At 39.0% G+C, this 144,179-nt stretch overlaps 1 protein-coding gene across 1 annotated transcript; it reads right to left on the bottom strand.

Annotated features, from left to right (window-relative positions):
* Nucleotides 1-40,716: 40,716 nt before the first annotated feature.
* On the bottom strand, nt 40,717-114,674 carry LOC135713199 (uncharacterized). Its single transcript, XM_065236310.1, has 3 exons — nt 114,133-114,674; nt 46,206-46,601; nt 40,717-40,961 (listed from the first exon to the last, which is right to left on the bottom strand). The coding sequence occupies exons 1-3, from the start codon at nt 114,153-114,155 to the stop codon at nt 40,733-40,735; spliced, it is 648 nt and encodes a 215-aa protein (XP_065092382.1). The 5' UTR covers nt 114,156-114,674; the 3' UTR covers nt 40,717-40,732.
* Nucleotides 114,675-144,179: the final 29,505 nt, after the last annotated feature.

The following is a 144,179-nucleotide window of genomic DNA, read 5'->3' as shown; positions in this document are numbered from 1 at the left end:
TTTGACGTAGGACTACGTCTTTAATTTCTTTACCTGGGGGTCACATTAAAAAAAAAATCAAAATTCAGACATGTAACGAAAAATCCCAAACACGGACGCAACAATATAGCGCAAATTGTACAAACGACACATGGCGCATGCTCACATGAGCGAGCTCGAGCTCAATGCTGGGTTGTTCTCACTATTTCACCAATGAAAGGAAGGGAGGAAGCAGCGATAATAAAAACGCTTGTCAAATCGGTTTTCCGTCATCGTCATCGTTGCTAGACCGTCTAGCAGTATAGTTCGTTCGTTCGTTCGCTTCGCTATCGAGTTTTTTCTAGTTCGTTTTATTGCTACGTTCGCGTCGTGGAAGTGCCGTCATCGACAGGCGCATTGGCAAGTCTAATTGCACTTGCCAATAAACAAAGCATGGTACGCAAGCGTACTACTGCTCCTGCATCGGAGGGCCCTAGCAAGGAGGCCCAAACGGATCCCAGCGCTGCTTCGGATGACGCAGCAAATCGGCTACTACAGAGCAATTAATTCTCGGTGCTCGGAGTAGAAAATGGCGGTGGTGACGCCGCTGAAATTGCGAAAAAGGAGCGGATTCCCCCGCTGTTTACCCCGATGAAGTACGTCACCTACATAGCTTAGGGATGAGCTGGCGAAACGAAAATTGTTCCCGCGATTCAAAATCTGTAGCGTTGGAACAAAGATCATGTGCTCCAGCCTACAGCAGTACAAGTCGGTGACCTTCTGAAGAACAGCAAAGTGGAGTTTTACACTCACGATTTGCCTTCGATGAAACCATTGAAGGTTGTTTGTCGAGGTCTGCCGTCGTACGAAGCGGCTACCGTAAAAGATGAACTGGTGAGGCTCGGATTGAAACCAGAGGCAGTCCACCCAATGAATCGACGGCATATGCCCAGTACCAACTATCGTGACCAACTGTTTCTGGTCCACCTCACGAAGGGCTCCACCACCCTTGCTGCGCTCAAGAGCAACATACGTGACCTGTTTCAGGTCATTATCAACTGGGAATACTACAAGCCGCAACACCGTGATGTGACCCAATGCACAAGTTGCCTCTCCTTCGGCCATGGCACGAAGAACTGTCATATGAAACCACGCTGTGACAAGTGTGCTATGGCCCACTCGATGGCGACCTGTGCTCAAGCTGATGACACCGACCCGAAGTGCGTGAATTGCGGCGGAACTCACCGTGCCACTACTCGAACGGAATTCATCACCATGAGGAAGAAGGTGGCTGCTAGCAACCAGCCAGGCCGGCATCGAAATAAACGTGCACCACCAGCCATCACGGATGAACAATACCCGGCAATCCATCCTCGTGGTCTGGTCCCAAATCTTCCACCGCTACCTCTCAAAAACAGTCAACGAGCCGCCCCTCAGCTCAGCATCGCCTCACTACAGCTGCAGCTCTGCCAAATCAAGCTTCTGCCTCGGCGCCCGGACTATCGTATGCCCGTGTTGCCTCAGGTGACTCAGTTGACGAATCTCCGTTAACATCAGAGGAACTAGTAACGCTGGTGCAGCATAGCATAGAGAGCTACTCGATTTCCTCAACACCAAGGAGGTTGACACCGAGACGCATTTGAAGCCCGAACTGAACGTATTCTTTTCCGACTTCCGGCTCGTCAGACTTGATCGCACCTGCTCTGAAGGCGGAGGAATGGCCATCGCTGCAAGACGAAACATCAGTTGCCGGCTGCTACCAAACTTCCAGCTGAAAACAATTGAAGCCATCGGAGTGGAGGTGAGCACATCACTTGGCCCAATCACCGTCATCGCGGCCTACTGCCCCAAGCAAACCAACATCAGGGACGGGTCGTCAGTGACCCTCCGGAAAGACATGATCAAACTCACCCGGAGGAGCGGGAACTTTATCATCGCTGGCGATCTAAACGCAAAACACCAAGCTTGGGGCAACGGTCGGAGCAATCGAAACGGCACCATCCTAAATGAAGACCTGCAAGAGGGCCGCTATAACATCTTGGCCCCGGACTCTCCCACCCGGTTGAGTCGGTCTGGGGTCCATGCGGTCGGTCTGGGGTCGAAGCTTCCCGGCTTAACTACCATCGAGTCAACTGGGCGCAATATCAACACTACGTCGACACAACCATCGACTACGATGTCCAACCGGGGACGTCCGAAGATGTTGACCGGTGTCTACAAACCATCGAGGAGGCGATTTCCCGGGCCAGGGAACAACACTCTGAACCTTGACAGCCCTACCAAAGATCTCATTAGACTCCGTAACACCATTCGTAGGCAGTACCAGCGTACTGACCTGCCTAACTTGAGACCAATTGCAATTGATTAACAAAGATCATTCAGGCCAGGATGGTGGATCTCAGAAATCAAGATTTTGCTAGTAAGATCCGCTCTCTCCCAGATTGTGCTAAGCCACTCTGGAAACTTACAAAAATTCTTAAAAACAAGCCTAGGCCCATTCCACCACTGACCCCACTGGATCGTCCCGGCGACCCAGTGGTTCATCTAATAACTCCTGAAGAGAAGGCTGCCGCGATAGGTCAACATTTCGTCAGCTCCCATAATCTCGGACAAAACATCGTCAGTCCTCATGAATCTGAGGTTGCTGAAAATACAACCAATGATTTTTAATCAGTGCCTCAGACTTGGCTACTTCCTCTCGTGCTAGAAGTCAGCTAAAGTCATACCCATCCGGAAACCTGTGAAGGATCCGTCCTCTCCTTCAAGTTATCGACCAATCAGCCTTCTCTCAGGGTTATCAAAACTGTTCGAAAGAGCAGTATACCACCGGCTTCTAACATCTGCCGATGAAAACAACTTGTTACTCGAGGAACAGTTTGGTTTTCGGAAAGGTCCTTCGACCGTCCACCAGCTGACTCGAGTAACAAACATTCTCAGACCCCCGGGGTAAGACGCACTTTTTCATTTTATTTTGAGTTTTGCTTGGAATTTTTAATCCAATTCTAGGATTTATCATGCAGGATTTTGAGTTCAGATGCTATGCTACAACCTACAAGTGCTGCTTGATAAGACAACAAAAAAGTTACGTAAAAGCCATGAAAAACACAAACGAAAGTCAGCTGGTGCGTTCTGCCCAGGGGGTGCGTTGTATACCATTTTCCCCTAGTAGGTTTTTCTTCATTTGCTTTCGAGCAACGGACGGATAAGCGTCGGACACGACGTATGAGTGGAACAGCACGCATCGCACCAACACAAAGACGACGCAGTGTTGTTACATTATTTCTATTTTCAATCTGTATTTTCACCGTTATTTTTTTTTAATCTGTTTCTGGCTGACAAAAATCTGTAAAATAATTTGTATAAATTTTTTAGTAGGATCTTATTGCGGATCGTCGTAAATATTCTTTCATTTCATTTGAAGTTCAGATATAGTTTGTTCATAGCTCAGAATCTTGAAGAATGACTTAAGTTTGCTTTCTATAGAATTAATCCATTCAAAAGACCTTAAATCCTGAATCAAGATTTTTATCTTTTCTAAAAGTACAAAAATTCAAAAATCAAGTTCTAGTAATGAGAGACAAAGCGAAAAAAAAAATTGAATTGTTAATGCCCGAGATTACGAAAATCTTTGTCAGGTCATTTGTTTTATTTTTATTCTAGAATTATTTTTTATGAAGTATTCATTGTAAAATGTTATGTTCGATGTTTCATTTTCTCAAATTCATCTAATCAAACCAAATTTCAACTTTATATGGCAAATTAAAAGGAAATTGAATTTGCTAGCTGTTGTTCGAACCTATATATTTAAGTGTAATCAGTATTTTTTTGTAAAAAACTTTGGGATGGTTTCATGTGTATTTCATATGTTTTATCAACTTTATTTTATTTTGTCACAACACATAACTTTTATTTGGATGTTTGGTAGAATTGCATAGAATATTCTTTATCTCTGATATTACGCTAGACAAATGTCAAAATATCCAGTTGACTCTTCGACTCACAAACTGTAACCGATTCGACAAATTAAAAAACAAATAGTACCTGTCACCATGTCATATGGTTGATTAAAAAATAAGAATGAAAAACTAATGTCCATTATAACCAATCTAAGTCCCTTCTAAGCAATCAGAAATCAGAACATATAAGCATCTGAAGTCCGTTAAAAATTAACGAAGATAATAAAATAAAAAGTGAAAAACTGGTATTTGGTTAGTTGCTTGTACCTACTCAAAAGGAAGAGAGGGTTTTTTATGGATAGTAAATAATACACCAGAGTTAAACAAGTTTTCCACTAATTTGAAAAATCTGTAATCTGTAAACACAGATACCTGTATAATTTTTTTTAGAAAAATCTGTATCATTACAGATATATCGGTATATGTGTCAAGGCTTCCCGTGGATTCCTAGTTGAGCATTCAGTCGGTTAACAACGTCCCGGTTTCAGTTTCCCTTTTCTCCCATCCCACGCAAATATTTTATTCTTCTTCTTCTTTTTCTCTTGTCCCTGTGTGTTCCCTGTGTGTAGTTGTTTTGTATCTATTGCGGTGGCAGTTGCCCCGCAATGGATAGTAATAGTGATGGCGGGGGGAATACCCTTCCTGCCCGTCCCACTGAAGATGAACTGTCCGACGTGGAAACGACAGCCACGGTGAAGAAGTACACCGGAACCATCCCGAAGCGGCCCAGGCGAAAACGAGCACCGGAGCCCGTACCGCCTACCCCATCTCCTCCTACCCCGCCTAATCCATCGCCACCAACACCACCAGCACCGTCACCCCCCGCACCACCAAACCCGTTTCCCCCTACCCCACCTAATCCCTCTCCCCCCACACCGCCAAAACCGTCTCCCCCTACTCCGCCTAACCCCGCCAAGAAAACAAAAACTGCCCCCCGCCATAAGTCATACCCAGACGCCTCGACAGGCCCATGGGTTGTTTTTTTTCCGACCCAAACAAAAACCGCTTAACGTTAACCAGATCGAAAAAGATCTATTCAAACGTTTCTCGTCAGTGACCGACATTTTGAAGGTGAGGCCAGACAAACTGCGCGTCACTGTTGGTAACCGCAAGCAGGCGAATGAGATTGTTGCCTGCGAGCTTTTTACGTTAGAGTACCGCGTTTACATTCCCAGTCGTGACGTGGAAATCGAAGGAGTGGTCACCGAAGCGAGTTTGACCTGTGATGACTTCTTGAAGAGGGGGGTTGGTGTCTTCAAGAACCCCGTTCTTCCAGAAGTCAAGATTCTTGACTGCACCCAAATGCAGTCAGCATCCCTCGACGGGACAAAAAAAATCTATTCGCTGACTGACTCGTTTCGAGTGACTTTCTCCGGATCGACTCTGCCAGATTACGTCCGAATTGGGAGGGTTCGACTTCCTGTGCGGTTGTTTATACCAAGGGTGATGAACTGCACCAAGTGCAAACAATTAGGCCACACCGCCGCCTTCTGCGGCAACAAGCCACGATGCGATCAGTGCGGCGAGAAGCATGCGGAGGGTGCTTGTGGTGCTCCTCCTAAATGTGTTTATTGTTTGGCACCTCCGCATCCTCTCGCAGATTGCCCGAAGTATAAACAGCAAGGAAAAAAACTTGAACGGTCTCTGAAGGCGCGCTCTCAGCGTTCCTTTGCGGAGATCTTGAAGACTTTCAATCCTCCTCCCAAAATCACTCCGGAAAAAGAAAACAATAATCCGTTCAATCTTCTCCCAGTTGACGAGGACGACACTGACTCAGAGGGCAATGACGGAAGTCCTTTTGTTTTCAAAGGTCCTTCAAGGAAGCGATCCAAGAATGACTCGCAGAAAACTAAAAAAACTGACTCCCAAGCCCCCTTGGATAAATCAAGAGGTCACGGAAATAAACCGAAACCCAATCCACCGGGTTTTAAGCCTGTCGATTATGACAAAGAATTTCCGGGGCTTCCGGGAACATCTAAAAACCCCAGATGTCCCAGTTTTGCAACCAGAACAGCAGAACGCCATGTTCACGCTTTCTGGAATTGTGGACAGCATTCTCGATCTGTTCAACATCACTGACCCTCTTCGGAGCATCATTAACATGATGCTTCCAATCGTGAAACCTTTTCTGAAGCAATTTGCTTCCAAGTGGCCCCTTCTTGCTTCATTCGTATCCTTCGATGGATAATTTTCCAAAAAATGATACGGTATCTCTCCTTCAATGGAATTGTAGAAGCATTTTACCAAAACTAGACATATTCAAATTTTTACTGCATAACATACACTGTGATGCGTTTGCTCTCTGCGAAACATGGCTCTCTCCAGATGTTAACCTTTCTCTTCACGACTACAACATTATCCGTCTCCATCGTGCAGATTCGTACGGTGGGGTGCTCCTAGGGGTCAACAAACAACACTCATTCTACAGAATCGACCTTCCTCCAGTGTCAGGTATTGAAATTGTCGCATGTCAGGTGAATATTAGAGGTAAAACCTTCAGTATTACCTCGTTATACATCCCTCCGAGAACGGCTGTTTCTCGGCGAGCGCTATCTGACATCTGCTCAGTGCTACCTGAGCCGCGGTTGATCTTAGGGGCTTTTAATTCCCACGGTACAGGCTGGGGAGAGCTGTACGATGACAATCGCTCAACCATCATCTATAACCTATGCGACGATTTCAATATGACCATTCTAAACACCGGTGAAGTAACTCGAATAGCCAAACCTCCAGCAAGAGAGAGCAGACTAGACTTGTCACTCTGTTCGAACTCACTATCATTGGATTGCATGTGGGAGGTAATCCAAGACCCCTATGGTAGTGATCATTTGCCCATCAAAATTTCGATTTCCAACGGTTCATCTTCACAGTGTCCAATCAACATCGCCTACGATCTCACGAGAAACATCAATTGGGAAGAATACGCGAACGCGGTCCGTGACGGTTCAGAATCGGTCGACGTTCTCTCTCCATTGGATGAGTACTCCTTCCTATCGCGGCTCATAGTGGATTGCGCGCTTCAAGCACAAACGAAGCCTGTTCCTGGCACTACCATTCGCAAACGTCCTCCCACTGTGTGGTGGGACCAGGAATGCACCGACGTGAATAAAGAGAAGTCTACCGCGTTTAAACAGTTTCGTAAACACGGTTCCCGCGAATACTTTGAGCGGTATACGGAGCTAGAGGAAAAGTTTAAGAGCTTGGTCAGGGCCAAAAAACGCGGTTACTGGCGTCGGTTCGTCGAAGGGCTATCGCGAGAGACTTCCATGCAAACGCTCTGGAATGTCGGCAGGAGAATGCGTAACGCGGCATCGTCGGTCAACGAGGACAAGGAGTACTCTAACGAGTGGATTTTCGACTTCACGCGTAAGGTTTGTCCCGATTCGGTTCCGGTTCGATGCAACACTCGTGATCCGCCGCTGGAAAACGATGACATGGACTCCCCGTTTTCGATGGTAGAATTCTCAATTGCTCTTCTTTCATGCAATAACTCGGCTCCGGGAATTGATCGAATCAAGTTCAACCTGCTCAAGAACCTCCCAGAAGTCACAAAGAGGCGATTGTTGAACTTGTTCAATCGATTCCTTGAGCTCAACGTTGTTCCGGATGATTGGAGACAAGTGAGAGTTATCGCCATCCAGAAACCCGGTAAACCCGCGTCGGATCATAATTCGTACCGTCCCATCGCGATGCTGTCGTGTATTCGGAAGCTGTTAGAAAAAATAATTCTTCTTCGTCTGGACAAGTGGGTCGAGGCGAATGGCTTACTCTCAGATACGCAATTTGGATTCCGTAGGGGCAAAGGGACGAACGACTGCCTTGCGTTGCTTTCAACTGAAATCCAATTAGCCTATGCTGAAAAACAGCAGATGGGTTCAGTTTTCTTGGACATTAAAGGAGCGTTTGATTCTGTTTGCATCGACATCCTTTCGGAAAAACTCCATGCGAGTGGGCTTTCTCCGATTATCAACAATTTCCTGTTTAATTTGTTGTCCGAGAAACGAATGAGCTTCTCTCATGGCAACACGAAAATTGCACGACTCAGCTACATGGGTCTTCCACAAGGCTCATTTTTAAGTCCCCTCCTGTACAACTTCTATGTCAAAGACATTGATGAATGTCTGGCCGAAAATTGCACGCTAAGGCAGCTTGCAGATGACGGCGTGGTTTCCATGGTTGGACCAACAGCACCGGACCTGCAAGGACCATTACCTTGGATAATTTGTCTACTTGGGCAATGAATCTGGGTATCGAATTCTCTCCGGAGAAAACAGAGATGCTTGTTTTTCCTAGGAAGCTTTATCTAGCACAGTTTCAGCTTCAACTTATGGGTAGAACAATCACTCACAGCATGTCGTTTAAGTATTTAGGTGTCTGGTTCGATTCCAAGTGCACTTGGGGAAAACACATAGCGTATCTGAGGCAGAGATGCCAACAGCGAATCAATTTCCTTCGTTCCATTACCGGCACTTCATCGGGAGCCCATCCGGAAGATCTGATAAGACTCTACAAGACCACCATTCTCTCGATTTTGGAGTACGGTAGCTTTTGCTTTCAATCGGCGGCGGGGACGCACATATTGAAGCTCCAAAGGATTCAATATCGTTGCATTCGAATCGCGCTAGGTTGTATGCAATCGACGCATACCATGAGTCTTGAAGTTCTTGCGGGCGTCCTCCCCTTAACAAAAAGTTTTGCGGATTTATCGTTCCGGTTCCTCATCCGCTGTGAAGTCATGAACCCACTGGTGATCGAAAACTTTGAGAAGCTGCTAGAGCGGAATCCTCAAACACGATTCATGAGCTTGTACTACGAGTACATGACTCTGGACATCGGCCCCTCCTCGTTCAACCCCAATCGCGCTGTCTCCCATCATTTCAGTGGTTCTTCCGTGAGATTCGATCTCACAATGAGGCAGGAGATTCAAGGAATTCCAGAGTCTCACCGTGCCCTGATTGTCCCAACTATTTTTGCGAACAAATACCGCCACGTCCCCACCGAGAAGAGATTTTTCACAGATGGGTCGGTGATAAATGCGTCCACTGGTTTTGGAGTATTCCACGATCTTCATAGCGCCTCATACAAGCTTCAAAAGCCGTGTTCGGTATACGTTGCTGAACTAGCAGCTGTATCGTACACGTTAGAGCGTATTGCCTCACTTCCACCTGACCATTATTTCATTTTTACGGATAGCCTAAGCTCCCTGGAGGCTATGCGTTCAATGAGGCCGATGAAGCACTCGGCGTATTTCCTCCAGGAAATACGATCGTCATTGAGTGCTTTATCAAACAGCTCACATGTCATCACCTTGGTATGGGTCCCTTCTCATTGCTCTATCCCGGGCAATGAGAAAGCGGACTCGCTGGCCAAGGTGGGCGCTATGGAAGGCGATATTTACGAGCGACAAATCGCCTACCACGAATTTTTCACGATTTCTCGTCAGCAAGTCCTCGCCAACTGGCAACAAAAGTGGAATGATGGTGATCTGGGAAGATGGCTACATTCTATTGTCCCACAGGTGTCGATCAAACCCTGGTTCAAAGGGTTGGATATGAGTCGTGATTTTATTCGTGTAATGTCCAGGCTCATGTCCAATCACTGTTCGTTAAACGCCCACCTCTTCCGTATTACGCTCGCCGACAGCGACTTATGTACCTGTGGAAACGGTTATCACGACATCGAGCATGTTGTTTGGTCCTCCTCCTTGCATTATGAGGCGAGATCCGTTCTGTGTGATTCCCTTAGGGTCCGAGGAAAACAACCCTTTAAGCCAATTAGAGACGTGTTGGCTTGCCGTGATATCGACATTATGAAGCTTACACAGCAAAAAAATAATTTTGATATCACATCAAAGTGGATGCACTACAATCATGTCGAAAATTTCATGTAATTTTTATGACCACATAAATAAACAAATGTAGTAAAAGCAGCGTAATGTCAGTTCATGCATTGTATTAATGATAATTTTGTCCTTTTTAGCAAGTAATATTACACCATATTTTCGACATGATTGTAGTGCATCCACTTTGACGTGATATCAAAATTATTTTTTTGCTGTGTATTTACGACTTTCTTAAAGCTGTTGATGTATGTGTTTAGTGTTTTGTGTTTTAGTCATCCTTTACGTTTAAGTTTTAAATTAGTTCAAAATGCTTTCCCTTGTCCTCCCTCCAAATGATCAATAAATGTAATCCCTAATCTCGAGTAAACCGCGAGTAATCGGCCCCCGTTCTACTAACATTAGTTGTAAGAAAATGATATTCACACACAATAATGTAAAAAATATTCGGCTCCGGAAAGCTAACGCATTTGAGCCTTGACAAATAAATGGATTATTAAAAAAAAAAGGCTTCCCGCAATAGGCACCATGACTAGACCACCTACATCCGGTCGGCATTGACTTGCCCTGGTGTGGCCACCATTTGAAAAACAACCGGCCCTTTTCAGGACCACCAATTCAAAAACGGAAGTGTTAAGAACTAAATGATCAACATATTTGTTCCGTGCACTAGCGATCCTACGTCAAGCCTCCGTTCGTGCCCCTAGGCACAGACTCTTCTACTTTTTTTGTTTATTAATTTATTTGATAAGGCTCAACCAAATTAACTTTACAGAGCCGAGGATTCTTGTTCACTATACAATGCATCTTAAAACTATAGTCAAAAGGTGCACCATAATAAACATTTTATCTTCCGCTATCCAATAAGCCTCCTCCATCCGAACGGAAGCCGCTTCCAGTGATTTCATTGTATAGCTGATTCACCAACGGGGGTCAGAGCGTTTCCATTGCAGCAATGGACGCAAAACGTGGTCAGCACTCACACATTCATCACGAAACGGTTGCTTTCCTAAGTCGACGACGCATCGAGTGAAAGAACTGCTGCACGGCGAATGAGAACGACCCAAATTTGAGTTTAGTTCACTCATAATCGCCAAAAGTGCAGGAACTCAGCGATGAGTAAATTTGCCTCATGTTTTCCCAGGTTTTTCCAGGATTTTCGAGGGAAAAATTCCCGAATTTGAGAAAAGTAAAGATTGGATTCACTCAGTCTATTGGTACTACTCCGAGACTGAATAAAATTTTCGTCAATTTCCTCATTTTCCGGCAGATTTTTTAGGTTTTCCACAGGAAACCATGAGACAAATTTTACTCATCGCTGAGTTCTTGCACTTTTGGCGATTAAATATGAGTGAACTAAACTCAAATTTGGGTCGTTCACATTCGCCGTGTGATGAAGAACAATGACGTGGACCACACAATGGTTGCTGCCGAGTAAACAGACGATCGCGTGACACACATTGAGTGTGGTCTGTTTCAGTCGACAGCCGAGTGAACACTGTGTCAAGTTAGTGTCAAACGTCATTTCGATTAGAAGTGTCGTTATTTTGCTGCGGCTTATTAAAAAAAATGACGAGTTCTACATTTTGTGAAAAAAATGCAAGGTTCTAAAAGGCCGAATTTAGGCACAAATGTGAATGATTTCACATTACAAATAATGCAATTATGCAAAGTTTCTTGTAGATCTCAGAAGATTGAGTCAAAATTTAATTTTATTGTATTTATTGCTATTTGCCATGGAAATTTAATTTTAAGGTGGAATATCCAAATAATATTTTCAATGATCAATCGCATTAAATATTTGAATTAAATTCAAACCACCTAATAAATAAACCTATATCGTCTGCCGCAGACTGGCTGGTTTTTAATTATGACGAATAACTCTAACAACCACCGCCGTTAAATTCATAAAAAAAAACTACCACACTACCGAGCGCCACCAGGTTGACAAGCCATCAAACGATCCAACGAAGAGGAATTTCGCATTTGCAAGCAAACAAAAAAAAAGGAACTATGTTCAACAATAAATTTCAACTTCCCCGGAACCTCCGAAACAAATTCGGTTTGACCAGTCAAAGATAATTGCCTACGTGTGTCCATTCAGTTCGGAGTTATGTACCACCGGTTGACAGAGTGCGTTCCGAGCAGCAGTGGCAGTTTATTTCGCCTTTCGGTCTTTTGTCATACCACCACTACTACTGACTGCTGACTGTATGTTTGCCGGGCGAATTTAATTCGAGAACATACTGAAAATAAAAATATAAACAAAATCGAAATCCGGAATTTAATTTAATCTCAGTTTCAAATATTTTTTGTTGGCTTTGCATCAACACCCACAGAAGGAGAAAAAAAATGCTACAGCGGGCGGGGGGTTGTAAATTGGATCATGATTTATTGCGTTTTTTGGTTTCGTTCGGCTTTCTGTCCGCTTTTATTTAATAAAACTGTTCACGATTAACGCCAATCAGTGCGTAAATCGGAAAAATGGTCGAAAATCCAAACATAGGCAAAACGGGATAGTAGAGTGGGGACGGGGGGACTTCATTTTTGGTCCCCTGGATTCTTTCGGGTGGGGAAAATCAATCTGGTCGAGAGCGGTGTTAATTTAATGGTAGAATTGTTATTTGTTACCAAAAGAAAGAGTGGCAGTAATTAAATTTACAGCGACGTGCGTGCGACCAACATTATTTTTTCCTGTCATGATGAAAGCAAATAAAAAATATTGAAGTTCATTGAGGAGCTGAATTTTGTTCAAGCTTGGAATTCCAAAATGAATAAAAAGTTCATCTCGAACACAACATGCCAGTGCAAAATCTTTTCCATTATCTAACGACATAACCTATAAAGTGAATAAATCGAGAGAAAGAGGGCACTGCATCGTGAAGAATGCCACTCCGCGATGTTCGTAGAAGAAGGGGCTGAGCTAAGACAATGAAATCGAAAGTTTATCCGCTGCTGCAAGCCTCCACATATGTAAAGACTCTCATTCCACTTTGCTGCCGAGAGCATATGTAAGTACGGCGATGCTAATTTTTCTCACACATGTCTTCGGAATTAGTGCGGTGGGCGCGCGCGGGCGAGGGTGTGTGAACAAACAAGCACAAAAACAACTCCCGGCTGATTGAGTGCTGCGGCGCACGGGGAGGAAGTGAATATGAAGTGTTTTATGTTTCTGGCTGCAAGCTCGGTCTCCGAAAGGGCCGTGCAACGATGGCGGGAGTGGAGATTGGAAGATTGAAGGCGCTGCTGCAGTGCGGTGTGGAGTAAAGTGCTGAGTTGAGATGTTCCGCATCTTTCGTTTGTCACACGAACGAGCCCCGTGTGGGAGAGGTGAAGGTGAAAATATGTGCGCATGAATTGCGGTGCTGTGGAAGGAAAGTGTTGTAATAATGGCTATCATTACGTTTGGGAGCAGTAACATAAAAAAGCAACTGGAGCAGAGGCACATGGACGGAGCAGAAGTGTAATGAAAACAACACTCTTATTAAGTTTATTGTGCATAGTTTTGTTAGGTCGTCCCTTCGAGCCGCCACAAAACGTGACTTTTGGGTTGGCGTTGATGAGGTGGTTTTAGGGTTTTTGTTTTTTTTTAGTCCGGGATGGTCTGCAGGAAATTAAAGTTAGTTTCTCGCGGGAGGAAAGTTTATTACTGGCGAAAGGTGAATTCAGACGAGCAGAGGATAATAATTGCAAAATGGTGAGTTGACAACCTGGACGGAGCGGAATACCTAGCTCTGGTCCTCACTAGTTCCTACCTCACGCCTCCCCGAGTCATATGATAACAAAAGACTACCAGCTGAAAGATGGACACTGCTGGGTGGAGTATTGTAAAATTTACGTTTTTTGTACTATTTTCCATACTTACGAGAAATCCTTCATTTTTAACACCGTGTATCTTTTAAGTCAAATAATTTGCAAGTTTTGAGGAAGAGTTCCTAATATGTTGGGTCGATACAAGCGAAATATTAGCCAAAATATTTCTCGAAAAGTTGCAAGTATTAGCAAAAAGTCGTTTACTTTCTGAAATGTACAATTTATCATCAATCAAAGGTGAAAGTTTGCCGGACATATAATTTTATATATTTGAGATATCTGAATTCATAGACTACAATGTTTATTCCATTAGCGTTCGCCAATGCACGGCTTGCTAGCTGCGTGCGATGGAAACGATGGAATATGTCTCTTATGCTTCGCTAGCTGCATGTTGCCGAACGCTGTACTAATGTATGCACAAAGCTTCTTCATGTATATTCTCGTACATGTGTGCGTGTGACAAATGTTGATGGGATATCTAGATTCATAATATTTTTTTTTAAATCTTACAACTACCTGTTATCTTGCAATGTCGATTATTGCAACAGCATTTGCACGGGTCCTGGCAATTGCTCTTTATCGGTTTGAGGAAACTGTTTCTGCATTGTCATCACTGGGTCAGAGGTCAGCAAAAGTCGATGGAATACGTCCTCGATGTTTGCAAGACGACTGATTATAATTTTATCGTCTTGTTAGGATACCCATTCGAATATATTTTCATCTCGTCAGGTAATAGTAATGATGGCAACACCGCTAGAAGATGGAGCAGGTGTACGACGGCTGTTCGCAACGGGACATCAAAATCGTCATCGGTGACATGAACGCTCAGGTAGGACGGGAGGCAATGTATTGACCGGCAATCGGGCCTAACAGCCTGCATGCCATATCGAACGACATCGGTCAACGATGCGTGAACTTTGCAGCCTCTCGGGGTATGGTAGTCCGAAGTACCTTTTTCTCCCGCAAGGATATCCACAAAGCCACCTAGAGATCACCTGACCAACACACAGAAAACCTAATCGATCACGTTCTAATCGACGGGAAATTCTTCTCCGACATTATCAACGTCCGCACGTATAGCAGTGCGAACATAGATGCGGACCACTAACTAGTTGCAGTATGCATGCGCTCGAAACTCTCGACGGTGCATAACACCCGTCGAAGTCGAACACCACGACCCAACATTGAGCAACTACGGGACGCTGGAGTTGCACAGGACTACGCGCAGCAGCTGGAAGTTGCACAACCCACGGAAGAGCAGCTTGGCGCAGTTACTCTTGAAGATGGCTGGAGGGAAATCCGTTCCGCTGCAGCGGCACTAGGTACTGCGATCCCGGACCGAAGAAATGACTGGTTTGACGGCGAATGCAAACTGCTAGTAGACGAGAAGAATGCAGCACGGGCGAGAATGCTGCAACACCGCACGAGATTGAATGTGGAGCTATACAGACAAGCGCGGAACAGACAAAACTCGGTTTTCCGAAGGAAGAAGCGTCAGCAGGAAGACTGAGATCGCAAGGCGATGGAAAATCTGTACCGCGCAAACGGCACACGGAAGTTCTACGAGAAGCTAAATAGTTCGCGCACAGGCTACGTGCCGCAAGCCGATATGTACAAGGACTTGAACGGTAACCTTCTCACGAACGAGTGTGAGGTGATTGAGAGGTGGAAGCAATACTATGACGAGCACCTCAACAGTGATGCAGCAGAAAACGAAGGTAGCACGGCAGCAGACCTTGGAGAACGCGCAGAAGACGACAGGCTATTGGCCGCTGATCCTCAAGAAGTTAAGGAGGATATCGGTCGGTTGAAGAACAACAAAGCAACTGGTGTAGATCAACTACCAAGTGAGCTATTAAAATACGGTGGTGTAGCACTGGCTAGAGCGCTGCACTGGAGAATTGCCAAGATTTGGGAGACGGAGATATTACCGGAGGAGTGGATGGAAGGTGTCGTATGCCCAATCTACAAAAAGGGCGACAAGTTGGATTGCTGCAACTACCACGCGATCACACTGCTGAGCGCCGCCTACAAGGTACTCTCCCAAATTCTATGCCGCCGTTTGTCACCATATGCAAGAGAGTTCGTGGGGCAATACCAGGCGGGATTCATGGGTGCCCGCGCTACCACGGACCAAATTTTCGCGATTCGGCAGGTTCTGCAGAAATGCCGCGAATACAACGTGCCCCACACATCATTTGTTCATCGATTTCAAATCCGCATACGACACAATCAATCGAGATCAGCTATGACAGATTATGCACGAGTACGGATTTCCGGAAAACTGACGCGATTGGTCAAGACGACGATGGATCGAGTGAGGTGCGTTGTTCGAGTATCGGGGACACTCTCGAGTCCCTTTGAACCTCGAAGGGGGCTATGGTAAGGTGATGGACTTTCGTGTCTGCTATTCAACATCGCGTTAGAAGGTGTGATCAGAAGAGCTGGGATAGACACGAGTGGCACGAGTGGCACGATCTTCAGGAAGTCCATCCAGCTTCTTGGCTTTGCCGATAACATTGACATCATGGCACGGAATTTTGAGACGATGGCGGAAACGTACATCAGACTGAAGGCTGAAGCTAGGCGGATTGGACTTGCCATCAACGCATCAAAGACAAAATACATGAAAGGAGGAGGTTCTAGGGAAGACAATGTTAGCCTCCCACCCCGAGTTCAGATTGACGGTGACGAAATCGAGGTGGTGACTGCCGAAAATGATACCAGCAGAGAAATTCGAAGACGCATTATGGCAGGGAACCGTACTTTGGACTCCGGAGGACGCTTCGGTCGAATAAAATTCGTCGCGGCACTAAGTTGACTGTCTACAAGACGCTGATTAGACCGGTGGTCCTATACGGCCACGAGACCTGGACTATGCTTGCGGATGACCAACGTGCCCTTGGTGTTTTCGAACGGAAGGTATTGCGTACCATCTACGGTGGAGTGCAGATGGATGACGGAACGTGGAGGAGGCGAATGAACCACGAATTGCACCAGCTGCTGGGCGAACCATACATCATCCACATTGCAAAAATTGGGCGACTACGGTGGGCTGGGCACGTCGTAAGAATGCCACACGACCACCCAGTGAAAATGGTTCTCAAAAGCGACCCATCAGGAACAGGAAAAAGAGGAGCGCAGTGGGCAAGGTGGTTCGATCAAGTAGAAGGCGACCTGCGGACAGGGTTCTGCATTTTCGAAACAATAGGGATGGCATCCGGATTATATGTAGTAAAAATATATTATTTTATATTAAACGAAAATTAAATTAACGAGGCCATTCTGGAGTCCAAGATGGCAGCCATCGGGGTCGGGGAAAGTCTCAAATACCCTACAATACGGGTATTTTCGGAACGGGTAAAGGTACCGAAAATCGATATGCGACGTTATTTTGGAATCCAAAATGGCGGCCATCGGGTTTCAGAAAAAGTGTCATTTTCGGAACGGGGATGCCGCGTAGATGCTGAAAATCGATATCCGACGCTATCAGAGAGTGTCAACTATCTTGCAATATGGGTATTTTCGGAACGGGGATGCCGACAATCGATATTCGATGCCATTTTGGAATCCAAGATGGTGGTCATCAAGTTTCATAAAACGTGTCAAATACACTAAGATATGGGTATTTTCGGAAAAGAAAAAAACGTGTGACTGCCGAAAAAGGATATCCGATGCTATGTTGGACTCCAATATGGCGGCCATAGGGTTTCCGAAAAAGTGTCAAATACCCTACAATATGGTTATTTTCGGGACAGGGACAACGCGTAGATGCCAAAAATCGATATCAGATACCACTTTGGAATCCAATATGGCGGCCATCAGAGTTCAGAAAGTGTAAAATACCCTACAATATGGGTATTTTCGGAATTGAGGCAACGTGTGAATACCGAAAATCTATATCCGATGCCATTTTGGAATCCAATATGGCGGCCATCAGGTTTCAAAAAAAGTGTCAAATACCCTAAGATCTGGGTATTTCTGAACGAGGACGACGCGTCGAGGGGCGCGCACTACCAGGTATGAGTGTGTGATATTTAAAATACATCGTAGTAATTTAAATACTTTGGGGACAGTAATCATTTAACTTTAAATACTTTTAGCGGTATTCAAAGTAATCAATATGTATTTAACAATAATTAATGTAATGGCAAATAATTAAATATTTTGAAAATAATTTAAGTATCACATATTGTCAGTATTTAAAGTATTTATTAAAATTTAGAGTGTATTTAAAGTAATGAAAGCAGTAATGACAAGATTTTAAATATTTGGTCAGTAGGCTGCGTAGTAAAGGGTGATACGGTCAAAATTTGGTCAATATCAACTTGACGTATTTCTTTCAATTTTGCATTTAAAAAACCTGAACACCCCTCATTTTGAAGGTGTGTGTGTGTAGAATGTTGCTCCTATTTTGATTTTGGAATTCACTCTTCAGTTGTCAAAATGCCGTCCAAGCAAGAAGAGCAGCGTATCAAAATTTTGCTCGCGCATCGCGAAAATCCGAGCTACTCGCACGCAAAGTTGGCAAAATCGCTAAAAGTTGCCAAATCAACCGTTACAAATGTAATTAAAGTATTTGGGGAACGTTTGTCGACAGCCAGGAAGTCTGGATCGAGGGGAAATCGAAAACCGGAAGCCGCTGAGACGACAAAGAGAGTTGCCGGTAGTTTCAAGCGAAACCCTAACCTATCTCTCCGAGATGCCGCAAATAAGCTGGGTGTATCGTCTACAACCGTGCATCGAGCCAAAAAACGAGCCGGACTATCGACTTACAAGAAGGTAGTGACTCCAAATCGCGATGATAAACAAAATACGACGGCCAAAGCGCGATCCCGGAGGCTGTACACGACGATGCTGACGAAGTTTGACTGCTTGATAATGGACGACGAAACCTACGTCAAAGCCGACTACAAGCAGCTTCCGGGACAGGAGTTTTATACGGCAAAAGGAAGGGGAAAGGTAGCAGATGTTTTCAAGCACATGAAACTGTCAAAGTTCGCAAAGAAATATCTGGTTTGGCAAGCCATCTGTACCTGTGGCTTGAAAAGCAGCATTTTCATAGCTTCCGGGACTGTCAACCAAGAAATTTACGTGAAAGAGTGTTTGAATAAACGTCTGCTGCCTTTCCTGAAGAAACACGGTTGTTCCGTACTGTTTTGGCCGGATTTGGCATCTTGCCATTACGGTAAAAAGGCCATGGAGTGGTACGCCGCCAACAACGTGCAGGTGGTTCCCAAGGACAAGAACCCTCCCAACACGCCAGAGCTCCGCCCAATTGAGAAATACTGGGCTATTGTCAAGCGGAACCTAAAGAAGACCAAAAAAACTGCTAAGGGCGAGCAGCAGTTCAAGGCAAACTGGCTTTCTGCGGCGAATAAGGTGGACAAGGTGGCTGTACAAAATCTGATTGCAGGGGTCAAGCGTAAGGCCCGGCAATTCGGATTTGGAAAAGCGGAAGCCTAACTGAATATTTTTCCTGAATTTTATACTAATTGAACTTGAAAAAGAAATTTAATTTGATTTTTTAAATAAACGATTTCACCGATTTACACGCATTTTCCCTTGACCAAATTTTGACCGTATCACCCTTTATTGAAAGACTAGTGCGTGCCCCTCGTGACGCGTAGATGCTGAAAATCGATATTCGGCTATTTGACTATTCTTTTGAAATCGGAAGCCAAGATGGCGTCGGACATCGATTTCTTTCTTCTAGATGTCAACCCGACTCCAAAAAAACCCACATTGATCGGTATTTGACAGTACTTCCGAGTTTTTCTGAACCAATGCCGCCATCTTGGATTTAAAGACGGCGTGGCATCAATTTTTGGCATCTACGTCTCATTCCCATTCTGAAAATAACCATATTTTAGGATATTTGAAACTTTTCCGCAAATCGGAAGCCGCCTTCTTGGATTACAAAATGGCGTCGGATATCAATTTCTGGCTTCTAGACGTTACCCTGATTCTAAAAAAAAAACCGTTTGTGTGGGTATTTGATAGAATTTAAAACATTTTCTCTAACCGGAAGCCGCCATCATGGATTTCAAAATGGCGTCGGATATTGATTTCCAATCTCCAGACGTCACCCCGATTCCGAAAATATCCATATTGATGGGACGGCATTAGCAGTTCCCATTTTTCTGAAATATTTTTTTTCCTTGATTTGTTCTTCGTCGATCTTGTTTTCTGTGCTGAGCACCAATGCTACCGACGCCAGGAAGGCAACTCCCACACCCTACCTATCGACCCATTAACTCATGAACCAACGGCTTTACTTCCCTTGCTAAGGAAGGCGTGATCAGAGATGTTATGCCGCAGAACATCCCGACGGCACCGACTGGGATTGAACCCAGGCCTGCTGGGGTGAGAGGCAATCACGCTTACCACTTCACCCCCGGTGCCCTGTTTTTATTTTTTTATTTTTTTCTGATATAGGAAGCCGCCATATTGGATTTAAAAATGGCGTCGGCTATCGATTTCCGGCATCTAGGCGCCATCCCGATTCCAAAAATAGCTATATTGATGGGTATTTGACAGTATTTCCCACTTAATCTGAAATCGGAAGCCGCCATCATGGATTTCGAAATGGCGTCGCTTATCAATTTTTGATCTGTATACTTCATACCGATTACAAAATTACCAATATTGATGTGTATTTGACTGTATTTCCACTTTTTCGTAGATCAGAAGCCGCCATCTTCGATTTCAAAATGGCGTCGGATATCGATTTTCATCCTCTAGATATTATCCCGTTTCCCAAAATACCTTTATTGATAAGTATTTGACATTATTTCCCACTTTTTCTTAAACTGGAAGCTGCCATCATGGATTTCAAAATGGCGATGCATATAAATTTTCGATCTCTAGACGTCATCCGATTCAAAAAGTACCCATATTGATGGGTAAACAAACCATCCGACAATGATAAATTTGGCATCCACGTGCACAGATCTATGCTCATACGCTTAATGAACAGAGTGAACAAACAACAAGTCATTAAACTGCACGAATTTGGATGGAACAGCTTCGCTTCAATGCAAAAGTAAATTCATTGAAAGAAGAAATGAAGACTAGTCAACCCAAAACAAACAGCATGAAAACTGATCGAAAATGGTTCGGTTGATGTTGACGGGGATCTGCTCGAAGAGAAGACAGAATTACTTTCAATTGAAAGTGATGGTCGACAGCTTCATCGTCGCTTGACCGAGGATTCGAATTGTCGTCTACTACCAAAACGAAGTCGCCGACCGATGATCGTTGCCACTTCGTCATCCGCTACAGAGATCGTACATATTCTGTTTGCCATCTAATGCGAAATTCTTGCGAGAGGCGCTGAACAACCTCCAGCGTGACATCGAGGAAATTTGCTGTTCTAGCAAGTTGACTTCGAGAACGGTGGTGAGTGTCCGACCGATGAGAAGATGAGCAGTAGTGAGAGCTTGAGCATCCATTGGACTATTAGAGCTCGGCTTGAGTGGCCTCGAGTTCATGGTGGCAGGGCAAGGTGGATCGACCAAGTAGAAGGCGACCTGCGGTGTGGCCATGGATCGAGTAGAGTGGAGACAACTTCGTCGGACAAGAGTGGACATCGAGGCCTTAGCCTGATTGGTAAGGTAAGTAGGACAATTACATGAGCATAAGGAATATGTGAGTACATTTTAAGGGCAGCTGTTCAGAAACTAAAAAAAAATGCGGGTACTTCAGAAAAGCACGAAAATTTCAAGAAAGTTCCATTAATTTCAAGAATATTGCAAGAGTTTTTAAGAATTTCTGAAATCTTCACAAGACAGTATAGAGTATTTCAAAGTACGTCATAGATTTCCCAAATAACATTGCAGGTTTTATCGCGGTTTTATAGCATTCTACAAGTCATGGGTTACATGGGCTACAGAACCCTCATAAAACCAAAATTGTTACTTGGGTTGTATGATATTTCATTATATTCAGGGAAGTGCCGAGTACTTGAAGGATGATCATAGGACTTCAGCGCAGTGAGTTCCGAGAAATTATGGAATATTCCGAGAATTTCAGGAAGGCTCCGAAAACCGCAAGGTCTTTGTGGGATCGTCGGGAAAGTTATACGAATATCACGATAATTTTCAGATCATTAGAAATTGAAGAAACTTCAAGGGAGCACCGAAATCTTCAGGGATGTCGATAGAAGTTCAGGGAAAATTAGGGGAAAGACTTCGCGAGCTTCAACAAAATTTTCAAAATTTCAGGGAAATTAAGGTACTTTTGAAGAAGATCTGGAAACATCATGACAATTCAGTTAACTTCAGCAGAATTGTGGGAACTTCCATAAAATAATTAAACGTTTATAGGAAGTCTAGAGCACAAAAGTGAAGATCAAAGATATTTCGGGCAGTTTGAATAACATCAGGAAAACCCGGAAAACATCAGAAAAGTCCAGAGTTTTTGGGGATGTTCTAAGATGTTGAAGAATTAGATCCGATAATGTATGGCAAATTTCACGATTTTCAGGAATATTTAGAGAACCTAAACGTTGTCAATCTAAGAACTTCATAAAATATGTTTCTTGAATTTCAGGAAAATTACGACAACATTGGGAACTTCCAAGTCCAAACATTGCGGGGAAACTCTGAGAATTTCATGAATGTTTTATGAATATCAGGAAAATGCGGGAACATTTTAAAAGAAGATGCGTAAGCTTCAGGGAAGTATTTAGAGTTGGGGATTGGCACAATTTTAGCACAAATGTGGGTTTTTGCCCATAACAAACTATTATGCAAATTGGAGAAATTCGAGTCATAAAAATATTATTTATGCTATTTGGCCTGGAACTGCTCTTATGCAACTTGGAAAAACTCGAAGATCAAAAAAAAAAATATATATATACCGTGCCGATTCAAATTTCGGACACTTAAACTCGAATTTCGGACACTTTTAAAAGTTGATTATCTCGGTCGAATATGATCCACATGTCTTGTAAATTTTAAATTTTTTTGACTAGTGCCCTCCACGATCATCTAACATTATTACTTTGTTTCTAACTGGATGTAATATTTAATTAAAAATGAAAGTGTCCGAAATTTGAATCGTCCGAAATTTGAATCGGAACGGTATATATATATATATATATATATTTTGGATCTTCAATGAAAAAAAAAGTATTTTCATCCCAGGTATCGAAAAATTTGCAAGAGCAATTTTCGAAATCCCGGACTTCCCGGAAAAAAATTTGTGAGGAAAATATTTTCAACCTTCCCAGACCGTGGTGTGCCAACAGCAGGAGTTGCTTACTAAGTATTTTGTAGTTTTCACCGAAAGCACTCCATAACGACGCCCGTCCGTCCAACCACCCGGACTGGATGAGCAAATCACGATGAGATGAAACGACGCTGATTGGATTCCGTCGTTCACTCGTTATGCCTCTAATTAGCATCAACGAGCTTTGCTCCTTCTGGCGCGGGTTGACGATTGTGGGTGGTGTTGGTGAATGCTCTTCTCTTCATTAGGACCATCGACCGCGAAACGGGGGAAAGCCCAGGTTAGAACGACAATCCGTTTCGGCCGAAATTAATTACGCTTGATTTGACAATGGGGGAGGGCCGTTTGGTTTCTTGTGGCTTCAAGTTGTAACCTCAAATTTTAATAGGTTTACATAATTCACAAACTTCAACGATCCGGTTTTTGCTTTGGTTCGGAAATAAGTTTGCTCGTTTCATCGACAAAGCATCCGTTTATGTTATCCACGGCCCGAAGCGCTGCACTGGCTTTAGAGTTTCCCGGGGCTCCCGAAATTTTCGAGGTGTGTTCATCACGGAAAGTGTGGGAAAACCGGGAAAACTTTTCCCACGTGTGCCAAACTAAATTGAGGGATTAAATGCTTTCTCGCCTGCTTAGCGAAGCAGTGGTGAGGAGCAGAGGTTGATATGTGAGGATTCTGAAATGGAACTTTAGCTCGTTATGTGGGCGGTATAAAGTTCGGCAAAATTAGCGTACGGGTAATTATGCAAAGTCAAATTGAAGGATTAGAAGTTGGCTTCGCCCGTATAGATCACGCTTGATGGCGGTAATGAAGTTTGCCTTCTAGTTTGCTACAAATTCGACCCAGTTTTCCGGGGTGTAATTAATTGTTGTTTAGTTTTCAAATGGAATTTTGCATTCGAAGGAGCCTTTCAAGTCTGAACCGAAAACCAATTAGGATATCGCTCGTGAATCCCACCCAATTTATTCATCGTCCAACGATTCGTAACAAACATTCGATAACCGCCCACTTCGCTCCACTACAGGAAGTTAGCTCTAATCGAACAGGCTGAGCCTTCCAGTTGCAAAGCTAGCCGCCCGCCTCCCATAAATAACCTCAATTTTCCAATGGTTTAATTTCCCTGGTGCGAAAAACAGCCCCTCCCCAGTCTTGGGTCTTACTGATGCCTCTTCCTGGCCCAAGTTCATATCTATTCATATTATGCAAGCCCAAGTGTGGCAGCTTCGGTGGTGGTGATGGTGAATGTCGGTGGCGTGTGATAGAAAGGAAGCGATTTTCCATCAGCATAAATAAATCGTAAATTCTAGCACATGCACAGACCGAGGCGAGCTGAAGATATTTTCCGGACCGGTTGCGGTTGTGTGCTTCAATGTGTGCGACGGAGTGTTCATACGTAGGTGGGTATTGAGGGCTAGGGAAGTGCTCCGGAAGGTCCAGATCCCGACGAGGCAAAGCTGTGTGTGATGTACGTTGTGTGAATATTGTATTACCAGTGGAAATCGAAACCATAAATCAAGAATCGCTCACAAGAAGCTGTTGGGCGGTGGAAGCTGCTGAATCAGAACAAAATGTTATGGGACGCTGAATTAGGTGTAATCGATGGAAGAGATTGTTGAAGAAGATAATGCTTCCGTTGCAGAATGGGCTGAGTAATCAGGGAAAATGTTGCACACTATAGCACATGCAAAACGGCCCGGTAGCAATTCTTGCCGGAATAAACTCAATAGCTCAATTGTGGTTGAATAACGGCTGAATGTAGCCTTAGACCTAACACATCGATTGACTCTAAGAAACGGATTTATTTCCTGTTGCCTCTCTAAAGAGATCTTAATCTCAATCTTAAGTTTCAAATAGTTACTGTTAGTGAGCACCTACCTTATGTTAACAAATTTAATTGGTACGTAGTTCTTTTCGATTTCTTCGTAGGAATTCTTAGACATTTTCTCGATACTTTCTTATGAATCATCTTAATTATTTTTTTCTGAATTCCATTTTCTTATAGTTTACTACATCACACTTTGATGCCATGGACTTCTGACCAGAACATTTTTTTTTAGTTTGAAATTTCTCTAAGAATTCTCTTATAATTTTCTCTCAAATAACTCTTCAAAATACTGATCCTAGAACTGCCTTGAAATTCTTCTCAGAATTATTTTAGAGTCGGAATTTCATTCTTGAAACTGTCTCCTTAATTTGTGGAGTAGCCAGAGCCCGAAAAAAACACGCAAAACCCGGGAAAATTACGTTAAAAATACCTGTGTGAATCAGTTCACCGATACAATTTAATACAATTTATTGATTCAATGCATTTTCATTTTGTGTTGAGAGCTGTGTTGGTAAAATCATCAATCAAATGATATTTTTCTGCTCTCATACGCTCTCAATATCACGCGTGATATTGGAACAAAACGACATGTTTGATGTTGATTTTACAAGCTCCTTTGATATTGCGAGACTATTCACAACTTGCAAAAATCAAGCTGAGTGTTGACTCGACACAAAAATGATTCCATTGCACATCGTTTTCTTAGAAAGAGAAAGTATAGTTTTCTATCTCTTTTAACTCTTCACCGATGGCAGACACAAAGTGATTGCTGCCAGCCGTTATGGAAGTTTCGGTTGCATTCGGGTGTAAAGCAAAAATCATGAAACTCAATCTCACCACAGTTTGTTGAGATTTGCAGCTGGTGAGTTTTGTTAGCTTGATATTCCGAGCTGCGATATCACAGCTGGAAAAATCAATCGCAGTTGTTTGCTTGTTGATTTTTGTCTACGAAAATCAAGCGGAATCTTGGGGATTGGTGAGATATGATTTTTAATGCAGGATTACGTCTTTCGGCAACATATTGGGGGTGCAATTTCAAAAAGCCAAAATTGATCGCATTACGAAAAGTGGTCAGGTTTTGACTTTGGTTAACTCTGTCAAAAGTGGGTGGATTTTAATTCTAAACAAGCCAATCGATTTTAAATTTTGCTACGAATCTGCTTATTATTAATTGAACACTTTGTTAATTTTCAATAGGTCACCACTGAAAATTACACATATGTTCAACTGTTGCAATCAGCGTTGCCAGGTCATTTTCAGAAAATTTTGGACCAGGTAAAATATAAAATCTGGAAAAATCTGGAATGCTCCAAAAAATCTTCTTTTTTACATAACACCCAGCAGACCAGTAGGCAATTTTATTCTGAAGCAAAATTCACCGGGCTGAAGTGGGAATCAATGCCTAAAATCGTGCAACTCACACACAGTTTACCTAAACTACGGGTAACTCCACTAATCGCATGAACATTACGAATAATTTTATGCCAAAGAATAATTTTATTATATTACTAAAAAGAAAGTCTGCTAGATTCATTTTTCAAATCCTGGAATTTATATTTTTCCTGCGTCCCAGGTCATGATTTTTTTGTTAGTCTGAATTTACTTGGAACTCTTCACAGGATATCTTCCCTGTTTTTTTAGTTCAATTCGAATCATCCTAGAATTCATATCAGAATCATTTTTTTTCTTTATTCCCCTAAAATAATCTAGAAAATATCTTAACTTTTCCAGTTACATTCTAAGAGTTCTTAACATTACCTCTTATAATCTTTTATAAATCACTCACCAATTCCACAACTCCCTCAAATTGGTAATAATTCCCAATAATTGACTCAATTTTATGTCAATTTTTCTCTATTGAACTCTTAAAATATTCTTAACAATTTCCTTGGTACACTCTTCATAATGACTCTTCTCAGACTTATCTGATAATTCCCTTTGAACTGCTTTGTAGGTAAGGTCAGAATTGTTTTGAAATCCTTTTAAGCATTACCTTAGTACAAAAGTACTTTGCCAAAATGGGTTTGAAAGTCTCCCAAAAATTGCGCTTACAATTTTACAATAATTAATCTCCATAGAAACATTGGACAGAATTCCATTGAAATTATTCTAATGATTCGTATCAGCATACTCCTTAAGTTTCATCATAAGAATTTTCTATGATTTCTCTTCCGGATTGTATTTCCTTTATTGATAAAATCTCCATGCAATGGTCATCAGAGTTGACAAGACAATTGACAACATCTTCAACCAGAGGTTGCACAGATTGAATATTTAACACTAGACAACGGACAACACACCACACCCATTGTACCAGTAGGGAAATTTACAGGTTGCCAAAATTTGCACCGGCTGGAGCGGGAATCGAACCCTCACTTCGTGGCACTCACAATACGCCTAAATGATGGGTGATGCCGCACGACCCCGTAGCTTGAAATTCACCTTTGATTTCACAAAGAATTCGCCTCACACTTAACTGTGAACTATTTTCAGAATTACCTTAAAATTCCATAATGGCCAACGTTGATGGCCATTAATAATTAAAGTAGCAAGTTTGGCTATTTTATTTTTTTATTAGAGGGTAAATCAATTGTAGAGATATTTTTAAAGCAACATGTTTAAAAAACCTGGGAAAATCTGGAACATATTGAAAAAATATGGAAATATATGTGGTCTGTCTGTGTATCTGGCAAGACGACTAAAATTCTGGACAATCAAGTTAAATCTGGAATACTGGCAACGCTGGTTGCAATAGTGATCAAAATTATCACCGATAGCCTGCAAACAGCACATTCCCTAACACAGATTTCAAAATCGAGTTCGATCCTGTCTCACTGAACGGTACTTATTCAATAACCGTGTGTGGTCGTGTCCTGTTAGCAGCTTTGCCAGATATACCGATTTGTCGGTGTTTATACCGATTTCCGAACTAGATACCGATATACAGATAAGGTTCCTCAGAATACCGATTTTTAAGGTTTTTTACCGATTTATACCGATTTTTTTATTGCCTGCCCGCGCTCACAATTTTTGAGAAAATTATTGTTAGAGACTTGTATCTTTTTGAATAACTAAAAATTTGTGAACCTCTAAAATTCTAAAAAAAAAATCATCTTCAAAAATGTCTTACGGATACTCTGTCGATTAATGCTTTAATTTCCTCACTTTTTTGGCTACCTATGAATCGATAAACAGCCGATGCCTCTTTCTGGTAATTCCGGGGGAATCGGGAAATACTTTTTAAACATTATTTTAGTTCCTGGATTTTCTTTCACCTTACATCGTTAATTATTTTACGATTCCTCTCGAAAACTTATTTCGACTTTCCTTGGAAGCTTCTTCAGCCTCGAATGGTTCTTCCAACTTCTCTAGCCAGTTTTTTCAACTTTCCCGGAACTTCAAGGATGCTTCCAAATTTTGATTGCGGATCCACACTAGCTGCAGGAACTTTTAAGAAGTTCTGAAACTTCAGAAAAGTCCAGACTTTTGAGTCGATAAATTAAAGAATGTTTCAATAACTTGTGTTAAAATTCAAAACCCGGAAATTTTAGGAAAGTCCAGCGAACTCCAGTGAACTTAAGGAAACATCATACATATTTTGGATACTTCACAAGTCCAAAGAACTTCTGGAAAAATTAAAGATTTTCAGGACATTTTAGTTTCAGGAGAATTGAGAGAACTTTAGTAAGCTCCGAGAACATCAGGACAGATTATTAAATTTAAAGGAAATCGTTGAAATTTTAAAGGAGTTCCGAGAAACTCAGGCAATTTCCGAAAACTTCAGCAGGGGTTCCGGGGGGCTCATGCAAATTTAAGAAACGTAAGGGAAGTTACATGAACATTAGCACATTGTGAGAACATTTTATGGGAAGTTCCGTGCTTATTAATGGCAGTGTCGATAACTTATAAAAATTAGAAAAAATCGGGAAAATCAGAGAACTTCAATGCTGATGCTAAAATAAATTCAAGAAAATTGCGAGAGCTCTTAAGAAATTTCTTAATTTTCAAGAAAGTCTAGAGACCTTCAAAGTTGATTAAAGATATTCTGGTAGTCTAATTATAATACTAAAAAAAAGAGCCTTATTAACTTAAGGAAAATTACAAGAACTTTTAAGGAATTCCGAGGAAATATGGAATATTCCTAACTACATTTCAGAAATGTTCCAAAAACTTCAGGGGCATTGCGAGGTGCTCAGGGATATTTTATGACCATTTGGAAGATTTTCTGGATCATTAGAACATCCCCCAAGAGCTCTTTCGTCCGGAATTATGTCCTTGTTTCTTTCGACTTCCTCCAGAATTTTTTTTTTCTAATCTACCTTAGGAAGTTTCTGCCAGTGTCTCGAAGAAGTTTCTTCCGTAGAGATGAACCAGCCTAAGGCTGAAAGTCTCGTTAATAAAGGAAAAAAAAAAGTTTCTTCCGTCTTCTCCAGGAAGTTCAATTAAACTTCTCGCAGAAAATTCTTTCGTCTAGTTCTGGAATTTTGTCCAGTTGTTTTTTTTATGACTTCTATTGGAAGGTTTTTCCGAGCTTCTTCTGGCTTCCCATGGAAATGGCTACTGCTGGAATTTATTTCAGATTTCCGAAACTCCTCTGCCTTCCTTTGAATATGAAATCCGATTTTAATCTGAAAGTTTCTTTAAATTTTCGCCAGAAGTTTCTCAATTGGAAGTTCCGCGGATGTTTTTCCCACTTCTCTCAGAACTTTCCTCAAATTTCCTCCAGGAGAGCTTCTTTCTTCTTTCTCTGGATGTTGATTTCAGCTTCCTCCAGAAGCTTACTCAAACATTCCCCGGAGTTTTCTTCCAGAATTTTCCAATCATAGTCCAAAAGTTAAAATTTTCGCAAACGGCAAAAATATAAAATTACTAAAAATTGTAAATACCGATAAATACCGATTTTTTTAAACCTTTGATACCGATAAGTTTAAAAACATTCTGGCAACGCTGCCTGCCAGTCGTCAGTCGCAGCAGCAGCAGCAGTAGTGCTTTCGGCGCGTGGCGTTGAACATTATTCTCCAGTACACAACGAACGGCTGCCCGCAAGCAGCAAGCTGCAGCCCACATGAGCGTCCATTCACCGAAGAAGGAGGAAGAAGCCACACCGCTACTGATCGGATTCAGTAGCTCTTCATGAGCCGCTCACACTGGGGACAAAATCGAAACAATGTGTTAAAATTCAATAACTTCGGTGCTCGCTGGAACAAGAGACTAAAAAATAGTCATTCTTATAAAAAAAAGTCTCAGAAATCGATTGGAGTGGGTTTTATCTTGGGCACGATAGGGTAAGTTGGGGTTTTTCACAGTTTTGCCCTAAAATCTCCTATTTTGCATGATTTGAATGCTGTATCTCAAGATACCGATGATATAGACGGATGATTTCTTCGGCAATGTTGATCAAGGGGTCAAGGATTGTTGTATGATGGACAGAACAATTTGGAATTCTTCCGCTAGGCGGCGCTAGTGAGCATTCGAAGTGAATTTGTTTGCGCTGCTGTATCTCAAGATCCTGACTATTTAGACGGACGATTTTTTCGGCAATGTTGATCAGGGGATCAAGGACTGTTGTATGACGGACAGAACAATTTGGAATTCTTCCGCTAGGCGGCGCTAGTGAGCATTCGAAGTGAATTTGTTTGCGCTGCTGTATCTCAAGATCCTGACTATTTAGACGGATGATTTCTTGGGCAAAGTTGATCAGGAGGTCAAGGACTGTTGGTTGATGGACAGAACAATTCAGAATTCTTCCGCTAGCCGGTGCTAGTGAGCATTCGAAGTGAATTTGTTTGCGCTGCTGTATCTCAAGATCCTGACTATTTAGACGGATGATTTCTTCGGCAAAGTTGATCAGGAGGTCAAGGACTGTTGGATGATGGACATAACAATTCGGAATTCCTCCGCTAGTTAGTGCTATCTATGATCTTCTCTGGCTATTACGTCCCAACTGTAACTTAACGCCTGCTCTCAACTTGTGCTCTAGATGCACTTCCACAGTTGTTAATTGAAAGCTTTCCAAGCCTGTTCGATTTTTACATGTGTATATTGTGTGGCATGTACAATAATGTACTATGCCCAGGGAAGTCGAGAAATTTTCCAATCTGAAATCCTAGACCAACCGGGATTCGAACCCAGCCACCTCCAGCATGATTTGCTTTATAGTCGCAGGCTCTACCGACCGAGCTTATGGAGGCCCCCTGATCTAGCAGCGAGCTGCATCCCACATGGGCATCCATAGAAGGAGGAAGAAGCCGCACCACTATTGATCGGAATTAGTAGCTCTTCGAGAGTCGCTGTGGGCCATCTATGCCAAACGCGTCACCCTCGTTCCAAACAGCATACAGCTCTCCAACCTCATCCGTGTTGAACACCATTATAGCTCAGCATTACTCAACCATCACGACAAAACGGTCCCTTTCAGGACCACCATAAATTTGATAAAGAGTTTTGGACATTTGTCAAGGTCGGATGTCAGTTCCCATTTGTTTAGATCTCACATAATATATATTTTTAAGGCAACATTAGCAGCGTAATTTCAGAATCCAAAGTGCGGCATTAAAGTGGTCCAATTTTGTTCCAGAGATGATGGATTTTAATTCTGAATACGCAAATCGACAGGAAATTTTTCTACGAGTCTTTAAAAATTAAGGATTAATCATTTTTCAAAATATCACTATTGAAAATTGCATGAATGTGCAACTGTTGCTATGATAGATAAAATAGTCACCGATTACCTGCGAAAAGAGCTTTCCCTAACACAGATTTCAAAATTGAATTCCATTCGGTCTCGAGGAACACTGTTCATTCAATCACCGCATGTGGTGAGTGGTGATGTTCTCCAGTACACAACGAAAGGCTTCCCACAAGCAGTTAGATAACAAGGCTGCCCTCAACCCTGATCGGATTCAGTTGCCTGTGAACCATTGTGGGCCATCTATGCCGAGCGCGTCACCCTCGTTTCAAACAACATACAGCTCGCCAGCCTGATTCGTGTTGAACACCCTAATAGCTCAGTATTATTCAACCATCACGACAAAACGTTTTTTTTTTTCAGGACCACCATAAATGATTGTTGTTTAAGAGTTGATTTTTATTGAACGTTCGCTCGCCTTGCTGCTAGCCACATTACCCTCAAAGCTCTTTGATAGTGTACCCAGCAACCAAACGTTTGTGGTCAAATGCGTAGCAGTATTGAAGTGGTACATAACAATTATCGCAATGCCAAATAACCAGAAACGCTTCGTAAGGTTTTCTCCAGGACGCTAGAAAAAGCAAAACAAATCACGAATGTATATGATTGATCGCGAATATCTTGCGATTAGAAAAAAAATTAGCAGGAAATACCTTCGTTTTTTAAATATCTATTGAATACACCAAAAGTTCTGTGCGTTTTGTGCACGAAAATGCGTAATTTTGACATCAGAAAACGAACGCTTCATAAAATATCGCAAAATTGTCCGTGAAAAGTACACACAAAGAAAAATTAATGTAAATTTAGGTGCCCTTAGACTGACGTATACGAGCGTTAATTTTGACATGAAATTGAGTCAAAATAGACGCGAAATTCAGCTCAATCAAACGTACTTCCGAACTTTTCAGTTTCGAAGCACTTAATTTAACATGACATGATTGTTTACGTCTTATTCTTTATGTCAAAGATGGATTCCGTCACGTGTAAGATTAGGTATTTCTTAGTGTGTAGATTTCAGTAAAGAGAAAAAGAACGAGAATATATTATAAATTTAAGTACTTACAAATTAAAATAAAGGAAAGATCTCAACCAATTTCATTATTTTGTACTCCTGCTGCCCTGCTGTACTTCTGTTAAAGCAAAAACAAGCTTTTAAATAAACTTCGTTTCTCTTGCTAAAATAAACACATGCAGGGTAACCATACCTGAGTAACCATACGAACTAATATTGAGTTTTTCAAATGAATAGGGATCAATTCAGCAATTCAAAGTTTCAATTGTACAGATACTTAACACATCAATCATTAAGTGATAAGAGAAAAATCGTTTGAGTATCATTTTGGCAGCAATCTCACCATTGCTCAATTCGATAGAGCTCCTTCGGAACCGTACGTTTCCTGTAAATACGAAATCCAATTTACCACCAACGGAATTACGTTTACTCACCCATGGTCCTTTGTTGTTGTTGTTGTTGTCGATTCCGCTATCCCTTCTGGAGACACAATTATTCTCGTCGCTTCGCCTTCAATTCCACCTCAGTTTCGAATCGAATCGAAGCTGAAATGTCACTCCAATTGGCGCCACCACACCCGTGCACCGTGGGCTCTGGGCATTCCACCGAACAAAGTCGATTAATCCTCTTTCGTAGGGTTTCTTCCAACGAACTTACAACACGCCCGCCAACGAAAACCAATCCACTTTCCTTTCTCCAATTTATTTTAATCAATTTCTGCTATTGATTTATTAGCTTTTACAGACACTGAATTGATATATTTCGCACTTGACTTATTTCTCCTGCATTGAGCTGTTTTCCGAAAACACGAACGGTTCGGACGGCCGCAATCGAGTTAAAGCCCTGAAAAACAAAAACACGACACTGAATTGAATTTCCACCGCACCAACACTGCACTGTTTTAGCAAATTCCATTTCAATCGGTCGGTGTGTGTTTGTATTATTTCTATTGATTGAATTTATTTCCGAACTCGCGTGTTCCCCTGATTTCGCTGCCTCCGCGCACGCACCCTGGTTGGTTCGGATGTTCCGAGGTTTGTGTGTGAGTGCGTAGGCTCGTCGGACTCTCTGCTATTGTTTATTTATTTATTTTAAGCTACCGCTGCTGCTTCCTGCTGGGGCCGACGAGTGGACAAACAACCACAACAACGTTGATGATCGATGAACGATTTGTTGCAGTGCAGATAGGAATTTGGGAAATGCCAGTGGCTGTTTGTCTGATCGGATATTCACTTACTGAAGCATTATCCGAATAAAATCGAAAATTTCTCGGTCACATTTGGATTACATTTATTGGCAAATCGGGAGGGATTTATTTGATTTAATTATTGTTAGGATCGGTCATAACTTCGAAAAAAGTGTAATTTTTGCCATTTATTTGAATGCCATTAATACCAGCTTACTAGATGCGTGAATTAAGCTACCTTTTCGAGCTACCCTTCTCAACATACACTCAAAAAATTCCACACGTCATCATCATGTGTCTCACATTTATACATAGCGAATTTGTTGACTATCCAGGTTGGAACCAGTTCCAACCCGTGCGAACCCGAGCTTATTGTCAGTGCGAACCTCAACCCGAGCCAGGTTACAAAAACAAGCGTTAACACTGACGTTTGATAGGCAACAAGCATACCCAATGTTGATACCCGATCCAGGTTGGAACTGAATCAAAAACAAATTCGCTATTAATTGAGCACTTATTGTGAAACACATCCAATTTAATGTGTTAATCTTATGCTGTGAACCATACCTCGGCACTATTGGTTTGAATTTTGATACACTTGGAGTCTATGTGCGTGACATGATTATATCACAGCTTTGCACATCATAGGTCAATGTTGTACAATATTCTACTTTATCGACTTCTACTTTTGCTGACTCCAAAATTGAAGCGACGAATATAATATATTCGTTATTCGAGTTATTAACAAAAGAGAAAATCGACGAAGAGAATCGATCATCGCATTTACGCCCTTATGCATGCTCACTGTCGATATAAACAAAGCTGCTAGAGGGCTTACACATATCTTTTATTAACACTCCGAATACGGTGGGTAAAAAACTTTACGCCGACTACGAAGCCTCCGAAAAACGTGTAACGGCAAGTTTGCAATGACACAACTTAGCCATTTCTTAATGAATTTCAAAAATTATGGTACCTTTAGAATTCCTAGGGTTCCTAGATGATTTTGATTGCAAAAAACTTGAAAATAGAGTCGTCTACTTTTTTAAAAAGCGAAAAGAGCTGTTACACGTTTTTTTGAAAGGTGTGTTTGTAGGGTTTTGCAAGTGGCGCAAGATCTGTAATTTAGATTAATGAGCACAAATGTTCACAATTAGCCAGAATACAGTCATGGTTCCTATATATGGATCCTGGAGACAACGGAACGGTCCTCGAAAAATCCGGAACATCCGTAAAAATGGTCAATCCATGATCCTGATCCTAGAGCTCTGCGGTTTTTTGAAAACATTAGGAACTGTGATATAAACAAATATTTGGGGTCGTGACATAAACATGTAGCTGGATGACCATGGGACCGTCCTCCGGAAGTTCCGGAACATCCGTAAAAGTGGACAATCCATGAATCTGATCCTAGAGCTCCGTGTTTTTTTTTAACATTAGGATCTGTGATATAAGAATGAATTTGGGTCATGGACCCAGATGGCCATGGGACCGTCCTTCGGAAGATCCGGAACATCCGTAAAAGTAGTAAATCCACGATCCTGATCCTAGAGCTCCGCGTTTTTTTTTATAAACATTAGGAACTGTGATGATAGAAATAATTTGGGCTTGTGACATAAACATGAACCTGGATGTCCATAGGACCGTCCTCCGGAAGATCCGGAACATCCGTAAAAGTGATCAACCCATGAAACTGATCCTAGAGCTACGCGTTTTTTTTCAACATTAGGATCTGTGATATAAGAATGAATTTGGGTCATGGACCAAGATGGCCATCGGACCGCCAGCGGAAGATCCGGAACATCCGTGAAAGTGGTAAATCCACGATCCTGATCCTAGAGCTCCGTGTTTTTTTTTTTATAAACATTAGGAACTGTGATGATAGAAAGAATTTGGGCTTGTGACATAAACATGAACCTGGATGTCCATAGTACCGTCCTCCGGAAGATCCGGAACATCCGTAAAAGTGGTAAATCCACGATCCTGATCCTAGAGCTCCGTGGTTTTCTTGAAAACATTAAGAACTGTGATGATAGAAAGAATTTAGGCTTGTGACATAAACATGAACCTGGCTGTCCATGGGATCGTCCTCCGAAAGATCCGGAACATTCGTGAAAGTTGAAAATTCACGAAACTGATCCTAGAGCTCCGTGGTTTTCTTGAAAACGTTAGGAACTGCGATATTAGAATGATTTTGGGATCGTAACATAAACATGGACCCAGATGGCCATCGGAACGTCCTCCGGAAGATCCGAAAAATCCATAAAAGTGGACAATGTATGGAACTGATCCTAGAGCTCCACGGTTTTTTTTTTCGAAAACACTTGGAACTGTCATATATAAATCAATTTGCAGTCGTGACATAAACATGTACCCAGAAGGCCATGGGACCATCCTCCGCAAGATCTAGAACATCTTTGAAAATGGTCAACCCTCGAAACTGATTCTAGAGTTCTACGGTTTTTTCGAAAGCATGTGGAACTGCGATATAAGTAATATTTTGGGGTCATGACATAAACATGGACTCAAATGACCATGGTGCCAACCTCTGGTAAGTCCAGAACATCCGTAAAAGAGGTTAATCAATGAAACTGAACCTAAACATTAGGAACTGTGATATAAGAATGAATTTGTGATCGTGACTTAAACATGTACCCAGATAGCCATGGGACCGTCGTCCGGAAGACCAACAACATCCGTAAAATGAGAGGGTGAAGCATTACTATGACGAGCACCTCAACGGTGATGCAGCAGAAAACGAAGGTGGCACGGCAACAGACCTTGGATGCACGTGCAGGAGACGACAGGCTACTGGCCCCTGATCTTCAAGAAGTTAAGGAGGAGATCGGTCGACTGAAGAACAACAAAGCAACTGGTGTAGATCAACAACCAAGTGAGCTATTAAAATACGGTGGTGAAGCACTGGCTAGAGCGCTGCACTGGGTAATTGTCAAGATTTGGAAGGAGGGGATATTACCGGAGGAGTGAAGTAAGGTGTTGTATGCCCAATCTATAAAAAGGGCGACAAGTTGGATTGCTGCAACTACCGCGTGATCACACTGCTGAGCGCCGCTTACAAGGTACTCTCCCAAATTATACGCCGCCGCCTGTCACCATTTGCAAGAGATTTCTTGGGCAATACCAGCAGGAATTCATGGGTTCATATTCGCGATTCGGCAGGTTCTGCAGAAATGCCACAAATACAACTTGCTTACACATCATTTGTTCATCGATTTCAAATCCGCATACGACACAATCGATCGTGATCAGCTATGGCAGATTATGCACGAGTACGGATTTCCAGATAAACTGACGCGATTGGTCAAGGCAACGATGCATCGAGTGACACTCTCGAGTCCCTTTGAATCTCGAAGGGGGTTACGGCAAGGTGATGGACTTTTGTGTCTGCTATTCAACATCGCGTTAGAAGGTGTGATCAGAAGAGTTGGGATAGACACGAGTATCAAGACAGCTTCTTGGCTTCACCGATGACATCGACATCATGGCACGGAACTTTGAGACGAAGGCGGAAACGTACATCAGACTGAAGGCTGAAGCTAGGTGGATTGGACTTGCCATCAACGCATTAAACACAAAATACATGAAAGGAAGAGGTTCTAGGGAAGACAATGTTAGCCTCCCACCCCGAGTTCAGATTGACGGTGACGAAATCGAGGTGGTCGATGAGTTCGTGTATTTGGGCTCACTGGTGACCGTCGAAAATGATACCAGCAGAGAATTTCAAAGACGCATTATGGCAGGGAATCGTGCCTACTTTGGACTCCGGAGGACGCTCCGGTCGAATAAAATTCGCCACGAAGTTGACTATCTACAAGATAGACTGGTGGTCGTCTACTGCCACGAGACCGTGACTATGCTCGTGGAGGACAAACGCGCCCTTGGATGACGGAACGTGGAGGAAGCGAATGAACCAAGAATTGCACCAGCTGTTGGGAGAACCATCCATCGTTCACATTGCAAAAATTGGGCGACTACGGTAGGCTGGGCATGTCGTAAGAATGCCGCACAACGACCCAGTGAAAATGGTTCTCGAAAGCGCCCCAACAGGAACAAGAAGAAGAGGCGCGCAGCGCGCAAGATGGATCGACCAAGTAGAAGGTGACCTGCGGACCCTTCGCAGACTACGAGGCTGGCAAAGTCTGGCCATGGATCGAGTAGAGTGGAGACGACTTCTTCGGACAGCAGAGGACAACAAGACCTTAGCCCGATTGCAAGCCATAAAATTGATCCAAGAACGAAAAACCGTGGAACTGTGATATTAGAATGAATTTGGAGTCTTAACATAAACATGGAACCGAATGACCATGGGACAGTCCTCCGGAAGATCCGTAAAAATGAACCTGGATGGCCATTGGAACGTCCTCCAGAAGATCCTGATCATCCGTAAAAGTGGATCATCGATGAAACTGTGAAAAAACCGTGGTTTTTTTTCGAAAACTCTTGGAACTGCGATTTAAGATAGAATTTAGGGTCGTGACATAAACATGGATCCGGATGGCCATGAGACTGTCCTTCAAAAGATCTGGAACATCCGTAAATTTATCATACTGTGAAACTGATCCTAGAGCTCTGCAGCTCTTTTTTAAACACTGTGATATAAGAAACCTCTGGATCACTTTTACGGATGTTCCGTATCTTCCGGAGGACGGTCCTATGGCCATCCAGGTCCGTGTATTTTATCTTTATTAAGGAGACTTTCAGCCCTGGGCTGGTTCGTCTCCGGTACGTGTTTATGTCATGACCCCGAATTCTTTCTTATACCACATGCTTTCGAAAAAACCGTAGAACTCTAGAATCAGTTTCGAGGGTTGACCATTTTCAAAGATGTTCTAGATCTTGCGGAGGATGGTCCCATGGCCTTCTGGGTACATGTTTATGTCACGACTGCAAATTGATTTATATATGACAGTTCCAAGTGTTTTCGAAAAAAAAACCGTGGAGCTCTAGGATCAGTTCCATACAATGACCACTTTTACGGAATTTTCGGATCTTCCGGAGGACGGTCCGATGGCCATCTGGGTCCATGTTTATGTCACGATCCAAAATTCATTCTAATATCGCAGTTCCTAACGTTTTCAAGAAAACCACGGAGCTCTCGGATCAGTTTCGTGAATTTTCCACTTTCACGGATGTTCCGGATCTTTCGGAGGCCGGTCCCATACCCATCAAGGTCCATGTTTATGTCACGACCCCAAATTCATTCTATCATCTCAGTTCTTAGTGTTTTTTCAAAAACTGCGGAGCTCTGGGATCATTTTCATTGCTTGACCACTTTCATGGATGTTCCGGATCTTCCGGAGGACGGTACTATGGACATCCAGGTTCATGTTTATGTCACAAGCCCAAATTCTTTCTATCATCACAGTTCCTAATGTTTTCAAGAAAACAACGGAGCTCTAGGATCAGGATCGTGGATTTAATACTTTTACGGATGTTCCGGATCTTCCGCTGGCGGTCCGATGGCCATCTGGGTCCATGACCCAAATTCATTCTTATATCACAGATCCTAATGTTAAAAAAAACGCGTAGCTCTAGGATCAGATTCATGGATTGTCCACTTTTACGGATGTTCCGGATCTTCCGGAGGACGGTCTCATGGCCATCCAGGTTCATGTTTATGTCACGACCCCAAATATTTGTTTATATCACAGTTCCTAATGTTTTCAAAAAAACCGCAGAGCTCTAGGATCAGGATCATGGATTGACCATTTTTACGGATGTTCCGGATTTTTCGAGGACCGTTCCGTTGTCTCCAGGATCCATATATAGGAACCATGACTGTATTCTGGCTAATTGTGAACATTTGTGCCCATTAATCTAAATTACAGATCTTGCGCCACTTGCAAAACCCTACAAACACACCTTTCAAAAAAACGTGTAACAACTCTTTTCGCTTTTTAAAAAAGTAGACGACTCTATTTTCAAGTTTTTTGCAATCAAAATCATCTAGAAACCTAAGAAATTCTAAAGGTACCATAATTTTTGAAATTCATTTAGAAATGGCTAAGTTGTGCCGTTGCAAACTTGCCGTTACACGTTTTTCGGAGGCATCGTGTTCGGAGTGTTAAAGCGACAGTTTTCAAGATGACGCACATTTTTGCCTAGCCCGTAAGTCCCCGCGTACATCGTACGGGCTAGGCAAAAATGTGCGTCATCTTGAAAACTGTCGCTTTAATGGCCCTTCGCTCATTTTCAACTTCTATTCAATTTTCATACTGCCGTACTCTAACGGAACTATCCACCTACATTCTTCTAAAGATCATTCTCTAGCTAATAAATCATCACACTAAAGCTTCATGTTAGCATTTCCAACCAACTCTGAATATAGAACATGTTAATGTTCTATCCTACTTCGTTCGTATATATCAATTCACAAAAATAAATTCCCCTGTTAATTGAGAACAGTAAAATTCGTTCATCAATTAATTTTTTAACAAAAAAGAAAGTATTTGTTGAAAACAGATTAACTTGAAACCTTTAGATGATCGGCTTAAAAAAAGTAAACAAGTCACAAAAAACACACATTTTGCCAGCCTAGACTTCTACTTCAGCTCAATTGATGTATCCAGTTCTTGAAAACGATCATAAAAGAACCGAAACACCGTAACATAATAGATAATTGATCCATTCCAGGACTGAATAACAACTTCAAACTTGAATACAAATTGTTTAATGGTAACGAATACGAAACAAACCAACGACCATAAATATCATCCAGCAATATCATGGGTTATTAAGGTCACCAATCCAACAAAATTTTATCTATCGAAGCTATTAGCTATCAATTGATAATAAAACAGTAAACTATTTCCTGATCCAAGCATCATTTTTATTCTGACGTTAGTTTGAGCAAATATTTGGACTACTTTATCCAACTCGCAAACAAAATTGTATACACCATATCATACTTGTAGATATGGCGAATGAGTGTTCATAGCTAATCGGTCGTTCGGTTGTTGTGGTTTTCTCTAGCTCATTTTGTTTTTTTTTATTGTTATTTCGTCTTCCATGAATCTGAACATCCCATGAGGGATAAAAACACCGATGAATAAGAGGCCTTCGTCACGGCTGAATGGACGCAAATGAGCGTGTGATACCGACCACTAGCGAAGAGTGAGGAGACCTATTGACTGTCCGTAATCTATGGATTAACCTGTGCATCACGACAATCAATGGGAATTTTTCCCTTTATGCTATACCTATGTAGGTGCGCATTCAAGAGGTTCGGATGTACGTACCTTTTTGCCTACATCCTCGATCGCGTTCGGCGCCGGAACCGGTCCATTGTTGGTGTAGTAGTAGGGATTCGGTGGCAGCTTGATCACGAACATATGTGAGTCATCGGGTCGACCGTGGTGGCGGGACTCAACCGCTAATCGCTTCTTGTGGTGGCTAGAGGAGACGTGCAGCTTACCGAGACCCAATTTGCTGTAAAAGGGAGAAGAAAAACATTGCAAATTTAGAGAAAGGGAGAGGCGTTTTTGTGCATCGTGAACACAGATTGGTTTTAAAAGAATGAGCCAGCACGTGAAAATATGGTTAATTCAGTTATACTTTAAGGTCTCAGTGATGCCATTTTGCAGTCATTAACTTATCTTTCCATAGAAGCATAACTGTCCCTTCTCTACTTGAATTCCTATTTATTATCCTTCTTTTATGGGCAATGGGACATGCTTATATTATTCCTTGTATCGTTATTTCAGAGAAAAGTGTAATATCCTGCGTAAGATAATTTATCACTCACAGCTTTCATTGAAAATTGCTACGTTTGTTAGTTACAATGCATATTTTTTATCATAACTGGCAATGTGGCAATCTTATTTTTAGTTAGGCAAACGTTCTTATTGTCTGCCTTTGGTCTGTCGATATGTTTCAGTTATATTACATTATTTATTATGATTAATATTCCAACTCTTTCTACTACACCGTTCATGACGCAAAAGACAAGTAGTTTTATTTTCCAAAGCTCAGTAATGTATGATGAGATTAACTAGAGCTAAGCTTCAGCCTTACTAATTATACTAACATGTGGTTGTTGAGTTTCGGATAATATTTCGCATAATCTCAGCAGGCTGAGATATCAGTTAAATTTGTTACTCGACACTAGGCTAAGGAAATCTCATAAAAAAAATTATGTGACGAGTATTGCAAAACTGTGTGTGTAGGTTTTATTAATTATCCATTTACATTTTTTTTTTATTGGTCAATCAGATTAAGTAAATATTATAACTCCGTGCATATATTGAACCGAATAATCTGGCCTCATGAAACGAACAGCCTCTAGTGATCCGGTTGAAGTGGGGTGATAGTTTCTGGCAAATAATGTACTGCCGCCAACTCAGCAATACATACGAAACAAGGAGCTTGAAGCATTCGAGACGAACTTTAATTTTATTTAAATAGAGGGTGTATTCATGGAAAATGGCACACACATAGCCAGCTGTCTTTTTAACTTAACTTGATATTTTCAAAAATGATTTTTTAAATAGTTCTAAATAAGTAAAACATATTTGTCTTGAAAATGTTGTACAGTGGCAGAAAACTGTATTTTGTTTATGTAAACTTATATTTTCCACACCTTGTTCAATTTATCCACCGATTATGAATCTTTACCGTGTAACAGAAATAATTTCATCTGTAAATTTCAAAGCTATAAGTTTTCAAAACCTTACACCTTTTCGTGACGGTCGCAATTTTAGATTTTAGATCTACCCGCAGTATCTTCCCATAAGACGTCTACGTCAAAAACTGTTTTGTTCGGCGAAAAAGAACTGATTTTTTATTAGTTTTACAGTTACCACAGTTAAACATAAACAAAACTAATCATATTTCTAAAGAAACCTTACACAGTGTTGCAGTTCAACCTCCTTAAATATTCAATGGTAATCAATAGTTTCTTAAAGCGTCCTCTTTTTACTTGAAAAACTATTTAAAAACCAGCAATAGTTTCTATAGACACTTTAAACAAATTTGGGAGAAAATCTGAAATCATCTTCTGCCATAAAAAAATCCATCAAATTTCTGAAGAAAACGCAAATATTCTGTTGTTGCACATTGACCTCCCAAAATTTTGGTCTATGTTTAATAGTCATCCTTAAGGCTCAATTTACTTTGATGAATTTTTGAAAAATTCAAATGCAGCTTTTCGCAATCTGAAATGATGCGTCGAAAAAACTGCATTTAAATTTTTCGAAAATGCATCAAAGTAAATTGAAACTTAACGCCCTTCTACGAAAAACGCCTTTGTGTTCAGTTCAACCTCAAAAAGATTTCCAGGGTTGCCACTAAATTTTCATTTTGAAATTCTCGGATTTGATTGTTGAAATGTTGATTTAACGCGTGAATGTTCTTGCCTTACACATTTCCAAATGCTGGGAAAAATGTAGGAGTTTAGAAAGACAAATTATTTCATAAATTTTAGAATCATTTTGGTTTCCTTTGTTTTGAGAAACACACCACTAGATGTTAATAAGTGAAACTTCTTCAAAATTCATCACTTAATAACTTTGACAAGTTTGCTCAATTGTGTATTAGTGACCTCATTCTTCAAATTCAATATTTAAAATAATTTCTGAGTTTGATATCTAATTTTACACAATTTGGCTAAGTTAGCAATCCGATTAACACAGAACAACAAAATCTCTTAACTTGATGTCCTCTATAGATATTTCTTAAGATAAATTTAATGGTAGTATTCAAAACAGCCTGTAGTGAACATGCATCATTATTAATTGACAGAAATGTATTTTCTTCAAACAGAAATGTAGATTTCATTTTTTTTTATGCAAAGCTGTATAAGAATTCTACTTTACTCGGTTGGGTGTATTTTGATACTAAATAAATTGAAGCTCGATTTCATCACTATTGATGAAGTTTCAATTAAAAGTTCATTTTATGATGATGACAAATCATTTTTGAGAAGATGGGGAATAGGGGAAATGGCTCTAATGTTGGCCTATGGATCTAAGATTGGGCCCATCGCTAAAAATCTGCTATTTATCAATTTCATGATTGCTTGAACGCGTTATTGGGACGGTACTCATGGTTATTTTTGGTCGCTATTGAAAATTTAGTCGCTTGCTGAATTTTTTATGGGCTCAAATTAGAGGAATTTAGGCCGAAATGACACTCATTTCCCCTTCTATTTAACTATCATTTAATTTGCTCTTCAATTAGGGTGTTCCATTATTAAAAAAAGACTACATTCATACAAATAAAAAAAAATCTGATTTCCCGATTGAATAAACGGATTTTCGACTGTTACCCAGATTTTTCTCACTTTTCCTGAACGGGTGGCCACCCTGTAATTCAAAAATATCAATAGTAACAAAGAACGTCTTTCTGCAACATAAAAATTGTTCAAAAAACTCCCATCTACGCCCAAAGATCAAAGTTTCTCGTTAGTTTCATCAAACTTTCCTCTGAAGTATCTTTCAGAAGTCCTACTGCTTACCTTTGGTAGTGGAATGGTATACTTTTCACCTGGAAATTCCTTCTGATTTTTTTATTATTTTAAGTATCCAAAACTTTTGAAAATTCTATTAATTAATTTTGGGATTCTCCCTTTAAGCTTTCTCCAAAACATTCTTGGATTTTTCCGCAGAAAACTCTTTTTCCATGTTAAAAAATATTCACTTCACAATTTTCTACATTCCAGACAGAATTTGCTTAATTTCTTCATGAAAGGTCCTTTGGAATGTTGAAAAGAATTTTCTTTAGAATTTCCTCAGAATTCGCCTCAGAATATGCTCGAAAATATCCTAAAAATGTAGGATTTATAAAAACTTTGGGAGTATTTTGTAAATCTTAGTAATCATAAAGTCTGGAACGCGAAAAAATTGGTCAACTTCATTTAGGTGTATTTCTGTTAAAAATGCATAAAAAACCGGAAATGCTGCATTTGGAAGTTGAGTGTATATACAATGGTTACTATGATGAGTTTTCTTAGTTTGCTATCCAGTTTTCAAAATGACTTCCAAGCAAAAGGAGCAGTGTGTCAAAATTTTGCTCGTGCAGCAAGAGAATCCGACGTTCTCACACGCCAAATTGGCAAAATTGCTGGATGTGGCCAAACTGGGACAGGAGTTTTATACTGCATCAGGAAAAGATAAGATGGCTGAAATTTTCAAAACCATCAAACTATCGAAGTTCCAGAAAACATATCTCGTCTGGCAGGCCATATGCACGTGTGGTCTAAAAAGCGCCATTTTCATTACTACGGGAACCATCAATCAATGGAATGCTACCATTCCTAAAGCAACATAATATACCTGTGCTGTTCTGGCCGGACATGGCAAGCTGCCACTATGGGAAAAAGGCATGTTGGAAATGTTGGGAAAAAAAAATACATTATGCAGTATTTGAACGTTTTATTCGCAAACAGAAAACAGCGCAAACACCACTTTCTGTCTCACTTAAATCAATATGCCCCACAATAGCACCTAAGATATAAGACGCTCCCTATTAATTGGCTGGCCCCCCTAATGAAGAGGTATGCGCACGCCTATAGTCATGAGTGATGTATTGTGATATGACGGACTGGGCCATTTTTGCTTAGATCATAAAATCGTTGGATCAATCCTAGGACCCTTCATATTAGAGAGATTTATAGTCACAATGCTTGCTCATCGTGTATTTTGTGAAACTTGTCGTCGGTGCTGGTTTTTATTAATTACAACAACAAATCAATATGATGTAATATGAGGGGCTCGGAGACCATAGAGCAACCATGTTTGCTGACTGAGCAGAATATCATGAGTTTGATCTCAGGCCCCTTCTCAATCAAAATTTGCTAGTCACTTTCTTTTTTAACATGAAAATGATTTTAAATCAGCGCACCGTTTGTTAAAACGAACCCTGCTGCAAACATAATCCTTTTATCTAACATCCCAGTGATTATCGTAGAAATGCAGTGGATTTCTCAGCATCCAACAATCCGAGTACCATGTCAACACGTTCCTACCCGTTCCTTAATTAACTGGCACTCGGACGCGACCAACGCTGTTATTGTCTATTATAAAGTTTGAGGTCACAAGTTTAGGATATTAGTTAGTCATCTGTTGGTTCTCTGTGTAATTTCAGGTGATATGGCATTCACGGAGTTGCAACCTCAGGAGGTTAATGGTAGCGTTTTGGATGGCAGAAAATTCGTATACAAAAATAGTTTACAAAACAAACTGTTTGGCCTACTGAGGACAACCCACCTCTATTTTTCATGTGGATTTTTTATAAAAAATTGAAGGTTTTCACATTGAAATATGACTCCGCAAAGGTAACGCAATGGAGCCTTAATAAATGAATAGATTTAAAAAAAATTGCCAAATGAATTGAAGAATGCCATTAAAAATTAAATTATGACTATAAAGATGCATAACTTTATGTTTGAAAATAGGGTAGAAGTGTATAAAACGCCCCACCAAGAATAGCACAAATCAATGATATATTAATAGATTATTCTGTTTACAAAGATCTTCATACAAATTTCACTTGCTGTATTTCTTATTCAAGTGACAGGAATGTCAGTCAGTTTTACATGCTCACTTTTGAAATGTTATGGAGCACTGTTTAACAAATTAAATCCAACCTGTATTCAGGTGCCGCAATTTTATCGTGCCCATTTTCGCAACACAAGTTTTATAGCTGTTTTTCCTTACAGCCCTACACCCAACTCACCTGAGCAGTGCTGGATTATTCAAAGATTCCTTTTTCGGCATCACCGCCAGAGACTTTCCGGCGGACTTTTCCGAGTGATGATGCTTGCCTTTGACTTTCTTGTGCTGCTGCAGCTCTTTGTCATCACGAGCTTTCGCCATCGGTTTGTTGTACTTCTTCGGTGCCAGTTTTACGTGGTGCTGATGGGCTGCGTCAGCTAGCGTAGTAATGTAGGTAATTGGTGTCGACTTGAGGTTGGATTTCTTGGTCCTACTGACGGCCGTTAATGATTTAGCCGTTTTGACTGTTTCGTTCTCATTTCCTTTCATCGTCACCAGCTCGGCACTGCTGTCGCTCTGGTGACCATTAGGCGCAGCTTGCAGCGTCGAAAGCACACACATTAGCAGCAAAATTAAGCTAAAAGATCCAAGTAAATCAAAAAGAAATAGATGTTAGCAGGGATAAAAAATACAATAATTAGCCGTCGTGAAATCGAACGGTTCGCGTATGACTGATTAAAATGATTTGTTTCGGGTTCGAGCGTTCTGATTGCACCTCAGGAGGGTAGATGAAGAACAATGATAGAAGTGCCGTTGCAATGAATAGGCATGCAATTACCCACTGTGACCAAGGTAATGACTCATTTAACCGATCGAACCCTGGAGGCATTATCACAGGTAAGCATAACTTTTTTTCGGCTGATTGAGCAGCAACGATGAGAAGCGAAACCTTCCCAATGGACAGACTTAAGAAGAACGTGTGACCCAGTGAAGTGAAAGTAAAAAAATAGCGACACATTCATTAACTCAAACATCCAAGCATGCTGTGCTGTGACCATCTTGAAGGTAGGTCAAATTAGTGGAGTCTAATTTGATGTAATATATAATCCTTAAATGGTTTCAGCAGCAAGCTTTTAGGTACACAACAATGGACTCACTTCAATGATGTCAGATGAAGTTGAATTATTTGGGCTATTTATGTGGGTATGCTGAGTGAAGTAATTTATAATTCTCATTAAGCCATACCTTCAACTCCTAATCACAGCACTATGGGCCCGAGATTAAAATATAGCGACAAAAAAAAAATGTAGCATTCTGCATTTATCTACCTATATTCTTTAGGATACCGAAATCAGTTGTGAGGTCATTTTAAATATAACTGTCCTAATCTTTTTTTTTAAACGTGATGCATGGAAAATGCTTTTTTACTATTTTTGAAGGTAGACTCAAGCTAATGCAATAGCTTTCCAATCAAAAAAATTTGTATTCGAGTTTTGAAAAGCGTAAAACTGGTGCCAATAGTTTCTGCAGATATCTGCAGTTGAAGTAAGCACTTATTTTGAAGTTTTTTCATTATTTTCTCGAGAGTAGGTGATTTTAACCATATTGTTGCTTAGCAAAAGTTCAGATTTTGAAGCAAACATTGAATTTTGCATTGTTGTGGAGCTTTGGTATCTTGAGAAGAGTTGTTCGGTTTTTAAGGTAAGCAATTTTGCTGAAGACATCAAGTTTCTACAATATTAGAGCAAAAAGTTAAATCACTATCTGTGCGATGATAGATAGTTTTAGTTATATTAAGAAACTTTGGGTTATTTAATTACACTTTTGAAATAGGTGCATAGGTTAAAACAGTCATTCTGATTGCAACCTATTATCACAGACAAACAGACATAACACACTGAATATTTCTCATTGTAAAACATCGTCGCTAAAATATTACCGCAATCTGTGAGTACACTGTGGTGGGTAGTACTCTTTTACTTGTTATTCTTCCGACTTATACTGGAAATAAATTCCAGGTTTCTATTGGAGATTGATTTGCACTGGAAGTTTTTTCAGAGCTCCCCCGGAAACTGGTTTGACTTTTTGCGGTAGTATCCTCCAATTTCCCCCCCCTCCAGAAATTTTTATTAGCTTCTCCAGATAGGTTCTTATTTCCATTCGAAAATGAAACCATTACATTTTCCGGGTGCTACTTGGAAACATAGCACATTCCCGTCGCATTAAGTTGCAGTAAGTTTATAATGATTTATATGGTACATATAGGTTTTCACAACCAGTCTATGACAAGTTGGGTAGTCTATTTTCAGTGAAAATGATTGTTGTATGATGTTCAAAAATACCTAAAGAAATGCAACCAGTTTGCCGAGTATAGGGAATTGATAATTTTGTTAAATTTCCCGGGAATTGTTTCCAGGTACATATGTAAACCAATTTAACACTATTACTGTAAATCAAAAATAGTCAATAAATGAACAAACATTTTTATGCTCTGGTGAAACGAACAGGTGCTAGGGGTTGACGGACAGTCTTGAAAGTTTAATGTTTCTACATCATAAAAACAATCGAAATAGCTGTATGATTACCGTAGGTCATTGAGAACTGAAGGCTGCATTTCCCAAGTAGGAACGAATATCTCGATACATTAAATTGGTATAATTTAGAATGACATAATAGGTATAAAATACAAAAAAAAAATGTTCCCACAATTCCATTCCAATATCAAATTATGAAATTTCAATTCCAAAACAATACCACGCAGGTATTCTTTCGGTATCAACATATACATTTTTTTAATATTATCAAAGTATTTTGCATGCAATTTGTTGGTATTATTCTTTGGTATTTTACCTCTTCTGTCAGTACGATCGACACCGAAAGTGTGGTATCAGGGACAGAATTAGGTGTTCTGAAGTTATTTTCTCCTGCTCGGATGGCCATGTTCGGATATGTGAGAAAGTATTGCTACTATATTATTAATTAACTACTACTAGATCTATATATTATCCAAGCGAACGCTAACAAACAAAGTCTTCGATGTGCATGGCTAGGGATGCTCAAGACGCATTCGGAGCATAATGAGGAAGAGAAGTTGAATTATTTAAAGTGAGTTGAACTTTTCGCCCAACTCAGTGGACGTGACAACACCTATAATTGAATAGTTAAACCACAAAACAATCAACTGTCCATTTTATCCCAACTGTCGGTCTTACCTCGAATACCTTTTATATGGCTATTCCATACCTTTAAAGTGTGTATTTTTTTTTAAATAGGTGCAACGGTGACCAAACCGAGGGAATGGAATATGCCGATTGATATTTGTTAAAATATAACATTTTATAAACAGTTATGTTTGTCAATAAAACTCTTTTTTTTTTTTGCTTTTTCGTTAACCATATGATATTTCAATACAATGACATTTTGATTCAATACATCGATGGCGTCAAGATTTATATTTGATAAGAGTATTTGGGGTAAGACGGACAGTGGGGGTAGCACGGACAACTAATTGTTTGAAGGCTTAACTATTGAATAGTCGAATTTTGATAATACCCACTCTCATTTAACGATATTTAATGCATTACACAACATGCTACTTATAACTGGAGCTGACAAATGTAAAATATAATCAAAAACAAAAAGTTATTTCTCAGGCGGAGATGTGATGTAAATTTCGATACACAATTCCTATGGTTGCAAAACACCTAAACAGCAAAATGCTTACAACATAGGCTACTGTCCTGTTCCTGGACCTCTTCTAGATAGCTTGGTGAAACTAGTAGTTTTAATTATGATATTAGGCTTGCAAATAAAAGCATTTTTGTAAATAGTTAATCACCAGGGCAAGACGGACACTGTCAATAATTCGTTGAAAATAAATTTTAATTAGCGAATTTACTTACTGTCATACATTCCTACAATATATATGGGAAATGGCTCTAATATTGGCCTATGGATCTAAGATTGGGCCCATCGCTAAAAATCTGCCATTTATCAATTTTATCTAGATGAACGCGGCATTGGGACGGTACTAATACATGCTTTCTGGATGGCAACCCTTACGGTGTGGGTGCGGAAAATAGGATGTGATCAACTGAGCTAAAAGTGAAATAAATATGACTCTTCGAAAAGTAAACTTTACACTGAGTGCTGACCCACTTTCAACAGGTATTTGTGAAAACATGTAATCATGAAAGCAATAAACGGTGAATAAACAAAAGCACTGTTCGTCAAAACGATTACAGATCGCCAAAAGTTCGCCCACTTATTCCTCACAGCAAGCAGGTAGCAAGAGAAAAATCATTCAAAGTAGAAAAACTGCCACTCCGTAACTACGAAACATGATCGTTTATAGATGGTAATCCACCTTGAGTGGGTGTGAGTGACAACAACGCTAATGACAAGATACACTTGCCAACTATTTTTTCACCGTAAAAGCTGCAAACAATCGTTCAGGCGATCCATCATCAGGTTCAAATATAATGGCGTCGATCATTCTGAGCGGGAGCTGAACATATTTCACTTCAATGAACGGAGAGCTACTGCCCAATCTGAACCCAAACTGTTAATTTTCTTCTCTGTTCAGAGAGGAAAGACGGCTCAGACTGGATTAATGAAAAACAATCCCACAACACTACTATTAACAGATTCCCAAAACAAATAATTTACCGATGATATCTATACATAATCCCAGCCCACGGATTTTTTGAATCTACAATTATTGGCTGGACCGGGAGGCATCCGATCGTCTGGTGATCGTCAATTAAATTCGTTACTCCGTGAAAGATTTATTTTCGCTTTTCTTCTCGAAGTCCGGTCGGTCACTTCCCATAACGAATGCAGGCACACGTATAGAAATCAAAGGTAAATAGTCTTTAAAGTCTCAAATTTGGAGCTCACCAAAGAAATCGACGAAATTATCTGTATTTAAATATCCGTCCAAACGATTTCCGCCACACCAACGAGTCGGTCGCGACGGACGACGGACGCGACGATCAGAGAGATTGCGTTCAAAGTAGCAAACACGGAAAGTTGGGCTGTCAAAAGATCCAATGAATATAAGGCTTTCCAAGAGGGAATTCTCTTATTGTGGTAACTGCCGTTCATGGACCGGTGAAATTGAACGATACGCAACTAGCTAGCGGTGTGACGATTCCGGTGGACGACGATGATGACGACGCGACGCGGAGATCAATGGATCATGAAAAAGCTATAAAGACACATTCGCTCGCACAAGTTGGCGGGCCATATTTTCTTCCAACGGTTCTCCGTTCAGCGGAGAAAATAATGGTACGGTAGACTTAGCAACGAACATAAAATGCATGCATGCGGCATTTCTCCCAAACTGCCACACAATAAGACGCCAACTGTAACGTTCCCGTGCGTTTCCTCTGCTGAACGAGTTAGGATTTAATATCGGTGGAACAAAGCACCTGTGGATGGTAATTATAGTATGTAGAAAATGGATTGATCAGGTCCGCAACTTTGGACAGCGGGATGGGCCGAGTTTACTATGAGAAATAAAATTTCAGCATATCATCTGATTGACGATGATGCCGCTATATCGAGAGAAAGATGGCTAATACTGTAAATGACTATTTTTTAGCAACATGCAAATGTTATCGCTTTTGGACACGTCAAGTCTGATATTTATTTTCGATAGGTGTGGTATATGCTAACATGATCCGCTTAGAAAAGTTGGAGTGATTGATGACGATAAAATTAAAGATATTGGGTAGACTGAAATGGTATATATTTAATATACCAAATATAGACATAGGACTCAAATCCTACTTGTTATGATTCTCTACATGCTTCAGAAAACATATTTTTGTGTATTGAATCAATCGATTCAACATCACGTCCTCCAAAACTTTCAACTCATTTGGTAGCAACTTGTTCCTTTGATGATTATATGGGAATAACTTATGGAAGGTAAGCTTTTTAATGGATAGTAACTTTATGCTCAGAAATCGAATCAATATGCTGTCTTCGACACTGTTAATCTGCACGTTCGGTCCAATCTCACGTGTGAATTATTGGCGAGCAATTGAATATTTTCATTTCGTTTGCTATACATAAAACATTGAACATTAAAATTCTACCGCAAGTCCAAACCTTTTATAATTCGGCACAGCTGTGCTGGCCTTAAAATGCATTGAGTCTGGCGAGTTATGCTTTAACAGATATTTAATTATACGATCCATTATTTAACACACAATGACCAGGAAAAATTGTGTAACCTCAAAGCCATCCGCATTCGCGAAGCAATTGAATAATGTTGATGGAAAACTTGCATCAGATTACCTGTTCACTTTGTTGAATTTATTCCCTTTGAGATAGCAAATTTTGCAATATGCTGGAATGTTCAAACTGCTGCAATGTAAGCATGTATGCATGAGACTGTCAAACATCAATTTCTGCCGGAACAAACTTGTTTGCCGAGTGCTTGAAATTCTCGGAAAGTTAAGATTACATTCCGAAAACAAAGTGACTGTGATGGAATGAAACGGCTGCAGCTATTGCAGCGTAGTACGGAGAGAAAACGTAATATAAAAGTAAAAGGGTCCAAACGAACTGCCTTCCACAAATCAACCCAGTAGATCTGACAAGTGTGAATAGATTTAGGCACCGAGTGGATAAGGTATGCATTGCAAAAAACGATTTTTCTTACTATCTAATAATTGCTTTAGACTTATTTTAACTAATTACCGTTTAGTTAAAACAGTTTCTTAAGCATAATATCTTCAAATGAACATCATAAAATTTTTTTTTTCAGAAATGTAGTCTCAACATTTCAAATTAATCAAAAACTTATATCAGACTTCTTTGTTTGGATAGACGCAATAATACTAATACCCAGGGTAGTCAAAAATAGAGGCTCCACACATAATCTTAAATTACTATCTAAACTTATGATAGCTGGCATTTTTTTAGCATTTTCACGTCCCTACTGGGACTTTGCTCTCAACTTAGTGTTCTTTGAGCATTTCCACAGCTGTTAACTGAGCCAGTACCATTTTTGCTCTAATATGATTGTGTGGCAAGTACAATCATACTATTTGCCCAGGGAAGTCGAAACATTTTTCAACCCGAAAAATTCCTAGACTGGACCGGAAATCGAACTCAGCCGCCTCCAGCATAGTCTTGCTTTATAGCTGCACCTTTTCTGACTGAGCTAAGTGAGATCCCTTCCAGACATAAACTACATATTATACAACTGGAGTCGGGGTATACGTGTTGCAAAAACCCCGCATAAATTAGAATCCCGAAATCCACTTAAAAAAACCTAGCAAAACGATAACAAAAATGTATGTATATAAAATACCAAAAATCACGTAAAACAGACTCCAGTGTATTATTTATTTTGTGATTTACGATTCTGTATCCTGGCTAACCACCATCAGGTGGTTCCTCAAAACGAGCTCTATGGTGTGTTAGTTGATATATAATAATAAAAAAAGTTTGATAGATTTTTTTTATCCAACAATATTATAAAATACTTGAGTATTGCGTTACGTTGCGTTGCGTTTGTAACGGAGTAATTCGTAGGTTGCATACTGGCTACAGTCATGTATCTACTTTAACGTTCTTATTCTGATTGCTCGAGGATAACTATTTGGGAGTGAATAGATCTCCAATCAAAGTTCAGAACAGGAAAAGCATGACAATTACCATTGCCGGCCACGCCCATCTTCTCCGTTACGGGAAAGGAAGGATATTGTTGATGAAAAATCTAATTAACGGAAGGCCAGCGACTCACCGACGCCCCCAAAGATTGTACGGAGTTGGATAGTTGAGTAGGAGATGGGTCAGGATTCGCTTAAGCAGGCGATGCGACCATAGTTACTGTGTTTTTTTTTTTTTGGAAGAGCTTGGGAATAAACCCATGATCTTCTACTCAGTAAGCAAAAGCGGTAGCTGTCAAGCTAGCCGAGCTTATCAATTTTAATTCCAATCCTGTTGAAAATAAAATGTAAGCAAACAATAAGGAAAGGTCTCACCCGAATGATCCTATTTGCTCCAGCCATGCGTGATAGAAACACTTGAAAGGATATGCATTTTGGGGGGCGACTTGCACAGTTTTGAGAAAATATCCAACGACGGTCGACATCCGTGAACATTAATAAGCAAATGGCGACGAAAGAACAGTGCGAGCGCGAAAAAGTTTTGCACGAGTACTTTAAAGAATAAGGATCTGTCGCATTGTGCCATCGGCAAAAAAAAGTTGGGAATCGTGAATTCCACGGTGTCTAGTATCATCAAACGGTTCGAAGAACGTCTGACTGTTGATCGGAAGCGAAGATCCGAAAAAAAAGCCGTCAGGTCAACGAGAACGATCACAAACGTGTGGTTGGGGCCTTTAAACGGAAACCGAACGCCTGAGTTCGAGATGTGGCTAAAACATATGTGAGCAAGACTTTCGTGCAGAATACCAAAACTCAAGCTGGAGTTCGTACATTTAAGGATTAGAAGTCCCCAAACCATAACGAGAAACAGAGTACGGTCGCAAAAAGCCGTGCCCGGAAGTTGTACGACCAGAAGTTAACGAAACCACACTGCTGCATAATGGAAGGCGGACTTCAACCAGATTCCAAGAAACCAGTACAGTACGGGGGTCTGGCGTAAATCGTTAGCATACATGCTTCTCACGCTGAATGACTTGAGATCAAATGTCACCCCGGGCAAGTAAAGAATGATCTAAAATGTGTTAAACAAAACAAATGATCTGTCTGAGTCCTGATGTGTCTTGTACAACAATTTTCACTATGCATATTTTACTAGCCTAAATAATATTTAGTTTTCAATACAAAACAAACAAACTAACATCATGAAACCACGAAAGAAACTAATTAATAGCATCGGCTCAGAGCTCCAATCACGACAAATGCGCAAACACGAGAAAAGCAGCAACATCCGCAGTGGTAAGATGCTGAATGCACTTGACTTTGATTTTTGTTTTTTTTTTTACTTCGTTCGCTTCACCAAACACGAGTCTTGTGGCATTCACTGACAGCTTGCCGGTAGTGGAAACCGGTCTCGACAAATATTTCGTGTCGCAGTTTGTTTCACTGTGACAAATTCGCTAATCGCCCTGCATAAAACGACTTTTTATTTTCGACCATAAAGCCATTTCGATACCAGCGGGAATGCTAATGGTTGTTTGCACTTTGTAACATTTTGGCCCTTATTGTAGCACGTTTTCACGTTCGTAATGGATTGAGGAGAAATTTGATTTTCTCTTGCACGGACAATTCTGTTTTTTTTTCGATTTCTACCGACACAGCACGGAAGGTGGATTGGCCACTGTATTACATGCCAGAAATATCATTTATAACTGTGCTGACTGCTTTCATTGGCAATGATATATTTTCAATGAATGATCTTGGAAAAATACTACCTACAACAAAGTAAAAGTTATTGGCCTATGAAAAAGCTTCAACGCCATAATTACTATCGCCATATAGGCCCATCCTGTGGTTTGCAATAATTTTTCTTCTACAAGCTCTAGAACAGGAACAGTTCTGGCTCGAGATCGGTCGTTCAAAAGGTATAACCAACTATGAGGAATCCAAGTGTTTCTGCTAACTCAAATAGGTCGGTACATCGATCGATGACGGTAGCATCGCAGTCCAATTAACGTATGGTACACGCCCGCTTTCAACTTGTGTTCGCTATTCTGATGTTCAATGAAAAGAGAAATAGAAACAAATCCCAAGAAACAGGGATCATAAATAAAAATCAACGGAAATTAGAACAACGAAGTGGTAGAGGATTTGCTCGAAATTTGCTGATACGTGTGGTGAGCGAATGCGAGCGGCTGATTGTGGTAGTTTTGATTAGAAGATCTTATAACATGTTGTACCTACGATGTTCTATCGATCGAAAACATGATACGCACCAAGTTTAGAGGGGGGTCTTCATGATTCATGGGTTGAATGTTACACGATGTTGTTCGTTGATTATCATTTGAAATTAATTAAGGTTCATACTGACGAATGGCAGGAAATAGTGAAATTGAAGTGAACAGGAAAAGATGGATCGCAAGCTTCTCTGTTAGTACTTAAATTATGAAAAATATTTTTAGGTGGGTACAGGAAGATCCCATACCACTTACGGAATTTGTGCAAGCACCAAACCAAAATTAAATTATTCACTGCTGATGCTATTATTTTTTTTTTCCTTGATTTGTTTTCCGTCGATCTTGTTTTCCGTGCTGAACAATGCTACCGACGCCAGGGAGGCAGCTCCCACACCTGAATCCTACCTATCAACTTATCAACTAATGAACCGAGGACTAACGGCTTTACTTCCCTTGTGAAGGAAGTCGTGATCAGAGATGTTATGCCTCAGAACATCCCGGCGGCGCCAACTGGGATTGAACCCAGACCTGCTGGGATGAGAGGTAATCACCCTTACCACTACACCACCGGCGCCGCTGCTGATGTTATATCTTCGGTAATATTATACGGAATTCTGATGAGTTTATCATGTAAGAAAGGATATTAGCTCCGTCTCCGTTTAATTGGAAATGTCACATGTCGGCGGATTCGATTGATATACATATATATTTTAGCATTGCACAGTGGTCCAGAGCGGAAAAATACATGGAAATTGGGTTTTTCGCAAAATCTTCTGGTTGTAGCGTTTTGATGTCTTCCAAAGAATTGTTGGTAATGAAAAAGCACATCTTTTCATTAGATCCGTCATTAGGATGATTCAGTTTTAGGGTGACTTCAAAAATCTAACCCTTCAGGGAAATTTTTGGGAACTTTTTTCACTTCTTCAAAGTTGTAAATGATGCAAAACCAAGCAACTTTGTCAAAGACTTCAAATTTTTATCTCATCATCTACGTATTCTACGAACTGAAACAACTAGAAGGTTAGGGTGATTCATGAAAAAAAATCAGTTTTTTACCATAACCTTTTTTGCTTTGTATTTAGAGAAAACTATTCATGAGAACACTTTTAGAACTTTAAAAAAACACATATTTTTATCACCTAATTATGACGTTTGGACTACTGAATCAAAAGATATAGTCATTTTAAGGTTTGAAACAAGTATTCTTCAAACTAATATAACTTTAAAACGTGCAAGCTAATTGCAAATCTATTGAAAGCAATGGAAAGACAAATTTGGTTCTATATTTGCTGAAAAATGGTAGAGGTTCTAACTTGAGATAATTCAATTAGAAAATTGTCATTTTTTAAGGAAAAAAAGCCATAGAACTTATGCAGTGGCAATAACCGGTCATTCCTCCTAAAAACTGCTAAAAGCTATTGTAAAATAATAGTGACAACTAATCTAAGCTGTTTGCTCACAAAAAATGTTTTGACAACTCGTTATAATAATTAGACGTCATAAAATAAGGATTTTGGAGTTTCCCAACATTGTTTTCTACAATTCCTGCATCACTAATAATGAAATATTGAAACACCAAAAAGAAAGAATATATAACTATTCCCTATAATTGGCCAAAACTAATTTTCTATAATAATGCTAATAATATTTATGAATAAAATTATATAAAAATGTAAAAGAAATTGCTTCATTGCCCATTTAAGTCTTCGGTAGGCTTGTTTTTACCAAATTTGACAAAACCAGCTACATAAAATATCAACAACAATAGTTTTCATTTGATTTCATTGGTAAACATAGTTCATTTTTTATGCACACTAATCCAGGCCTCTACCGATCGGTAAATTTTGAATTACAGAACTGTTCGATAAAAGTTTGAAAATCTTTTAAAAATCCAATAATTAGTAAATGTTTTCCGAACTTGCATTGGTATGAAAGCCGTAAACTTGTATCTTATCAAACCAGTAACGGAGATCACCTTTTTGTGGTGCGTTACTGGTATAAGGTCTACCACCGAACCCTAGTCGTGACAACTTCACACTAGGGAATCAGGATTTTCCAGTAATCAAAGGATCACATTTTAGTCCTTGTTACTTTTTATGACTTGATAATAGTGACAAGACTCAGGTAGTGTTCACTGTGCCGTTATGCATTTATATATTGTATATTTCAAATCAAAAATGTTGTTTATGTTCATAGATTTCACATTATCCTTTGTCCTTCTCCTTTCCCGTCAGAAGAAAATGGAGCATCACCTAACCTTTCTAGCTTCATGCTTCCAACGACCAACCAATAATATAATTACCCAAATCGGAACGAAAATTACCGAAGATAGTGAAAAAAGCAGCATTTTGGCTTGGTGCTCAAATAGTTGAACACTTGTAGAGATACATGACATATGTACACCAGATGTAATCAATGCAAAGTGCTCAATATCGTGATCATTTTTATGTACGCTAAAATTTAAGCTTTTTCAACATGGTATCACTGGAAGATTTATGCATATAATAAGGCGCAAAGACTAGAGATCAGTATTGGTTCGAAACTCCACCATAGGTGGGATTGTAAAATCAAACTTTTTAGTTGTACTACTAGACACTAGAGTACTAGACACTAGACACTATAGGTTTGGTGTCTTCAGCAAAGTTGACTTAGTTTTTGAGATATAAGGCGTAATTTATGACACGCCCTCCAAATATTTATTTTTTGACGTAGGACTACGTCTTTGATTTCTATACACTTTGTGAAAACCGAAAATGGAGCATGTAACAAATTAAGAAATATTTTGAACGTCAATAACTCAGCTCTGGTCCAATTTCAATAATTTTATCACCAACCGATCAGAAACATGGCTACGCATCGATAACAATGCTTCCGAAACTATTGAAAAACTGGTAAATGTCCAGCATTGTCCAAAAGCGTCGAATTAACTAACAAATCCACCAATTACCTACATGCATATGCTGCTTTCCCAGCACAGTCGTCAGAGAGTAGTAAGTAGACGAAAAAAGTCGAAATGGCATTCGCCTTCGATCCTCGGGCGCGTGCGAATAGGGAGGATGGAATTGCGTAATATTTTGCACACTCATCGCCATATTCAGAACCAAACGCAAATTCTTCGAGAAAACTACCATCCGTCGTCTGGCTCGCCGTGGCGGTGTCTGACGTATTTCCGGTCTGATTTACGAGGTGTGCTGAAGGTGCTCCTGAAAAATGAGATCCGTGATGCTGTCACCTACACTAAACACGCCAAGCTTAAGCGGCCATGGATGTCATCTATGTTTTGAAGTGACAAAGACGCACTCTGTTTGGTTTCGGAGGTTAAATCATCACCAACTTTGGCAACAAAACGGCTCTTTTCAGAACCACCAAGCTTATTACAGTAAAGAGTAGGAATAGAATTCATCTGCCTGTTTGTCCATATTCAGAACCAACGACCACACAAAATGCTCATGTAATCAACCTGGAAGCAGGGGTACAAATTATTTCGATGAACCTTGATCAACTTTGAATCGCCACGGCCGGATATTTTCGATGAAAGAAGCAACAATCTAGCATCTAATTCGACTAAGACGGCAGGAAACATTTGTGAAGCCGAGTTATTTATGAAAGAGATGAAGAGAATCGATCAATGTAGATAGGACCTACTGAAAAGTGACGCGAGATTTGTTTTCCGTACTGAGCTCCAATGCTACCGACGCCAGAGAGGCAGCTCCCACACCTGGACCCTACCTATCGACCCATCAACTCATGAACAGGGGACCAACGGCTTTACTTCCCGAAGGAAGGTGGGATCAGATATGATATGCCTCAGAACATGCCGGTGCGACTGAGATTGAACCCAGGCCTGCTGGGATGAGAGGTAATCACGCTAACCACCGGCGCTGAAATCTTTCAAGGTGATATCACGGTGAATGAGAACGACCCAAATTTGAGTTTAGTTATCTCAGAAATAAGAAATAAAGTGCAGGAACCCAGGAACCCAGGACCGTGGTGGTGTCAAACGTATCTCCGGTCTGATCTACGAGGTGTGCTGAAGGTGTTCCTGGAAAATGAGGTCCGTGATGCTGTCACCTACACTAAACACGCCAAGCGTAAGTGGCCATGGATGTCCTGTTCAATAAAACGGGCCATCAAGCTTACATCAGTAAAGAGTTGGAATAGAATTTATCTGTGCTTGTTTGACCATATTCAGAACCACAAGCCTCCAACGACCACACAAAATGCTCTCCAGAGTATTAATCTTGTAACCAAACTTGGAAGCAGGGGTGCAAGTAATTTTGATTGATTCTCTTAATCAACTTTCTCTATGAAAAAGATTACTACAAATTTGGTACGCCTACAATTCAAAAACGGAAAGAGTTGAGATAATAGATAATTGATCAATGGATCATTGAAGATGCTGAGGTTTTGACAGCACCGTACTGTGGCTACCACAGTATTTTACATTGGTTTGTCCGTATACATTAGCGCCAAATGAAAGCTGTGGTGGGTTTAAAACTCAGCCATCTAAAATGATCCATTAAAAAGAACTAAATGCTCTTCACATTTATTCCGTCCACTAGCGGTCCTACGTCAAGCTTCCGTTCGTGCCCCTTCTACTTTTTAAATATCTTTAAAACTATAGCCAATGATAGCCAGCAATGGCATATTCTACAAATATTTGTATACCTTCAAAATACACCTCCATTTTGAAGACGTCAAAACTATATCGATTTCACAGATGGAGTTATCGGTAATTTAGGTAAAAATAGCCATATTGTGTGTTCTCACATACTGATAACCAGCAAGAACTGGCAGATGAAATATGAATCAAATCAAAGTATGCTCAAAACTACACAAAACCAAATCATTGAATCGTTTGTCCCTTTTGGAATCCTCCATGATTATTTTGCATTTGAAAAATTAACGCTTCGAAGGTTAGTGCGTTGTGTATCATATAATTTACCAAACTTCACATCGCATAAGGCTACTTGCAATTAAAAGTTATGCGAGGGTGTAAAATGCGAGTTGATGTTGCGAGTAAGCTCACTTCTCAGTAACGGGACAGGTGTGCTGTGTCGTAGATATTAAGAGGAAGTTCACCGCTCTGAAATAAAAATTACGTTTTTATTTGTCCAAAAATATTGGAAAAAGATATAAAAATCTAAAAAATCAAAAAAATTCTAATTTAAAAACAAAATTCTCATGTAAAAATATTTCTTGTAAGTCATCATGACATAAAGTTGAAATAAAAAAAACCACAAAATATCGACCTTTGAGAGAAAAAAATGTTTTACATGCATATATGCTGAAGATTTTTTTCCATTAGTTTTAGAAAAATAAAAACGTGTCGAAAATAAACTTTAATTTTCGGGGTGGTAAACTTCCGCTTAACAACGCAAATAAAATAGTTCACAATATTAAGCATTCAAACTACTGTGCAATGTGCTGAACACTTCAAATGAACATAGAATAAAAACCTGCGTACGACGAATATGAAATGGTGTTCTTAAATTCCTAAGAACCATTATGGATTAGCTATCGTGACGTATTGATTGTAGAAACCAGATGCAGAAAGCGGGTGTTTGGCTAGTTTTCAGTTGCGTTAGCTATAATTTAAGACGCTTCCCAAATAGTAGATCGTTCGTATTCATGAAAATGATAAGAGAGAGACGATGTAATGGTGTATTAGAGACGAACCAGCCTAAGGCTAAAAGAAACAAAGAAACGAAAAATAAATCTTGGTTCGTTTTTTCGTCGATCTTGTGTTCCGTGCTGAGCACCAATGCTACCGACGCCAGGGAGGCAGCTCCCAGCTATGGTCCCGGGTTTATTTCTGTCTTCTATTACTTTCTTAGCCTTATAAACCTTTTCAAAACCGTGATGAATCGAAAATACGGGCAATGTCCTTAATTTTTAATTTCTTTGTGATTTTATATGTCACATGATGGGTTTTGTTTTACGACTCAGGACACATCCTCGGGGAAACTTTGAACATGTACAGTTTTGTATAATATGTCCTAGGCACTCGACATACCTAACTGCGATTGATTATTATTGTCAATTTATTATGTGACTTGAAGTATCACTTTAAGGAAAAGCTAACCACCTGGAAATAAATAACGGTTTGAATTTCTAAAAATATTGGAAAAAGATAACGAAAATAAAAAAAAAATCTGTTTTTTCTCCTTCAAATGTTCGTGAAAACACATGTTTTCATAGTCATCATGGCAACAATTTGGACTTCCACAAAAATTGACTTTTCAGTTTTGATTAGAATCAAACTTTTTTTCATGATGCGATAGAAAATGTAATTTTTTTTTTTTTAGGAATCTAAGGATTTTTTTATCTTCTTCCAATATTTTATGAAAAATCGGTATTATTAGTATTAGGTATTAAGGTTAAAGACCGATTATTTTCATTCCCTCTAGAGCATCCGAAACATATCTGATACTGCCAAGTAGCTAGTTTTAGAATTCTCATGTGATGTCATGGTAGGTTACGAATTATGTCATAATTTGGTCATTATGATTATGACCATTATGGTCCTAGCAATATGCTTGAACTATTATGTTACTTTAAATGTTGACTCTGACCATGGCCATGTTGACTTTGACTCAAGAAAGACTGCCCAGTTTCCAAATATCAGTTCTATGGAAAAGATACAATTTGGTACTTTTTGTATCAAAGTTTTACAGCGCAATATCAACGTTTACATCGTCGGCGTATCAAACATTATCACAGCGGCGTATCAAAAATAATCATGCCGGAGCACCGACTCTAAATTATCGGCTGTGGCAGCGTCTGGAAAGTTGCCAGTGTCGGTGGTTTGGCGTGGCGGCACACAAGTTTATTTATAATATCAAAAAATTATTAAAAAAAAAAGTGTATTAAGTGACTTCTTATTGTTATGACATCTATTCAGGGAGCTTGGCTCAGTTGGTAAAAGTGGAGCTATAGGTAAGACCATCCTGAAAGCAACGGGTTTGATTTGTGGACCTAGATTTCTGTTGGATTGAAAATTTCTCGACTTCCATTGTAAAAGAATATTATTTTACATGCCGCACAACATAATAATCCAAAACTAGTATAAGCTTGGCAATCTCTCAATTTCCAACTGTGGAGATAAGGGCAACCACTTTACTTGGACGTTGAGATCATAGAAGCAGAAAATAACATCTTTTAAATCAAACAGCAAAAAAGGTTATCTTCCATTTAATTCCACTTAATTAATTTTGGTATCCATGACAGATACGTATTTCGACTACAATGTGCAGTCTTCATCAGTGTCATTCCCACTAAAGAACTTTTCAAACCCCCTTAAGTACTCATTCCCTAGGTATAAAAGTCAAGATCATAGGTATAAAAATGAAACTACAATGTTTCTTTCAAATCATTCATAGAAAAAAATGTTAAAAATGTAGTTTTAAAAAATCAAATACTCAAAAAAAAAATTGCCACTCTTTTTACTTTTCTAAAAAATTTGGGAAAATCAGCAAAAAATCCAAGAAAATCATTTTTTTTCCTAAGATTCCTGAAAAAAATTACAAGTAAAAACATTTTTTCTATCTCATCATGAAAAAAAAAAACTTGGACTCTCAGCAAAACTGAAAGGTTGATGATTTAAGGATTTTTGTGTTGTTCAAATTTATCCCATGATGACTTACATAAAATACTTGCACGTGAATTTTCTTAAAAAATTTAAAAAAATGTGTGAGTTTTTTTTTATATTTGGACATCTTTTCCAATATTTAAAAAAAATGAAAATGTAATTATTTTTTTCCGAGCGGTGTATTTCCCCTTAATAATTTTCACGAAACTACCACAGCAAGTCTGGATAGGGGGAACGAAGATGACTATAAAAGGGTATACCCATAATTAATGTGGCTGCCTTTTTAAAAATTTCTCATTAAAGCTTGTTTGGATGAATTCGCATCTTAGTTTATTACTAAATTGATTGTCCACCAAGTACAAGCTACGACACATGTATTAATCTCTTCCTTTCTGTTTTCGATTCATAATACGACAAAACAGTGGCATCATGTTCCAACTTCCTCTGTGTCTAACATATTGCTGATACCTCCCAGAATCAACATTTCTCGGAATAGACTTTCGGTTCCCCGCGGGTAGTTCCACACATCGTCAGTCACGACACATCGTCGAATGACCTTTTCATGTGAATCATAAACATATCGTGGGATCAGCAAACCGTGCAGTATACAGAATTATAATGTATTCCTTAACACAAACCTTAATTGAAGCTACGAATACTTTGTTGTGCATTCATGTTTCTACGGATATGCAACATGATTTTGCTGGCATGGGATGAAGAATTGCTCTGACGAAACACTCGGCTCCATCTGCAATTAAGTGATTTGTAGTTCCTCCCGCTTGGTGCAAATTGCGTTTTGCAGGCTGCTTATGCGTGATTGAGAGATCTCTTTAATGGTTGTTTAAAGAGCAAGCTTGAATAGCTCAGCAAGTGGCATGTTGCTAATTGGGTTTTGTATTGGAAGCTCATTCCGAAAAGCTCACACGATTGATCAACGTGCCGCCGGGATGGGTGGGTATTAAATAGGTGAGCTAATTGATTCATGAGCAAGCGTGTGGAACGAAATGTAGGATGTGATACAGATTTGTTTACACATTTTACTGGTCAAAATCGCATAATTTTCAAGACTGAGTTATGAAATCTGACCTACTGAATTTCGAAGCGTGATTTGAATCAATTAATTGAAATAATAGGTTTGAACCTTGCATCAGAGAGGTTCAGCATGCAGATAATATGATTGCTGACATAACATCTTTATATTGGAGCTAAGATAATCAATTACACTTTGTACTAATGATTTCGTACGCTAATTAATATAACTCATTATATGTTAACCCCTAAGGAATCCAGATTATTTTTTCTAAACATTTATACTCGGTTTGTACTTTAATTATTCAATACGATTGAGTGATCTAAAAGAGCCATTGCAACATTTTCTGGGTCCGAACAAGAGTTATGGGTATCATTACAATAAACAAACGGTGTATTGTGAATGAAATGCGCAAATGGATCAAGTTCATTTATGACTTCATACGTGAGCTGCACATAAAAAAACCAGTGCACATACCAAGAGCCCAACACATGTACAACTCTGAAGAATTGAAAATTTACCAACAACAACAACACGAGAGAAAAAATATCGCCTTAAAACCAAACAACTTTGTAAGTGCTGCTCTTCGGCTGTTTGTTGTTGATGTGGAGTCAAGTACTGTTAGGTAAGCTCTGGTTGGCAACCAGTCGGGATGAGTACCTACTGAGCACACAACAAAACCATACACCTTGCGCATGTGCAGACAGAGCGTGCGAAGTGCGCTACCGTTTGCAACTGACGATCAGTTGAATTGTGGGCTGCTCAATTGACTCCATTGCAATTAATTAGGTATTATTAATTTAACCTGTATCATTATCGATAGGCTGATTAGATGAAAGAGGTCCGGACCACAAATCGGTTCTAACCTACTTCCTCAACTATGCCCATTTCTGCGAACAAACTGTTTTTCGAAACATAGCCATTATTTGAATGCGCCAGTCTAGATAATTGATGCCGTAAGCCTGGTTACCTGTTTAAGAGAGCGCATCTTTGGATGAAGTTTGAGGAAATTTACCTGAAAATAAAAAAAAATTAAGAGAACTATGTAAATTATTGCTTTTTGAATGATTCGACTTATTGAGTGTCTCATTTTAACTGCTCATTAAATGGGAAAATCTGTCATAATTTACTACGGTAATATAAGATTCAGGGTAAATTACAGGGATCTCATCCTCAATGACAGGCCCACGGTTGCTAGGGCGAGAGGATGGTGGAACGATTTGACGGGAGTAGATTTTCCCACGTTAGCCCAGCGAGTTAGGCTGTGGCAACGGGCATGGGATGCTACTGCCCCGATAGTTGATTGGAGGGTTAAAGCTATGTGCGGGCGGGGCCAGCTCTGGTATGGCGAAAGCTGCATTCAGGGAGGTTGCTGCCTCATACGAGGGAAGGCCCATGCTATATACGGACGGTTCTTTGATCGACGAGGAAGTTGGTTATGGGGTGTCTGGGGAGGCCATAAGCCGCTGCGGCCGGTTATCCGGTCTCTGTGGTATCTTCTCAGCTGAGGCCTAGATGCTCTCCTGCTAGCAAACGGGTCTCAGGCCGTTGTATTCTCTGACTCAGCGAGTTGTCTCTCTGGCCTTGAGCATGGGCAGGTTGGACACCCGTGGTTGTTGGAGGTGCAGCGGTACGCTAACATAACCTTTGTATGGGTACCTGGACACGCAGGTATACCAAGGAATGAGGCTGCTGATAGACTAGCTAACCAGGGTCGTCTTGCTCAGTTAGAGGTCACTTCGGTGCCCTATAGTGACGCTATCCGCTAGGTGAAGCAGACCTCGCGATACGCATGGAATGTATCTTGGCATAACAACCGTGATGCATTCCTGCCTAGAATCAAGAACACTACACAAGAGTGGAAAGATGTACCTAATTCTCGAGATCAGAAAGCTCTGACTCGACTGAGGATTGGTCATACACGGCTCACTCATGGACCTCGTTTTAGCGGCAGTGTGGCCTACTGCCAGGGATGCGGTGCGGTTTAAGATGTAAATCATCTATTGGTGGAGTGCCCGGCTTGAGCACAATTGAGGGAAGAAATGGGTGTCGTTGGTTCAATCCGTGATGTATTGTACAACGACAAGAGTACAGAACAAACTGTACTCAATTTCTTGACTTATACGATATGATACAAGCATAAGTAGGTTGAAGTGGCATTAGAAAGAAAATGATTTGTATAGTCACTTCACATCTTTTTGATAAGATGGTAGTCTTGATTGTCCTAAGACAATGGTGTGTGACGGTAAGCGATAACGGGGAGTTATTGATGTTCGGAATGGTTGCTTTGTGCCGTCTCGAATGAACTTAATTCTCCTCTACCAGGGAAACAGTTTAAAAAGACGTTAATAAACGGAAGCGGAAGCAGGATAAATTACGGCATCGGCACTACCGTTACCTATTATGGTCAGATGGTAAATGCAGTATCTATTGGCCAAATTTGAGCGCTCATTGACTCTGTTTACCCCTATCGATAATTGATAAAGGTATTGCCGAAGCCGGCATTTACGTCATGCTGTGTTTTTTTTTTATCTACACCGAAGTACATATATGAATGGAAATAATTAGCCTAGTTATTAAAAGATATTAGTCGACAATGAAAGTCCCATTTTCGCCAATCACCATAAATCCCTGAAACATGGGGGGGGGGGGGTTGGTTGGGACACATAGTGACGAGACACAGTAATACAGTTTTGTCTGGAGGTCTGTACACAAACCATGTGTTTTATAAATAAAAAAAAAACAATTATTTACCGTGTTTGCCTCTGGGCTACTTAACATTTAGGTAGACTGATGTGCACTTCTGTGTGCAGAGCAAAGGGAAGGCGAAACATCCCTCAAAATTTCTAAAGCAGTTCCCCCACTCAATACCAAAATATCGCCCATGAAAATGTTCTCACTGTGTTACTTGACAGAATGCTCATTAGCATTATTGGCCGTACAATTCGCAGTTGCTACTACATGATAGACGAAACTCAGTGAAAATTTCACATTTAATGTGCACATTAACCAAATAAATGGGGCTTGGGATTTTGTATCTTCGACCTTTTGTCCATTTCGACCTTTTATGCATTCGACCTGTTGTGCATTCGACCTGTTGTCCATTCGACCTTTTGGAATCTATGACAAAAGGTCTAATGGAAAAAAAAAGTTCAAATGAACAAATGGTTAAAATGGACAAAACGTCTGATAAACAAAAGGTCGAATGGAATTTAATAGCGTTAGTGTTACGGCATGCTTCGTAGATTGGATACTAGCGACATTCATACATATATTTTTTTTTAATTCTCAGTCCGACTACTTTCAGAAATAATGCTGGGGAGTAAACATTGATTTCAATCTTAACAACAATACCAAAAGCATAACTGTCGCTATTCTTGGCCACGCCCATATTTACCGTAGCTAGGGATAGGCAAGGAAATGTTGATGAAGTACTTAGTTAACGAGAGGCCACCTACTAAGGGACACCCTCATAAGTGCAACTGAGTTGGATAATCGTCTGGATTTGCCTGGCGATACGACTAAAAGCATAAAAGTTTAGTATGCAAAGTGCAATATGCAAAGTGCGAAAAGAGATTGAATGAACTTGGAAAGGGATTAGTTTTAAGAAGCGATAGTTTCATCGGATTTCCCAAATAACCATACTCGACCAAAGTAAGTATTTACAAAGCTAAATTGCGACTATATGGTTACTTGGGTACTTATATGGCTGTCATTACGGTTCATCGGTTGCAACATGAAGTATTTCTGAAAGTGTTGCATTATATTCCTCAATATTATATCTTCACTATCGCAACTACGAGTTGTCACTCTCTCATACTCGAAATGTTCCATGACCAAATACGCTCTCTGACCAAAGCGCAGGGAAAAGGTTTAATTCAATTTAATGGGACAAAAACTTAAATGGACAAAAAATCGAATGGATAAAACAGTCGAAATAGACAAAAGGTCGAAAAGTCATTGGAGCACATTAAGTTGGAGTGTTCAGTAGCGTAAAGGAGTAATCTCCAAGTGGGAGATAATTTGATCATATAATCTATGAAGGACTGAAATTTCAAGTTGGCATGTACAAATTAGAAGTGAGAACTCATCTGGACTCATCCGGGTTGGCGTTTGCGAGCCTTTTAAAAAACCGAATGTTCTACATCAGTTTGGAGAAAATTTTATTCAGAAAAAAATGTTTCTTTTTTTTTCCTTCATTTAACGTCGGTCTCTGTTCCGCAATCTAGCGCCAATCACCGACGGACATCGATTGCCGTCCATTGACGGCAATCGAATGTGCAGGAAGGCAGCTTCCACACCTGCGTAGGATATCGCACCCATTCAATGTCACATGGGCCGGGACCAACGGCTCACTTCCCTTCCGAAGGAAGACGTGACCAGAGATTTTTATGTCTCAGAAAAATCCCACCGACCTCGACTGGGATTGAACCCAGACCCATTGGGGTGAGAAAGCAGTCACGCTTACCACTACACCACCGGCGCCGGCAGAAAAAAATGTGTTATTTTTCAATTTGACTCAAAATTTATAATAAATAACTTTTACATTGTTTCCATACCTAATATCACTAAAAATAGCAGTACATAATTTTGGCCAGGTTTTTGCTCTAGTTCCTCCTCTGTGCGACGATCAGGGCTTTACATTTTCGAAGCGCTAACATGAATTCAAGTTCTCTTTTGTTGCAATGTGCAATGTGTTTAACGCATCATTTCAATAACTCCTAGCTAAACTATCAGTAGGGTTTTTGATCTAATTTCCGTTCTACTAAGCACAACCCGTGCTTTACCTCTCTTTTCTGAACGAGTTTAAACAAGAAATGGAATATTTCTGTCTAAGATGACTTCTAAATTTATTTACCTTTCTATACGTACCGTTAGATTTGATAAAGAGGCACGAATTGTTGAGATATTGTTTAAAGTATAATACTGCTTATTGATTCTAAATTCGTTCTAGGAGTTTCAATTCCGTCCTAACGCATTGAAACGCCATTAGATTTTCTTCGTCCTACGGATACACGTAGAAAAATGGGATTCGCTAGAAGCGCTTCTTTTGTTTTGAGAACAATGAGCGTAAATATTCATACAATGCGCTCTAACAGGATTTATGTTGTAGCTAATGAACTAACGCATCGGAACAAACCAGTTATTGATTTGTACACGGTGAAATCATTGATATTATTGATCTTTTCTGATCGATAGAACGGAAATGGGCGATTACGACGAAGTAGCGCTCTACCCTATGAAACGAAAATTACACGCTTAGAACGACAGGCTGGCTGTGGATTTTCTCGTCTTTGCATTGCTCATCCCTTTCAATTTTCGAGTTGAAACGAAGCCACATTTCAATTCCTGACAACTGCTCTTTCAATTGGTCTAATATGCGTTATCTTCCGTTTTCGATATTTTTGGTTTTTTTTAGATAATTTTGGTTGAATTTATTTTGATGGAAGATAAATTTAACGCAATACGTGTAATCTTCAAGTGTTTCATGTGAGAAATGGTTGAAGTATAGATTTTCATTTTCCGTCATATAGGGGAAATGGATCTTATGTCGGCCTAAATGCTCCTAATTTTGGCCCATACATAAATTCAACATTCGACTAAATTTTCAATATCGACCAAAAATATCCATTAGAACCGTGCCAATGACGCGTTCATCTAGATAAAATTTATAAATAGCATATTTTTAGCGATGGGCCCAATCTTAGATCCATGGGCCAACATTAGATCGAAGTCAAACGTTCTTTCACTCGGCCGCTGCACCGAAGCTTGAAAGAAACACGAATGAAGCGACGGAAGAAAGAGTGACAAACGATTGAAAATATGTATGTAGACGCCAACTGAGGTGCTCGAATGATGCGAAGCTACTCGACTTCAACAGAAAAATAAAACTAGCAGTCTTTTCGTCGCATCGATTTTGTCGATTGATGCTGATAATGTGAGTCCCGAAGATCATTCAAACCCGAAAGCATAAAGCAATTCAAATTAAATGACGTTCCTGAAAACAGTCCACATTGTTTTCAAACCACGATCGAGCATACGTCACATTACAACCAAAATGTATATATTTCCTTTCCGTTTATAATCTCTCTACAAAAAATTTAGCCTGGGTTTGATTCCAATATCTTCTGCTCAGGCTCCCTACATTACATAATACTACTACGCCTCACGATCGTATAAGCCCGGCGATTTTATGCTATTGAACATCCCTGCAGGACTTAGCTCTGTTACTGTTTCCGGATTGAGCATACGTCATAATTTTCAAAAATATCAATTTGTTTCTTATTTCACACTTATCCAACAAAGTTCTCGCACGTTCCATAGTGATTTTGAATGTTATAGGGTAGGTGAGCTAGTAGCGGAGAAGCTAAGGCAATTTTTTTTATTAAAAAATAAATATACGATATGCATTCCCCCTAATGCAGCTTAACAACCCCCTGGTCAACATAACAACCCCCTACTCCCCACATCTCTTTCGATTCGTATTGAGGTTCCCATCAACTGAGGACTACGATCTGGATTTGCGGAAGAGCTTTATAATTTGAATAGGGAAATGTTTGGGGAACGGTCCGAAACTTTTCAATTGCTTGTCAAAAATTACTAAAATGCTCAATTTTTACCACACCTGGGACTTAGATTGAGGCAAATATTCAAAACAACTTCGTTGAAGACCGCAGATCGATTCGACTTCTGTGCAAAAAGTTATTATTTTTTACTGTCGCCTTGGTGCTCCGCGCATACTAACAAGCCTATATGTACCCCAGTAGGTATGCGCGGAGCCATAATCAACTAGCTCAGAGTTAAATATATAATTCTCACTGCAAAATTTTATTGAAGAAAATAAACCGGTCCTAGCATGAAAAGTTCTAGGGACTTGATAAGTGATATGGTTTACAATGTGGGAACTGATAAGCATGATAACTAGTCTCGATAATCACCACACCATCCACTTTTCCATTCAGCTATGCAATGATACTTAAAAGTCCCGTTAAGTAAAGACGGTAATGTTTCACTCAGCGATGTATGACAACAAACAATAAACTGTATGAATGCAATTCATCCATCTTGACATGTTACGAGTGTGTATTAACAAATCAATTACTACTGAAATCACCGGAAGGGAAACAATCTCTCATCCGAAACGACACTGGGCTACAGAGTTTTTGCAATTGCGATAACTTTATACCAAGAAGTAGTTGCAATGAAAAATTTCAGATTAATCACAACAAATTGGCATAAAATTATCATAAATCATATCACTACGGGCAGTACATGCAAAAGTCTGTAGAGATCGAGAAAGATTTCAATTGCCGAGAGGACGACCAACGACGAGCTGGCGACGCAGTGCTTCCTCTCATACATATTTAGCGGTCGCTTTTTTACAGTTCTCTTCTTGGCGAAGTCGCTTTGTCTTGGAGGCAGCTTTTAAAGTAGAATTAATATGAATTTATGAGAACGTTCTTACCACACTCTTTCTCTGTTTACCCATTCGATTGTATGTAGTAATTAAGGCAGCGTGTTAGGAGGGAAGTTGCATATATGCCTGAAGACGGTGAAGATGGAGGTGAGTAAGTCATAAAGCTGACAGCAAGAGGCAAAAAATCGTTAGCTTTGCCCAGTTCTATTTTAGATTCTTTGCGTAAGGATGGAGTGAGGTAGAAGAGCCCATTTGTTGAAATCGAAGCACTCAAGATTTATTGCTCACGTGCCTCAAAGGGAACGATAATACGAGATTGTTTAATTTAACGGTGCGATTCGGTCTATCTCAAGGCAGAACACCTCTACTGACAGATAGCACCGTGCAAAACTTAATCAATATGGTAATGTATCGAGCGCATATAATGGGACGACACACGACGAACATAAGAAGTCCATCGTCTTGCGTTTTGAGTAGAATAAGAACGAACGAATTCTAGATAAAAATAGAAGAGCACAAGTCGATAATAAACTTAATCATTAAATTACGCAAATAAATAACTGTACATCGAATCAGCCGTTGACTCACAGCGTTAATTGATTCAAATGATTAATCAACGTGGTAAGCACTACCATGCACAAAGAAATGTACCTTCAACCAAGGATTGCGATTTGTCCGAAGTATTTTAACTAAGAATGAGTGGAACCCATACGATGTACATTAAAGGAAATTATACTCCATTCATAATTACAATCCGCCTGGGATGCTGCAGGTAATTTATAGTCGACCATTCATTAGGTGCAGGATTTTATTGCTGGCATTTATAATGTTTACCTTTCACGCGATATCGTCTCACAAAACGTTCGATTTCATACGGGACCCAAAGCTATGACGAAGATGGGAAATGGTAACAAATTAGATGGACAACCGTTTAAGCATGAAAACCCGCGGAGTGTTTTTTGTTCTTCCTTTTATTTTACATAATGTTCCGCTGCCATAACGATTGCCTGTTGTATTTCATAATAACCCAAACGAATATAACTGCACTCGGAAGATGATCTCTCGATCAATCATTTCTGTTATCTATTTACAAATAACTGGCGTTGTGGCAAAAAAAAGAACCAACCACAGGAACAGGACATACATTAAATTGGTTTTCATATTAATTAACTCAGTTATGCCCCTAAATCTTATATTTGCTTCTATCTTACGAGTGATTGATGCAATTTTTGGGAATTTTGAGATACGAAATGCCTAGTTGTCCAATATTGTTAACGTACTTTTCGACGGTTTAATATTTAAATTGCCAAAAACAAATGTGGACTGATTTCAATATAAACTAGCCAACTCTGACACATTAGAGTTTTGCTGCGGAAAGCGAGCATTTCCGCATCAAATTGCAAAACGGTTGGACGTGACTCTTATTGATTTGGATGAAACTTCGCACGTGAATTGGTTGCTATCCAAGGTTGCACTTGGAATGGAAACTTCCTTACAGATGTCGCTAGTGAATAAAACGAGTAGAGAATAACAACGAGTAGAGAATAACATGGCATTTGCCCGGAACGTGGGTAGATCACCTTTTCGTGGTACGTTATGGGATGTAAGATCTACCACCGATTCCTAGTCCTGACTACTTCAACCTAGTCGCCATTTTGAAAACTATTGCGCACCTGATGAAATCAACTCAAAGAGCGTAAACAATAACTATGTCTACGCAAAATTTCAATTAATTTTACTCGCGGATCAAAAGTTAGAGCAATTAGAGTGTGTGCGGATTTTAAACGGTACACCCTTTAGCTTCCGACCAAAAAGTCACCACCAGCAAGATGCTAATTACGGCATAATGGACACAAGGATACACAATTCGATCAGATGCAGCAGGACTGACATTTTTTTTTTTTTTTTTTTTCATTATTAGAGAGATTTTTAGCCTAAGGCTAGTTCATCTCTTAGGAGCAGGACTGACAGTCAGTCATGCTATTCTGCTCCATAAGTGACACCCTCCTGAAATGGCGAGTGGGCTCAGAGTTTGGGAAAAAAAAACTCAATAACTCCTATGAGTTTTACGCGAATTTCTACTGTGCAATACCAACCGATGAGATTTCCGAATCAATACATTGTTATATATTTTGGCGTTGTTCATTGTTATTAGTCTTGATTTTACATTATTTGATGGAAAACTAACAACACATGCATGAGTAATTGACGATCGGGTGTTTTGTAAGCTGGAAAGAATTTTAGGCGTTTGCGTGAAAATACATGAGAATCTCATGCGTGATATTCGTTTTGCAGACTCACACGTGGTTTATTCTCTCATGAAAGCCCAGTAAATGATATTTTAGAATGATTTTCCGAACACTACTCCGGATACGTTCAGAACACGTCACCAAAGTTGGTTGGTAGTAGGCTCATTTGTAACATTACTGATACATGTCAATCAGGTTCTGAATAACCTGTGGGCAGGGGCAATCTCATGGCATCTCTGCCGCATAGATAACTGTGGGATCACTATTTTTTTATTTGTCAACCAAATGTAGACCATTTTGTTAAAATGGTAATCACATTTCATGCCTTATTTCTAAAAATTATAATTATCAAATAGACTAGACTAAGGATGAATATCTGATTTAACACTAGGGGAATCACAAAGCGTTTCGTAAACGTAAAAACCGTCGTAAATGCGTAAACATCCTTTTACTCCAATGAACCCTGGTATTTTTACGACGCGTATAATGAATACCCCTATTGTATTATTTTTGCGTGTCTTAATTACAAATATAATTGAAGTATTGCTTCAATTGCTTTGTGTCATTGTAAAGTCAATAGTTTCGCAATACCATTGTAGGTATTGTAGCTGGCCATCATCTGATTTAAAGGTCCAAATTTGGAATAATTATATTGGATGGTGGTTTTTTATAAATATGATTTCGTAGCTACCGTGAAGTTTTGTCAAAAATTAGTTTTGATAAGAGTTCTACTGAATCACTGGGATTCATCAAACGCAACACGCAACAGTTTGAGGATGTCTATTGTCTAAAAACATTGAATTGCTCTCTGGTACGAAGCATATTGGAATATAGCGGCACCGTATAAGGCATGTTTTGCTTTCGTATTGATAAGGTTGAGCGAAACTTTGTTAGATACGCTCTACGACTGCTACCCTGGAACATTCTGAGCAACAATGTTGAATGTTGCTGAGCTTCCTGGATAGTTTAATTTCAATCCTTAACACGCGTCAAAATGACCTTCTCCATATACCTTAACATCGTAAACTCTACGAACAAAATATTCCACTTGATGTTTGCTGTCAACGTTTCAACGAGTCATGTGACAGTTATGATTTTAATATTTCAAAAAACGTTTTTAAAAATAAGGATTATCGGTAGTTTAATGCATTTAAGCAGTCTGTGCGTTTTATAGGAAGAGAAATAAATAAATAAGTAAATATTATGTAAAAAATCATCGTTTACAAATGAGACCATTGCAAATTCACGACGCTCTTTCAATGTTTGGATGTTCATGAACATGCTGCGAGCTCCATAAGCTTGTAGAGAAAATCTTGTCCAGCCTGTCTCCGGAGTGCAAATTATTAAATTTGGCTTTGTACTGATTCTATTCCTTCTTCGTGTGTGATTGAAAACTAGAACGTTTTATAAATTCCAAGCAAGATGCAAGATGCTCTGTTGACGATTGAATTATAATGATCAATAAATGTTAGTTTGGAATCTATGAATACTCCCAAATACCTAACTGGATGATTTTCTAAATCAATTGTAATGTTTGGTGTGTATCGTTTCCTACGTGTAGAATCGGAACCTAGCTAACTAATAACCAAAGGAGAAACATCTATACAACTCTTTAATAAGGAAAAAATCCCATCTTAGTAGAGATAGAATAACGAAGGTCAAAAGAAAGATGCGTCGCACACAATCCAATCTGCTATTTTGTACGTAATTGTACGTCCAACTGTTGGCCAACCCATTTAAAATACACGCGGTGTTGATACGACTTCTACATACACCCTGCAACCAAGTTGACAGACTTTGTCTTCGTCCAACATCAATCAAATCGCTTTTATTTTACTTCAACCGATTCACCAATTGAAATTTTTGTCGTGCAAGCACTCCACACACTATACAATCAAACATCAACGCAGCCTTATTTGACACAGCCTAATAGTCAACAGAAGAAAAAAGTGCGACGTCGCAATTATTGCAGGGTCATATCGAGTTTTTCCCGATAATGGTAACTGGACGGCAGATAGGGTTAACTACCCCATTTCCGACCTATTAAGCACAACTCGCACTTAGTCTTTCTTAATCTAGCGTAGTTTAGCACTAAACGGAATGTTATTATTACAGATGGCTTCCAAATTTATTTACCTTTCCGTACGTACCGTAAGATTCTATAATGAGAAACAAATTGTTGAGATATTGTTAAAAGTCTAACACTGCTTCTTGACGCCAAACTCGGCCTACGGATTCTAAACTCGGCTTAACGCATTGAAACGCCATTGAAACACCAATGAATTCACTTCAGCCTATCGGATGACGATAAAGATTGATTCAGTCGGAGCGCTGCATTTGCATTTGAGAATATTGGGAGCAAACATTCATATCACGCGTTCTTATTGACTTTGTTCGGTAGCGTTTGAACTAAAGTATCGCACCCAACGCATAATTTACCTGTTAACGCCGAAATCATGGTTTTATTTGATGTTTTCTGCTTGATAGGCCCAAAATGGGCGCTTAGGCCGAAGTAGTTCTCTACCCTACAGCAGTGATGGCTGCAATACATTTTATGGCTAGATACCCCATTCAAGAAGTGGTTGCCTGCACGTTACTAGGGCTTCGTGATCGCCAAAATAAACGGAATGTTTGTATGTAGTTGCTATGCACCTCCACGATGGAGAATATCCACCAGATGCGGGATGGACTTACCAAAGAGTTCATCGGACGGTGCCGATCGTCTTCGAAGGAGATTTCAATGCTTGACCACTGGATTAGCCAGAGGTGACCGTTTTGATTCCCGGTCCGGTTAAGTAAATCTGTCCCGATGGCAATTTGTTGGATTTCCTTGAGCATAGAGCATCATTGTGTTTGCCGCTAAAATACAAATGCATAGTTGGCTTGGAATGCATTCAACTGTAAAAGTGCATCTAGAACACTACGATGAGAGCTCGCAAAACGTGCGCTGTAAAAGCGTATAAATCATAGAAGAAGAAGAAGAAGAAGAAGAAGAAGAAGAAGAAGAAGAAGAAGAAGAAGAAGAAGAAGAAGAATAAGAAGAAGAAGAAGAAGAAGAAGAAGAAGAAGAAGAAGAAGAAGAAGAAGAAGAAGAAGAAGAAGAAACAGTGTATTGGGGAGCAGATGTACCAATTTAAGAGGATATAGTCTACCGGAAGCTTTGGCAAAGCTGGAAATTAGTTTGATCAACGAAGCAACCATCAGCACTTTTCAAAAAGATGGTTGGGAATCTATTATCGACGTAACTTTCTGCAGTCCGTAGTAGAAAATTTAGAATGGAGATTGTATGAGGGGTACATACATAGTGACCTTCGAGCGATTGGTGCAGCATCGGTAAACGGTGGCAATGCGAAAGTTTAAAACACGTGATCATAAGTTTAAGACGAAGGCTTTCGATGAGGACCTCTTTTATTTTAATTTGCCTTTATTTTTTTTCCGAACTGAGTACCAATGCGGCCGACGCCAGTGAAGCAGCTCCCTATCGACCCATCAACTCATGGACCGGGATTTTATACCTCATAAAATGTTGTCACGCTTACTACTACACCACCGGCGCCGCAAAAGGGATCTCTTTGTCAAAGTTCTAGGTGTAGACAGCAGTCCTGTCGAACCTGAACGCGGACGATTTAATAGAAACGTTACCGAGGGTATGCGACACAACCATGCCAAGGAAACTGGAGCCCAGTGTACAGGTGGAACGAGGCACTCAGCGCCATACTTGAAAGATGTCTTAGAGCCAGAAGAAGCACTCATAGAGACAGAAGAAGCGCTCAGAGAGCTAGAACCTAAGCAGACAGAGAACATCGTTAAGGGCTACAAGAACGGCCAGGGCTAACAATAAATTCCAGAGAGACCTTTCTCGTATCGGGACGTCAAAATGTGGTCCAATTTTACATGTTTAGTCATATAGATATCTCTTCGATGGAAGATAAATGGTAATCATCCAAATCGAAGGAAAATAATAAGATCTTCCCAAACTTTACAATACTAAAAATTAGGCCAAGCAATCAAATACATGAAAATTGAAAGCTCCATCCACAGTTGCATTATTTTTGAACACTTATTCAAATCACTGGCAATTTGCGGTTGTTCCCAGACGTAATTTTGCCATGTAAACTTTCGATTGTGTGAAACACTGCACTACACACTGCACGATTTATAGGTTCATCGAAAAAAATAACGAGATAAACTATGCACCCACAAGGTATAGGGATTGCACACACGACAAAGAGAAAGAGAGAGAGAGAGAGAGAGAGAGAAAAACGGGGATAAATTAAAAACAAACAAACATATTTACAACCGTGTGCGAGCCAAATTTAGGACAAAGGTCGAAACAACCACATTTGCCTTCATTTCTTTGCACGTTCTATCATTCGCCTATCTTTTCTACATCTATCTCCATTTACCGTCTGATGTTGTACACTATGCAGTAAAAAAGAAGCATATTTTAAAAGGGGAGGATGGTGAAAAATAAGCTGTATAAAAATAATCGTACACCCAACCGGGAAATGTAAGATTCTATTAAAGATTTGAATGAAAAGTATGCAGAATTTACAATGTTAACGACATGAACAGATTATGTAATGTGGGCGCCGGAAGAATTTTTGAATAATTTTGTAATTTTTATTGTAGTTTAATTTTTAAACAAAGTTGCTGTGCGTCTATGACGAACTTCAACCACGCAACTTCGAAGTCGTAGCACTGCAGGAACTTTGCTGGACGGGGCAAAAGGTATGGAAAAGCGGGCATCGAGCGGCTACTTTCTACCAGAGCTGTGGCACCACCAACGAGCTAGGAACCGGCTTTGTAGTGCTGGGTAAAATGCACCAACGCGTGATTGGTTGGCAGCCGATCATCGCGAGGATGTGCAAGTTGAGGATTAACGGCCGTTTCTTCAACTACAGTATCATCAACGTGCACGGCTGTTCGCAACGGGACGTCAAAATCGTCATCGGCTACATGGACGCTCAGGTAGGACGGGAGGCAATGTTTAGACCGGCAATCGGGCCAAACAGCCTGAATGCCGTATCGAACGACAACGGCCAACGATGCGTGAACTTTGCAGCCTCTCGGGGTATGGTAGTTCGAAGTACCTTTTTCCCCCGCAAGGATATCCACAAGATCACCTGACCAACACACAGAAAACCAAATCGATCACGTTCTAATCGACGGGAAATTCTTCTCCGACATTATCAACTTCCGCACGTACTGCAGTGCGAACATAGATTCGGACCATCATCAGGAATCAGGAAGACCGAGATCGAGAGGCGATGGAAAATCTGTACCGCGTAAACGATAGACGGAAGTTCTATGAGAAGCTAAATAGTTCGCGCAAAGGCTACGTGCCGCAAGCCGATATGTGCAAGGACTTGAACGGTAACCTTCTCACGAACGAGTGTGAGGTGATTGAGAGGTGGAAGCAGTACTATGACGAGCACCTCAACGGTGAAGCAGCAGAAAACGAAGGTGGCACGGCAACAGACCCTGATCTTCAAGAAGTTGAGGAGGAGATCGGTCGGCTGAAGAACAACAAAGCAACTGGTGTAGATCAACTACCAAGTGAGCTATTAAAATACGGTGGTGAAGCACTGGCTAGAACGCTGCACTGGGTAATTGCCAAGATTTGGGAGGAGGAGATATTACCGGAGGAGTGGATGGAAGGTGTCGTATGCCCAATCTACAAAAAGGGCGACAAGTTGGATTGCTGCAACTATCGCGCCATCACACTGCTAAGCGCCGCCTACAAGGTACTCTCCCAAATTCTGTGCCGCCACCTGTCACTATTTGTAAGAGAGTTCGTGGGGCAATACCAGACAGGATTCATGGGTGCCCGCGCTACCACGGACCAAATTTTCGCGATTCGGCAGGTTCTGCAGAAATGCCGCGAATACAACGTGCCCACACACACTAAGATTTTGTTTTCGTGTTCGGTAAATTTTACCAAAATCAGAACAGCTGAACGTTCGGTAAAACTTTGACCTTCATTTTAAAGGCTATTGAACTTGAAAATACTTTCAAAACATGGTCAACCTTGTTTAAAGGATCAAATCTTGTCATTTTAGTGGAGATTTAGTTTCAAAGTAGCTGAAAAGCAATTGAATTGAATTGCATAAATTTTACCGAACAGTTCAGCTGTTCAGATTTCGGTAAAAATTACCGAAGTCGGCGATAATTTCTTAGTGTGCACATCATTTGTTCATCGATTTCGAATCCGCATACGACACAATCGATCGAGATCAGCTATGGCAGCTTATGCACGAGTACGGACTTCCGGATAAACTGACGCGATTGATCAAGACGACGATGGATCGAGTGATGTGCGTTGTTCGAGTATCGGGGACACTTTCAAGTCCCTTTCAATCTCGAAGGGGGTTACGGCAAGGTGATGGACTTTCGTGTCTGCTATTCAACATCGCGTTAGAAGGTGAGATCAGAAGAGCTGAGATAGACACAAGTTGCACGATATTCAGGAAGTCCATCCAGCTCCTTGGCGGATGACATTGACATTATGGCACGGAACTTTGAGATGATGGTGGAAACGTGCATCAGACTGAAGGCTGAAGCTAGGCGGATTGGACTTGCCATCAATGCATCAAAGACAAAATACATGAAAGGAAGAGGTTCTAGGGAAGATAATATTAGCCTCCCCCCCGAGTTCAGATTGACGGTGACGAAATCGAGGTGGTCGATGAGTTCGTGTATTTGGGCTCACTGGTGACCGCCGAAAATGATACCAGCAGAGAAATTCAAAGACGCATTATGGCAGGGAATCGTGCCTACTTTGGACTCCGGAGGACGCTCCGGTCGAATAAAATTCGCTGCCGCACGAAGTTGACTGTCTACAAGACGCTGATTAGACCAGCCCTCTATGGCCACGAGACCTGATGACGGAACGTGGAGGAGGCGAATGAACCACGAATTGCACCAGCTTCTGGGAGAACCATCCATCGTCCACATTGCAAAAATTGGGCGACTACGGTGGGCTGAGCACGTCGTAAGAATGCCGCACGACAACCCAGTGAAAATGGTTCTAGAAAGCGACCCAACAGGAACAAGAAGAATAGGCGCGCAGCGGGCAAGGTGGATCGACCAAGTTGAAGGTGACCTGCGGACCCTTCGCAGACTACGAGGCGTCATTTAAAATTCCACGTACAGGTGTTTTAAGTCAGTCAAGTAGTCATTATTTGCCATCTGGCCAACTGGCCAGTTGGCCAACTAACCACAACAAAATGTACCACCTCTCGACCTTTTATACCTCTTTGAATCATTCGGTGTTTTATTCCATTCAACCATTTATCAGTGGCGCCGGTGGTGTAGTGGTAAGCGTGATTACCTCTCACCCCAGCATGTCTGAGCATGTCCATCATTCGACCTTTAGTCCCCGTTTTCATAATTCAATGAAAACGGGGACAAAAGGTCGAATGATGGGAAGGGGACAAATGGTTTTTTTCCTTTGAATTGTTTTCCGTCGATCTTGTTCTCCGTGCTGAGCACCAATGCTACCGACGCCAGAGAGGCAGCTCCCACACCTGGACCCTGCCTATCGACCCATCAACGTTTTGTCCCACTTTGAATCATTCGAAATATTGTCCCCCTTTAAACTATTAGACCTTTTGTCTATAAAATCTATAAAAAAGGGTATTTTCTAAAAAAAAAAAAAATAGAGCATTAAGGCCCAACGCACATTAGATCCGGATCGGACGCGTTGCGGCAAAGTGACAGCTAAATCTATTGTCTAACTGTCAAATTTACGTCAACGCAACACCAGTGATGGAAAAGTTCATCAAAGTTCCCTATGACTCGCGAACTTTTCCCTTGGTGAACTTCGTGAAATATCGCGAACTTTTCCAACACTGCGCAACACAAATGGATCTAATGTGGGTGGCCCTTTAGAATAAATGTAATCACTTCGGGTTTTCAGTATGTTATTAACCAACAATTCAGCATTATTTTCGAAAATGTTCAGCCCAAAACATTAAATTTTTTGCTGTTGGCAGCACTTTTCTAGAAACCACATTTTTTTACCTTGCGAAACCGAGATCTTTGAGACTATTCGATCAATTTTGTAGATTCCTCTGTCCACTATGTATTTTCTAAAATCTAACATAGGATTTAACTACATCAACAGAGCTTTCAAATGGTGGTAAAGTTGTTTGTCCACGGCCATCTGCTGGAGTGTTGTGCTCAAAGCAAACACCCGTTGATAGGCTGTATGGAAATAATGTTAGCATGTTTATATTGTATTTTATATCACGTTTTAAATTAATTTTCATAGCAGCTGGATCCATAAATAAACTTCCCATTTCTTAGAGTATATAAATTACAAAAACTATACATTATTTTGTCAAACGTTTCACAGACGGCAAAACTAAAGCATTAAAAATCTTAAATTTTATTCCACAGTGCTCATCACTGTTTTTTTTTTCAATAAGCTTGAAGCAATTGTGAATGCATATGAAAGAAAGTAAGATAGAAGGAGAAAGGGAGCTACTAATTCAGCCAAAGAAAGCAGACACTATGTCATACCCATCAACTTTGCTGAAAGCGTCATTACTCCAAATCCACTCTCCACGGTGCTATTAATTAAGAGCGTCAAAATGGACTTTTAAACCACTGTTCAAAGTGACGAACTAGCCTCGATGATCAGTTTTCCCTCTTGTACTGTGCCATCCTTAGTCCGAAGTGTGACGATTCGGCCCTCCAGGCGTCGCATCTATGCGGGTTTTTGTGCGTTAGGACGCGTACGACTTTCGCCATCTCCATCCATCGGGTACGTCCGCAATCCCAGCGTTTGTACAACGGCCATAGCTGCACAATACACTAATGAACTTTCTTGTTTGACCTATGCTCCTTATCCTTATCGTGTGCTGAATCCAAAAATGTAGTCAAAAAAAATCTCAGTAGGATAGTTTTCTATATACAGCTAAAAAACGATATTTCACTTAAAAAACTTTGTTTTCTAAAACACATCTTTTTAAACTCTATTATAGATAGTTGAAGATGTTAGTTTCAAATACGAACTTAAAGCGGTCATTTTATACGATAGATGAGGAAATGAAAGCATAGAGTTGATAGTTCCGTTAGAGTACGGCAGTGTGAAAATTGTATGTAGATAGTTAAAGTTTATTATAGAGATTTTTTGAACAAAAAATAATTACCTTCGATCAACTGGACATCATTTTTCAGTTAGATTAGTGATTTTGATGTAAATTAATAGTTTGTTTACATTTTTTAAATTTTCGCATATTTACAAGAAAAATTTGATATTAGCTAAGTTTTTAAGAAAAGTATTTTTTTGTAGTGGTTGTGCCAACAATACCATTATTCTATACAAACTTTTTTTGAGTGAAATTTCATTGTTTAGCTGTATCTAGAAAACTATTCTATTGAGATTTTGTCTGACTATAGTTTTTGATTCAGCACACGATTTTACATGGGAAATGACCACCAGCGTACAAAGTTCAAGTCTGGTGTAAACTAGTGTTGTTGTTTGATTCCATAATGCATTGATTTTATTATCATAATAATAATAATAATAATAATAATAATAATAATAATAATAATAATAATAATAATAATAATAATAATAATAATACTTATAATAATAATAATAATAATAATAATAATAATAATAATAATAATAATAATAATAATAATAATAATAATAATAATAATAATAATAATAATAATAATAAATAATAAAAAATTAATGAATATGACATGAATGCATGCATGCATGTAAAATGTCAATAATAAAAATAAATAAAAACTCAGAGGTCCGCTTTAGTTCATCATCCCCTACTGGACATCAATACCTACTGCTGGGGCCAAGGGTTTCACGCCACAAAGCGAGTGATGCCGCATGGCACTGACTGAACAGGAGAAAGAACATACATGCAATAATAATAGCAGTAGTAACTACAGCTCAACCACACACACACACAGCATAGACCCGCGTGGTTTGTAGAATATAGCAGAAGAAGAGAGGCTGATTAATCAAATTTTCAACAAGACGGGAAAAATGCCAGCTGGCTATCGATTGTTTGTTCCGTGCCGATTTGTAGCTCGTCGTCAGCCGGGATTTAGCTCAATAAAGCGAGCCGCTATCGATCTGATAGTTTTAGAACGTAATTAAAAAAAGTTGTAAGACGGAATCTCTAGAAGAACCGAAGCTATGGGTGGCGGATAAATACATGAATGTTGAAAATGGAACACCTAAGCTTGATTGATTTATTATCAGATACTTAATTTGGAGAAGTTAATTATACTTAGAAACGATTCTCAGCAAAAAAAACATCTGTTTATTTTTTTATTCTTTATCATTCGATTTCATTATATGAACAAATATGGTGAATGATTCGCTTTCTGGTACGTGCTTCAAAACGTCAGGAACAAAAATGAAGGTCATGTGATGACGAAGGTGATGATAATGATCATGGTGATCATAATGATGATTATGGTCCCATTTTACCCCTACAAAGGTTTGAGCTAGACGATTTATCTTTAAGAAAATTAAGTATAGCATCTTAACCAAATAAGCAAACAAACAAGAACTGGTTAGGGTTACAGATATAAATTACCCCTACAGTTTACAGTTACTTCACAGAATAAGCTTAGGCCTAAACCACTTTGTTCACCTTTTTGTCCACCTCAAATATTCACAAGTATTTCCAGCGATCGAGAGTTCATGAATAATCAACAAAGCATCCTTTTACACTAGTAACCCCCCACAATATGATGTTATCATAATTTTCAGCATTGTCAGGATTTTCAAGCAACTACTAATTCACGGCTTCTTTCAAATTAGCTTCAAAGTTCAATTTATTCATCAGATGTTAAAATCAAATTTATATCCATCCATTTATGCGCGAGGTTCAAGCCTTTGTTGACTACTCAAAATTATTTGGTTTTATTAACTACTACTATTTAATCAGATAACTTGGTCAAGATACATAAATCGTAAATTTCTTTAAAAAAATCCACTAGATAACTGTTCAAAAGTCAGCTTTAAATGTGGCGTGCTTACTTCATCCGCGTTTCTAGTATTATATCTATGAAAGTCACTTCCTTTCGACCACACAAGGCAGCAAACTGTTAACTACTTTAAAAATGAAGACCATAATCAAATATACAATTCTTTCCATCATCGAAAACCACTGCAAAGCGCCCAGCATCAAAGTTGAAGAAATGAATCTACTACATCTCAAAATCAAACGCATTATATTGGTCTTCAAGCAATTATCGTCTCAATATTTTTGTTTCATTGGCCAAAAATTGAATGGAAGGGCAAAAATCCAGATAAAGAGAGATAACACAAACAAAATATGCAACCGTGCTTTCATCATCAGGAAGGTTAAATTTCAATCCTAAACATGGATCGCAAAAACATTGCGTGATAATTTATCTTAAAACTGTTATCAAAAAATTCAACAATCCCATTCCAAAAATCCATCACATTTCCCTCTGAAGTTGATGTTAAACATGTGATTATCTTTGCTTATTATTGCAAATAAAATATAAGTTAAAGGGATCGCGAGGAGTTGTTGAAATTACAATTTATAATTACACATATGCCGAAGTCGAAGGATACAAACACGAAAGACGTTAAGCTAACTAACGTCCATCCTCCACTCATCTTCAACGATAACACGGTGAAACTAGCATGGAAAGCAACAGATGCTAAGTTCTATCGAACGAAAATGATATAGTACCACACCGACAGAAAGAATCGATGACGATGGTTTGTTTCATTCGTGAATGCTTTACTAGATATGTACGTGTTCGTTCTGTTTCATTATTCGGAGCCACAGGCTTTCTCTCAGCACCCGTTGTACATGTTCCATGCGCATGACAGAGGCCTTTCGCTCGAGATTTGCGCAGATCCGTATCCCACTGCACTGTGTCCGTGATCCGCATATCCATGCTGCGAGGGGAAAAACTTGTTCCAGTGCGGTACCATGCTCGTTGTAATGTTGCAACCGATTCATTGAAGAATAGGTCTACCAACATCCGACAACTATAATTCCGTGGAATCCAACTACATTTGCAGCACATGGCTTTCGGTTGGTAATCCCACTTTGCTCGACTCTCTCGAGGCTTAGGCTCACACACGGAGAGGAGACAACTTTCCATGTTAAATTCCGACATTTTTCCTTCCTAATTTGGCGCTCATTTTATTTTCCCATCGAGTCACAAACCCAGCATGACAGAAAGATGGTCCCTTGAGGTGCCACACAAGGAACGGAAATAGAAAACAGATCACCGATTGATTCGGTTTCAGAGCATCACAGTCCCCACGGTTTCGATAGGGTATCAACGAGATCACGATTTCACGCGATTTTATAAATTATACGCTCATGCTGCATCCCCTTGAAATAAAACTAAGAGGAAATGATAAAGCCGGTCGTGCATCTTGCACCATCACCAGTCCGAATAAGCCGAAACACAGTTTAAAAGTTGTGCCACTGATTTACGACTGCACTTCACCGAAATGATAGCTCCCAAGTGTATCCATCTATGGTCTAGAAAAAAAAAAGTGGTACCTAGACAATTGTGGCTCATGATGTGTGCTTTAATATTTCAATTACAACCTAATTAACACCACAATCTATCCAACAACAACGCTTGGGAACACTTTAGTGTTTGATTCATACGGCTAGAGATAGCAACTATTCGCCTGTTTGCTATCTTAATTCATGGCCACAGAATTACTGGAACAGTTGGCTTGCTTTTTATCTCACAGAGCATATGTCCTACTAGGGAAACTGCTCTGCTGAGTTATTATACCTGCCTGCACTGTTTTGATAAAGATCAGACCAGCTTGTAGAATGCTCTCCTTAACATGCCAAATCTTTTCTTTTGCTCTTTCTGGGTGATGTTTAATAGTCAAATTAAGTTAAGTGGATGATCTTTTAGCCAACGCTTGGCTTGTTGATACAGGGAATAATTATTGTTCTCTGCTTTCATGTGGTTATTTATCTGCAAATCACTTCTACAAACAAATCTGTATCCAGAACCTTCAGAGGAAGTTATATCCAGTTTTGAAAAAGGAAAACTGACAATAATTGGTTTCTATTTTCAACACTTTCATTGAATAAGTTTTATTTTGAATATTTCTACCAAAAAATTTTTTTTTGCAGCTGGAAAAATAATGCTGATCATTTTTAAACGTAATCACTGTTCGATAACCTTTGGTAGCATAACCTAGTTATAAGATATATTAGAAACCAAGTAATTCGATGAATGTGTTCAGTATCGGACATCTTGAAAAATTAATAAATTAGGTGAACACATTTTCCCTTGAACTAATGTTTTCCAAGGTTGTGCAGTTTTCCAAAATTTGAACATTGAAGCGGTTAAAGAATAAAATTTCATGTGATTTTTCCTATGATAAGCCGTTTTCACAGCGGAAAGTCCAATTATTTGCGATTATTTTCCTATTTGCAACTCACTATTCCACCCTAGAAAAAGCACTCAGCTGTAGCAATGAGCGAGCCCAACAATGTTGAAACCGGCAACCATCGGCAAAACACATGCGAATCTTATTATTGGAAGTGGTGCTTATGATCATGAACTACCTGCCGTGGCTTCTCCTGCTAATGCGATGTTAATGATAATGGTAATGTGCAAACAAGCAGCATCAACTGAATTGACTTCCAACTACTGATGACGGATTGTACTTGATATAAATACAAATGCAAAATCATCATTCGAATGAAATCGAAAGCAGAAAACAGACACTTAAGACCCTTTCGGGTAATTGTTCTAAATTAGCAACAGTTTTTGCTTTTCTCTTTCCGCAGCTCGCCTCACGAGGGATGCAATTTTTATATATAAGCAATATACCGCGCTGAAATCGTTGCATTCCAGGCGATTCACCGGAAGTAATATCACAGCATGTACAGAAACAGCAATTTCATTGTGGATTAGCTTGGATCGCTAAAATCGCTTTGCATTGAAGCTGGGCGGCTTGCTTGAGTTATTTAAAACAAATAATAATAAAATCAACTAAGATACTTCACTTTCTCCTATATGTACTCTTCTAGGCGGTATTGCTGCACTAATCATAAATAAAACTCAAACAATTTTAACTGCAATTTTAATGGAAAAAAATTTAATGTTTCGATTCTACCTATATAGATATTTTGCAATATATTGAAATTGTTTACAACCTTTTTTTCTGTTACGTAGTGGGATTTTATGTTATCTAAAAAGTACTTGTAAGTAAATAAAAAAAATAATGATTTCAATACTCAACAGGTGGTATTTTTAAAATCCTCAATCGATAAGATTGCATGATTGATCTTTTTTGAATAAGTACAAATGGCAAATGGCACACACACATCCATGTAACTGTAACAGCTGTATTTTTTTTAACTATTATACAAAATGACTGTACATTTTCAGGGATGACGGTTTAGAAAGTTATAAATAATAAAAAATATGACGTGATTCAAAAATATGATTAGATCAAGAAAATAAAATGTTATCTTAAATATGTAGTACAGTGGCTAAATCTACCTTTTGTTTATTTTTACTTTTTTTTTCATTCCTTGTCCAATTAATTCAATTCAATGATTATGATTCTTTAAAGTGTGAGACAAAGATCTGTTTTGTTTGGCATAAAAGGACCGAATTTTTATTTGTTCATAAAGATTTTGATTTTTTCAGACGAAATGAGCCAAAATTTTCAAGAGAAATTTCTGGCTAACTGCGCAATATTTTGAATTAAAATATTTTGCAAAAAAAATGGTTTGGTTCCATGATTCAATAGCAACAATTACGAAAGAATTCCCATGCATAGCCGCTGATTTCAAATTTGGGACTGTACAAAGGTTATTATACAGCATGTTGTTGTTTTGACCATTACTCGAGTTAAACCATCTATTATACCCCCATACAAATCATGTACGTCAAGAACTAAACATTCTTCACTGAAAATGTCAAATCATTAGGTATAGTAGTTTAAAAGTTACAGTTACAGCTACATGCGAACTCGTGAAGAATGACATACACATAAACAGCTGTAACTATTTAACTATTATACCAAATGACTTGACATTTTCAGTGAAGAATGTTTAGTTCTTGAAGTACATGATTTGTATGGGGGTATGATAGATGGTTTAGCTCGAGTAATGGTCAAAACAACAACATGCTGTTTAATAAACTTTGTACAGTCCCAAATTTGAAATCAACGCCATTGCTCTAACTTTTACACGGCCCATCATGTTTTACACGAGCCCTGTTCTCACTTGTTTGGCTGCCAAATTCCATTTCCGCTTGAAATCCTTCAAGTCAATTGCAGTTTCACCCTGCAAGCTCCAGAGTATTTGGCGGATTCATCTCCTTGGGAACCACTGTGACGCCATTTTCGCCGTACCACGGTTTGGTGGAATTTGAGTAGTGGCAGCTTGTAGTCCGGCCAGAATAGGCAATTCACCTTATGCAGCTCTAGAAAAGGCAGGAGTCTCTTCCGTAGGCACTCCTCTGGTTCATGGTTCCAGAAGTAACGAAAGTTTCGCTTTTCAGCCCACAAATGCAGATTGCTTGCCAGACAAGGAACTTTTTGAGGAATTTCGACTTCTTTTTTATTTTATATATTCTTCCGGGGCACTCTTCCAGTAAACCGAAGTATACAATTCCTGCCCAGGAATTTGATCCAGAACTGCCAGGAGCGGATAGACAGGGATTTTCGATTCGAGCGTACAAGATCGAATCTCGACGTGCTTGCCCCGGTAAAGCTATGATGTAAACAAATGAACTTATCCTGACAGCCAATGCCTACTGTGATTCTATACACTCTTAGCTTGATTCAGTGAAATTTTGAATAAAAAAATACTCAAAAAATGCCTTTAATGTGGCCGGAATTTTTCATGTTCAACCGTTAAAAGTAAATATGGACACAGCTTTGAACGTACCACCACGCTTCTAGTGGACGAAATAAGAAACTATTTAGTTGAAGATGCTAATTTCAAATAACAGACTAGAGTGGTAATTTTTATACGATAGATGAGGAGATGAAAGTATAGAATTGGTAGTTCCGTTAGAGTACGGCAGTGTGAAATTGTTTATATAGAGAATAGAGAGCGAGCAAGGACAACTTTTATGAATGAAGGTACAAATCGGTTTGATCATCTCTCTTTACCAAACTCCCCCGTTCTATAACTTACGTATTGATCAATTTTCTCTATAAGCTTGTTACGCGTTGAACAAAATGCTTTCAATGCTTTCGATCACTACACACTAATCGAGTCAGTACGGTTTTACCGAGTTTTTGAATTGCGGAACTGTTCGGTAAAAGTTTAAAAATCTGTGGAAAATTTATTAATGAGAATATTTGTTCTAAACTTGTACATAGTTAGTTCTGTTAACCCCATTTAATGATAGAAAATAAAATTGGTCGATTTCATTGATTCCTTACGAATAACGGTCATTTGAATTTTTACTGACTTTTTCAGCAATTCAAAAACCCAGTAAAAAAATACTGACTCCTGTAAAAAAATCTTAGTGTGTAGGGACGTGATAAGGCATTGAAACTTGCGTCCATATTAAAAATTGATAACATATTTCCAAGTTTTGTGAAATCATAGATTATATTTTATAATATTATTATGCAGGCTACCATTTTGGTTGACGAATAAATAAATAAATAAATGAATTCATAAATAAATTCAGCATGCTCATCAACTTACAAAGAAGGAACGCCACGAATTTACAATGCTTTTTTTCAGATATGACATTATTTCACATCGCATAGCATCAGCAGCACTACTCGCAAAATTAATCATTTTCACATAACGTCGGCATCTCAGAAAACAGATTTTTTTTTTCTCAACAAATCACATAGAACAAATTATGCAACAAATAGACAATCGAATGATGCGCCAGTATAATCTAAATTCAAAGTCATTAGCATCACTATGTATTTCTTAAAAACAAATAAAAACTCGGCTAAAAGAAAATATAAATAATGCAAAGTATGTAAGTAAACCATTGTAATCATTGCGTTTAATCTACTTTTGTATGTCGCAATAAATAAATAAGTTTATGGGCACCCTCAATTGACAGCTCCCCTGGGTCTGATTTAGAATTCCTTGGGTCTTGTGGAGTGAAATTTCAAAAATTGAAATCCTCCTACTGGACATGAAGCACGGATGCCTAAAAAGCGACAAGTTACGCTATTATTCAACAGAGAACCCGGTTGAGTTCATCGCCTCCATAGCAGACCTCGCATTTTCTGGCTTTTTTTTTAAGGTGAAGGTAACATTCGGCCACTTAATGTTCATGGCGACTGGAAGTGATTGCATTGGGAATGATAAACGAATTCTGTTGCTTAATGGTCGTAGTAAATACTTTCCGGGCTTTCTCGAATTAAAAACTCGTATTAACTCATTGAGCAAGATTGGTTTTCAATAATTACTGAGCTATTAAAAATGTTACGTAAGCTTTTGCCGACACATTGCGCACCCAACCAAGTAATCCGCTTTATTGTGACTAGAATAAGAGTCATAACAATCTGCAAATGCCTTTTCTTTTCAAAATGAAGAGTAAATTGCCGATGAAGTAATTGCCACCGGTTAAAAAATTCCAGCCGAATTATTTATAAACTTTCTCACGTGCAGCGTAGGAATGAAGCACACACTCTACCTTATATCTATCGTTTGGTATGGGTTTCACTCTGAACAATATATAAATAAATGCGTTAAACGGCGCAATCTTCTCATAGATATGAATCCGCAAAATTGATGATCATCTTTTCATAAACAGTCAACTCACAACTCACAGTCGTGCACCAGGGTAGTTCATCGTAAAGTGTTGGCCGTATCATGCTGTTGAAGGTTTTCATTATTCGAGATCGCTTGATTTTCAGCGGCATGGTTCAAAATATTTAGCTTAATTCGATGTGAAAGTTCATCTTAAATATCGCCAACCGAAAGCAACTTGATCACATTGTGCTCCAGTACAAATGTGGGAATTTTATCAAACCCGTTCACAGAGCGAAGTGTAAATAGATAAAAATGAATAAAAGATGCGTTCCGATGCTAATAATTTCCTTGGCATTGGCACGCTCAGCAAAAAACGGCCTTCCCCATGCCACGATCTTGACTCAGATTCCACTCCCTTGCGATCGCAGCACTGAATGGGAAGCCACCAGTGCAGTTTAGATGAAGACCTCTTCACCGTTCCATGACCGGTGCTGACTGGGCATCGAGAAATTTCATGGAAATTATTATAATAACAAACATTGAAAGCATTTCCGATCACGAAAATATTGCCAAGTGGTTATATCAACGGTCGATGGTGTGATGGGAATGGCCGGTTGCCGGGCAAAGCTCACACAGACTGCTTATGATAGCTTGACTTTCTATTTCACTTTTTTTTTGCTAAACATCTTCGCGTTGATGTCGTTGATATGAGCACGCTTCACTGCCCAATCGGACAGATGAGTCAATTTCGACATCGCCTCATCATCGGGCAGAGTGCACTTGCTACTCTTTTTATAACTTGAGCATTTTAATTTTCATTCAAGCAGGAACATACGCAGACGGATAGGCGTGTGGCATGCAATCATCTCGCGCCGTGTTTGTAAGTAACTGTATTTAAAATTTCGAACCGGTTCGTGAAGACGAATGGATGACAGCGACTAGTCATGGTTGATGATAAGTACGATGACCAGCTTAGTTGAATTTTTGAATATCGCGAATGTGATAGATGCCATCAAACATGTCACAACAGATGTGAGTTTGTCGAAAAATAAGACAGGTTTTGCGCTTATGCTCTAAACATTACGTATCGATGGCCCACCGGATGGATAAAATGAATGAAATATTAAAAATTTCAAAACAGGATCTTAGATGTCCCAGATTTGGCATGAAATATAAAATAAATACAGTTGATTTAGGGCCTTACATGCCCTAGTCAGTCAATTCTTAGGGTTGGACATTTTATGACACAAGTTTTAGCTGATATTTTAGGTACTATTGTTTTAATTATAGTGTATAATTACATATTATTAACATTATAATGAAAATTTCCTTTTGTATACAAACAATTTCAGGTCCAACAAACGAAAATTAATCCAATCAATGGACAAAACGATACCGTTTCTAGATAAATACTTACTGGCATTTGTGAAAGTATCTTCTTTGAAGGTTAAGTTACGGCACCATCTGCGAAAATAGTGTATGAAAACTATACCGAATAAGTAAAAACAAGAGATTGTTTAGATTCTGAGGTATTAATGATATCTCATTAGATTTCATTTCTAACCCACTGTGCATTGGAGGTCGAATTGAGAGCCGCTGGACCACATTCAGATATGCTCTGGAACTAATTTCTTGGTGCTCCCGGGAAACTGACCAGAAAACTAGCTTGTAAGTTGTGAAACTACATGAGTGGTTCGAGAGGTACGATTCCTGTCAGTTTAATTTTGAAGTACTTTTTTTAACATTTATCATTCTTGAGTCGCAAAATCATAACTCGTTCTTATAGAAATATTGAGTTGTTTTGCTTCAGTGTACGGCAACACCCGAGTGATCCAAACAAATCTAGCTAGGTATGGTATTATTAATCTTATCCATTCCCAAGCTACTTTGAAGTCACATTTGCTGTTGTACATACAACACATTGAAATGAAAGAGATGACAAATCTGGATCACCAATAGAAAGAGCCCATCAGCATTTGTAAACAAACCGTTCTAAAGCCCTGTCCAATAAGCAATATTAAAATGGGGATGCAATAATATATCTAAGTACTGGTGGCAGCGATCAAAATACACGAGAAAAAGCCCGATCCTCACAAATTGAAGGCCACCCGCGCAATCCAACACCATCATAATATAGGAGACAGTTGTTTAGCTTTGTGAGGAAAAGGCTATAGAACGGTTTCTTTACAAATGCTGATTGTTGATCCAGAACTTTACGATGCCAGATTTGATCGACGAAGCTATCGCAACCACTTCATTAGTCAATAGCATTAATGTTTTAGAAGCCTCTGAAAAAATGTAGTCTCAGATAGCACAGCAAGATCGTGTGAAAAATTAAAGGCCTGCAAGATAATCATATTGGTAGAGGTGAGATCACTAAGTTGCTTCCACCTTGTGGTGAAAATAAGCCTTGACAATTTGTTCGGTGATACTTTTTTTATTATAGTCACTTTAACACTCTGGGCTTATCCGTGACTAGACCGGGGATGAGATTTGAACTCGTGAATTTGACGTGAGAAGCATACATGTTAATCACTACGCCGCATTTGATGATACTGATATCTCGACATCACTGATGATTTCCAGCTGATTTTTTAAATTTTTTTTATATAACCGAGCATAAAGCGGCAGTTTTTGTTTCATCATAATTGTTTTATGAAGTCAAGAATATTCAATTAAAAACAGTAGCAGAACGCAAAATAGCACAAAGTTAAGGGCGCTAGATTCAGTAAGAAAGCGAAAAATAGAGTATGAATCTAATTTTCATTACACTCATTTTGAGTTCAATTCGATTATCGCAATGCGTAACAATAATGTTCCTGAAGAATAGAAACAAAAGTACAGAAAGCAAAACCCAAAACAAACAAGAAATAATTGCACTGCACAAATTCAACAATATCTTTGATTGTATCAATAAAATAATTTTACTGATTACGAAAAAAAAATGGTGCAACGCATTATCCGAATTGCAAGCCGTTAGAAAATAGAAAATTTTGAACGCATTATATGCAAAATGAACAGTGTTAATGCTATGTAACATCTTCCAAAACCATGATCAGCATTTCAAGTGTCTCTAATTTGTCGAACATCAATGCAGCTGACCTGCCATTATTTCCACATTTATTGATTTCCGTCCAGTTCGCGCACGTTTATGGTTACGTGCAGCTATGTTCTTCCACTCGATTGAGTGTGGTCAGTCATGTCGTCGAAAGCGCAACCATTTACCGTTCAAATTACCAATGATTAAAAACAGTTTAAGATCGTCTGGCATGTAATTGGACCTTTGCATGGAGTGAAACTTGAAGTTCTTGCACGCATCTCAATATAAATTTTATCCCTCATCGTCTGAGTCACATCATACTTCGAAAAGTTACAATCCCGTCAACTCCTTGAACTTGACCAATTCCGAAACCAAGCACTATAACGTGACCATGTGGCATGTGTCATAGCTCGTAACCGTAGGTTATATAAACCCACTGTCACTTAAGAAACATCACTCGGCTCTTATTTTATTAGTTTTCCTGCAGGTTGCAAGAATTACCACCGTCCATCCAAGCACCGCAGGAGATGTAAATTCCACCTTTTAATGGTGATGATTCTCTTTTAATTGGTATGTTTGCTAGTGGTCGACGCCCTGAGTGCGGGTGTTTACAGTCGAGGTGCGTAGAAGTTTGTCGAACGACCTTTGCCCATTATGAATGACCGTTCTATTCTCATCATAAAAGCTCCAACAACGGTGCAATCTCAGCGCGAATCTTGATTCCATTTCTAGCGAGCGTTCCTCCAACTAAACGGAACTAATTATTATTCGGTCCGTCTGTATAGTAGGAGTGAGAAAAAAAATCTTTCAACGCGAGGGCCAGCTGTTATTGCGCAATATAAAGAGTATACATAATTTTTCAGATGAGTTGCGAACGTCTAGTTTATTGTTAGAGGTGTGCGTTTCATCAGGTAAGCTGAAGGTCCGCTTTTGTTTGCTTCTTTATTGTGCCGATTTTTTTAATTTCAAATGCATTAAGCTCGAACAATCATTCCATTAGAGCCTAACCCTGCATTTAAATTATTAACTACAAACATGGATGCTACATTACTCTTACTTGCAGCCGGTTGTTGGGCGCTGAAAATTCTTTTGAAAAACGATTATAATCAGGTGCACTTTTTGAGTTCACTATTTACAATCAAGACGTGAGAATAATTGTTTTGCTCATTCAATAACATTTCAATCAAACTGTTATGTTCCAATTTGATTGATAAACTTTTGCAAAACAAGGAATTGAATGCTGATTGGTTGGTTCAGTGAAACCCGTTAATGTGAGGAAATCTCTGATAACTGACACATAATTCAGGATAGTTTAAAACTCGAATCACACTAAATTTATCGCCTAATAGGGTAGACTGGGGCTGACCTAATTCAAAATCTTTTGATTGAAACACTTTGCAAATAAATTCCAGCATTACAACAATTTTTTATCTTTTTCACTTCACGATAATCAACAGCCAATATTATTGATGTATTCCATAAGGCGGAAAGAATTTCATAAATTTCATTTAACTGTCAACTGTCAAGACTACTATTTCCCATCCATTGACTGTTTTCGGCAACCAAAACTTGAACGTTAATTATGCGGTATTTTTTCACCACAACACTTCGCTGAATGTACGATTCCTTAGTCTTTCAGTTTCAATCTAATCACATTTTAAATACTGAGAAAACCTGTTTTGTCCGGATTTTCTTCAAATGAAATATACGCACTTTAAAATGCAGCTGATTTCGAGTAACAGAACACGCAGTTCAAACGGAAAGGTTGCCGAAGAAAAAGAGGCTTCCGACAATAATCACACTCACCTGAGAAGTTTGAAAATTCGTAAAAACGTTTTCAACCCGTTTTGGACAATTCTGTCGATTTGAATGGATAGAATAGCAAGCAGTAGATAAATGTATATAAACAAACACGTCATATGTGTGCATGGCGCTAAAAATTGCTTATAGAAGTGCGGACGCTGCTTAGATTGACGAAAATACGTAAATTCCCCTACTTGTTCTCCTTTCCAACACTACAGTTGTCCCTAGTTGGACTACAAAAATCCTTCGAATTATTTAACAATTCTCAGAAATTACTACCTTCTTAGGTGTTAAAACCCTGTAGCACCCATTGTCACCTACAGGTGACATCTGTTTTTTTTTTTTGGCTGTGAAAAATTCAATTCTCAACCCATTTTGTATGAAACTGATACCAACTGAAACTGGTTACAAATGAAAGCAATATTTATTAACTTTCATATGTTATTCGAAATGTTCATGTTACTGCTACTAATATAATGGAAATTATTTTATAATTTACATGAGATTAGCTTTGCCTAGCACTTTTTTTCTTTCGAGTGCCATCTTATTGTCGGTTTGGTATAAAATTGCTTGAGCAAGCTTAGAATAAAACTGGTAAAATGAATCCATACATTTAAAAGTTTTACTAAAAAAAAACTATTTTAAGAGGTGCTAACATCCTCCTCTAAACAGAAATTAGTCAAGTTTAACGGTTCACTATAGGCGCTGGAGTGTAATGTTTCATTGGGTATAACTTGCACCCATGATGGAATAAGTGCGGCCGGCTAGTCGCACAATTTAACAGTTTAAGTTTACAATTTAATTTGTTTTAACAATTATTCGGGTGTTCCCATGAAATACAAAATCGATCAACATGCTAAAATTAGTCTTTTTTGTGTAATGCAGTAGACGCTTTTTACAACGACGCTTTTATAGCAACAGATCTCTCGATAATAACAGTTGTACAAAATTAATTTTGCGTTGCAACATTTTTCTATAAGGTTCATCCTCTTATTTTTGATAGCGACATTTGTTATCACGCATGTAATCTAATACTATTGTTTATGAATATGTCAAAGAAGGTAAATAGTGAAAAAAAAGTTTATTTTCAAAATAGAAGTTGAATAATTGTATTATTCGTTTGTCTGACTTCAATTTCCATGCGCATGACTGACCACCCGTTGTTTGCTACTCTGTTATTGCCAGATCAGCTGCAATTACACAGAGAACCAAAAGACGATGCCTGGAACTGACATTCATCCGCAATGTGTAAAAACTGGTGATCTAAAACGCCGGCCGCGCCCAAATGCAGGTCAAGAAAGGAATGGGTAGTATACTGACGTAATACTCGCTTTGTTTTTTTTTTGGTTTATTAATTTTTTTGCTAAAACTCAACCGAATTAACTTTACAGAACCGAGAATTTTTGTTCACTATACAATACATCTTATAACTATAGTCAAAAGGTACAACACAATAAACGTTTTATCTTCCGCTATCCAATAAGCCTCCTGCACCAGAACTGCAGCTGCTTCCAGTGATTTCATTGTATGGCAGATTCGCCAACGGGAGTCAGAGCGCTTCCATTGCAGCAATGGACGCAAAACGTGGTCAGCACTCACACATTCATCACGAAACGGTTGCTTTCCAAAGTCGACGACGCATCGACTGAAAGAACTGCTGATGAAGAACAATGACGAGGACATAACAGACGATCGCGTGACACACATTGAGAGTGGTCTGCTTCTGTCGACAACCGAGTGAACACTTAAACTCGCTTTGTTGCAAGCCGAGAAATCCGCTGCACTTCCACGAAAATTCACTGGGATATTGGGGTTGGGTATGCAGCAAGGTTCGTTTTAGCAAACTTTACGCTGAATTACAGTGATGGGTTCAAGTTAAGAAACAAAAACAAAATGGCGGATAACGTATGTTGAATGTTAAGGGGCATGAGATTAAGCTCATGATATTATGATCAGTAAGCAAAAACGATCGCTCTAAGGCCACTGAGCCCCTCATAGCACATCATACCATCTATGACCGTGTTGTTGTTGTAACCATGAAAAGATAAGCAAGCGGTATGACTATAAATCTTCTTAACATGAAAGGACTTGGGATTCAACCAACGTTTTCCTGCTCATTAAGCAAAAACGTATATCTAAGGCAACCAAGTCCCTCATATCATAACGCACCTTTAGTGATCAAGTTGATGCTATAACCATTCAAACCCAACGGTGGTGCCCCATACACCAGAATAAATCAATTTGATAGACAGTCTTTCTAACCCGGAGGCAAAAAGGTACGAAAAATCACTTAGGACTTCATTAAAAACTATTTTAATGTGACGTTCATTGCTTTAGTTTGATAATTACGCAAGGCGGGAACAGAACCCATAAAATATCCATATAGTTCATGCTATCGTGATCTTCACATCACAACAAACTACGACCGACGCAAAGATTGTGCAAGCTCTCGTAAAAGAAGCTTTCAACATTGTTTTCCACAGCAGACCACATTGTTTTCCACACTGGATCAAGCGTAGGTACGTCATATTTTTTCAACCAATTGGGTTGCTTAACTTCGAAAAATATACCGATTTTTATACATCATCTGATGTAGCTTCGTTTTCTGAGCCCAACGATATGTTTATCGATCCCGTAGATCAAGATTTGAATGTTTGATCCTTGACACTAAATCTATTCGTTGGCAGCTCGCTCCCATACCAAGTCCCTCCAAGGGGCGCTAAGATGGTGATTTTTGCTAATGTAATCATATTTATTTAAAATAGTTCTAGTGTACCAAAATTGATGAAATTTTGGATTTCGGTTCCATTTTTAATGCAAATTACGAATACCCCTACACAACCAAATTAACCAGGATCGAGTATTACGGAACAAATATTGCATATATTTTAAGGTTCAACTCCCCTCAATGCAGCCGGCGCAGGTGGTGTAGTGGTAAGCGTGACTGCTTTCTAACACCCCGATGGGTCTGGGTTCAATCCCAGCCAAGGTCGGTGGGATTTTTCTGAGGCATAAAAATCTCTGGTCACGTCTTCCTTCGGAAGGGAAGTAAAGCCGTTGGTCCCGGCTCATGTTTGTTGAATGGGTGCGATATCCTACGCAGGTGTGGAAGCTGCCTTCCTGCACATTCGATTGCCGTCAATGGATGGCAATCGATGTCCGTCGGTGATTGGCAGTAGATTGCGGAACAGAGACCGACGTTAAATAAAGGAAAGAAAAAGAACTCCCCTCGAAGCACTCCCGAAAAATTAAAAAGCAGTTCCCCTCGACACACATTTCAGATCGCAAAAAGCTCGCGTCATGTTGTTTTTCATTGCAAAAGAAAAAGAATGATGTGCGCTTCCAGCAATATCCAGCATCAAAGCAAATTGAACCGTTTTTTTCCTTCTCATTTTCTCCGGATCAAAACCCGCCATGGTCACCGTCCGAGTCATAACAGGCGCACGCAGACAACAACATATCAAAATCTAATCGGGCAAGTACATTCGACTGTGACATTTATTTTCATAACGAAGACATTACATGATAGGGGAAATGGATGTAATGTCGACCTAAATGCCCCTAATTTTCCCATACATAAATTCAGCAATCGACTAAATTTTCAATAGTAACCAAAAATATCTCATAGTACCGTCCCTATGACGCGTTCATCTAGATAAAATTGATAAAAAGCAGCTTTTTAGCGATGGACCCAATATTAGATCCATAGGTCAACATTAGAGCCATTTCCCCTATATAAATCATAGCGCATCACACGTAACCGCACAAACCGAGTTACAGGCCACACTCAATCGAGGCCATCCGTCCGGCAAACGGGATACGATGAAAAGATATTTGCAAGAACAATCTTCAACTGACATTCATATTTCCCTATCTCTAGTACCAACCAAGGTTGCAAAGACTCATTTCAGCTAAAATAATGTTTTTCGGAATAATAAAACCAAAAGATGGTATGATGGCATGTTTTACTTGTAACTTACAAGAAGAGGTTACAAAGTATGCGTTGGAAACATAAAACCTGTAAATTTTCCTTTCTATGAGTCACAATCAGCGATTTGCTGATCGCTGAGTGAGTGAGTGAGTGAGTGAGTGAGTGAGTTTGTGAAAAATCGCTGATTGTGACTCTCATGAAGTGAAATAAACAGGTTTAATATGTCAAACACATTCTTTGCAACCTCTTCTTGTATCCTACCAATTCAAATGGCATCTAATTATTTCATAATTTAGAAAAACATTGTTTTAGCTGAAATGAGTCTTTGCAACCTTGGTACCAACACTAAATTCACGCATAACATTGTACTTAATATCTAAAATGCTGTTGTATTTTCAATTTTGAACTTTGTGCTTAATGTATGTACTTGTGGTAAAAATCCTCTGCTAAGCCACTTGGATTTTGATATTTTTAAATATATTGATGTGAAATTCTTTTCATATATTACACGCATATATATTTAGAGTTTAAAACTAAAAGTTTACATTTTTCATATTTGGATATGTTTGCTACCATGCTCCTCTGAAATTGTATAATTATATAAGGGAACTTTTTAGCGGCGCCGGTGGTGTAGTGTTAAGCGTTATTACCTCTCACCCCAGCAGGCCTGGGTTCAATCCCAGTCGGCACCGTCGGGATGTTCTGAGGGAACTTTTTTTTCCTCGATTTGTTTTCCGTGGATCTTGTTTTCCGTACTGAGCAACAATGCTACCGACGCCATGGAGGCAGCTCCCACACCTGGACCCTACCTATCGACCCATCAACTCATGAACCGGGGACCAACGGCTTTACTTCCCTGGGGTGAGAGGTAACAATGCTTACCACTACAACACCGGCGCTGCTAATTAAAGGGAGCTGATTTTATTAATTTATAAATATGCTCCATGTTCCGAAACGGATATTAAGCAAGGGGGAAAATATCTACCCCATTTTTATAAGTATATGGTGGTCTGCAGGGACTCCGTGAAGGTTCTTCAAAAAATAATGAACATCCTTAAAACTTATCAATTCATGAAAGCGGTCATAAAACATCGAGGTTTCTTATAAATCACTTGGTTCCGAAGATCCGAATCGAATTCGAATCCGAATTTAATCGAAGAAATATGTGATCAATTCATAAACTGAACCCTGAATCCCACGATTTCTTTTAAACCCACTTGTAGCGATGATATATATTTCCTTTATTTAACGTCGGTTTCTGTTCCGCAATCTAGTGCCAATCACCGACGGACATCGGTTGCCATCCATTGGCGGCAATCGGATGTTACTTCCCTTCCGAAGGAAGACGTGAGCAGAGATTTTTATGCCTCAGAAAAATCTCACCGACCTCGGCTGGGATTGAAGCCAGACTCATTGGGGGGACAAAGCAGTCACGCTTACCACTACACCATCGGCACCGGCTGATGATATATGAATGAGTTTAGATCTGAGACTGAAATTTGTACTCTCTTCATTAATGTTAAGGGGTGAAAATCTCCTTAATAAAGACAACCAACCAACCTAATGAATGAAGATTGGGGCAGAACGAGGAAGTCATTTGTCAAAGAAATGAAGGATGTAAAACTTCCTTCCGGGGCGACCCCGGCGTAGTGGTTAGCATCCATACCTCTCACGCCAAAGTCACGAGTTCAAATCTCACCCCCGAACAAAGTCACGAATGACCCAAGAGCGTTAAAGTGACTGTAATAATAATAATAATAATAACAAGTGACAGATTCCCTGTATTTGACATTCATGGACTATGAAAACGCTTTCAACTGACTCAACTACGACAATCGTGACTCTCAGGCAGCATCTGGCAGGATTTCGTGTCGAAAGGTCTTGTGTGGACCATATTATCAGGCATGTTGACATCAGCAGGTCAACGAATTTCAAGAGTCCCTCTATTTGGTATTCATCGACCGATTTAGCGATTGAGAAAATCTGTGGGGCACCCTGCGACGCAAAGGAGTCCCGGATAAAATCATCATCCTCATCGAAGCGCAGTACAAGGCTTTCACATGTAAATCCTGCATAACAGAGCCTTGTCCGACCCTATCCAGGTAGTCACAGGGGTGAGGCAAGGAAGTTTACTATCACTGCTACACTGCTCACAACTGGATCTCAAATGCTGACCTCCATCGTCAATGTCATCACAAGCCGATATCAACAGAGATTCGAAAACGTAAGTGGAGGTGGCTTGAAACCCGACAGGACATCGCAGCAGAGACAGACCAAGGAGCTCATGGCGGTGGAGCCCCAACAAGGAAACAAAGGAAATCGACTAGAATCTGATCTGAGCGCAGGTCGAGGCAAGAGCGAGCAGCCACCCAGGATGAAAACCTTTCACGCTGGCCCTATGCGCCACTAGGGGTGTGCAGGATACATTAGAGAGTGTGTGAATCACGACAATCTATGGAGCACTCAGATGTGCAAGGGAGTTCTAGATAAAATCATCAAAGTTATCATAATATGTAATACGGTAGATTTATGTATAACGAAGCCTTGTACAACCATATCCGGTTAGTTGCTGTTCTAATGTGGACCAATGATTGTTGATCTTATGTGAGCCAACAAAATAATCAATAAGTAGAGGAATCCCGTTAGAAATACGCTTTGATACATTGATAGCCATGTTCTCAGCGTCATCATTTAACATACATAAGATTACAAGCAGTTTAAAGTTTCACTCAGGCAATACAGGCCAGTAGGTGGAAACGTTCGCAAAAACAAACTTCGTCAACTTTTTCCATGGCGAATTTAAATTCCCAACACGAGCAATCAATGAAGGTATATCTCGATTTTATCTATACGATTCTTGACACTTCCATTAAAGGGTGTCCACGATGAAATTGCCACACTATGAAATTGCTCTAACTTTTTAACCGTTGGGTAGAATTTAATGAAAATTTGGGTGGATTTAGTTCATAGTGCATTATTTACATCCTGCAAGTTTTAAAGTCCTGTGATGAAAACTCGCGGAAATGGAGTCGAAAGAGCAGCTCGTGCGTGATAAAATCTTGCGCATTCATCACGAGAACAAGGATCTCTCACATCGTTCCATCGCTAAAACGTTGGGAATCGCGAATTCCACGGTGTCGCGAGTGATTAAGCGGTTCGAGGAACGGTTGACCACCGATCGGAAGCCCAGAAGTGAAGGAAAAAGTATTCCGTACAACACCAAAAATCACAACCGCGTAGTTGGGTCCTTCAACCGAAATCCGAACGCCTCCGTTAGGGATGTGGCTAAGAAGCTGCACCTAAGCCGAAGTTTTGTCCAGAAGGCCAAAACCAAGGCTGGGCTTCGAACGTTCAAGGTACAAAAGGCCCCTAATTGCGACGAGAAGCAGAACAAGTCCGCCAAAACCCATGCCAGGAAGTTGTACCTCAACATGCTGACGAAAGTTGAATGCTGCATCATGGACGACGAAACATATGGGAAGGCCGACTTCAAACAGATCCCCGGCAACCTGTTTTTCACGGCCAAGGATAAGTTCAGCGTTCCGGAGCATGTCCGCACTCAGAAGATGTCCAAATTTGCGAAGAAATTCCTGGTTTGGCAAGCCATCTGCACGTGCGGGAAGCGGAGTGCACCTTTCGTGACCCAGGACACGATGAACGGACAGGTGTACATAAAAGAGTGCCTCCAGAAGCGGCTGCTTCCTCTCCTGAAGGCCCACAACGTCCCAACAATCTTCTGGCCGAATTTGGCCTCATGCCACTACTCCAAGGACGTGCTGAAGTGGTATGCGGACAATAAGGTCAATTTCGTGCCGAAAATGTTCAACCCTCCCAACACTCCGGAGCTCCGCCCCATCGAGAAGTACTGGGCGATTATGAAGCAGCACCTTCTTAAACGACCTAAGGTAGTGAAGACAGTCGAGGAACTGAAGAAAGTATGGGTTTACATGCAAAAAACGTTTGATTCACAGGTTGTGCAGAATCTTATGGCCGGGGTTAAGGCCAAGGTGCGGGCATTTGCGTATGGACTGTAAATAAAATACGAGTAAAATAGTAAAATGAAGTTTAATAGTTATTTCTCAATCCCTGAAAATTTGATGGCAATCGGATGAAAACTCAAATTTTGCGAATCTATTTTGTGTGTGGCAATTTCATCGTGGACACCCTTTACCTCTTCTTGCATACCACAACTTAATATATCTTGATATATAAATTGCCTAATGTCATCTGGATGAAAACATACGATGGAAATCTTGCCGAGCCTTTTTATTAACAACAATTGCGATTGAAGAAAAAACATATTCCGCCAAATTATGCCGCTGCTATCACGCATGCATTATTGACCAGCCACGTACCAATCTCGATAGATTGCAAGCGTTGATGCTATCAGCTTCTTCTTCCATTTACTAAAAAAGTGCTATACAAAAATTTAATTGCATGTAGGCGAGGTTTTCAATTCCCGCTTCCGCTCAGAACCGCGCAGGCCAGTAGCGCAAAAATGGTTGTGCTATCAAACACCGCCACTTTTTCACTTTTTGTTGTTCAACTTTTGCCCAATAAAAAACGGCGTTTGGCTAAAACACCCAAGAAGAAAAAGTTTCAATTACTAGAATGACTTCGAGTGAGCGTATATCTTACACATGGAATGAATCATACTATAATGAACCGTTCAACAATAAAAAAAAAAGATATTCTTTCACTTTTTCGGCACATTTCATGTTCCGCACGTTTTGAAAGATTTTCCTCCGTCTTGATTGTGTATAAAACCTCTCATCAGGGTGAGTATTAACATCTGCGACGTGAACCATTCTAATGGAACCTGTTGTAAAGTAAAAAAACGTGATCTATCTAAAAGAAAAGATCATAGCAATTTGTTGTTGTCTGAAATTGCTTGTAATTATTTTCGACCTAAGAAACATTTGATTTCTAATCCATTAACTGTTCCGTTAAAATCAATCTTCCCACTAGCTGATGCTTTGAACTAGAACTGCCCATTGCCATGCCGCTTACAGAGAAATCAGTCCCTCAGTTCAAACCTGATGTTTTATAAAAGAAACAAAAAAAACATCAACATTCACCTAGACGCCTTACGGAAATCGGGGCTATCCCAGGTCAGGGGAAGGGCCCGAAAGTGATCATTTCCGTTGCGGATATTTGTAAGAACCCCACCACTTTCATTAAAAAGACTTGCCATTGTTCTCCAAAAAAAAAAAGCCTCAAAATTATCTACACGGCGATTAAATGCAATTTTGAAAGCTTTTTGATGGATTCTCCAACGCTTTAAAAGGTTCTCTATGTAGTTCATTATGCTAAATTAAGGCTTCTACGATTGATTGGGGGATCGATGTTCGTATGATGTTTCCGATTCACTCAAAATTAATCAATTTGCTGCAAACATAGAAACAGAGGATTTCCTTGCCAGGGCATGGAATGTAGGAAATTTCTTTAAATTTGATAATATCCTCTGAGAGCAAATTACCACCACAACCAACCATTTAAACGATAATTGTCAGTTTTTTAACAACCACGCACCGTCGTATGTAGGTAGTCTGGTACAACCGGTCGCTCGTCACCTCCAGGAACATTCCCAACATTCCAAGTGTGGTGACGTGTTGAGCAAGGAAAAGCAGAACATACCACATGTACACATTCGATGCACAGCACAACACTCTCGGTGGGACGATGACTCGTCTTGAGATGAATCACTTGACTGAAGAGATGCACGGTGTTTGTGAAATTGTTCGTTCACCCCGCTCGTCAGCAAAGTAGAGCCCACGGTATTGCTTTTGATGATCACTCTCACACTCGAGAGATCGACATTACCCAACCACACAGAGCACCATGTGGGCCGTTCGAAAAGATAACTTCAACTGCGATAAAACTGTTTGCCTCGATGTAAGATCACACTAATGTCCAAAAACCAACGTCGCGCCATGCCTCACTTCTTAGATCTCTAGATCCCGGAGAGCTCTTTGGCTTACAGAGATTAATCGCGGAAATGGTACTCATTCACCATCGAGCGAAAACTTACATTTCGTCGTGCATTATTCTTCAAAAACCATCCTGTTTATTGAACCGTTCTTATGAAAATTAAGTGATTCTAGCGAAACGATAACATTCAATGTAGGGGAAATGGCTCTAATGTTGGCCTATGGATCTAAGATTGGGCCCATCGCTAAAAATCTGCTATCTATCAATTTTATCTAGATGAACGCGTCATTGGGACGGTACTAATGGATATTTTTGGTCGCTATTGAAAATTTAGTCGATTGCTGCATTTATGTATGAGCCCAAATTAGGGGTATTTGAGCCGAAATTACATCCATTTCCCCTAAATATTTTTTTTTATTATTATTGATTACTTTATTTGTACAGGCTCAATCGAATAAACTTTACAGAGCCGAGTTATCATTTTCGTTATACATTATTGATGTATTATATTTAAAGTTAGAGGAGCTGGACCGGATACTCGCGGTTGTCTCGAGGTTAGTGGATATTTACAATTTTTTTGGATGGGAAAAAAAATAAAATTGATTACTAGCTTCAAAAAAGGAATAACATTAAAAAAAAAGCTCATACTTCAAGAAACATGAGAGAGGCATAAAAAATTAAAGGGTTGTGTCCTACACAGCAAAAAAATAATTTTGATATCACGTCAAAGTGGATGCACTACAATCATGTCGAAAATAGGGTGTAATATTACTTGCTAAAAAGGACAAAATTATCATTAATACAATGCATGAACTGACATTACGCTGCTTTTACTGCATTTGTTTATTTATGTGGTCATAAAAATTACATGAAATTTTCGACATGATTGTAGTGCATCCACTTCGATGTGATATCAAAATTATTTTTTTGCTGTGTAGACACGACCGCAGTATGACGTAGAACCATGCAAAATTGATGTTTGTCATGCATTGTTGACTATTATACTTATTATTATGAATGGGGCGTATCTTTTGTGCAGAATATGGAAAAAAGGATGGACTTTGGATGTTAATCTAATTGCATATATAGAGGTACCAGATATGTTTTACAGTCAGTTGTTGGTAATTTACCAACATAATATCATCGGATGTATGTCTCCTCTTTAGCAATTGTTTTGAAAATATTGGCTTTTGTTTTTACTTATAATTGTAGTTTGCTTAAAATTTATTTCCCGGAAAAAAGTGATCATCAAATCCATGTCTTTTATTTGAATTGCCGTTATAGACGGGAGAGGGGGAGAGGGGTATTTTGCATATCCATGTCTCATTCCTCATTATATGACAGGGTATCCACTTTTACAGCTGACTTGGTCCTGCTTGCTGCAGGGCCAAGTGCCACGCCGTCCGAAGCGGTTATGAGCAGAGGCACGAGCAGGGTTACCAAAAACAAATCTGTATTTTTGCTCATAAAAATCTTTTTATCTGTATTTCCTTTTCGAAAAATCTGTATCAATATCTGTAAAGTTTTAATATTCCGTATGTCGCTCCAAAATGAACAAAGAAGTGTTGAAAGTGTGGTATCGGTGTGCGCTTTTGCGATTAATAGCACCGTCGATACCAAATCAACCCAACATTCTTTATCGGGATTTAAACCGAGGATAATATCAGTTGATGCTTACCGCCATAAGATCATTCTAGATTAGTAATAAAAAAAAACAACGTACATATATGCAATTTGTGACGTAGGTAATTGCATCTACGTACGGTGCTGTCATGCAGTTGTATGTGCCCGATTACTTCACCCCGGTAATCCAGTTCATTGAGTTCTACACTCTCGAGGAAAGGTTACGGTAAAATGAAAGTAAGACTAACGCAAAAATTTAGCTGAATTAAAGACATATCTCAAAATATCTGTGGATACTATTATCTACAGCCCAAAAAAATGTATAGACAATTGTCTACGTAAGGAAGGGAGGGGGGGAGTCAATAATCACAAAAAACTGTCTACGAAGTTAATGAACAGCCCCTAATTGTGGTTTGCTTAAACTTCATTTCCCGAAAAAAAAAAGTGACCGTCAAAGTCCATGTCTTTTTCGGGTTGTTATTAAGGGGGGTGGAGAGGTTGTTGTTAAAGGGGGAGAGGTTGTTGTGAAGGGGGGAGGGTGTTTTACGTACATAATTTTCTAAGTTTCATTCCTCATTATGGTGGTCATGGTCACGCCGTGATCCACCTTTAGCCGCTATCTTGGTCCTGCTTGTTGCAGGACCTAGGACCGCGCCGTCCGAAGCGGTAATGAGCAGAGGCAGGAAAGCAGCGCTCTTTTATATCTTTTCAGGTTCAAGCAAAATGATGTGCAACCAAGTGCTATTCGTTTATGATGACTGGGTTTGGGGAAAACGATTAGTTCATGAAAACAGTGATAAAATTATCATTTGCGCATTTTTTCAAAAGTTTTTTAATTAAACATTTGAAAAGTATTTATTTCAGCAGATTCGCTTCCGGTTTATGTGGAAGTATTGTTAGCTGAGTTATGAATTTTTCAAAATATGAATAAAAAACATCCAAACTTTTATGCAAACTGATGCATATCATACCCTTTCATAAAGTGGAGTTTCCTGTGTCGTGTATAAAGAATTGTATGTACCAATGTACATCAACATTAGAGACACCTGAAGAGCAAATGTTATTTAATATTAACTCAAGAAACCTACCATGAAGACTTAAAGCAGTTCAAGACCAAATAGCAAAAATAAGATGTTTCTGATCGATCTTCTCAGATTTGCATGAATATTTCAATAATTGTTTTTTTATCATCATTTGTGCGAAAATTTGGCCATTTTGAATTTCGCAATTTCGATCAAAATTGTGTATTAAACATTTTCAATAAATCGTAGCACGAAAACGTCACTTCTAATATGACACCTGAAACAATGTTGTTGGAGAAAATAATGTCTTACTAGGTTATACACACAGTAAATTTATTTTAGTAATTTCGAGTCAAAATACAAAAAGATTGTTAAAAACTTAAATCACAAAAATGACCTTGTTCAATATTTCTGAAGTAAAACAAATAAGCATATGACCATGCTTGGCATGCCAAGTTGTACACAACAACTGCTCATTTGTTAATAACTTGTTGTTAAAATTTATTTTTCTTTAAAGTAATTGATATATTAGGATCATAGTTTACTATGCAATGAGCATGTAAATCTTAATATTTGAACCAAAACCAATGAATTTTTACACTTAAAGTTTGAGATGTGCAGCGAGCATTTCTCACTTCATTTTTACAACGCAAAAACAAATATAGTTTATTACTAGAATTAAAATGAACTTTTTGTTACGTTTATATAACAAACTAACTCTATTCTATCTACTGCTTTAAAAAGAACTAACGTCAACTCTGTGCAAAGTTATAAGCAAATGAGCAGTTCATGACCAAAATTGTGCATGCCAAGCATGCATATGACAAATACAAACTTTTAAAATTTAAAAAACCTTGGACACAAAAAATAGACAAAAATAGTACAACATTGGTAACTTTTTAAACTTTTTGTAAGTTCGTTTTTTTACAATTAGAGAGAAAACTCTCTACAACTCGATATCGAAGGAAGCATCGAGTTATAGAACAACAATTATATAATTATTAGTCACTGTAGTCTGACGTGATATCGAGTTAGTGGATATCGAGTTTTGTAGAATTGACTGTATATTATAATTCTTGCACAGAAAACAATATTTGAGTCCGTTTGATCGTTTTCAACAAAAACAGTTCAATTAGTTGACAAAAAGTTGTTGCAAATTTTTATGTGTCAGAGATTTTTTTCCTTGAATTGCTTTCCGTCGATCTCGTTTTCCGTACTGAGTATCTATGCTACCGACGCCATGGAGGCAGCTCCCACACCTGAATCCTACCGGAACCGGGGACCAAAGGCTTTACTTCCCTGGCGCTGACCGGGATTGAACCCAGGCCTTTTGGGGTGAATGTCAAAGTTTTTCAATATTCCAAAGGTTAAAATTTTCAATATTCCAAAGGTTAAAATTTTCAATTTTTTTTTAAAGCATCTAAATTATTGAACAAGGACACATTACATCCATTTCCCTTATATGATGTAAGTTTTTAATACTTTTTTGAATGTTCTACTCAGAAATTACTAGATAATTTTTACCGTGTATATTTTCACTAGAAATAATTTATTTTTCCCTACAACTTGGTCTAAAACGATTTATTGAATAATGTCACGATTTTGATAAAACACAAATAAGATTCAAAATGGTCAAATTTTTGCGCAAATGTTAATGATTGCCTAAATTAAACAATTATCCAAAGTTTCATGTATATCGGAGAAGGTTAAGTCAGATCGATTCATTCTTTTCCGTGGAACTGCTCTAAGTCAGTTAGTAACTTAGACAAATAAATAGGATTTATGTCCTTAATGTCAGCCTGAACGTCACTAATATTGTACCCATGCTTACATGTAAAACTAATTTCTCTAACATCCAATGTAAGGTTTGGATTTATTACATCCACTGCATATGTTTCATACAACAAATGAAATGGCACTTCTTGCAATGGATTTTTTTTTTTGCAGAATGCATATTTTGAATAAAACCTTCACGAGATGATGTTCTAGACGTAATGCATTTGAGGAAACAAATTTTGTTTCGAAAAATAAGCTGACAAAAAATTACAAAATTATTTTAAAAACCTTCCGACGACCACATTATAGAATCTGCTCCTGTCACGAAAGGCAATTCCCCTACCTAAAATTTACTAAATTTATCCACAGAATTGACGACATTGGCAGAGAATAAATATAGTAGATGGACAGCAACCTTTTAATGTTGCTACGGAAATTTTAAAAAAATGCTGGTATTTTGCCGACAAACTGAGCTCTCTATTTAACCATCCAAACGAGCAGAATTGTTTCTTTTTCAAACAATGTCAACAACTAAATCGAATGAAAATGAAATCATTTTGGGTAACTCGTCAATTCGCTCCATAATCCGTTTTTTTTTTGTTTCTTTCACGGTGAACATCGAGGCGGCTAGTACGAAGGCGACAACAAATGTACCATTGATAGTTTTTTACAAATATTGATGGGAATTTGGCAAAAGAGCATTTCCAGGTAAAGCAAAAATAAATTTAATTTCAGACTCGACATTCTCCGATTTGCATGAAACTTTGCATAATTGTTTGTTATGATCAATAATTCACATTTGAGCTAAATTTCGGCCAGTTTGATAATGCTCTTTCGGGGGTCAAAATTATATTTTGGACGCGATTTGCACTGAAAAATACGAAACAAAATAAAAATTGCTCTAGAACCTCTCATAGAACATTCCGGAACTAGCCTAGTATGACAGGAGCGAATCAAAGCTTTCGTTTGGTGGGTGTTTCAGCGACACTGATTTGTTTGAATAAGGTTTTCTTTCCGAGACACCGTGAGGACCACATGTTAATAAACAAAAATCATTGAGCAAAAACATTTGGAAATTTCGTTGCCTTTTCAAATACACAATTTTTGAGAAATTTAGCACATAAAAAAAATTAAAAAGCTATTTATTATTATTTCTTGTGTTGCATAATAGACATAATAATTAATAATAAATTAAATGAAAGTTCGATGCATTACGGTGTATATGACAGTATGCAGTGTATATGCAGTATGCAATTTATTAATTCTAGCATAACATGCGAAAAGGGTCTAACAACAACGCTCTTTTCGCACAAACCAAAGCTCCCCCACGCAAACCAAGAATAACAAAGATTTTTGTTCATTTTCAAGTGTTCAATGATTCAAAAATAAGCATTTTTTTTTTAAATAAAAATAATCAAAAATGTTAAATAATGATTTTTTTTTTGTAATTTAAGTTTTTAACACATTTTTGAATTAGGTTACCCAAAAAAATTCTTGTGTATATTTGCCCTATAAAGGCTTTATTTTTTTCAATAACTTTTTCTCAGACTTCATTTCGATTAGAAATGACTTTTTCATACTACAGCAATGACCCGATTTTGTTTAGCCCCCTTAAAGATGGATGTATAAGGTATACTTTGGTGTAATAAGACCACTGAAAACGCACATGGGTATCGTAGAACATTAGAAAAGATTTTCGGCAAAATTTGGTAATTGCTGTATTTATTTATTTTTTAATGTCGAATACCACATTAGCCAAATATTACAAGATTCAAACAATTATGTAAGGTTTGATGCAAATCGGAGGAGGTCATGTCTGATTTTTATTTGCTATATATTAAAACTACTTTAATATGATCTTTCGACCGTTGATTTCAACCAAACAATGTTTTTTTTTTATTGGTATGCTATTATAGCTAAACCCTGTTAAGGTTGGCGTAAAGTTCTGGATTATTTGAAGTAATATATGACTAATGCCATTGAAATGTTTTTGGCACTCTTTATTTCTCTTAACGATGTGAAGAAACCCTTAAAGATAATGTTTGAGTCCAATCGAATTGGAAAATAAATCGATTGAATACTTCCTGCTGTCCCATTATGCACTATGAACGTGATGCCAAGGAAATGAAAACCAGAAACTTCCAGACAGCAATTTAAAATTATTTTATGCGGCAATAGTGAAAAGATAAGGAAAGATGTTGCATCGTATTTAATTTCCTCCTCGCTTTTGTGGAATGAAATATGTACATGCAACGTCACAAAGTATTACGTTTTTTGCAACCGTTCCAAATACTTTTGAGGGCATCGAATGCAAAAGCTGATTCATATAACTACATACTACCGAACCGAAGGTATGCAACGGAAGACCTCAAAACTTCAGATGGCTCCGGTAGGAAACTTGCGATTTTTACGTACTAATGCGAGATTTCCAACGAAATTGCCGAGACAGAAAGATCGCGCGCCCATGGCTGGGAAGCGAGGAAAGCAGCAGACAGCCGCAAAAGCGAGAAAAAGAGCGCTCGGAAAGCGCCAAAAAGAGAAGAATAAATCATCCAAAATGGGAAATTTTGCCCACAAGAACGAAAACGGATGGACGGACAGACAAAAAAAAAATAAAAGCACTGCCTCGCGTGTATGTACGGATGTTGATCGAAATGTTCCGGCCATTGCAAATCTCCCGGCCGACTCGAGTGAAGAAATCTTTCTTGGAAAAACGTTCGGCACCAATCAATTCTTAATGCAATCGAATTTCATTTCACTGCGGCTACTGCTTTTGGTCCGTACAGCATCCGTATTCGATAGGCTAGTCGGGTCCAGAAGCAGGTGTCTTTGACTGCTTGTATGGACTTCTTTATAGACAGGCCTATTAACCATATAGCGAAAGACAAGGCGTAATATCTAACAGTATGTATTTTTTATATAGGTTGCAACATGTCAACTAAGGAGGACTTGGCATGGCAGCAAAGCAACGCGTACCGGCCATCAGACGACGTTGTTGCAAGAAATACGCCTAATCATCTTCTTCTGCGGGATGCCGTTTTGCAGACGACGTGATTATAAATTATGCAGATATTGGTTATCACGCTGCATCGCTGTGCAGAGTGGAATGCATCAGAAGCAAGGAGGATAGCAGGCAAAACAAGCGAAAAAGAGTATCTAGGCAAACGACTTCAACAAACATTACTTACCATATGCCATTTCGCAGTAACATTTTGTTCAAATCCTTTAAAATGACTGGTCCGTTATACAAACTTCAATAGAACAGGTTTTAAAGCACACACGATGTTCAGTATGCGAAATCGAATTTTTAATTGCAGATAAACACTATCGGATTCTTCTGACACAATGATTATTCTCGTACAGAACGTGGAGATGGTGCACACTCAAAATATGAAAGATTCAAGCCACTTAGATTGTTTGAACTTTCCCACAAAAATACCACACTACTCGATTAGAACAGGTTAGACAATTATCGTCATCCCTTGGATTTCACCTCTCTTCATATGTACGCACAAGCAGCTAGGAGAAGAGCTTGTCGAGACTTCACACACTTGTATGCAGAATGGTTCGGGTCGGAAAATGCCGGCTAAGTACGCGAGGTGCGCATCTATTGAAAGAAACACGTCATAAATGGTCGACGGACTGGCCAAGACTGAACGTTGATTTACTTTTTTGTCTTCCGAGTGAATTTTCATGCACGAGCTGATCCTCAGACCACAACATAGCATAACAACACAGCCCCAACGAGAAGCACAAATAAACGCTGCCAAAGAGAACGACCCCAACGCTGGATTCAGTGGACCATTCACTACACTCCTGCCTATCTCATCCGAACGGCTGCAACGGAGATGGAGTTGGAGTTTATTCACTCTCTTTCTCACTACACCATTTGCTCCATTCACTGTTCTCTATATACTGCATAGAGTATATCAATATAGAGCTGTAAAAAGGGCCTAACAGCTTCTATTAACAATGACTTCTCTCGAAGATGTCTAGGAATTCAAGATTCACCCACGTAAACCAACATCATCAACGGGTAGGGAAAGACTTGGTTTGCGTGGGCGTGTCGTGAATTCCTAGAAATCACCGAAAGAAGTAATTGTTTACAAAAGCTGATAGACCCTTTTCACAACTCTGTATTGATATAGGTAGATTACGGGATTCGGTGGCAAAAGTCACTCCACTCTACAGTAAAACACTGGCGTTCAAACGAGATGACGATGACGATGATGGCGGTGGCGGTGTTGATGTTTGAAGCGTGCAGCTCATGAGAGAAAAAAAACAGCACCATGCTCAATCCACCCACTAGCTACATGTGGATGTTTGGCAGTGATTGATTATTTATTAATGATATGAAAAATTATCCGATGGGATGTTGTTAACTCAACTGTTATCAGGATGCGTCTCAAATTTCATAACGTGCACTTTTAATTGGTATCTTTCGTATCCCCGTACTGACATGTTACCAATGTTACCACAGCCAATGTTACAATGTTACCACAGCCAATCTTCTTGGATTTTAGACAGTAACTAGGAGGTGAACAAATATGAGAAATAATAAGAAAGGTTTCTTGGGAAAAGCAATATAATGATAATTCTATCCACCCATCGCCATCGTTCGGTTGTCATACAACCAATTGAACTGATTCCTTGTAAGTTACTAGTATCAACACAGGTTGAAAAAGTAGTGTAAATTTCAGTTAAATACGATTTACAAAAAGGGGGCATCATACATACTATTGCAGATTATGCACGAGTAAGGACTTCCGGATAAACTGACACGATTGGTCAAGGCGACGATGGATCGAGTGATGTGCGTTGTGCGAGTATGGAGGACACTCTCGAGTCCCTTTGAATCTCGAAGGGGGTTACAGCAAGGTGATGGACTTTCGTGTCTGCTATTCAATATCGCGTTAGAACGAGAAATCAGAAGAGCTGGGATAGTGGCGAGTGGCACGATCTTCAGGAAGTCCATCCAGCTTCTTGGCTTCGCCGATTACATCGACATCATGGCACGGAGCTTTTACTATAGATGTTTCAATTTCTCTAATATCGCTCTATATTTGGTAATAGCGGCCAGAATGTTTTGAAAATTTTATATGTGGTTTCCATGACAACAATAAACAAGCCTATCGGTGATGTGATGAAATTGGGTTGTTGTCCGGCACATATTCAACTATCAATTTACCCTGTTTTGTAATATTTTTACATTTTTATCATACTTTAATTGTTATCAAATTGGTTCGGTCCCGGCATATTGGTTAGCACCCATGCCTCTCACGGTAAAGGTCACGAATTCCAATCTCATCCCCAGACAAGTGAATGACCTAAAATGTGTAAATGTAACTAATTAAAGTTCCTATGATAATGCTCAAAACTGTATTAAAGGTAGAGAAGTTAAACTATTTATGAATCATATCATCATGGGTCTGGTTTTACAACAGTGAAGAATGCAATTTGATGTATTGAATGACGGATTTTGATCGCTTTATTTGAGGTTATCGAAACATGTGGTCAATGTCGTCCCGGACACTCAATATAACCTATACGACCTAATATGATATTTACATGTAAGTTGATGCGTCACATGATGGAATTTAGCTCAAGTCAGAAGCTGGTGACATCCAAGGAGTACCCTTGACATGTCTGAGTTCGTCTAATGTGGTTCTGAGGATTCAATACCACCCACCATGAGTGAATTGGAGTAAGGTGGGGCAAAAGTTTGACCTTAGATGAAAAAAAAATTAAATTTCTCTAAACAAGCTTTTGGAATTAAACTAATTCGATACACATAATCTTTCATTCAAGGTTTACAACTTTCTCGTACATGGATGATTTTCCTGCAAATTTTTAGATACCCTATGATGGTGTGAAGGACATAAAGAAACCACATATTTGTACTCATAGTTATTGTCAAAACTTGGCGAACACAATAAATACAATATGATCGCAATTTTTTCGAGGTTCGAGGTCACATTCTGCTCCAGTTATGATTTTTTAGAGTAAATAAATACGTTTTAGACATTTTTGAATGATTACATGGGTTAAGCATTCAATTCGAATTTCTTCTCCCTCGCTGACTAGAACTTTTGCCCTTTTTGATTTCTGTATGGGGGTACACTTTGTGAAAACCGAAAATGGAACATGTAACAAATTAAGAAAGATTTTGAACGTTAATAACTCAGCTGCCCCTGGTCCAATTTCAATAATTTAATCACCAATCGATCAGAAATATGCTTCCGATTGTTGATTTTTAACAAGAAACTATTGAAAAACTGGTAAATTTCCAGCATTGTCCAAAAGCGTCGAATTAACTAACAAATCCACCAATTACCTACATGCATAAGCTGCTTCCCCAGCACAGTCATCAGAGAGTAGTAAGTAGACGCAACATGTCAAAGTGGCATTCGCTTCCGATCCTCGGGTGTGTGCGAATAGGGAGGATGGAATTACGTAATATTTTGCACACTCATCGCCATATTCAGAACCAAACGCAAATTCTTCGAGATAACCACCATCCGTCGTCTAGCTCGCCGTGGCGGTGTCTGACGTATCTCCGGTCTGATTTACGAGGTGAAAAATGAGATCCGTGATGCTGTCACCTACACTAAACACGCCAAGCGTAAGCGGCCATGGATGTCATCTACGTTTTGAAGTGACAGAGACGCACTCTGTTTGGTTTCGGAGGTTAAATCACCGACAAACCAACATGAATGACCATAGCAAAAACAATAACATTTCTGACTAAAGCACACTACTGACATCTGGCTCCGTGTTCGCGGGAAATTTTCACCTAATCCATGAACCCGCATGCAAAAGTTATAAATTGTTCGTGTCTGATCTATTCTGGACAAATTATTTTTATCTAGATAAAAAATCCTATGGTTTGACAGTTCGGATCACTGCACATTTAAATCGGCCGTTTACGATTTTCGGACATAAGTCAGAATTAAGTGTCATGTCGGTTTGTCGGTGGTTAAATCATCACCAACTTTGGGAACAAAACGGCTCCAAGCTTATTACAGTAAAGAGTAGGAAAAGAATTCATCTGCCTGTTTGTCCATATTCACAACCAACGATCACACAAAATTCTCATGTAAACAAACTGGAAGCAGGGGTACAAATTATTTTGATCAACCTTGATCAACTTTGAATCGCCACGGCCGGATATTTTCGATGGAAGAAGCAACAATCTAGCATCTAATTCGACGAAACATTTGTGAAGCCGAGTTATTTATGAAAGAGAGTGTCGATGAAGAGAATCGATCAAGGTATATAGGACCTATTGAAAAGTGACGCGAGATTTGTTTTCCGTACTGAGCTCCAATGCTACCGACGCCAGGGAGGCAGCTCCCACACCTGGACCCTACCAATCGACCCATCAACTCAACCGGGGACCAACGGCTTTACTTCCCGAAGGATCAGAGATGTTATGCCTTAGAACATGCCGGTTTGAGTTTAGTTATCTCAGAAATAAGAAATAAAGTGCAGGAACTCAGCGATGAGTAAATTTGCCTCATGTTTTCCCAGGTTTTTTCAGGATTTTCCAGGGAAAAATTCCTGAATTTGAGAAAAGTAAAGATTGGATTCACTAAGTCTATTGGCACAGACAAACAGACGTAACACTTTGAAAAAGTTTTTCCTGAAAACATAGTATCTCAAAACATAGGACCTCAGTAGCGACATCTTTCAGGCTTCTCGCGGAAAACAAGCTTGCTCGCTAACTCGCAAACAATATTGCATAAAAGTTCTATAGAATGTATAGAAACGTCAAAGTGATCCGATGCCAGCGCTGCGGCGAGTAGTTCGCGGAACTGATAATATTCAAATCAACCGTTAAATGCGTGAACGAAGATACACAATGAAGAGTTACGTGCTATTGGTACCACTCCGAGACTGAATAAAATTTTCGTCAATTTCCTCATTTTCTGGCAGATTTTTTAGGTTTTCCACAGGAAACCATGAAACAAATTTACTCATCACTGAGATCCTGCACTTTTGGCGATTATGAGTGAACTAAACTCAAATCTGGGTCGTTCTCATTCGCCGTGTACGCAAAAGGAAAAAAAAACCGGTGTCGCTACTTGATAGCAAACTACTCATAACGGGAGAAGTCTTTGTAGCTTTTATACCACTTGGTTGCACATCATTCTGCTTTAACCTGAAAAGATATAAAAGAGCGCTGCTGTATGGCATTAGCTCATTTTCGCTTCGGACAGCGTGGTGAACAGCAATAGCAACAGTAGGAAGGTGGTGGCTAGTCCACTCCTTCACAAACAAGCAACAATTGACTGGTCGTGGTAAAGGAGGAAAAGGTCTGGTAAAGGAGGCGCCAAGCGTCATCGCAAAGTTCTTCGAGATAACCGCCATCGGTCGTCTGGCTCGCCGTGGTGGTGTCAAACGTAATTCCGGTCTGATCTACGAGGTGTGCTGAAGGTGTTCCTGGAAAATGAGGTCCGTGATGCTGTCACCTACACTAAACACGCCAAGCGTAAGTGGCCATGGATGTCCTCTTCAATAAAACGGGCCATCAAGCTTACATCAGTAAAGAGTTGTAATAGAATTTAGCTGTGCTTGTTTGTCCATATTCAGAACTACAAGCCCCCAACGACCACACATAATGCTCTCCAGAGTTGTAATCTTGTAATCAAACTTGGAAGCAGTGGTGCAAGTGATTTTGATTGATTCTTTTAATCAACTTTCTCTTTGAAAAAGATCACTACAAATTTGGTACGCCTACAATTCAAAAACGGAAAGAGTTGAGATAATAGATAATTGATCAATTAAAAGAACTAAATGCTCTTCACATTTATTCCATGCACTAGCGGTCTTACGTCAAGCTTCCGTTCGTGACTCTAGGCACAGACCCTTCTACTTTTTTTACGCATTAAAAGTTGATACAAATGTTGTAATTTATCATCCTGAAACATAATTTTGCCTATAATTCTTCGAAAACATCACCATTTTTTGTGATTTTTGGTTCTAAAAGAGCTTCCAAACAAGTGCTAAAACTATGAGTTTTATTTTGCACAGGCGTCGAAAACCTCAAAACAAGCTCCACCTTAAATCCTGGTACGCAGCTGAAAAGTAATGACGTTTCTACGTGCTACGGGATAGGACACGGAATGCTAAAGCAATTACTTTCCTTTAACATTTCCTGACCCAGTACGCAGTTCAAAAGAAATCGGTAAAGAAAAGATCCATTACATTGGTATCGTGATCGACATGGCTCATTCTGAATGTAATTTCACTTTCCTTGCGGAATAATGATCTGATCAATTATTCCGTTAGGTAATGTTGGCGTTTATTGCAAAACAACATAAATACTAATAATTGTTTATTTTAAAATTTGACGACACCTCCCTATAATCTCAACATTTACCAGAAAACACCTCCCTATAGCTGTCAATTTTTTTTTTTTTTTTGGGAAAATCCAAAACATCATTTTTACAACAAACGTTAAAATTACCTAACGGAATAATTGATCAGACCATAATTCCGCAAAGAAAGTGAAATTGCATTTAGAATGCACCATCTTAATATCGATTACGATACTAATGTAATTGATCTTTCCTCTACCGATTTCTTTTGAACTGCGTACTGGATCAAGAAATGCTAAGGAAAAGTAATTTCTTTAGCATTCCGTGCCCTATTGTGTCTTAAACGTCATTACTTTTCAGCTGCATACCAGGCTTTACTCTATTGTATTTCGTAACACACATGCAAACACAAGGCTTGGTAGCATTTTGATAGCATGTATTTCATCCTTTTTACAAATGGAATCTAATATTGCTTTTGGTGGCACGAAAAGCAATATTTTATGCCTTTTCTAAAAAGTGTAAAATAAATACTACCAAACAGACCGTAACAGAAACACGTGTGTTAGTCATTTTCATAACAACCACATAGTAAATATTTATAGCGTTTAAACAACTAAAACCAAAATGAGTGCCATATTTGTAAAATTTAAACTGCTTGCACAGTAATCCCCATACAAACTTCAAACCATTTGCATGACCTCCAAACCTTCATAAATCTTTACGATTTTTTTCATCAATTCAATTTGAAAAACTTACTCTTCCTTACCATTTTTTGTACTTATATAAAGTTTAATATATACTCTTCTAATCAGCCATGGGCGTAACCAGTGGGCGGCAGGAGCAGCTACCCCCTAAACTATGCAACATTAAAGCATTCGGCCTATTGGGATTTATCCACATTTCGACCCCCCCCCCCCCCCCTAACTTCAAACCTGGCTACATCCTTGTCATAAGCCCAAACTGTACCACAAGAGTAAGCTGATCATTTGTATCTGCTCCAAACCGACGTGTTGTTGTCCGCTCTGTTTGCCAGAGGTACGATGTGCGCCGGATGCCGGATCAACGGATAGTTTTCCGATTTACATGGCAGTTCAACACTCCGAGAAATAAATACGTTTTTTTCTAATTTTTCAAAAAAAATTCATGTGCAAAAACATTTTTTAAAAGTCATTTGGCGTACAGATGCACTCAAAAAACCACAAAACATCGACTTTTCGGTTTTGCTGTGAGTCCAATTGTTTTTCATGATGAAATAGAAAAAAATATTTTTACATGTTATTTTTGAAAAAAAATCTAAGGAAGAAACTGATATTCTTGGGTTTTTGATAATTTTTCCCGATATTTTTAGAAAAATAAAAACGTACCGAAAATATATTTTTTTTTTTTATTTTTCGGGCCTGTAAACTTCTCCTTAAGCATTTCGATAACAACCCAATTTCATTACTTCATTGTAAACTGCTTTTGGGGATGTCATTTCATTTGAATAGCTTCTTGTACACGGGCTTGAACGATCGTCGGTCGTAGCTTGTTGTAATCTTTGGACTACGGTGACCGTTTTTGCTATCATAACAGAAAAAGCCCCTGTACATTACTGAGTTGATAGGGTTGTATAGCTACAGTGCCATTCATCCTCTGAATGTACACTGTACAGTTGTGTTCGATAACATAGCAGCGCATGCCGATTTTCATACAAAATGATCAACTTTGAAATGATGTAAATTTTTAACAATTTTACCTGGTGTCTCACTTTCCGTCGTGGGCTTTCAAAAATTTAATATTTTGTAATCGTGAAATTGAACATATTTATAGTTCTTTGACGAACGTTTCAGCTTAATTGATCATAAGTGAACAAAGTTCATGTCAAAGTTGACCATTTTGTATGAAAATCGGCATGCGCTGTTATTTTATCGAACACAGCTGTATTACTGTGAACTATGTTTACCAACAGCATAGAGAATTCAAATCGATCCAACTTCCCCTATGAATGACTATGCTATGATTCCTGTCATGATAGCTACGTAAACCACACACGGAACTGGAAGTTCGTGACTTGTGTTACTGGGTCGACAGTATCGTCAAACAAAAATCTCCGCATGTGAATACTGCTCATTCATCATCGCCAAAGCAACAAAGTACACAGATTATCACTACATCCATAATTTAAGAAACATAAAATAAGCCAAATTAGCATGAAACACAGCATTCACCGGTAAACTAACACAAACATATGTGTGCAAATACTCAAATCTTCCCACATTCGCGCGCTCTTTCTCCGGTGCGTGGACTCTCGCGCCCCATGCACGCGTTCGACTTTGTGGCTCATAGCGGGATTACAAAGCATCTTACAGTACAAAACAGTTTGCAGTTCTTTTGATGTTGGTTTTTTCCTTCTCCAGTGTTCATTTCCATGCACAAAACTCTTCGCAAATTGTTTTGCTTTCGCTTATCATCATTCACTTTACTTTTCTTTCCTCAAGCGCTCACTGTAGGTATCCGGGCATTTGTAGTTGCGTCAAAAACTCGCGTCTCACTCTCTCTGTTTCTGAAAGGTTTCTCATCAGCTTATTCCTCCACCTAGGTCTTCCTCGCGCGCAGATTCGAGGCGCTGTTTGAAACTGAATCCAAATAATATAAAACCGGTGGGAGAGAACAAATGAACTCGGCCCGAGGCATTCCAGGTTTGGGAAAGAGTGTCGTTGTGAATCAAACTCTCCCATTTTTAGATAGTATTTCACATTCGCCAATTATGAATGAATTGAGAAAATCACCTCTTGCTGAATTTGGGATGCAAGCAAGTAAAACTGTGACATTGTTAGGCTATTTGCAGAAGACGCAATGGTAGAGCGAGAAATCTATCGATGCTTAGCTGTTGTGCACACATAATGGAAGAGGAAATGGAAGTTTCTATTTATCTGCGGCCTCTGGGCTGCATTGGCAGGTTGGTACCATTTTCACTATCTTTTAACGAAGCACAGAGAATGTCCATCAGTAGAAAGTGTTAGAACTTATTTTAAACTTTGCAGCCCAAGGTGGATGTACGAACTCGACATAATAACTAATTAGCAAGGAAATGAAATGGATTACCACGTCTGTTGATGCAAATTACTCTTTGCAGCGACTTCATTGACATCGTACGAAACGAACGGCTAGTTTTGCGTAGAGTGTCTGGGATGAAGAGTGACGACGCAAGGTCAATATAACGTACGTTTACAATGAACGCCAATCATCACCATAGCTGAGGAGATAGACCGATAATGTAGAAAAAAAAAGATCGCTAGAGTTTAAAAACATAAATCATAATCATTCATTGTGTGGGAAGTTATCTACGGACTTAACTTATTGTAAGAGATGGAAAAAAAATGCTTTGCAAACCCGTGATTTATGCTAAATGGACTACGCAGCATATGGAATTTGGCTTTATTGATTCCAAACATGGAATATCTTGTGATCCTGATATCTTAACCGGTTGTTAATTGATAACCATTATTCATTTGATAACAATTATTCACCATTGTAGACGTTAACGCTGACGTTATGAATGGTAATCAATTAACAACCCTGATCTTGGCAATCTAGGAAGTTACAATTTTAGGGAAAATTGTTTTGTTGATGGCCTTCCAGATGGTGATCAAAATAGCTTAGAGTTCTCTTACTACATTGGTTCAGCGTGCATGTGAATTTTCTGTACAAGCTTTATCTTGATGTCCAGACCGACTAGAAAGTATTAGTTATCGGAGAAATTACAGGCATAATAGTATAAAAATAAATAAAAATATTGTCTCGACCTTCTCGCTTTGCATGAAACTTTGCAGAATTGTGTCATCGCATTTTTTCAAAAATTCGGCCATGTTGGATCTTTTATTTTATTTTATTTTTTTCCAAAATGCCGTCGTTGACATGTTTCAATACATTGTAGCACGAAAACTTTACTTCTGATGAAAACGACGTCTGAAACAACGTAGTTTAGAATGTAAAGTCTTTCTGTGAAAAATACACACGTTAATTTTTTTTTACTAATTTTGAGTAAAAATTATAAAAGAAAATGTTAAAAACTGAAATACTTCAAAAAGTATATCTATTTATTTATTTTACAAATTTATTTATCTCTTCAAGCATAGTTGTCAACATACAATGTTTACAATGTTTACTTACATGCTATGCATTATTTCTATTTTCTCTTAGTCGAGTTTTTATTTGGTTTTTGGACATAGTGATGTCCATTTCTTCGCAACTTATGTTATACAGGTGCATCATTCAATTGATGGGATAATTTTTTTACGTAAGTTGTGCTGCATGTGTTTTAACAAAATGACTGAAGAGGTCACGCCGTTCCTTTAGTGTTTGTAGATAGATGAGCATGCAGTGTGCTTCATAGGATGGTAGAGAAAGTGCAGTCCAATGTAGTCGTCGAAGAACATACAAAAGAAATTGCTTTTGGACAGATTCAATACGTTCTTCGTTATTAAAAAAAAAACTGTTTTTTTCCTGAATTATGAAACCATTAGACGTTGTAATGATAATTAGTACTTGTAAGTTACAAAAAGACGTTATAAAGCATGTGTTTGACACATAAAACCTGTCAATATTGCTTTCAGAGCGTCACAATAAGCGATTTTGCTATTCGTGAGCGCTCACGAATCATAAAATCGCTGAAGGCGACGCTCTGAAAGCTAAATTGACAGGTTTTATGAGTCAAACACATACTTTACAACTTCTTCGTCTAACAAGCAAGTACTAATTATCATTTTAACATCTAATAATTTCATAATTATGAAAAATATTTTGTTTAGCAAGTGAGTGGAAGTAACCCTGCATGCTGCCAATTAATTGTACATAGTCTACTATTTACTGCTTCATAATTTGTATTCTGGTAGTCCAGTACTTCGTATACCCAGTCGCCCGGAGGAGGAAGTATTATGAATAAAAATTGAGTACTCAATAGCTGTGTGGTATACTGTGTGGTATTTTTTTCATAATGGAGCTTATGATGTACCCACACAGAAGTCATCAGTACAATTTGTAAATAATAGGTCTAAATATGAATTCTGTTTATTTTTTACATGATTAATTTGATGTAGGCCAAAATAAGAAATGTTTTTTTTTTCCTTTATTTAACGTCGGTCTCTGTTCCGCAATCTAGTGCCAATCACCGACGGACATCGATTGCCATCTATTGACGGCAATCGAATGTGCAGGAAGGCAGCTTCCACACCTGTGTAGGATATCGCACCTATTCAACACACATGGGCCGGGACCAACGGCTTTACTTCCCTTCCGAAGGAAGACGTGACCAGAGATTTTTATGCCTCAGAAAAATCCCACCGACCTCGGTTGGGATTGAACCCAGACCTATCGGGGTGTTAGAAAGCAGTCACGCTTACCACTATACCACCGGCGCCGGCTGAAAATAATAAATGTTGTCAAAAATAAATTGTAATGTTTCTTCTTCGCCTACGACTGGGAGTAAGAATGCTTCATTCTCATTGTCTAAGATAAATTGTGCCTTGCGTTGGTTGAAGTCGTCATAAATGTGCAATTTTACTTCTGGTTCCAAAGTTGACATAATAGTTTCTACGATTTGGAAAAATAATTAAAATGATTGTTTACTAACATGATCGGGTGGGAAATACACATATGCAAAAATATGCGTTTCTTCAGCAATAGTTGCTTTGGCCCAAACATGTTCGAATTCTTTGTGCTTAATAGTTTTAATTTCTTAAGAAGTAAATTGAATATTGATGAGGAGTCCTCATTCCTCCCCAGACTTTTTTCTTAGAAAAGAGAAAATTTCTGTCATGCTGAAGTACATTAAAATTGTTTCCAAAAAATTCTTGGCTTCTTACGCTTTTGTCCCAGAAGGCAGACTGGTCAGATTACGATGCGCGCACATTACGACGGCTAAATCAACAAAATGCTGAAAAAGCTAGAAGGCAAAGAAAACAAAATATAGCACGAAATTATTCTAACGTTAGGAACAACATACACAGCAACAGTTTAAATCCTCATAATCATCGAAACATGAATTACGACAACGGTTACAGTACCAATCACAGCAAAATTTTCGGCCACCGGAGCAGCAATCGACAAAACGACCAGGACAACGTTAACAGCAATAGCAAAAACAACAGTTCCTATCAGTTCCACATCAGAAATCATGGCAACCCCCGTTTTCTTCCACCTGATCGAGAGCTTCTTTCAGCAGCAAACCATGTCTTCAACATACCGCCGGTTAATCATCATCCTACGATGCAGTTTAAAAAAGGGAAACTATAAACCCATACCCAGTCAGCGGTCTTCCAAATTCACATGATATGGCTCCGAGGAATTCTTCATCCGTGTCAGCCGGGCACATGTAGACATGCGTATTTTCGGCACAACTGACGCACTCACCTGAGGTAGAATATGACAACACAGCTGAGCCCGAGGATCATGGCATCTCACATAACGTGAGGGATTTCGGACAGTAAGCAGCAGCTTCATCCCCTGACCAGCACAACGTAAGTGACCATGTCGCTAGTTTATCAAGTAACTCTTTTTTAAGTGAAATTACAGTCTAGTGCCAAAATTGTATTGCGTATAAAATAATGAAATTCAAAATAAAATAAGCGGCTGCACATATGATATAATAGGGGGCAACCCGGCGTAGTGGTTAACATCCATGCCTCTCACGCAAAAGTCACGAGTTCAAATCTCACCCCCGGACAAGTCACGAATAACCCAAGAGTGTGAAAGTGACTATAATAATAAAAAAAAAAAATGATATAATAATTTTAACAGAAACTAGTTGATGATGATGATGATGATGATGATGATGATGATGATGATGATGATGATGGTCCCACCTCTTACCACCTACAAAGGTTTGAGCTGGACGAGTTATCTTTAAGATAATTAAATATAAACATTTTAACCAGGTTTGCAAACAAAATCGAGCTGGTTACAATTACAAATATAAATGTCCTGGTAAATATGCTATAGGCATCAACCAAAAACATTCAAAGGTGTAACTAGTTATCAAGATTCCAAGTATAATCCTCGACAATACTTCCATTTACACGTGACCTGGGATTTACACGTTTAAGCTTACGCAGTGCCAGGACTATATCCAAGGAAACGACTTCCAGTCAACCCTTTACTAATTCAAGGCTTTTGCCACAATTTCCACGTATTAGTCATTTATACCTGGATTCCGCGCGCGAAGCTCGAACCATTGTCAAAGCTATTTTTACTATTACTACAACAAAATCAAAAAAATAAAAATCCATCATCACCATCGAGGCAAACAATGTTGTTTTTTGTATATGCTACACAAATCACTAAAATGTCTTTATGACAGTCTCCATACAAAATAATCCGTTAGAGATAACTTTGTCAAGATACATGATTTATCCATTCATACAAATTTAACTGCTCAATAAACAGTTTTTACATGTGAAATGCAACGTCTCTTAACTTCTGTAAGTGTAGTTGCACGCTTGATGTGTCTAGGCATCGAATTGAAAACATTTATACCTTTGAAAAATAATGAATTTTGTGAAGCATTATTCAAAAGATGTGGTGTTCTTACTTCATCCGCGTTTCTAGTGTTATATCTATGAAAATCACTTCCTCTTTCAATCCGATCACACAAATATCGAGGCAGCAAACCGTTAACTACTTTAAAAATGAACACCATAGTCAAAAACACAATTCTTTGATTCGCTTACAGCCATTGCAAAGCTTCCAGCATAAAAGTTGAAGAAGTGAATCTATTACATCTTAAAATCAAACGCATTACTTTATTCTGCAAACGCTGTAATATCGATATTTGTGTTTCATTGGCCAATAATAAAATGGAAGGGCAAAAATCTAGATGAGGGGAGATGATTGATTTGTATAACTGTATTTTACTACCAATAGTTAAATCGTTTTTCAAGCGACATAGAATTCCATAGTTCTTGGCAATTTTCGTGATGACATTGTCAATATGAGAATTGAACTGGAGTTGGTCTGAAAGTGTTAATAGCGAAGAGGTCTTTGGTAGTAAATTTAGCGTGTTTCGATGTGACCGCGATTTATCATTATCAGGTAAAAAATCAGGTGGTGGTGTACTTATTGCTGTGAATGCAAAACTTCACAAAATTTAGAAAAATCCTTTGATATTTGCAGAGCACTTGAAATATCGTCCGCATATAAGGATTACAATTCTAGAGTGGGGGTCTTGGCCATGACCCCATCGACTCCTTTTTTAATCTGAGCCTGGGGCGACAGTTGATTACAAGCTCAAGGAACAAAAACTTGTCACGTTGAAGCTCTTCCCGAAAACCTTCCCATTAAAAGCAACGGATTCAACGAAACAGTAGAAACTTTCCATTCAAATGCATCTCATGTGATTTCATAAACATCGTTTCACTTCTTCAGAAATTCAAGTCATATTAGTACACGAATGCATGAATTCCAGATGCACCGAAAGTGCATCGACTCGAAAGTCAAATTGCACCGCTGCAACTCTATCGTTATGAATTTGAGTGCAAAATTAGCATTTTAAAGCCGTGCTCACCGATGAATACGAATTTTGTGCACTGTGGCATGGATTGTTTTAATAAATGTGTGAAAAGGCTAGTTTGGTGGGGATAACATGTCACTTTCTGAAATTTATCACTTGCTTACCGAGCACGTCTATTCAACTTTTTCTAGCATTTCGTTGATACTTTCCCAAATGGCTTACTACTTGTTGAATACAATGCGATAGATGTTTCCATCGCGATGTGTAAAATTGCGGTAGGTAGAGAAAATTTTGTTTGCGTGACGGATGTGCAGGCACTTTTAATTGGCTTAATTGTTTATTTTCGGTCACAGGTTCGATTGAGGTTGTCTTTCAAATTCACGTGAAATAATTAAATGTTGGATCTGAAAATTATTGTTCCGCCAAATCAGAGTCGAACATTTGACCGAAATCCGGCACACGCTCCAAGATCAAGGTAATTCACGAGTGTTGAGAATCCGGAACATTGCCACTAAATGGTCAAGGTTATTGGGACTCAAAGCCGGAAAATAACAAATAACGTGTAAATTTATTGGGAGCTGCCAACCCAAAAAGCACACCGCGTGAATACGGATTAAGTTTATATATTGATGACTGGAAAGTGCAATGTCCGATCGGGGCGGTTTGCTCGAAATTTCGCATCTGGTGTCCAACGTGTTCAGACCAGGTAGCGTCAAAATGATAGGTCTTATAGGGGTAATAAAAGTTTATTGAAGTTAGGTTTTTTTTATTTCACTACGTTCAATCCAAAACGTGCAAACAGCAACGAAAAATTGAGATGAATGGAGTCCAGTCCCATAACCGCCTGTTTGATGCACTTCATAGTATGAAGATGTTCAATTAAAATTGTATGTTATTGTATCAAATAATGGTAATTATGTTTTATGAAAGCTGAACAGTGACTTTCAATGAGTGGCAAAGCAAAATAACTTCATTTTCTACGATGTGACATACAGTTCAAATAACTTCATATTGAATTTTGCTGGTAAATTTATGTTATGTTCAGACTGCAGAGTTATAACAATTTATAATAATTGTTATTACAAAAAAAAAACACATCAATAATCAATTCAAGCTGTAATAACTCTCCAGTCTAAACCTAGCATTAGAAAAGAACCAAACATTTTTAGTTGTTACTGTGATCCTAGTGAATGAATTTGGATACTTTTGAAAATTGACGTAAGCGTTTTTATAAACAATGAATGCAATCATCAATTTTATATAACTGCTAGCTCGCCTATGCAAACTTACATCACCAACCGGTAGGGCAATTTTCCCTGAGTATGTAATAAACTTGATAAGAATAGCTTATTCTGCAATCATCGCATAACTTTACTGATTAAGCTAAATAAATATAAAGACAAAAATAGGGTGTCCATTAAAGTATAAATACACTTTCAACATGCCGCCGTTTTAATAGCGATGACATGTAGCAGCTGTTCGTCGATGTGTGTTCCTGATGAAATAAGTATTGTTTAACAAGTCTGTTTGCCGAAAAGCATTCTCTTTTTTCAAAGTAAAAAACCTTACAATCAAAAATTGTATTTTAACTTCAACCCTGGAAAAATAGCTTCAAATAGGTAACTGTTGACATTGGGGGTGATAGAACAATTTTAAATTTGATTTCATGGTGTACTTGACTAGGCTAACAACGTACAATAGGTCAATTGGAATTTGGAATAACTTCGAGAGATCTATTTGTGCAAGGAAACTCTTACAATAGTCTACTGAATTTTGTTTCAATATTTGTCCTTTGTCTTTTGTTAAGTGTTATAGTCTGGTTATAGTGTTTTGGTAATACACTGTTTGCAAATTAATAATCTACTAAAATAAACCTATTTTACGTTGGAATAACTTTATCTAGATCACAAGTCTTCGTAACCCAGCGAATATTTCCCAGTTCGAAAAACAAAATATAATGTATTTTTTACTTCACCCTGTTCTGATAGAATGAAGACCTTCAAATATAATTTTACGGAATTCTGTTTATGAAAAAAGTTAGAAACACATGTTACAAACGCATGCACGAAATGAACGTAAGTGATTTTCCATGTTTGCTTATATATTATATACTATAATCTCCAGCACCCAACCAGGGAATTTAAGATTATCTTTCAGTTTTTATTTGGAAATGCATTGAATATATAAGGAAACACGACATGAACAAATTATGTAGTGTTGTCATTGTAAATCAGCTCAAATAGTAGTGCAATGCCGTGTTCAGACTACAGTGTTATAATAATTATGACGAAGAAAAATGTCAACCAGGTAGCCTTATAACATACGTTATTACTGCTCAGTCTGAACATAGCATAACAATAAACTTTACTATTTCTATGAAATAAATACATTCCCATCAACATATTAATTCTAGAAAATTATCTGATGAAAGTTTAGAACATTAAAAATATTCTGGAAAAATGTACTTATTCACTACAGGCTGCTGTAAGAGCTACTTGTGCAGTTCTCGTAAGAAAATCATGCTTACATTTTTTGCAAACACTATGCTCTACACACTAAGATTTTTTTACAGGAGTCAGTCAAATTACTGGGTTTTTGAATTACTGAAAAAGTCGGTAAAAATTCAAATGACCGTTATCCGTAAGGAATCAATGAAATCGACCAATTTTATTTTCTATCATTAAATGGGGTTAACAGAACTAAGTATGTACAAGTTCAGAACAAATTTTCTCATTAATACATTTTCCACAGATTTTTAAACTTTTACCGAACAGTTCCGCAATTCAAAAACTCGGTAAAACCGTACTGACTCGATTAGTGTGTATAAAGCCCCGTAGCGTGGGTAGATCACCTTTTCGTTGTACGTTACGGGATGTAAGATCTACCACCGATTCATAGTTCTGACTACTTCAAACTAGTACAACAGGATTTTTCAGTAATCAAAAGAACACATATTAGTCCTTGTTACTTTTTATGCCTTGTTGACAGTGACAAGACTCGGCTTTGTCCACCGAGGATGATCTTGAAACAAGAAAAAATGAGTTAGTTAGTCTTCATCTGTGTGATTCCTTATCTTCTATTCGTTGTTCCCTAGTTTTAAGACTAGGGTTCTGATGCATGGTCATTATCGGTGTCATTCCTTAATTTTGTTGCTAAGGAATCCAATTTTGACTGACAAAGGGGCGCGCCTTTGGAGGGTGTTTCACTCCGGAGAGTATAAATAGAAAGACCATTCGATTAGAGTCGGATCCTTGTGATAAATGCAAAAAAGACAACTGTAAAAAATCATTTCTCAATAGTGGTGAAGTAAAACGACATGCACTAAGCTAAGGACACGGGATATACTACAATAGATCAAATTACTGGTCGCAGTAGTGAAAGGTTCCGAACAGAGGAAAAAAATGCTCTATAAAAGTATGATAAATAAAGGTATGAAAGTTAAAAGCTTAATTTTGCTCTAAACTGAACGAAAAACGGCCCCCATATGGAATATACACAGCAAAAAAAAACATTTTAATATTACTTCAAAGTGGATGCACTTCAATCGTGTCGAAAATTTGGTGCCAAAAAGGACAAAATTATCATTAATACAGTGCATGAACTGACATTACGCTGATTTTACTGCAATTGTTTATTTTTATGGCCATAAATATTTCATGAGATTTTCGACATGATTCCAGTGCGTCCTGTTGGATGTAATATTAAAATTTATTTTTTGCTGTGTAGCTTCAAACCCAATCGAGCACTTTGAACATATCGTGCACTTCTATTTCTCTCAAATGTAAATAAAGTTTTCATGTTTGAGTTGCAAATATGGTCCCGTGTATTTTTTTTACATCAGTCGTAACTTGTAAGCAAAGAAGTTGATGGCAAAAAGGGAACTGATGCGTTTTGTATTTGTTGTTTTAAATATATATGTCCATTCTCCATACGATGAAGTAGTACGGAACCCAATCGTGATAACGCTGTGATTTAATGCCCGTTCCCAGTGTGCAGATGCTTTTTAACATATGTTGCTGTGCAAAGTAACGCTTATTGTTACTTGATGTTTGCCTAATAAAAACTGCAATATAATGGCAATTATTACACTCAATTATGCTTTCCCTACAATTTTAATAAGAACATAAATTTAAATTGACTGAACTTAAATAGAACGAACTGTAGTTTACAATCCCATTGTAAGTCAGCTCATAATTATTGACATTTTTAATTATTGAAAAGCAGTTTTTATTATTAATCATGCGTACATAAAAGAGATAGTGGCGATGATGATTGATAATGCGATGCATGAAAAATAAATTTTAGTGAGGACGTTTCATGCTTTGTCTCGAAAGCATTACGTGTGGTTAGACTCATAAACTTAGAAAAAAATGTTGATGTTGTTTCCAGATCTTTACATTTAAATAAAAACAAACCTAAAAGGTAGCATGGTAAACTAAATCTCCTTAAATATCTAGTTTATCCACATATACGATTTTTGACAACACTAGCAAAATGCTAAAAATTTAAATAATAAAATAATTTTAAAAAATCTGCAAAGAGCGATTATCCTAATTCAGAAATTATAAATCTTGATTCCATCGCGTGCTTCAAAAAGAATAGCTCGCTGATGCATTTGCTGTTATGTAGCTATTGAGGATTTTTTTTTTTAAATTACCGAACAGGTTTGGGCCGAACATTTGTTTGGCCATGGTAACATTTTTTTCCTTGATTTTTTCCGTCGATCTTATTTTCCATGCTGAGCACCAATGCTACCGACGCCAGGGAGGCCACCTGTACTCTACCTATCGAACCATCAACTCATGGACCGGGGGACTAGCGGTTTTACTTCCGAAGCGAATCTTGAATGCGTCATAAATAGAGCAGTTGCACGAAAATAATAAATTGATCAGGCTTTTCATCGATTTTAATGAATCTTTACTTAACTGTTTGATATGGTCAATCATACACTTTTGTTTTAGCCTTTGTGTGCCTAACGTCTAAATTTGTATAGATTTCATAATTCAATCAGCTCTAAAAACATCATTTCTCGATCTTTTTCTAAAAACATCAGTAAATTTTGACGGGAACTTATTCAAGTTTTTGGATCTGTTAGGAAAAAATGGGATCAATACATGATTTTAGAGTAATTCCGGTTTTCGTTGGACACAATTTTTTCTCACTCAAATGATTTACTTTGACCACTTACGACCATACCGATGATCCATGATCACATTGGGCATCCCGGAAAAAAATCGGGTGCCCAGGTGCATGTGGTCAATTCTCAGTAAGAACCAAAACCCGTCGTTGCGACATATCAATCTTCATGATTTTACCAAACTTGGCCGGTATTGGCCGTATCGACAGTCAACGTTCATACTAGCCCTCCCGAGCTTTTTTTGCTATTTGGGCTAGTACTGCTCAATAGCGAGTTTTGAATGTACATTAATCACTTTCATTGGAAAAGTGAACTCTCCCTCCCTCCTTCGTTGACACCTGGAGCCGCCTATGCGTGAGTGATATAGATTTCAACCACTACGCAGAGGCATGAAATTTTATTTAAATAACTTTTCAAGGATTTTATCTTGATCACTGCTAATGATCAAATAAATCATTCCTTAGTCAAAAATTTATAAACATGGGAATGACGTGAATATTCCCCAGTGCATTACAGATTTACCTTACGGGGGTGAAATGTAGCACTTCTACCTTACTAGCAAATTAAATCTTTCTTCAATCTGCAACTCATTGTTTTGATTGCGCTTTTCAATTACTCTTATTTTTGCCAAAGATTGCAACATTGTGATAAATTAATACACCATATCCGAGTAGGTATTTTACCCCACAAATAGCCAATTCAAATAACAATTGCTCCGTGATGGATTGTTATGGCTGATGCATATAGCGAAAATCAAATCCTATCTCTGGCCGCAGAGTCGGAATCATAACAACACATGAATAGCAAAATTATCAAGAGTGATTATCAACGTCTGCTAAGCTAATCCGTCAAAAACCGGCAAACCGATGATAGAAGAACTGCTACATAGCGAAATGGATATTTATGACCAGCCAGTCAGACTTTCTTTACGCTATCATTTCTTTTTATAAGTACCTATCTACAGATGTACCAACCAGCGGCGACTCGAATCAATTTTGTTTTTCCTCAATTATCCGGTCCAGAAAATTGATAAATTGTTACTAGCGGGCCAATAAATAGAAAATGTTGGACTTTATTTATTATATTCAATACAGTCGTAGTTCGGCCGGATGTCTTAGGAATGCTCCCGTGATACGCACTTCGGTGATACACCTTTTTGCTTCCGATCGTAATCTAATCGCCGACCGTCACACTGTATAGCAGCAGCATCATCATCAACGACGGCGGCGTGCGGCGGTAGTAGCCTCAAGCATCCGCAATAACAACAACGCAGCGCGCATTATTTCATTCGTTTCCCATAAACTTTTCATTTCATGTGCACAGTGAAAGCATATTTGCTGCTTTAATTTATTGACTCGATTATTACGAATAAAAATATACGTTGAAGATTGCTGGAAGAAAATCTGAATAATTGCTAGTACTCTAATAAGCAATTTGCTGCTGATTTCAGCGTGATTCATTATTCGCAGTTTGCGCATTTTTCTTAGCAAAAACCGAATCCATACATGGCCAAATGGGCCATTCTTCGTAATAAACTAGGTTCCCGGGGTAATAAAACTTGGACCGCCATAATATCTGACGAGCAAGTGATGTAGCAACCAGATTGAACACAACCGCACTGTTCCACTTATAAATTGCAATAAAATCTTAGCATCGGTGGCCAGCCAAATCAATTGACTGTACCTGATTAATTGATGCACCTGTGTGTGTTGATAGAGATGGCTTTCAGCAATCTAAGAAAAAAATAATAGGCATACTCAAACTTAGCTTTCCAGGCGGTACTGTAATAAGGTAGAGCCATTAAAATAAAAGCATTTTTCCTCATTCAATGCATAGCGAAAAAAAAATCATTGTATCAATATTCCATAGACCTCGATTGCTATAATCTGTTTTCAGGTTTATCTATACTCAATATTAATAAGTACCATACTTTCAATTTCAATATTTGTGCGCAATTATTCAATTTTAGGAAGCAGATGTGACAAAAGAAAATTCATAAATCCACGATAAGAAACTCTGATACAGTTCTTCAATACCAAGCTATCACATATAAGAAATAAGTTTAGCGTTGCTGGTATGGGTTTTATCCGGTAATTTCACTACTGTTCGTATTTTTATTTTTAAATCAAAAAACCCTTAAACATCAAAATATGGTTTAATGTTAGTGGAAGACGCCATTAAAAAAATACAAAAGTTCAAAAGGGATGAATTTTTCACAAAAATGCAAATGACTGCCCGCACAATTATGCATAGTTTTATGCAAATCAAAGAAGGTTGAGTCTTTGATCATTCGTAATTTGTCCTGGGATGATATTTGAACTCGTGACTATTTATGGGGTGAAAGGTATGCATGTTGACTACTACCACTAGAGAGGTGTTGAGTACTTGGCACTGATGAAGTCTGCAAGTAGTAGACGAAATACGCGTATCTGTCAAAAGATAAGCAATTATAACGGAATTTAAAAGAAATAAACCAACACACTCAAAGCTCTTGATAAAGGGATTCCATTAAGAGGTTAGACAAATTTAAAGATTGAGGTGTTATGTGTCAAACACATACTTCAGACCCACTTTTTGTAACTTACAAGTACAAAATATCATTATAACATTTATTGATTGAATGTAACCCTGGTTGTATCTTGCGATCATCATTATCTAGTTGTTCAGGCCTTGGTAGACATTATCCTTAAACATTCTGTAGGGATGGAATCTCACATGCATTATGAAAACAAATCTCGTGCGTTTAATCAAAACCGTACGTGAATTGATCAATATGTATTTAATTGCAATGAAAATAATTTTTCCATCCCGTCATGCCTCTTATTTACAAAAAGGGGACAATTATGACAATACCAATAACCGCGAAATAACATCGAGTGCTTCCTCAAAACTCTTTGAGATGATCGTTACTGATACCTTGTTCAAGGACAGGGAAGGTTGTTGCCATTTATTTCGCAATAAAAAATTTGTACAAGCTTAATCTAATAAACTTTTACAGAGCCAAGTTATCATTTTCGTTAAACATTATTAATGTCTTAAACCTAAAATTAAAGGATTTGAACCCATTACTCGTGGTCTTATCGAGGCTAGTGGATGACAATTGTATGATCATCCGATCTGGGAGAGGGAGAAGGAGATTAGAAATATGATTTATGATTTTTAAAATTTCACTATTTCTAAAACATGTACTCAATCCTATCAACGATATATCAACTCTGTAATTATACAATCATTACAGAAACAAATAAACAAAAAAAATACAAACACACACACAAAATACAAACTAAACACAAGGTTAATCAAACTTACAACCTATGGTTAATATTCTTAAAGAAAACATATATGAGTTGCATAAAATCCAGATCGCGTCTAGCCAAAATATCCCGAAATGGAACATTAGGTTGTCTACCTCGGACCCGAAGGGAATCGTACAAGTCGGATCTGACTCTACGGTGCTCAGCACATAACCAAATAATGTGATCTGCGTCCTGGTAACCTTGTCCACATTCACAGAGATTACTGTCCTCCAGCCCAACACGGAACAAGTGAGCGCTTAGTGAATAGTGATTGGACATGAGGCGAGACATCACACGAATGAAGTCTCGACCGACCTCCAACCCTTTAAACAAAGGATACTTCGACACCTTAGGGATGATCGAATATATCCATCGTCCTAAACTCACTTCACTCCATTTATTTTGCCAAGTAGCGAGTAACTGTTGACGATAAATGAAGAAAAATTCATCGTAGGCGATTTGTCAATCGTAAATATCGCCTATCATAGCGCCCACCTTAGCAAGTGAGTCCGCCATCTCATTGCCCGGAATCGAGCAATGAGATGGGACCCATGCAAAGGTGATGACAAAAGATCTTAAAGAAACTCTCGTATTTTCATGAGAAAATACGAGGAGTGCTTTACCGGCCTCATAGAGCGAATAGGCTCGACAGAACTGAGACTATCCGTAAAAATAAAATAGTGATCTGGTCGAACTGAGGCGATCGTTTCTAGCGTAAAATGAATTACCGCCTGCTCAGCAACATATACGAAACAAGGAGCTTAAAGCAGCAGCGCCTGTGGTGTAGTGGTAAGCGTGATTGCCTCTCACCCCAAAAGGCCTGGGTTTAATCCCAGTCGGCGCCGCCGGGATGTTCTTAGGCATAAAATCTTTTATTGCACAACACCCTTCGCTCCCAAATGAAGTGCGAGTCTCCAGATTTCATTTTTTCCATTGATTTGTTTTCCGTCGATCTTGTTTTCCGTGATTAGCACCAATGCTACCGACGCCAAGGAGGCAGCTCCTACACCTGGACCCTACCTATCGACCCATCAACTCATGAACCGGAGACCAACGGCTTTACTTCCCGTGATCAGAGATGTTATGCCTCAAAACATCCAGGCGGCGCCGACTGGGATTAAACCCAGTCCTGCTGGGGTGAGAGGTAATCACGCTTCTCACTACACCACCGGCGCCGCTTCCAGGTTTCGTTGCAAAGTGCATCGAGCATCCATTTAAGTTAAATCCTAAAATATTAGAAAAATAAAATGTTCATCGATGAAAATCTATTCATTTATAGAAGTTATGATTTGAGGTCCCAAACTATGATCCCAAGGAATTAAATTTGAGGTACATTCAGATTTTATAAAAGTCGCCTTTATATATAGTGTGGGGCTATTTAGTTAGATTAATGCTATGGAATGAATTGAATTTTTCGTTTCTTGCAAAAGGGCCGCTTGCATATGTCCTTAATTTACACACTTTTAGGTAGTGTGCGGATGAATAAAATTTTGCTCGATTTTCCTCGGATCTAATGTCAGGAAAATGTATAAAAATTTTACTCAGTTACTCAGTATACTCATAGACTGAGTAAAATATTCATCGATTTTTCTGATATTCGAGTATATTTTTAAGGAAAATCGAGCTACCCGTTCTTCTTCTTTTAGGATTTTTCTGTAGCGAGTGTTATTCCGGCACTCAGCTCAGTGTTCTAAATGCACTTTCACAGTTATGAATAAAAAAGAACGCAAATGCAGAGCAATTTGTATATTGTGTGGCAAGCACAATGGTACTCTATGTCCAGGGAAATCGAGAAAATGTACAACCCGAAAGATTTGCTTGACCGGACCGGAAAAAAACCCGCTGTCTTGGGGTATGATATGCCCAGGGAAGTCGAGAAAATTTCCAACCCAAAAGTTTTCCTCTGCCGAACTGGGAATCAAGAACCCGCCACCTCCGGCTTCGTAATACCGTGTCTTTACGGAGTAGGCTATCTGAGTAGCTCCACTTTTTGCAATTTTGAAACGATTTCATCTCAATTTTATATGAGATGAACTAGCCATTGTAATGCGTTGTGTTAAATATCACGCTAATATAGCAATTAAAAAAAATTCAATTGACTGTGAAAATTATCCCGTGTATATTTAACCGCGAATGTTGCAGACAAACCACTTCCAATCATGCTATGTTGCAGACAGAGTTTGTCGCAAGAGCTTTGCCTATATTGTGGCTTGCTCTATGTATTTCAATACCCAATGCCAATACAAATCTCACATAATTCATTTCTTTGTGTATTCGATCGATGACTGGAATCATGCAAGTAGATGCTAAAACCGATTTTAAAACTGCATTAGACCAAGTGAATCATGATCTTCTGCTTCGAAAACTCGAGATACTTGGAGTATCCGTAACCATATTTGGTGGGCTTCAATTCAACTTGTCAGGTCATTGAGAGTAAAGATAGGCACATCAAACTCAATCGCATTTCCGGTTACATCTGGGGTACCACAAGGGAATAGCCTAGGCCCTCTATTATTCTCGCTCTTAATAAATGATGCAGCTTTTGCTCTCTAAAACAAAAAGAAAAGGCGCACAGCGGACAAGGTGGATTTACCAGTGGAAAGGCGACCTGCGTAGCCTTCGCATACTGTGAAGCTAGCGACGTGCAGCTATGGATCACCCATGGACACTCAGGCCTTAACCTGACTGGCCGGCTAGCATTTGCTCTATCATCCGTAAATCATGTTTTTATTTCGACGACGCGTTGACCCAAAGACAATAATCGAATGATTGTAGATGCCAGCTACTATATAAGCAAGGATCTGTTACATTTTGAATGCATTTACTTGTAATCAATTTTAGTGAAATAATAAACCACGACTTTCTGATACTACATCTTATGAGGCAGTAACCCAAATTACCAATAAGCCCAATACATACATTGAGATTTTATTTACGAAAAATTGGAAATTGAAGTCATTGTTTGCAAAAGCAGAGCCAACCTAAGAGCCCTTTTCAGGCCTCTCCAACGTTTTTAAGTCAAACCTTAGAATCCATATCTGCTGGCGGGCCAGAAATTTGTATTTGTTTTTTTTACGCGATGCGTTTCTAACATTTTAAAAATCACATTATCTGATATGGGCAAGAGTAGGGTTAAATACCCCATTTCCGGCCTATTAAGCACAACCCGCATTTAGTCTTCCTTAATCTAGCGCAGTTTAGCACCAAACGGAATGTTATTATTACTTATGGCTTCCAAATTTATTTACCTTTCCGTACGAACCATAAGATTTGATAAAGAGAAACCAATCGTTGAGATATTGTCAAAAGTCTAACACTGCTTCTTGACGCCAAACTCGGCCTACGGATTCTAAACTCGGCCTAACGCATTGAAACGCCAATGAATTCACTTCGGCCTATCGGATGAAGGTAAACATGGATTCGGTCGGAGCGCTTCTTTTGATTTTGAGAATAATGTGTGCAAACCTTCATATCACGCGTTCTCATTGACTTCGTTCGGTAGCTTATTAACTAAAGTATCGTACAAAACGCATAATTGACTTGTTAACTCTGAAATCATGGATTTATTTGAAGTTTGCTGCTCGATAGGCCCAAAATGGGCGATTAGGCCGAAGTAGTTCTCTACCCTAATAAAAATGCTTTTATAAAAAATTAACATTTTTTGTGCAAATCCAAAACATAAAATAAAATGTGTTTATTGACCCTAGCATGCAAACATTACATAAGCTATCAGAATCCAAATATTTGAAAATCTTTAAGTATGTCAATTTATCAATCTCGGTTAGTCAGTTCTTACGCGATTTCCCACATTTTTACACAATCAGAAGCTGTTGTACCATTTCACAAGCTTTAAAAATTGCTAAACTGAATTAAAAAAAAGGAAGGATCTTTTCAAGTAGCCCACTGCCATCACGAAAAGTTGCAGCAACTTATTTATAACTGGAATAAGTAATATATATGTTTCCGCAACTTATTTATGACACGCATGCTACCAGGCTCAGCAATGTTTCAAAATTCAACTTTTTGTTTATTCTGTTAGTTGTTAAGATAACAGCGGTCAGCAGGTTAGTTATTAAGAAACTTAAAATTGTGTTCTTCTCTCCAACACTAAACTGCTACCAAAATTCTCAAACATGGTTCTAAGTTCAAATAAAATAATAAGAGAAGCGAAACGTGAGATCATAAAAGTACAGAAATTAATATTTATTCATTTTTTATTGTAAAGTTAACTTATTATGAAGGAAATGACATAAATAATTGAAGAACCTTTAATCATTTTAAAATATTTGTATTGGATTTAAAAAAAAAAAATTCTCTGCAACTTATTTTCGATACAGTCCTTATACTAATGCTCCAGTTTGACTCCAAGAAATCCAATAAAACTATATTATTGTTCCCAATCATGTCTGCGAACAATAACCTATCGGCAATTATTTTAAACTGAATGAAATGCATTATTCATGAATGTATGTGTGAATTGCCATAATGCCGCAAAAAGCAAGAATTCCCTTGCCACAATTAAGTATTTATTGCACGCTAAAGCCTATTGGATTTCTAAAAGTGGGTTGAGCTTTTTTTCCCATATAATGGTTACATGTTTACACATGTATCTATTAGCAGCTGCACGATCATTACAGCTATCACCATTCCCGGGCTCAACGTTAAGACACCCATCTGTAAAACATTGATGTAGGTATATCGTGTCTCATAGACCACAGCGCATATCTTAAGTTGCTTTTTGAATCGCTTGGAATATTTATAAAAAAACGTCGGTTCCACTCTTGAGCATCGCATAGATAAGAACAATACCTTGACGCGTTAAGAATTTGGACAATATGAGATGTAGATGCTGTATGAACAAACAGGAATGTTTTCTTTCTCGTTTGATCAAGTTCCCAACATAAAATTTTAACATTTTTTAAATAAGTTATCATCTACAATTTAGTTCCAAGAAGGTGATCTATTTTTAGTTTAAATTTAAAACATTTCCCCAAAGAGATGGTGAAACGAATCAATCTTATCTCGTGTCAACAAACCGAAACGAAAGTTTTGTCGTTGCCATTTGACCACGAGTGGCACTCAATCGATGGATGCCACCAAAGACCTTACGCCTCGAGTTGGATGTGGGCTGTCACTAGGAAGAGGTTAAGATGCTAATTTACGACATATTTCTTTTTGATATAGGGGAGGGTACACAGCAATGAGACATCGGAAACAGTGCTTCACAAATTTTGTGCTTTAGAATAACCATAAGAAGTGCCTACTAGGGTAGGATAAAAAAAATACCATACTCGATGATATTGTTTGGATATTACGTCGTTCAACAAAATAACCGTACAAATGTTATTATGGTAACCACGGTTATCATGTTTTATTTGTATTAGTTTTTTGTTCGACTTCGAATAAATCGTACAGGCTACTCTAGATCTGTATCGGGAGGAATCGACCACGATAGGGCTCGCATAGGTAGAACTGATAATGGACGGAGATGATTTCAAGTTCGAGGTGAGCAGATCCACGCCAAATTATGCCATGACAAAAACTTGATCTTCTCCGATTTGCATAAAACTTTGCATAATTCGTGCAACAATTTATTGAAAAATGTCCAAGATGTTAGGGGAAAGTCACTCAGCACATTGTTCCGAAATTAGATTCGGTGCAGCTTCGGCACATCCATCGGTACACCTTCAACACAATCTTGTAGGCATTGAATTGTTGTAAATCAAATGTCATTGAACTGTCATTGAAGTTGTTCACAACATTACGTGCTGTTTGATTGTCTATTCAGGAACATCCTCTAATTAAATATACCAGAGGAACTCAGACCAACAGTTTACTTCTCGGTTCACTTATAGATCTAAATACGAAATCCTGGTTTTAGAGTAGGCTCAAGAGAAAGGCAGTTAATCAGACCCCATTAGTACCCTTAGTAGACACAATGCTGCAACTCACACAAAACAAACTACATAAGTCATATTCATTATCTTCTATAGTCGGTCTCCAACAATGTTCCCCACCGGTTCCAACTCTTTCCGGCTGCTGATAGACCGTTGCTTTTCACATCACGAAAGGCTAGGTTTCTGTTCTGCTTTTGAGGGCATTATAAAACCCTAAAACACAGGGCTTTTATTCTCCTATGAACACAAAACACCAAAATTTCGCACACCTGACACTTCCCACGATCCTCAATCCGATTTATTCTTGTAATTTCAAACCAAAACATTCAAGGTGTCAGAAATACTGGGTTGCCGGGATTGACGAGTGCACGGATGGATTTGAGTTCACTCACTCGACAAAAAGTGACACAACAGCGGGGCCCTGTTTACTAAAAATGAACACATATGTGTTCATTTTTAGTAAACAGGGCCCCGCTGTTGTGTCACTTTTTGTCGAGTGAGTGAACTCAAATCCATCCGTGCACTCGTCTATGGGTATTTAACAAAAAATCACAGCTTGCTCTATGAAAATCGGCACACCTGCGTCACACTAACAAAAAAGATGACCCAAGATTGGTGTGTAGAGAGTGACCTACTCCTTGTCAAGACACCATTTTGAAAAAAAATTACAAGATCCAAAATGGCCGAATTTTTGCAAAAATGTGACATAACACACGATTCTGCTAAATCGGAGAAAGTCAAGCAAAAATTCACATTTTTTATCCTATTATGCTGGAACTGCTCAGTTAGTGGATGAATTTTTGTACCTCGGATCATTGGTGACGTCTGATAACAACTGCTGCAGAGAAATTAGGAGACGCATTATGCCTGAAGTCATACTTACTACGGACTCCACAGGTTCCTGAGGCTTGGTAAACTTCACCCCCGTACTAAGTGCACCCCATTAGGGTACTGCATTTTGTAAGAAAAAAATAGATTTCTTATAGGCCACCCTCAAGTTTATAATTCCAAAATATGAGTGTGCAAAACATAGTTGTTCGAATGACGAAGTCCGTTTAGCACAAATTATGAATTAAAGTGGCGCCAAAACGAGAAACTGC

The sequence above is a fragment of the Ochlerotatus camptorhynchus genome, unplaced genomic scaffold, assembly GCF_037179485.1.
Source record: "Ochlerotatus camptorhynchus isolate MF236.1 unplaced genomic scaffold, CSIRO-AGI_Acam_v1.1 ptg000545l, whole genome shotgun sequence".
NCBI lineage: Eukaryota > Metazoa > Arthropoda > Insecta > Diptera > Culicidae > Ochlerotatus > Ochlerotatus camptorhynchus.
Note: the sequence above shows the minus strand (reverse complement) of the source record. Positions and strands in the feature narration are given on the sequence as shown.

Coding starts and splice junctions, on each gene's coding strand:
- LOC135713199 (XM_065236310.1), bottom strand. CDS start 114,155: ATGTTACTGCGAAATGGCATATG. Junction 46,602..114,132: donor TTACTGCGAAATGGCATATG/GTAAGTAATGTT, acceptor TGGATCTTTTAG/CTTAATTTTGCTGCTAATGT. Junction 40,962..46,205: donor AATAATCCAGCACTGCTCAG/GTGAGTTGGGTG, acceptor TCCCTTTTACAG/CAAATTGGGTCTCGGTAAGC.